Raw genomic sequence first — 121,896 nt, 5'->3', positions numbered from 1 at the left:
AATTATATTTTGGATAGATTGCGTTAAATAAAATGTTACTAAAATTAATCTATTTGTTTTTGCTCTTTTACGTGGCTAATAGAAAACTTTAAATTTAAATTACATGGCTAATTATAGGGTTAGCATTATGTTGGACAGTACAGCTCCAAATAACTACTTAACTAATTAAAAGCATGAATTTAACAAAGTTTCTATGTAAAGGCTTACAAAGTTTCCAGTTAAAGTTTTTGAGGGAGTTGGGAGGAAATACAAACATCGAATTGGCATTTTTAAAAGTAAGTGTGTGGGCGCCTGGGTGGCTCAGTGGGTTAAGCCGCTGCCTTCGGCTCAGGTCATGATCTCAGGGTCCTCGGATCGGATCGAGTCCCGCCCCGCGTCCGTCGGGCTCTCTGCTCAGCAGGGAGCCTGCTTCCCTTCCTCTCTCTCTGCCTTCCTCTCTGCCTACTTGTGATCTCTCTCTCTCTCTGTGTCAAATAAATAAATAAATCTAAAAAAAAAAAAAATAAATACAAAAAAGTAAGTGTGTAACATGCTGAAGCTGGATTGGAATTTAGGGTGAGTGGCTGGGGTGTGGGGCAAAATGGGAGGCTACTGCCGTAAACCGGGCAGAAAAGTGATGATATTGGTTTGGGCTAGAATGGAGGTAGTGAGGTGAAGAAAAGATAGAGACAACTTGGGACATAAAACTGACAAAAGTTTAAAAATCTATTTAATCAGATTATCTGATTGCATCAAAACATTGATTACAGTTTTATCATATTCTACAATGAAAACAGTAATTAAAACGTATTTAATCAAATTCTATAATTTAATCAAAACAGTCATTACAGGTTTAATCAAATTGTTCAACCACTTTATTAAAATCACAAGTCTAGCCGATTCATATCCTTCTAAGAACCGAAAATACACACACAAACACACACAGGAACTCACAAGGTTATAGAATTCATCGTAACATTTATATTTAAACTGATCACAAAGGTAGCACAGGTATGACTTGCACTTCACATCTGCTAAACGAAGAGCCCCTGACCGGGCTGAGGGATGAATGATTGAATTATTCACAGCAATCTTGAGGAGGAAAAAAGATCCGCCAAGTCCGGGGCGCAGAGGCGGGAGTCCGGCGCCGACACAGCTGCCAGAATTGGCCGGAGGTCCCACGTCAGTCAGTGGCCAGGCCCTGAACCCGCGCCTCGTTCGTCGTCTCGCCCACCCCGGGGCCGGGAGGCTAGGCTTTCAGTACTTTGATTCACGCTGCGCCCGTGCGGGTCTGATTCAGAAGTCGCAGACCCACTCTAAAGAAAACATCGACATCGTCGTTCCCTAGTCAAGGAAACGCCAGAGCCGCAGAATGAGCCGGTAGTCTGACAGGCCCTCCCGCGGGGAATGCTTCCGGGGCAGGGGGCGGGGCTGCCGGAAGTGGCCGGACGCCGTCTGCTGTTCGTTGTTTAAGCGGCTGACGGGAAGGAGAAGCCCAAGCTCCGGCGGCGCCGCGGGGCGGCAGTCACGACCTGAGCCCGGGCTGCCGCTAGCCTCTGGAAGAGCCAGAAGCCAGGAGTACCTGCTGTGGAGCGGAGGGGCAAGACGCCCGCTCGCCTTCTGCTCTCATCATGTCGCGGGGTTCCATCGAGATTCCCCTCCGGGACACTGACGAGGTAAGTGTCGAGTATGGGGGAGGGTGGGGGCCATGAACTTGAATGATCCCCTCCTTTCCCGTTCTTTCGACTTCGCCTCTGAAGCGAGAGCACCTTTTCCCCCGGGAGCCCAGGTCGAAATCCCCGACCGAAGCCCCAGTCACCCCCTGCCCCTGCACCTTTTCAGGCTGACCACATCACGTCCCCGCAGCCTCGCGGCCACCTCGAGGAGTTCTTGAAAGTTCCTTTCCTACCTGTTCGTATGTGGCAGTACTCTGCTCTCTTCCTAATTGTCGGCGCAGGGGTGCGAGAGTGCGGATAAATTGTAAGGCGCCTCACAGATAAAAGAGGTGGGCGCTGATGTCGCCGTGGTCTCTGCTGCTCAAACTATCTTTCCCTGAGGAATACATAGGATGTCAACCTTTATCCCTTAGAAACTCGAGTCTCTCGTGATGCTCTGTGTCCCCCACACACAGCTGCATCGGCAAAATAAGAGACCCCGAGATACAGCCGCCAGGGTGTGGTGATGGAACTCACCTTCTCCCTTCCCCACACCTCATCATGGGTAGCCTGTGGCTTGTCTCAGTTAAGCCCTCAGCATTGATGTTGCCTAGATCCAATATAATCGCGTACCCTTATTTTTGTTCACTTGAGATATAACATTGAGATGTCATTGACCTAGCATAAAATCCAGTGTTTTTCAGCAGTATTGTTGTAAAGTTGTTAACCATCACCACTATCGAATTCCAGAACATTTGCCTACTGTTACTTTTTGTGCTCACATTCAGGAGTGCCTGTGACACACAAATGTTGTCTCCCTGGATGAATGTGTACAGTGGCATGGAACTTCACATTGCCTCTAGAATGGTGCTTCTCAAGTTGTCAGGCCTGTGGCATCAGTCTCAGGGATGCTTATCTGCACTTCACCTGGATTATATGCTAGGCACGGTTTTGTTTTGTCTTTTTTGACAAAGCTTTTTTTTTTTCTTTTTTAACAAAGCTTTTGTAACATTTTCTCTTTCTGGTGATTTGAAGACAGCTAGAAGTGTTTGTTTGCTTCTCTATGCTTTTACCTTAATATTCTCATATGACCTATTTGACATGTGTGCCTTAAGCGTGTCTTAATGTATCCTTGCTCAGCCCCATAGCAAGTGAAAACAAACCCTATGTATATCCATATTGATGTGTATTCCGAAAAGCGCAAGGAAGAAATGTGAATTTAAGGAAGAAATAAGAAATAAGAAAAAAATAAGAAATAAGAAAAACTTGCATTTTCTGTTTTAGGTCATTGAACTCGACTTCGATCAGTTACCGGAGGGAGATGAAGTTATCAGTATTCTGAAACAGGAACACACACAACTGCACATATGGATTGCTTTGGCGGTTAGTGTTAATGTGACAACTATTTTTTATACATTGACTAGGAAAAATATTTGGCTTCTGTCTTCAGATTAGTAGTAGCCAGCTTGGGAGCAGGATAAGTAAATTGTACCATATGTATGGAAGTTAATTGTATTACCATTTATAGAACAAGAAGGCCAATTTCCTAAATGATGTACTGTTCCACTTGTATTACTATATGTTGTACTGTTCCACTGGTATTACTATATGTTGGTAAAGGCAAAATTCATTTAAGTTAAATAGTAGTCTATACTGTGTATTTGGTTATTTACTAATTACTCAGTGAAGAGTAATCCACTGATTTGTGGATAATCTGAGAAAAAACAAGGAGCCATCATGTAAACATTATTACTTAACATTGTTTTCCATAACAATAAAACATTTCCTGTAAAACAGTCTAGAAGGTGATTATATTCCAGGCTAACTCACAAAAGCCCTTTTGGATGAGTTTTTTCTCAGGCTTGTTTTTTGTCCTGTTGGTCCCTTCCATAACATAAACCGGACTGGAAAGTCTCAGGAGAATCACCTCAGCCTAAAATTCTGACACCCTTTACTCTCCCCAGCACCACTTACCTAATGTTTTCTTTTTATGAGAACTTGATAATAAATTATTCTGGTAATGCATTATACTAAAATCGTTTTTTAAGCAGGTGTGCTCCAGGTCACTTTTGTTTAAAGATACATAGGAGGCTCCTCCTATTATCTTGAAAGAAGTTGATCTGCAGTTGGGCTTATATCCAGTGCTGAAGCCTAACTGTAAATCATTTCTTAGATAAGGTTTTACAGAAAAATACTTTTAGTGACAGTACCTTTCTGAAGTGTTACGTTTTCCTGGTCTATGGAGAGTAAGCCGTTGACGTTGTCACACAGTTTTTAAAGCCAGAGAGGAATTTAGATTTTCTTTAGTATAAATGCCTCTTTTAACAGCACTTACAGGAAAAAAATGGAGGATTGAAGGATTATTGTGGCACCTGTGGTAAAATTGATGAAACATTGTGGGCTCTAGAGAGTGTAACAGAAAAGAGTCTAGGCTTTGGACTGGGAAAGGCCTTTCTTCAGATTCCTACTTGGCTGCTAACTAGCTGTGGCCTTTGACAAATGATTACCTTCTGAGCCTGTTTTCTCATCTAAAATGTGGGGATGTTAGCATTCATTTTAAGGGTGATTGTGCAGATTAGAAATAAGTATATAAAGCTCCTGCCATAATGTATGGCCCACAGTCGGTGGGTAAAAAAGATAGATCTTGGGGTGTCTGGGTGGCTCAGTGGGTTAAAGCTTCTGCCTTTGCCTCAGGTCATAATCCCAGGGTCCTGGGATCGAATCCCTCATCAGGCTCTCTGCTCCTCAGGGAGGCTGCTTCCTCCTCTCTCTACCTGCCTCTCTGCCTACTTGTGATATTTATATGTCAAATAAATAAATAAAATCTTAAAAAAAAAAAAAGATAGATCTTCCTTTTAGTATTAATAAATGACAGATGCCAGGGAAGTTATTCAGCAGGCCCAAAGTCATGGATAATTTTCATAGATCTAGAACCAGAACCTAAGTTTTCGGTTTAGAATTCTATATCCCTCTCGTTATTGCTTTTTCTCTTGGGTTCTGATTTAGTTTGAAATCACCTATTGGTAGGTAAGTAGTAATTTGGAAACATTTATGGTGATTATCACCTTTTTAACAATTTTAATAATTCAACTCTTATAATAATTCACCTACTATAAGCTGCACACATATGACATGTACCATTTGAGAAGTTTTAGCATATTTCACACCTGTGAAATCATTACTGCAATCAAGATAATGAATAAATCCATCACCCCCAAAACCTTTCTCCAAACTCGTCCCTACGCCCCATAGTGCTCAGCCAACCCTTGCTTTTTGTTTCTAAAGATTGCATGTTCCAGAGTTTTTATACAAATGGAATTATTATAGTATGTATTCTTTTTGGTCTGGCTTCTCTCACTCAGCATAATTATCTTGAGACTTACCCATGTTGTAGCATGTATCAGTGGTTCTTTTTTCTCCTGAGCAACAGCCATTGTACAGATATACCACAGCTTGTTTGTCCATTCACCTGTTGATCAACAATTGAGTTGTTTCTAGTTTTTGGCTATTACAAACGGAGCTGCTGTAGATGTTTGTGTGCAGCTTTGTGTGTGGACATATGCTTTAATAATTCTAATTTGATTCTTTACTTTTTAGCTGGAATATTACAAGCAAGGAAAAACAGAAGAGTTTGTAAAGTTGTTGGAAGCAGCACGTATAGATGGCAATTTGGACTATAGAGACCATGAAAAAGACCAGATGACTTGCTTGGATACATTGGCGGCCTATTATGTTCAACAGGCTCGGAAGGAAAAGAATAAGGACAATAAGAAAGATCTTATTACACAGGCAACCCTGTTGTATACCATGGCTGATAAAATTATTATGTATGATCAGGTAAATAAGTCACATTTCTTGATTTGTAATTAAAAATCGCTCATTGGTAGTTTGCACATTATAGTTGTAACACATTCGTTATAGCTTATAGTTGTAACACATTATAGCTGATAGAGGTATTTCTTTCATACTCTACCTCCTTCCTATATGGTTTTTATTTTACTGTTACACATTTATGTTAAATTGTGGTTGTTCCTTGGTAAAGTCAAGTCTAAGATGATATATCACTTTTTCAGAATCATTTGTTGGGAAGAGCCTGCTTCTGCCTACTTGAAGGGGACAAAATGGATCAGGCTGATGCACAGTTTCATTTTGTACTTAACCAGTCTCCAAATAATATTCCAGCCCTTCTTGGTAAGTCATTTTTGGCAACCATCTTAGGAAACTGTATCTTCCACCATATGCCTATAGTATATTTCATTGACTGGGCTGGACAGCAATGTAGAAGCGCTTTACTTTATAAAAATGAAACTATCTGCAATAGATCATTGTTTCTTTTGAAATTTCAATCATAGACCTGTACCCCTGAAACAAATAAGACATATGTTAATTAATTGAATTTAAATTAAAAAAGAATTTCCTTTACCATTAACGTCACTTCATAATATTAAAATACACACACACACCAGTTAATAATTTGTTATCCGCTTCTAAAGAGTCAATAAGCAATATCTATTTGGACAACTATAAGCTATTTTAATTATTTTATCTTATTTAACAGGACTATTTGTTTATAGGTGAAATTAATATATTTTTATGGAAAACAAGTTTAAATATGAAATCATTTTCACTGTTTTCAAGTATTTCTTATTCAGAGATGTGTTTGATTTAGGTGAGTTCATGTAGAACATATGAGACTTGTATTCTTTAGTCAGTGAATGTTTATTTTTAAAAATTACAATAGGTAAAGCTTGCATTTCCTTCAACAAGAAGGATTACAGAGGAGCTCTTGCTTACTATAAGAAAGCATTGCGTACCAACCCAGGATGTCCAGGTAGGAGCAAAACTTTTTTCTGAAGTCTAAGCTGCATATGACCCAACTGAAAATATTGAGGATTTGGCCGTTGACTATGAAGTTATTGTGAAAAGATGCTATAGGTTGTTGAAATGACAGAATTGAAATTTAAAAATATATATTATGTTTGATCCAAAAGCTGAATAGCAGACCTTTTTTTTTTTTTTTTTTAAGATTTATTTAGAGAGGGAGAGAGAGCGAGCAATCATGTATGAGTGGGAGACAAAGGGAGAGAATCTTTAAGCAGACTCCCTGCTGAGCATAGAGCCTGATGCAGGGCTTAGTCTCTTGACCTATGAGATTGTGACCTGAACTGAAACCAAGATTCAGAAGCTTAACCAACTGAGGCACCCAGGCATCTCTTTTAGACCATATTATAATCTTTTTGCTTTATACTATTTTTCTATTTCTTTATTTGCTGTACTATTCTCTTTCTTCTGTTTGCTTTATTTCTGTTTTTCTATTGAAAATCTCAGTCATTTAGCAAATCTTATTGAGATCAACTATGTGCCAGACATTGTTCAGACTGAAGGAATGCAGCAGTAAACCCAAGAGACAAAAATCTCTGCCTTGGCGTTCCTGGGTGGTTCAGCGGATTGAGCATCAGACTCTTGGTTTTGGCTTAGGTCATGATCGTGGGGTCATAGACTTGAGCCCCATGTTGGGCTCCATGCTCAGCAGGGAGTCTGATGGAGATTCTCTCTCTCTCCCTCTATCCCTTCCCCTGCTTGCTCGCTCTCTCTGGAATGAATAAATAAATCTTAAAAAAAGAAACAATCTCTTCCCTCATGGAATTCATTTCTCAGTGGGGAAGAGAAAATGAGTAAAATATACACTGTGTAAGATATTAGCAAAAAGAACATAAAGCAGTAAAAGTGTATGAGAAGAATTGGGAGATTACTTAGAAAGGTTGACCAGGGAGCGCCTGGGTGGCTTAGTTTGTTAAGCATTCAACTCTTGATTTTGGCTTGGGTCATGATCTCAGGGTTGTGAGGTCAAGTCCTGCGTTGGGCTCTGTGCTGGGCAAGGAACCTGCTTAAGATTCTCTTAGGGAGTCTGGGTGGCTCAGTCGTTTAAGCATCTGACTATTTCAGCTCAAGGTCCTGACATAAAAGCCCTGCATTGGGCTCTGTACTCAGTGGGGAGCCTGCTTCGCCCTCTTCCCCCTGCCCCTTCCCCTGCTCATGCTCTGTCCCAAATATTTTTAAAAAGATACTCTCTCTCCTCTTCTGCTCCTCCTCCCCTCCAAAAAAAGAAGAAAAAAGAAATGTTGATGAGGAAAATAGTAACAATTAAGACCTTAAAATAATAGACATGTAAATATATGGGAGAAGATTATTCCCAGAGAGAGGGAATAGGAGGTACAAAAGTCCTGAGGAAAGAGTGGGTCTAACAAGTTTGAAGAATAATGAGGAAGCTAGTGGATCTGGAGTGGAGAGAGAAGGTAAGGAGGAAAAGTAATAAGAACTGGGTCAAAAAGATGAAAAAAAAAAAAAAAAGAACTGGGTCAAAAATAGAACCAGGGACCAATCATGTCAGGCATCATAGATTATTAAAAAGACTTGGGTGTTTACTCTGGTAGACATAGGAAGCTATTTGAGGGCTTTGGGCAAAGGAGTAAGTAATGATCTGACTTATATTTAAAAGGATCATATGGGCCTCTGGGTTGAGACTAGAGTGGGGTGGGGTGCAAGTATAGAAATTGGGAGACCGGGTAGAAGCCTGTTGCAGTCATGTAGGTCAGAGATGATTGTGGCTTGCATTAGGATGGTAATAGTAGAGGTACAAGTGATTGGAATCTCTGTATATTTTGAAGGAAGAACTGATGGAGTAGATGTGATGTATGAGACAAAGGAGAAATCAAAAGGAACTTCTTATATTTTAGCACATTTGGAAAATATAGTTCCAAGATGAATTAGTTTTAGACATGAAAATTTTAAAATACCTTTTAGACCTACAAGTGGAGAGGTCAGGAGAGCTGTTGTTCAGGAAGGAGGTCTGAGCTGAAGTAATTAATTTGGAAATCATCAACATAGAGATGATATATAAAGCCATGAGACTATGAGGTTACCAGGTGATGAGTAGAGATAGAAAAGAGGTTCAGGGATGGTCTTCTAGGGCACTGTGACATTGTAGAGGTTAGGGAAATGAAGAAGAACCAACAAAGGAGCCTGCAAAGTAAGAGGAAAAGAGAGTAAAGGCAATGTCCTTGAAGTAAAATGTAAGAATGTTTCTAGGACAAGGTCAGACACTGTCACGTTCTATTGTTAGGTCAAGTAAAATAGGAACCCAAAACTGATCACTGAATTCAGCAGTATAGTAATCATTAGTGACCTTGATAAAAGCAGTTTTATTGGAATGGTGAGGGTGAGATGCTTGGTGGATACACTTAAGAGAAAATGGAAGAGGAAAGTTAGGCAGCAACTATAGATAGATCTTTCGAGGAGTTTTGCTCTCAAGGGAAGAATAGGAGTGGGTTGACAATTGGAGAGGAAAAGAATGGAGAGGATTTTTTTTTTAGATGGGAGAATATATGTGGATTAGAATGATGTATACATAGAGAAAATTTGATAATGCAGGAAAAACAGGTGAGAGTTGCTGGAGCAGTGTCCTTAAATAGACGAGAAGGGGTAAAATCCAGTGTCCAGTGGGGAGGTTGGCCCTTCATGGGAACATGGTGGAGTTTTGGCATTGCCTTGAAGTTGGATAGCATGTATAATAAACACAGCTCTGAAGGGAATGACAGTTTGTACATGTAGTCAGTCACAGTATTGAAGGCCTTCATGAAATTTTTTGCTGTCTTTAAAAATTGCTCTTTGAGGGGTGCCTGGGTAGCTCAGTGGGTTAAAGCCTCTGCCTTCAGTGTAGGTCATAATTCCAGGGTCCTGGGATCAAGCCCTGCAACAGGCTCTCTGCTCAGTGGGGAGCCTGCTTCCCTCTCTTTCTCTCTGCCTGCCTCTCTGCCTACTTGTGATTTCTGTCTGTCAAATAAGAAAAGAAATATACTTTTTTTAAATTGTTCTTTGAAAATTAGATACTGAAGGTACTGTATAGCCAGGAGTGCAAGAAAAATACCAGTATTGTAGGTATTCTGTTTATGGCGAGAAAGGGGATGGGCAGTATGGTATACTATCCACTGTAACCAAATTTGTGATACACCAAAAGATTTTATAGTGTAGTAATACTGAGGTTAATTTTGAGATTTTGCAACTCATAGAGAATATTAAAGCATTTTGTTTAATTGAACCCTAAAATCGCCCTAGTTTGACAGATGGACTATTTTTTTAGCGGAAGTTCGTTTAGGAATGGGCCATTGCTTTGTGAAACTTAACAAACTGGAGAAAGCTCGTCTGGCATTCAGCAGAGCCCTTGAACTCAATTCCAAATGTGTGGGAGCATTGGTTGGACTGGCTGTACTAGAACTCAACAATAAAGAGGTATGTGAATAAAAAAAAGGCTTTCGTGACTGATCTGTCAGGCTCACTATTCCTTATCTAAACTCTTGAGACCAGAGTGTTTTAGAGGTCAAGACTGCAAAGAATAGAAATGTAATATGAGGGGTGCCTGGGTCACTCTGGGTTCAAGCCTCTGCCTTCGGCTCAGGTCATGGTCTCAGGGTCCTAGGGTTCTGGGATCGAGCCCCGCATCAGGCTCTCTGCTTGGCGAGGAGCCTGCTTCCCCTCCACCCCCACTCTGCTTGCCTCTCTGCCTACTTGTGATCTCTGTCTATCAAATAAATAAATAAAGTCTTTAAAAAAATGCAATATGATGCCTGCACTGCATAATATATTAACACCCAGGTATTAGGACACCACCCCAAATGCAAACTTACATTTCTCTGTAATAATGAGTGACTGTTCACACTAGAGGATAACTTCACAATTCAAGTAAACTTTTGCCCCTATGTAAGCTTGTTCTAAGATTACCAAACAACATGTTTTTTAAGAAGTTTTTGGATTTCAGAATTTCAGATAAGGAGCTGTACAATGGGGCACCTGAGTGCCTCAGTGGGTTAAAACCTCTGCCTTCGGCTCAGGTCATGGTCTCAGAGTCCTGGGATCGAGCCCCGCATCTGACTTCCTGCTCAGCAGGGAGCCTGCTTCCTCTCTCTCTCTCTCTCTGCCTGTGTCTCTGCCTACTTGTGATCTCTGTCAAATAAATAAATAAAACGTTAAAAAAAAAAAAAAAGGAGCTGCACGATGTGTGTAAGTTTGGAATGCTTTCCATTGCAAGTAACAAAAGCCTATTGCTGTGACTTAAACATGAGGGTTTTTATTATCTGCTAAACCAGTCATCTGAGGTCTTGGATTTGGCACCTCAGTATCCTCAAACCCAGAATTTTACATCTTTCTGTCCTTCCTAATATGTGGATCTTCCTCCTTGTGTCTGTCACCTCGTAGTTACGGGATAGCTGCTGTATCTCCAAGCTCTCATTATTTCATCAACCTTATGTAGAAGGAGGAAAGGGAAAGGATAAACAGATTTCTCTTAGAGCAGTTCTATCCCCATCACACTTTCTCTTTATAAAGTGTGTATAATTGTCTAGACAGGGATATCAGAGTTTCTCAGCCTTAGCTTTGTTGACTTACGGAGCTGGATAATTTTTTGCTGTAGAAAATTATCCTACCCATTGGTAGGATGTTTAGCAGCATCCCTGATATCTGCCAGCTAAAATCCTCCCTGTCGTGATGATGAAAAATGACATCACTCCCAGTTTAGAACCACTGCCTTAGACTGATCCTGAGAGAAAGGGATAGATTATCTTGACTGGTTTAGATCAATCATTATTCATCCCCTGGGGCTTGAGAAGAGGAAGAGGGAACTTTCCCTCCTGAAATTAAAAGATCACAGGCTACAAAGTCAGGTCAGGACTCTATTAACAGAGTAAGGGGGTAAACTGGCTGTTGGGTAATCCACAGACCTCTGCCGCATCAAGAAGACAGCCAGAATCTATAAAAGTAGGAAATGTGGCTATTTGTGAGGGAAATTCTAACAGTTTAATTCACTATTTGAATTTTTTTTTTTATCCCTGCTGAAGGTTAACTGAAACAAGAGCTATATTTTGGTGTCTGAACTTAGATTTATATAACCTTATTTCTTCAGACTATAAAGAAAACTTCAGAAAAATGCTAATTAAGTAATGACCCTGTTGTTGTTTTTCTTTTAGGCTGATTCCATCAAAAATGGTGTCCAGCTTCTTTCCAGAGCCTATACTATTGATCCTAGCAATCCCATGGTATTGAACCATTTGGCAAATCACTTTTTCTTCAAAAAGGTAAGAGAAGTCAATTTATTAAAGTTGTTTGCTTTTAAATCCTGATTTGTTTTTCTGTTCTGCTGTTGATACTTTATTTTTTTAACTTGGAAAAACACTGAAAATGTAGAGTTTTTTTCAAATTAAAATTTGTATTAGTTAATTGGGGGTGGGTATGTTTAGTCATTCACTCATTTAATATTTATTGACCCTTTATACTCTGTACCCAACACTGAGTAGAGATGTGGAGATCAGTAAACTGTGGTTTCTGTACTCCATTCAGTTTCATAGAAAACACAGACATGTAAACAAATGTAAATGCAGAAATAAAAGTCTCTATCTTGCTGTGGTAGAGAAATGAAAGAGGAAGTGACCAAGTGGTTAAGAAGGGTTTTCACCAAGAAGGAAAGGCTCTTGAACTAGGTTTTTAAGAGGAGGTCTTCGGGTAGTTGAAAGGGCAAAGGCACAGATGTGGAAATAGTGCATAGTAAAAGCGCAGCATGTGGTGGGCTCGTGCTAGACAATGCATTGGGTCCAGATAGCGAGGTACTTGTGTGATATAAGGAGTTTGGACCTACTTACATAGGCAGCCGAGAAGTCATTGAAGTTTTTATTTATTTTTGCATATTGATCAAGATGTAATTTTTAAAGTTGCCACAAATTCTGTAGAAGCAATGGTATTTTAGATTTCTTGAATACTAAATCCAAGATTGCATTGGCAAAGTTTTTATACAGTAAGTATGAAAGTTTTACTTGCCATATGGAAACCAGATACTAAATTATACCAGGAACTTTAATTTAATAGCAATTTAGGTAAAAGTTACAGAACTGTTTCAGACCTTACTAATGTTAGCATATCACTGTTATTATTGCTATTAATATGCAGTCAATACTTATGAAATACCAAGTATTATTAAAAATGAATCTTGTGGGGGTACCTGGCTGGATCCTTCAGAAGAGCATGTGACTTGATCTCAGGGTCGTGAGTTTGAGCCCCACATGAGATGTAGAGACTTAAATAAAGAAAACTTGAAAAAATGCATTCCATGTACTATGCAGCCATCAGAAGAAATGAAATCTTGCCATTTGCGACGACGTGGATGGAACTAGAGGGTATCATGCTTAGCAAAATAAGTCAAGCGGAGAAAGACAACTATCATATGATCTCCCTGATATGAGGAAGTGGAGATACAACATGGGGGGTTAAGGGGGTAGGAGAAGAATAAATGAAACAAGATGGGATTGGGAGGGAGACAAACCATAAGTGACTCTTAATCTCACAAAACAAATGAGAGTTGCTGGGGGGAGGGGGGTGGGGTTATGGACTTTGGGGAGGGTATGTGCTATGGTGAGTGCTGTGAAGTGTGTAAACCTGGCGATTCATAGACCTGTACCCCCGGGGATAAAAATATATGTTTGTAAAAAAATAAATAAATAAAAATTTTTTTTAAAAAATAAAAAATTTTAAAAAAAAATGCATTCCATGAATTTGTAAAAGAGTCAGATAATAGTTAGAGGTAGTTAATATTATCCCCATGACCTGAGCTGAAGGCAGACACTTAACAACTGAGCCACCCCGGCGCCCCTAGTTTTTAATTTTCAATGCTAGTCTTTCTTCCACTGCTGAAGATAAAGTCTTGCTTTTTTTTTTTTTTTTTTTTTTAAGATTTTATTCATTTATTTGAGAGAAAGAAAGCACAAGACGGGGGAGGGACGGGGGAGGGTCAGAGGAAGAAACAGACTCTCGCTGAGCGGGAAGCCTGATGTGGTACTCCATCTTGGGACTCCAGGATCATGACCTGAGCCAAGGGCAGATGCTTAACCAACTGAGCCACCCAGGCACCCAAAGCCTTACTTTTTAACATGTTCAAAACCTTTTAGATTGTGTACATGAAGTATGTAAATCAAGCCAATCTATTAGTGTTGCTGAATACCTGTTATGTGATCAGCACCATGAAGTTATCTTGCACTGAATATATGTCCTAAAGGTTTAGAACATGCTTACATATGTTTTCTTCATCTGTCATTAGGGCAGCCCTAAGGAGGTAGGCAGCTTATTTCTATTTCCCTTTCTATGGATAAGAAAATTGAGATTCAGCAAAGTTAAGTAACATCACTTGCCAAAATTCACTCAGTTAGCAAGTTGTATAGTTGAGATGTAGTATTTTAATTAACTGCCCACCACACTACATTGTCTCCCCTATAGAAGAATCATTTAGCTAGGAAGAAAAGGTATTACCAACATCCCAGACACTTCAATAAGTAGTGAGGTGGGATTAGAGATGGGAGCTGTGGTGACTCCTGGAGCAAGTAACACAGAATTCCAGAAAGAACTGAGAATTGAGCTTGGTTTTTGACCAGAAAGTGAAGCAGCTAGAATGCAGAGGGAACTGGGGACAAAAATTGGGGCAATGGGGGGAACCAAAGAGATGCGAATAAGGATTTTAAAATGGAATGTAATCTCTAATACATTTTATGTTAAATTTTAAAATGGAATCATTTTATTCCCTAAAAGATATATCATGAGTCAAAGAATAATAAAAATAGAAAAATTATATTCCAAAACCAACATTTGACCTTTATCCTCGTCCCAGGGAGCGATATATAAATTTAGCTAAAAGGCTTTGCAACATAATTCCAGGTGTAGAATTTGAATCACTTGGTTCAAAATTCAGGTACCACCATTTTATTGTTTTATGGCTTTGGGCAAATAATTCCCCTAAAATTTAATTTACTTACTAGTAAAACAGTAATAAAACCTATTTTACAGGATTTGAGGAGTGGCAGTTAAGATGAAATGTGTGCATATTAAATACTTATCTAATGGAAAACAGTTACTGTTAAAAATAGCAATCACATTATTATTCCTAATATTTAAAAAATATTTTTTTTAAAAAGTTGAAACTGACTATTGACCTAACAAAGGCTTCCCAGACCAGATTACTAGCTATTTTCTCATAGGGATAAAACATATCCCTATTAAAACAAGAAAGATGTTTCCTACGCCTGATGTATGAACTCTGACTTTGAGACTGTTAGATTAGCTCTATATTTCAAATTAAGTCAGGTCTAATGGGAAAGTCATGACCCATGCATTCGAAGACAGCTGAATTCAAATCCAGTCGCTTAAGCTTACTGCGCTTGTGTGTTAGAACATTTCCTTGGAGTCAGAAAAAAATCCAGATTCTAGCTTTTCCACCTTAGGCAATACACTTTATTTCTTTAAGCCTCCATTTCCCCATCAATAAAATGGTAATAATGATACTCTTTGCAGGGTTTTTGACTGAGGCTTGATGAATTTTAAGTATCATACCTACCTCAGTGCTTAGTGTATAATAGTTCTCAATGAATTTTAACTGCTTCCTTTACTAGTAATAAGAGACTTAACCTCTCTTAGGTTTTCTCATCACAGAAATAGGGCTGATACCTCAAAGGATTGTTGCAGGATTAAAAGAAGTAATGGATGTGATGGATAGATGTTAAGTTCTAGGTAAGTGAATTTATCTGCAAGGAGAATGAGAAAAATGATTTGTAATTCAGGATACGGCACTGTTACTGGTAATTCAGTGAACACATTTTAAAAATGAAATTTGAGGAAGCCTTATGTTTGAAATTGTTAGAGTTGTTTGAATTGACTCAGTTGATTTCTGGATCTCATTGTTCAGGATTATAGCAAAGTCCAACACTTGGCTCTCCATGCATTCCATAATACAGAAGTGGAGGCTATGCAAGCAGAAAGTTGTTACCAGCTGGCTAGATCATTCCACGTTCAGGTAAGATCATTTTAAAGCTTCTCTAAATATCTAATTCTGTTATTTCATAGTCTTTCAAGTCTTTTAAAAACTTTTCTACATGGAAAAGAAGATAAACTTCTGTACATACTGTTGGTCTTGTTTAATTTTCATTTTTTAGGAAGATTATGACCAAGCTTTCCAGTACTACTATCAAGCCACACAGTTTGCTTCATCCTCTTTTGTGCTGCCATTTTTTGGGTTGGGACAAATGTACATTTATCGAGGTGACAAAGAAAATGCATCTCAGTGCTTTGAGAAAGTTTTGAAAGCTTATCCTAATAATTATGAAACTATGAAAATTCTTGGCTCGCTATATGCTGCCTCAGAAGATCAAGAAAAACGAGATATTGCCAAGGTACTTTTAAAAAATTGTAGCTATTTTCTCATAGTTATCACTAGACTGTCATGCCTCATTCTTGTTATTGCTAGTAGAGATATGATGGAAGCAGTTTTGTTAGCCGAGCTTGTTCCAGTTGAAATAACGAACAGTTGATGTATTAAACAAGGTAGAGTAGCTACCACTTTTTACTTGACAGCCTATAGTTGCTGAATTAATCCTATTTCAGCTTAGTGATCTCTTTTTATCCCAGGGCCATTTGAAGAAGGTCACAGAACAGTATCCTGATGACGTTGAAGCTTGGATTGAATTGGCACAAATCTTAGAACAGACTGATATACAGGTATTTTAGCAGGGTTTTTCGTCTCCTACAAATGTGTTTTTTGAAAGCATGGTGTAGTGTTTCTCCCTTTCATTTTCACTTACACCTTATTGTCTCCACCATGATAATACAGGGTGCCCTTTCAGCCTATGGAACAGCTACACGGATCCTTCAGGAGAAAGTGCAGGCTGATGTGCCGCCAGAGATTCTGAATAATGTGGGTGCCCTCCATTTTAGACTTGGAAATCTAGGGGAAGCAAAGGTAGGAAACTGGAAATAACTCCCTTCTTACATACTATCAAGTTGAATGCACACTTTTCAGATGTATCAACTGTCCTTTAACATGTAATTTTCTTTTCTTATAGAAATATTTTTTGGCCTCATTGGATCGCGCAAAGGCAGAAGCTGAGCATGATGAACATTATTATAATGCCATTTCTGTTACAACATCATATAATTTAGCCAGGCTGTATGAGGCAATGTGTGAATTCCATGAAGCAGAAAAACTATATAAAAACATCTTACGGGAACATCCTAATTATGTTGACTGTAAGAATTGTAAACTTCTGCTTCTTTTTTTTTAAAGATTAAATTTATTCATTTGACAGAGAGCACAAGCAGGGGGAGTGGCATAGAGGGGAAGAAGGAGAAACAGGCTCCCTCCTTAGGGCTTGCTTAATCATAGGACACTGGGATCATGACCTGAGCCGAAGGCAGATGCTTAACCAGTTGAGCCACCCACATGTCCGAAGAACTGTAAACTGTTTTTATAAATTAAAATTCCCAAAATTCAGCCTGAAAAAAAATCTTTCTCAGAACCAATAGTAAAAAAATGTGAAGGTTTGTAACATCCCCTTTTCCTTCAAGGCAAATTTATGGCCTTAAAAAAATAAAACAGAACAATGAAACTTCACTTAAATTTATGCTAGAAACTAAAAGAAATAACTAAAAACCAGTTGAACCATATATTTCATAGGGTAGGCCATCCTTAGTGGATCAACTACCTTTATTACACTTTGAACAACTCCTTGACTTATTTGGTGATGGATGTACCTTTATGATACTCCTGCTCCGATTTCATATTAACATTTTTGCAGTGTTTGTACTAGTAAGAATGAACACTATTTTACTTCAAAATAATTATTATTTTAAAAAAATAAATATATAGTGAGTTTTTACACACTAAACATTGTAAAATTTGGAAAGTTTTAAATTAAAAATAATTTATAATACTGTACTTCCCTTAAAAGCACCTAAAGCTATGATATTTTTACTCTGGTTAAATCAGGAGCTATTAACTTGGCCATCATCATGCTGTTACGGATGCAAAAGTGATTTAAAACAAATAAGATTTTAATTGAATGCCAGGCTGAACTTGAATTGGTTTGATAGGCAATAGTAAACCATTGCTAGTTGGCCTGAGGACATTGACATTTTCTGGAGAAAGTAACAACTTACATTTGTGTGATACTTTCTTACTGTTCTTTAAGTGGCAGCCCACAGTTAGAGCCCAGATTTTCTAACTAGTAATCCCGAGTAGTCCATGCTTTTGCTGTTTTGCCATATGACAAGCAGCTTTTTAAGAAAAAGTGACAGTGCCGTGCATCAGAGAATAACTGGAAAAAAAAGTGTTCCAAGCTTTTTAAAATAACTTTGGTGTAGATCAGGACTTGGAGTAGGGTGCTAGCATTAGGAATAGAGTGGCAGAGATAAATCTGAGATTTCAAACAGTGAGACTTGATGGTCACAGAGTTGCTCCTTAACCTGTTAGATTATTAATTAATTTTATTGGTGCTCAGTATTTTTTCATCTGTAGGATTTCTGTTCATTGTATGAATGTATTAACAAAATATAATTATTTCAAAAGTGTGACTTTAAAATAATGATCTTTTATAGCTAATATATTTTTTTAAGATTTTATTTATTTGACACAGAGAGAGAGAGATCACAAGTAGGCAGAGAGGCAGGCAGAGAGAGAGGGGAAAGCAGGCTCCCTGCTGAGCAGAGAGCCCAATATGGGGCTCGATCTCAGGCCCCTGAGATCATGACCTGAGCTGAAGGCAGAGGCTTTAAAATAGCTAATATTTTAAATGTAAAAATTTTTAAATGTATATTTCAGGCTATCTGCGCCTAGGAGCCATGGCGAGAGATAAAGGAAATTTTTATGAGGCTTCAGATTGGTTTAAGGAAGCTCTTCAAATTAATCAGGTTGGTAGTATTAACTCCTAGGTTTGAAAAACAATTTTCTCACCTTTTTTCCCCTAATAAATCAGTTTTTCATTTTAATGTCTATCATATTTCTAATATCTTGACATCTCCCTGTTTTATTTTTACTTGCTAAAGCTGCTAGAGAGTAGAAGTCATCTAAACTTTTTGATTGTAGCCCACAGAAATAGCCTTTACATCATAGCCTAGTATACACGTGTGCATACAAACAACTAAAATGTAAGTTTTACAAATCTTTTTATGCTGTTGCCACGTGCTGTACACTGATGACCTTTCTATATTCCACTCTGTTGCATTTCTCATGCTGATAATTACACACTAGATTGATTTAACAATTCATTAGTCTATCTCCACTCTCAATTTTGTAAATGTAACTTTTAAACCTCTTCAATAATCAGCTGTCATGGAAAGGTGATTGGTGTCTCTGAATTCAAATTACAGATTTTGATTCTTTATACATGTGTATTTTAGGACCATCCAGATGCTTGGTCTTTGATTGGTAATCTTCATTTAGCAAAACAAGAATGGGGTCCAGGACAGAAGAAATTTGAGAGGATATTAAAACAACCATCTACACAGAGTGATACTTATTCTATGTTGGCTCTTGGCAACGTCTGGCTCCAGACTTTGCATCAGCCCACCCGAGATCGAGAAAAGGTAATTTCCTTTTGTCTCTTCATTTTTTTTTCTGTTTTGTCCCTTTAAGACAAAACTGACTCTTGATTCCTGTTTGAATTTTGTTGTATAATGTTTATTTCATTTTGTAGGAAAAGCGTCATCAAGATCGTGCTCTAGCCATCTATAAACAAGTACTCAGAAATGATGCAAAGAATCTGTATGCTGCTAATGGCATAGGTGATTATAAGACATGGGGATCTGTAGTGATCTGTGAAATAAGTGCTTTCAAAGGAATGTTTATAGATCATAATTTCTCCCTGAATGTAATAAATGTAGTTGTTTTAAAACAGGACCTTCAGTTGTTTTCCTGGCTCCAATTAGAAAATTCTTAAATGTAAGCCTTTTTATAATTTTAGGAGCTGTTTTGGCCCACAAAGGATATTTTCGTGAAGCTCGTGATGTATTTGCCCAAGTAAGAGAAGCAACAGCAGATATCAGTGATGTGTGGTTGAACCTAGCACACATCTATGTGGAACAGAAGCAGTATATCAGTGCTGTTCAGATGGTAATAGTTTATCATTCAAGATATTTCTATATTGTGTTCATTGTTGAACAAATGTTTTCTTAACATTTCTGACCCTGTTGTGGAGTTCTGTGCTATCTCATGTGATACTATGTCTATTTGGAGACTTAAATAATGTTAAGGCCAGTTTTTCAAAGGAATGTTTGAATTTGACACCAGTCTTTGGTGTCCAGACAGACATATGAACCCTAGTTCCATCCCTAATCACATGCCTTGGGCAAAGGACATCCTCTCTGAGCCAGTTTCCCCATTTATAAAATGAGGCTCATGTACCTTAAATTCACAGAACTGTATGAGGATCCAGTATAAAAAGTACTAGATACCATACTTGGCACTAACATGCCTAGTATATCAGTAAGTACCCAGAAGATAGGAGGGTTTAATATTTGCTTGTTTTACACTCTTTTTTTTCATGGGAGAAATTGAGTTTCAGAAAGGTTAAAAGACATTTTGGAAAGAAAGAAAAAAACTCCATGGGAATTCGTTTTCATCACTATGAAATTCTCTTAGGCTTTTCATATTTGTGGAGTGCTTGAGCTTGAAGTAAAAGAGTCATATTTAGCATTTAGCAGTGTGTGGTTGGCTCGGTAGGTAGAGCATATGATTCTGGATCCCAGGGTCATGGGTTTAAAATCTTTAAATATATATATATTTAGCATCTATAGCATATTAAAAAGTAAAAGAATTTTTAGGCTCTATGGGAAATAGTATGGTTAGAAAAAACAAGATTCTTACCAGAGGTAGAAGGCAAGTACAGTCAAGCTCCTAGAAGTGGTTAACCTTTTTTCTAAGAAGGTTGGTTATTATCAAATTCAGAAAATTTGAAGGCACTAGTCACAAAGATTTATAGACTCCAGACTGCTTATGGTAGTCTCAGAGGCGATATTTTTGAAGGTGGGCCTTCCTGATCTGCAGAATGATATGTTGCCTTTTAAAAATGCAAATTAATTACTAGGGATATTCAAGGGGAAGCTCTCTAACCACCTTCTATGAAAAAGATCTAACCTATGACAGGATAAGTTTCATGGTCAGAAAGTGAAGTGTTCATGGCAAAGTTGACACCAGTATTGCTATATACTGGTTTTATCAAGAAGTTAACAATTAGAACTGTGAGTCTTCACATGCTCATTGCCAGTAGGTTCCATCAATCCTAAGGAAAAGTGGTAGTGTAACCCAAAGGAGCCAGGTGTGTAACTTTTAATAAGTTGTCAGCTGATTCTAGATAGTATTGCTAGAGATATGAAAAGGGCCATCCGGTTTATTTGTCCTTTCAGTGTTGTTCTGAGTTTCAAATGGAAAAACTATTTTGAGTATCTAGTTGTGGGTTTCTTTTGTTTTTTTTTATCAGGTTTTCATGTTGTGAAAATCTGTCCTGGTGGATGTCAAAAATTATTCTCAAATTTTCTTTAAAATTAACTAATCAAAAGGTGAAACACCTTTTCACATAGCTTTAAAATCACCTGAAATCTTGTTACATGATGACAACATTATTTAACCCTTATTGTATTTTAACTAACTTTTTCTTTTATTACAGTATGAAAACTGCCTCAGAAAGTTCTATAAGCACCAGAACACTGAAGTTGTGCTGTATTTGGCCCGGGCCCTCTTCAAGTGTGGCAAGTTACAGGAGTGCAAACAGACTTTGCTAAAGGTAAAAAGGAAAACTTATTATTCTCATTTAGTTCTGTGCTGCATTGTGGGGTATTTTTTTTATTCTCTTTTATGCATATATATATATATATATATATATATATATATATATATACCTAACACTCTATTTGGCTAAAATCCTTTTCACATCATTCAGTCATATGAAGTATTTGCTTTGTTTCTTATTTATAGGCTAGACATGTGGCCCCCAGTGATACAGTACTTATGTTTAATGTGGCCTTGGTCCTGCAAAGGTTAGCTACCTCTGTTCTGAAAGATGAAAAGAGTAATCTGAAGGAAGTACTTAATGCTGTGAAAGAACTGGAGCTTGCACATAGGTAAAGAATTTTGTAGAAACAACTTTTGAAATGCTTTGTTTCTTTAAATCCATTTGTTTTGGGACACCTAGGTGGCTTAGTCTGTTAAGCGTCTGCCTTCGGCTCAAGACCGAGTCCCACATCTGGCTCCTTGTTCAGCAGGGAGCCTGCCTCTCCCTCTGCCTGCCGCTCCCCCTGCTTGTGCTTTCTCTCTGGCCAATAAATAAATAAGATCATAAATCAGTCAGTCTGTCCATCCGTCTCAAAAGGTGCCAAGAAACACTTTGTCAAGAGAATCATTTTCTATTTAGAAGCATTCTAGTGATTTTCAAGCCAAAGCAGACAGTTGCCACCTGGTGGCGCCAAACTGTAGTCAGGTTCCTGCCAGATTTGGCTCATGTAGCCTCCCCTAGAACTGGCGGACAAGCTTTGCAAGCTTGCCCAAGATTTTTTTACTCTAACAAAATGACCCTGCAGTTTACACACATGAAATTTTTAGGCTTCATTTATGTGGTTTTTCTACTTATACTGGTGTGTCTTTCATGGGATATGAATTTTCATTGGGCTAAGAATATTAAGTCCTATCCTCTTAAATATTGATTAGGTTTATTGAACTTAGCTCAAAATTTATGTACCTTCGTAGGATTTATTTGGTAATTCAGTTAGTAGTAAAATCAAAGCCTGAAATCTTTTCAGGTTTTGTCCAACCTTATTTAAATTCATATATAGGCATTTCTTGCCTTGCCTGATACATTGGTTGTGTTTTCATGGCCTGCATCTTTTAATCTCCATGCTGACATATTTAGTAAAAATGGTGTTTAGTAAATATTTGTTGCTTGAGCTGATTTTTGGTTATTTGTGGGTTTACCAATAATATTAAATATGACTACTTCATGAACTTGTATTTTATTAAACATATTGAGTGCTATATTGATGAGAGTTTTTTTTAAGTGAGTTTCATATATAATTTCTTGAGATGATAGCCTTTCATGTATCAAACAGGTTGGTATAAGTCAGTAAACTTGTTTGTAAACATGTAAACCTATTCTCAGGCTATTTTTGTAGAATAGATTAAAAATGGAAAAAGCCTTTCCTTAGAAATTTTTTTAAGTGAATTATTGTATTTTCTCATTCCATTTAGGTATTTCAGTTACTTGAGTAAAGTGGGAGACAAAATGAGATTCGATTTGGCCCTTGCTGCTACAGAAGCCAGGTAATGTTACTATTTCTGAAAGGTAACTTTGGATGGTGGCGGCAGTGATATCAGTGTGCTCTGGGTGGCCTTCCAGGGGTCAGTCCTCCTGCTCCTCTGTGGGGCTCCCCAGCCTGGGTCAAGGCTTTTTCCTAAGGGTCCTTTCAGGGAATATGACAGTTAATTTCATACAAGTATTTAAGTTGTGTGGAGAAAATCTTGACTCTTTGAGTCACGTGTGAAGATAATGTTGAAAATCTTTACATTTGTGCTTGGAGAGGACGCTTATACTTTGGAAAGTTACTGTAGTTGACAGTCTTGACTTTGAGAAACTAAGTTAATTTTGCTGATTAAAATACCCCTTAGATATCAGCTAAGAGTCCTGCTTCAGACTTTTTAGTTCATCTAAGGAAAAGAGATGTTCCGAGTTTCTGAGCAAAAAGTGTGTTAACTGCATTCATGTCTCTCTAAATCTGAAATTTTGTAGGCAGTGCTCTGACTTACTGAGCCAGGCCCAGTACCATGTGGCCCGGGCACGTAAACAAGATGAAGAGGAAAGGGAGTTACGAGCCAAACAGGAGCAAGAAAAGGAACTGTTAAGGCAGAAACTTCTTAAAGAACAGGTATTTATTGTGTTTGCTGTTATACTAGAACTTAAGAATTGTGTGCATACATAAATCTTGTATGTTAAAAAAGTAGTCCTTCTGATGGTCATCAGGATGTTTTTTTCAACATAATATTTTGATGCAGTGTTTTCCTACTCTTTTTCCCTCATAGGAAGAGAAACGTCTCAGAGAAAAGGAAGAGCAAAAGAAACTTTTGGAACAGCGGGCCCAGTATGTAGAGAAGACCAAAAATATTCTTATGTTTACTGGAGAGACCGAAGCAACAAAAGAAAAGAAAAGAGGTGGCGGTGGTGGAAGGGTAAGATGGCACTCCTGCCTAGGACGGATGGCCGCAGGTCTGGCACTTGAGTCCCAGAAGTGAATATCGTTGTCTGTATTTACTCAGTGTTCAGTTCTTAAGTTTGACTTCCTTCTTTGCTAAGAGATAGCTTCCAACACAGTGCTTTCAGTGGTAGCCAGTACTTAAAAATGCATTCCAGTGTTAGTCTAGCACACTGTACCTTGTAGTGGCCTAAGTAGTTGATGATTTTTGACATCTGAGCAATTCATCCTAACTAGAAGTCTTTAACACTGGGCCTCATCAAGCACCCCTTCCTTGCAACTTGATAAATTAAAAAAAGGTCCTTTGTTTGTCAAATGACTGATAGGATCTGGCCTCATTCCACCAGCCAGGAGAGAACTGATTATAGTCTTGTTTGGATTTCAGCGTTCTAAAAAGGGAGGAGAGTTTGATGAATTTGTCAATGATGAGACCGATGACGACCTGCCTATATCCAAAAAGAAGAAGAGAAGAAAGGGCAGTGGTAGTGAACAAGAAGGCGAAGAAGAGGAGGGTGGTGAGAGAAAGAAGAAAAAGAGGAGAAGGTATTAACCAGGGTGTTGCGAATAGCCTCAGAAAGGTGACAGACAACCTCTCACCTGAATCTTCCTTGTGTTAGAATTTGTGAAACCTGGTGATCACTTGATCCACCCAGACCTTAAAGCCTTTTGTTCCCCACTTCCTATTTTGATCATAATAATCCTAAGATAGACCCCATCACCAAAGCCCCTGAGTACTTGGAGTTGCCACACATCTCCACAGCTTTCCTGTGAGAGCTGCAAGTTAGTCATCACTGCCTCTCTTATGTCTTCAAAATGGTAATATTTATGGGAAAATGTATGCTATGTAGAATGAGAACTGGGTGTATGCACCCTACCTGTCCACTTGCAATCTTAGGAAAGTCACTAAGCTCAGTTTCCTTTGTGTAAAATGGTAACGATGCCCACCTCAAGTTTTGCTAGATATATAAAGTGTGAATTAATGTAAAAGAAGGGCCTCTGAATCTTCCTGGTGCCATTTGCTGTTGAGATAAGTGGTACCCTTCCCAACCCTCACCTAGAGGTGCCCCTGAGCTGTCCTGTTCCTCTCTCACGGTGCTCCCCTGTCCAGGAACCTCCAGTTGGCTATACATGCTATGTATTCTAAAAATACATTCTTTCCCTGAAGTTAGCAAGACCTGTTCCTCTCAGCCCTTCATTACCTGTACTCGGGGAAGAACCTAATGAATTCATCCAGACACAGACCTGTGGAATGGAAGCTATGATAGGGCCTCAGTAGGCCCAGAATGAGTAACTGGGAAGGAAGGAAGAGGAGAGGAAAGATGTAAGATCTGGAGCCTGGGTCTTCCAGCCCATCTTCTGTCGCTCCACCAAGTACAAGAGTCAAGGTTATCTTAGATTAATAGGAGGACTCGACAGAGACGTGATTATTTGGTAGACATCACATAAATCTGTGGTTTTTGCAGACTCCTGAGCTGTGTACAGCAATTGTAAATGATGGCCTCTGCCCTTGAGGAAGGACAGTGAGGTTGAGGGAGCATGTGTAGAAAGTAGTACTCAGAATGAGTGTGTGGCGATGACAAAGTAGTCTTAGAATATCTAGGTGTGAGTAAATCTTAACAGACTTTCTCTCGATGTCCGTCCGCTACATAAGACCTCCAAAGGGAGAAGAAGGATCCGACGATGATGAAACCGAAAATGGCCCCAAACCGAAAAAGCGCCGTCCCCCAAGAGCAGAGAAGAAGAAGGCTGTAAGTTTCTAACACTGTGGCTTTCATCCCCGTTGTTGGCAGGAAGGGTCACACTGCACCAGAATACATTCTTTCCTTGCAGTGTCTTCAAGCAGAAATGCTTCTTTTTGAAGTGTAATGGCTGCTGTTTGGGTTTTTTTTTTAATTTTTTAATTTTTTTTATAAACATAAAATGTATTATTAGCCCCAGGGGTACAGGTCTGTGACACGCCAGGTTTACACACTTCACAGCACTCACCATAGCATATACCCTCCCCAGTGTCCATAACCCCACCACCCTCTCCCAACCCCCCCAACCCCCAGCAACCCTCAGTTTGTTTTGTGAGATTAAGAGTCTCTTATGGTTTGTCTCCCTCCCGATCCCATCTTGTTTCATTTATTCTTCTCCTACCCTCCTAACCCTCAACGTTGCATCTCCACTTCCTCATATCAGGATATCATATGATGGGTGTCTTTCTCCGATTGACTTATTTCACTAAGCTTAATACCCTCTAGTTCCATCCAGGTCGTCGCAGATGGCAAGATTTCATTGCTGTTTGGTTTTATCATTACACTGCAAACTTAGTTTAACAAGACATCCTAATGTAATGTAACCTAAGAGTCTTAAATAATCTGTTATGTTTGGTCTTCTTTCTTCAGCCCAAGCCAGAACGTCTGCCTCCTTCAATGAAGGGCAAAATAAAGTCAAAAGCCATAATATCGTCAAGTGATGATTCTTCAGACGAAGATAAACTTAAAATTGCTGATGAAGGGTAGGAATTGTTCCCTTAGTGTATTCCCCTAATGAAAGATAAGAGTGGGCTGTGCCAAAATGTTTTCTCTCCAGCTTCTTAGAATTTTCTGCCAAAGCTGGCAGAAACCTCAGCACACATCTTACTCTAACCCTGTCATTTTTGTCCTGTCACATGTTTGTCCCTCAGAGAAGAAAACCCATTTTGAGATCTTATTTCTCCATGGATATTAGCTGAAATTTCCTGGATTACCTCCTATTTTTTTTAATAGTGAATTTTTATTTTATTTTACAATATTTTACTCTTACTATTTTTTGCTGTTTTATTTTATTTTTTTTTTTTTAATTTGAATTTTAGGCAGTTAACATCCAGTGGAATATTGGTTTCTGGTGTAGAATTCAGTGGTTCATCGCTTAGGTACAACACCCAGTTCTCATCAGAAATGCCCTCCTTAATGCCCATCACCCATCTAGCTCATCTCCCACCCACATCCCTCCATCAACCCTGTTTGTTCTGTTATTAAGAGTCTCTCATGGCTTGTTTCCCTCTCCTTTTTTCTTTTCCCCCTTCCCATATGTTCATCTCTTTTCTTCCTTAAATTACACATATGACTGAGATCATATGGTATTTGTCTTTCTCTGACCGACTCATTTCACGTAGCTTAACATGTTCTAGCTCTGGATGGCATCCTTCTAAATGAAATGTATTGCTTTGCTACACTACCAGGCCAGCTAAAACTGTTAGAGTAGTCTGCTTCTGGCCACTGGAGATGGGACTTTCCTGACTGTTTCCTTCGTTGTCAGGCAGTGGTGACTCAGCCCTGCCAGCTCCAGGAGGGGCTTTTCCTAGACCGCTTGTCCACTACTCTTCTTTAACTCATGGTGCACCTGGAGAAGCAGTCTTTGAGTTTACTTGTCCTAAACTTGTCCCTCAATTCCCCAACTTGAATTCGTAGACGGGGACTCTGAATGCTGTACGACACTATATTTCTTCTGATGGCCATCATTTCATTCATTCATTCCACAGTCACTTGCACATTCACTAAAAATTCCATGAGATAGTGTGCTGAGTGCACACTGTATCTGAGGGATACAGAGGAAAGAGTCATAGACTCTGCCGTCAAATTTATGCTTTAGAAGCAGTGGAGAATAACAGATAAGCCAAAAAACCACATTTTCGTGGGATAAGTGTTATCACTTACGGTTTCATTTATTGCTCTCCAGGGACAATACCTACTCTGGAGTTTGAGGGGAGGGTTGTAGGAGACAGGCTTTGTGAGAGGAAGGCTGTTTGAGCTGAGTCTTGGTTAGCATGTTGAGGGAGCTGAGGATGCTGGCCGGGTGCTGCCCTCCTGGGTAGCGAGCTCTAGGGAACCATCTGTAAAGACTTGCAGTTCTGTTTTCTCTGAAAACGCTGGCTGACCTACACTGTGGTTGCCTTACCCTTTGCCCACAGTGTTACCCCAGCCAGTGGTGAGAGGCATGCACGAGCAGAGCAATGAGGTGTGTGTTTTTAGAATGAGCATTGTTAAAATGTGTAGGCAGAAGGGTCCATGTGAGAGGCTGAGCTACTGCTAAACTATATTGGAGGTCAAGACCAAGTTGATTTGAGCCCCTTGTATCAGTTAAATTTGGTCCTGATCATCACAGAGTGTTTGCTTATTTGGCCAGGTAGAATGATAGCAGTTGGATTGTGAGAGGCCCACTGGCTTTTAGCATATATACAGAATGAATATACAGCGTCCTCCTCTCAGTCACTCTTCATGTCCACTCAGGGTGACCCGAGTTACGTATTGTACGTCTAGGTTTCTTCTTTCAGATTTAAGCACAGAGAACCTTTCTTCAATCACGTGGAGATGGTTTCATTTCCAAACAGAGGAATATATTTCATCGTATTCTCCCTTCTTAAGACTGAACCCTGTGGGATTTAATATTCTTTTCCTGGAATATTTGTCATGGAAACCAAAACTAAGAAGTAGGCCACAAGAGAAGTATGTCCTCCTGTGCAAAGCTCTAGGCTGTGAGCACCTGTTACAGCAGTTAAGGGAATGCTCTGTGCTCCAAAGCCTCCAGGAAGCCAAGATTTCCTGGGTGCCACCACAATTCCAAGCATAGGTACAAGTCCCTTTCCTTTTAACCCATCAGCTGATAAGTAGGGTGGAACTCCAAGCAGAAGTAAGCAAGCTACAGAAGCCTTTTTAGCTCCAGCTTCTTCTCTGAATTAAGTCTTGTGCTGGTGGAAGGCCCTAGTGCATCCGTGGATCATGGATAGGAATGGTGCCTTTGCTCTTCAGGTGTCTGACAGGATGGCGTGAGTCCCACTCATCCAGCCTTGGGAGAGGGTTAATTGCTTGGAGTTGACAGCCAAGCAAGATCCTGGGTTTCACTTCAGCTGCTCTGAATTTGTTTATAAAAATTAATTATCCCTTTTCATAATTTTATGCATGAAATTGAGAAGTGCTTCATTCTGATGAAGGGTGCCTGGTATAAGCCATTGAGAATCCTCGCTTACTGTTTAAATGCTGTGTTATAATCAAAGTGCCATATTCTTTTTTCCTTTTAATCCTTTTTTTAAACTGTGAAATAGATCAAATTTACAAAACAGGACACAAAAAATGAACATCTGCGTAGACACCGTGCAGGTCATAAATAGAACATTTACTGCCCTGACATTTTCAAAGCATTCTCTGCTCTTTGAGTCTCCCATGGGGCAGTCTAACCAGTCCTTGTCTTTACCAGACATCACCGCACCAGCAACAGCAACAGCGACTCAGACGAGGGAGAGCCTCGGAAGAAGCACGCCTCTTCGGAGAGCGATTCCGATGGGAACCGGAGCAAGTCTGGCAGCGAGGCCGGCAGTCCCCGGAGGCCCCGCAGACAGCAGTCGGATGAGGATTCAGACAGTGACCAGCCAGCCAGAAAGAGAAGGCCCTCAGGTTCGGAGCAGTCCGACAACGAGTCTGTGCAGTCCGGGAGAAGCCGCTCCGGAGGCTCAGACGTGGACTCCCGCCCTGCTTCTCCGAGCGCCGAGTCCGAGCGTGATTCTGAGAGAGGCTCTGATAATGAGGGCTCTGGCCAGGGCTCTGGAAACGAATCTGAACCGGAGGGATCCAACAATGAGGCCTCAGATCGGGGCTCAGAACATGGGTCAGATGATAGTGACTAGGTTTTATTTCACAAATAAGCTTCATCTCGGGAGGAAACTTTTTTAATATATGAAAGCTGTGATAAAAACGTTTCAGATGTTTAGTCAAACAATTGTGAAATTTTTCCTAAGGCAGTTTTTTTTTCTACCCATTTGTATATTACTAAGGCCCAAGAGATAACTTCCTGTGCTGGAGTCCAATATTTGAGTCTCTTGAGCAAATGAAGAACGTGACTATTCTTCATTATGGTACACTTCCACCTGTCATATGTGAAAACTGCAGTAAAAATAAACCCAGATGCTAAACCATTCCTACAGAGGTTTGACTGAAACTGCCAGACGTCTCATCATCTTGTATGTTAAGCAGCATACTGTTTTGGTTTTTATTGCAATCTTTTACCGAGTGGTGCAAGAAACTTGGTATTAATGTCTTTGTTCCATTTTAAGTTGAGATTGCGAATATTTTTATTTTCTGGGCAAGGAGATATCTACTGTATAATTGCACCAAAGTCCAAGTGAAAGGAAGGTTTTCTTTAGTAGTGTAATGCTGCAGCCATGTAGATAAAATCACAAATATATGATTTGTTAGGTCGAATAAGATGTGGAAAAATGCTTTTCTGTTAGTAGAATGCACAGACCTACATAAGCCACACAATAAAATTCTTTCGCCAACTTTTATGGGTAACATCGTGTCATTTGTATTTGCTCAGTACATTTGTATATGAAAATTTGGCATAAACTATGCAAATATTTGGAAGAACTAAGCTGAAGATTTACTGGAAACTTCTATCATTTTTTTTAAGATTTTTTTTTTTTTTAAGATTTTTATTTATTTGAGAGAGCACAAGAGGGGTGAGGGGCAGAGGGAGAAGCAAACTCCCTGCTGAGGGATCTGGATGCAGGGCTAGATCCCAGGACTCTGGGATCATGGCCTGAGCTAAAGGCAGACACTTAACTGACTGAACCACTCAGTTGTCCCTAAAGATTTTTCTTTTTTTTTCTTAAGGTTTTATTTATTTGAGAGAGAAAGCACAAGCAGGGGGAGCGGCAGATAGAGGGAAAAGCAGGCTCCCTGCCAAACAAGGAGCCAGTGGGACTTGATCCCAGGACCCCGGGATCACAACCTGAGCCAAAAGCCAACACCTAACAGACTGAGCCACCCAGGTGTTCCCTAAAGATTTTATTTTTAAGTAACCTCTAAACCCAACAGGGGCTCAGACTTAAAACCCGGAGATCAAGAGTCTCATGCTCCACTGAACAAGCCAGCCAGGCACCCTAAAACTTCTATAATTCTTTATAGATTTGTGGTGTTTTTTTTTTAAGATACATACTAGTACTAATTTCATACTACTAGTTTATTTTCAATAAGTCAGTGACTAATAATTTATGAATAACATTTTTATATTGCACCACAGTTTGTAAAAAGCTGTAATTAGGGGCACCTGGGTGACTCAGTTAAGTTTCTGACTCTCAATTTCAGCTCAGGTCATGATCTCGGGGTCATGAGATCAAGTACCATGTCAGGCTCCACACTGGGCATGGAGCCTGCTTAAGATTCTCTCTCTTTCCTCCTCCCCTCTCACTTTCTCCCTCTCCCTCAAAATAAGTAAAACTTTTTGGGGCGCCTGGGTGGCTCAATCAGTTAAGTACCTTTGGCTCAGGTTATGATCTCAGGATCCTGGAATCGAGTCCCACGTTGGGCCCCCTGCTCTGTGGGGAGTCCGCTTCTCCCTCTCCCTCTGCCGTGTCGCTACCCCCTGCTTGTTGTCTCTCTCTCTCTCAAAATCTTTTTAAAAAATTAAAAAATAAAAATAAAAACCTTTAAAAAGGAAGCTGTAATTTAGTCAATAAGTATATTGGTCATTGAGAATGCAGAGATAAAATGACTTTCCTGCCAAAAATATAGTGAAGAAGTAAGTTCATTGTCCCTATGGTGTGAAGGTAATGTTAGCGCAGGTTGTGGGTGCAGAAGGGAGGAAGTCAAATCACGATTCCTGAAGTTCGGACACCTTCACTAACTCAAGGGACCAGGCAAGTGAAGAGTCAAGAGAGGGCGTTTGAGGCCATGGGAGGTGGAACTAGAATGTTCGAGGCCGTATGACGGTCTGCCTTTGCAAGGTGAAGGGCCTGCGATTCAGAAGTTCACGCAGCTGGTGAAGGGGAGATTTGAACCTGAATCCAGGCCTCTCTGCTCTTTCCAATATGTCACGTATAACAAGGTGAACTGCTTAATCCCCGAGTGACAAAAATCTAAGTTTATTTATTTATTTTAAAGATTTTATTTACTTTTTTGACAGAGAGATCACAAGTAGGCCAAGAGAGAAGGGAAGCAGGCTCCCCGCTGAGCAGAGAGCCCAACGCAGGGCTCAATCCTAGGACCCTGAGATCATAACCTGAGCTGAAGGCAGAGGCTTAACCCACTAAGCCACCCAGGTGCCCCAAAAATCTAAATTTAAAAACATTTCCCAACCAATGACTCAACATCAAGCAGTAATGAAAGCATGTTGGTAGAAAGTCCTTCAGAGAGCTATTTATGGACGAGGGATTTAACGTAATACTGTTTCCCTACTTCACGTTTTGGTTCCAAAGGTGCTTTTTAGTACATGTCTCTCTTTCTCAAGTGAATAAATAAATATTTAAGAAAATAATAAGACTGGGGTGCCTGGGTGGCTCAGTGGGTTAAGCCGCTGCCTTCCGCTCAGGTCATGATCCCAGGGTCCTGGAATCGAGTCCTGCATCGGGCTCTCTGCTCAGCGGGGAGCCTGCTTCCTCCTCTCTCTCTCTCTCTGCCTGCCTCTCTGCCTCCTTGTGATCTCTGTCAAATAAATAAATAAAATCTTTAAAAAAAAAAAGAAAATAATAAGGCCGCCTGGGTGGTTCAGTCGGTTAAGCGTCTGCTTTCGGCTCAGGTCATGATCCCAGAGTCCCGGAATTGAGTCCTGGTTTGGGCTCCCTCTGCCTGTCATTCCCCCTGCTTGTGCTCCCTCCCTCTCTGTCAGATAAGTAACTAAACTCTTTTAAAAAAAGAAAATAATAATAATAATACTATATCTTAAAGTTACCATCAAGAAAAAAAAATGTTAACAATATCCGATGACTCTTGAAACTCATCATTGAATCCTGCCCTAGTTCTTGGTTTTCTCTCAAACCTTCCTGATTATCCAAGCCACCTATTTTATGTTTCATAGCTCCCAGTAGCTGGGATGTGCCAAGACCTGTCACTGTCCTAAAGGGGATGATCCCAGAGGACACCTAGATTCAGGCTGATTGAAAGCCAGAGCCTCAGGTGGCAGCAATGATGACTAGCTAGTAGGTCTCTTTCACAGGAGGACTGAGTTCTGGGTCCATTGCCTATTGTTGTGCCCTGCGGCTGGTAGCTACTTATGATATCAGACAGCTGTAGCCAAGCAGAGAGAACAAAGATTGCTTCCACTGGCCTCCATTCCAGAGACCGCAATCAGTGGCCAGACCCAAGCTCCGGAACAAGCAAGCGGCCATCTTTCTCAGAAAGACGGGTTTGTGTTGCAGTGTGCTCTCTGCAGTAGCCAGAACAGCTCTGAAGCTTACAGACCCCCGAGCCCCAGGAACGTAGGTGCCCCTGGCACCCAGAGCCAGGAGATCAAGGGGCAGCCCCTGGGCTACCAGCATAAAAAGTAGGGCACCGTAAAAACCATGCACCAGATGCAGGTTGAAGCTCGTCTCCAGGATGCAGAGCAGAGGGGGAAATGAAGACAGTGCCCCAAAGATATCCAGGAGACAGTAGAGAGTGCCCGCTGGTTTCCTTCTGTCCAGAGGGTACCCCAGCAGGCCCCTGCCTCCAGGTCCCACGCTTTAAAATTAGCAAATGAGCTGTTCTCACGGAAGGACCGAGCAATTTCCAAAGGCTCTTCTGCGCTGGGCTGTGGGGTGAGTGAGTCTCACGTGTGAGAGTGAGTCTTAGTCCAACAACTAAGAGCTGTTTCTCAGTTTGTGGCAATCCCACAGGTCTTTTGGGCTTAAACCTTGTTGGTTTTCAAAACTAGCTGTTTTGGGGGGCTCGTCTTTCAGGAGCAGGTCTTAGAAGTTGGGGAGCCCAGTATGGGATACCAACTCAGGGAGAAGCTCTGGGTTTTTGAGTTCCCTCCCAATTGTCCGTTGCTGTTGAGGGATGGCAGGTGAGGGGGTTGGGGGTTGAGAGGGTTGGGTGGGGAGGTGAGGGGGTCGGGGGCTAGGGCGTAATGGTGAGGTTTCTCACCCTCTCCTACCCACTTTGATGTGATTATTTTTTCCCCATGTGCTAGATGTGAAGGGGTCCCTCTGCTAGTTTGGGGGTTTTTTTTTCAGAGCACGTTCCATGGGTAACTGTAGGTTTAGTGTATCCATGGCGGGGGTGGGGAGGGGGTGAGTTCAGAATCCCGCCATGTCGCCATCTTGAGCGCGCACCTCAGCCTTCCACTTCTTAGTGGGAGTGGCTGTTAGCAGGAGAGGCGGCCAGGGATAGCTCGTTAGGAGCAGAAATCCTGCAATCCAGGTGTCCTCAAATGGAATCTCCCTTTGTGATGCTGACAAGCCCTGTAACCTTGAGGAAGTTACTTCCCCAGTTGAGTCGCTTTCCATTTTATAAAAAAGCCATCTCTGCTCCATGTTCTTTTTCTTTTCTTTCTTTCTTTCTTTTTTAAGATTTATCTATTTGAGAGCAAGCAAGCATGCATGGTGGGGAGAGGGGGAGAGAATTTCAAGCAGCCTCCCTGCTCAATGCTCACGGCAGGGCCCCCAACACGGGGCTCGATGTCATGCCCCTGAGACTCAAACCCTAGGCAAAATCAAGTCAGACACTTGACAGATGGTGCCACCCAGGCGCCCCTCTCCTACATGGTAAGTTTTTTGAGAACTTCAAATGGCTCTGTATAATTAGAGAATGTGATTGGCATTGGCCTTCAAGTTAATTCAGAACTAGACGAAGTACCACAACTACTGGAGCTATTAAACTTTGAAACAAATTTTGCTTAAGTTTAGGCAAGAAAACCCACTTTGTTATTCTGACTGAATCACAATCACTTCCTTTGCTAAAATTGCTATTTTTGGGGGCGCCTGGGTGGCTCAGTCATTGGGCATCTGCCTTCAGCTCGGGTTGTGATCTCGGTCTTGGGATCGGGCTCCCTGCTTGGCGGGAAGCCTGATTCTCCCTCTCCTACTCCCCCTGCTTGTGTTCCCTCTCTTACTGTGTCTCTCTCTGTCAAATAAATAAATAAAATCTTTTTTAAAAATTGCTATTTTTATGGCGTGGGTTTTCTGAAGCGGGCAGCTTTGCCTTTATAGCGAAAGGCTATATGTAGCTCCTACAATTGCTATGAGAGTTATTATGAAGGCAGGTTCAGCAGTGAGCCTGTGAGGAACTGCCAAAGTCCTCCCTGTGTCTGAATGGGGTCTGAAGGTCTCGACCTGTTTGCCAAGCTCGCTGAACTTGTTGAGACTAAGTGGGGACTAGGTCAGCTACACTTTCATAGATCATCTATAAAAACAAATTCTTGGCTTCTGCCTAGTTCTTCTGGAAACAATTATTTTCTTAAAGATTTTGTTTAATAGAGAAAGAGCATGAGTAGGGGGAGGGGCAGAGGGAGAGAGGGGTTGAACACAGAGCCTGATCCAGGGCTAGATTCCAGGACCCCAAGATCATGACATGAGCTGAAATCAGGAGCTGGGCACTTAACCGACTGAGCCACCCAGGCGCCCCTGGAGAAAAATATTTTTAATCTCCAGGAAATGTGACTTTCCTGGAGCTTTCTAAGTATCCCTTGTTTTGATTTTACTAACAAACAATTTCTTCCCTGGGAAAGTAAGTACCCAATAGAGTCAAGATAGACCTTTTAAAGGAGACTAATATCCACTTCTATAACCAGAATTTGGAGCACAGCCTGGTGCATTTTTCCCCCCAAAGGTAGTTTCTGATGCTTTGCCTTTTGGGAGTGTTTGCACTGTATAGGTCTGTCACAAGCTCACTGTGCACATCGGGGCCACGGGGAAGGGTATATGCTGCAGACCCCTCAAGTTCATCCAGACCTCAGTGCCTCCTCCACTGATGTGGGAGGAGCAAACCTACAGACGGTCGTGGGGCCTCACTTGGCATCGGGCCTTGGCTTCCAGCCCCACTCTGACACTCACACTGATGGGACGAAGCACTTCACTCTTCAGCATCAGCAGCCCTATTTATACACTAAGCTTGTTTGAGGGTGCCTGGGTGGCTCAGTCAGTTAACCGTCTGCCTTCCACTCAGGTCATGGTCCCGAGGCCCTGGGATTGAGTCCTGCATTGGGCTCCTTGCTAGGCAGGGACCCTGCTTCTCCCTCTCCCTCTGCTTGCCTGCTTATACTATCTCTCTCTCTCTCTCTCAAATAAATCTAAAAAAAAAAATAATAATGCTGTTTGAGATCCTTTTAAGTTACACATTCTAGGGTCATGGCAGAGAATTTTGAACGGACTGTCTAGTCTACTGCAACTGTCTGGGTAACGAGGTCTTTCTGTTCCAAGGAACTGGAAACCATGTCTGCTATTTCAAGCCTAGTTTTTCCATAGATACAGATTATATTTTTTTGCATATGAAATTATATATTTGCTCTTGATTTTTGCTTTTCTTTATTCTGTTTACTACAGACAAAATGTTTTTGTAACATTTGTTCTTCTGAACATACTGAGTTTTAGAAAATATCTCAAATTTTTATGCATTTTCCTTGACCTGGCTGATGTATTCTAGATTGCTACCATGGTCACCCTCCAGGGGCCCATCGTATGTGTTGGTGCTGTCCACTGCTAAGGTGTGAAGAGAACGCTTACTGGGTGCAAGACACTGGGGCTGAATTTTGAAATGTCTTATCCAGAAGTCACTGAATTCGTGAATTCACCTTCTGGTCAATTCTGTGTCCAAAATCTCTAATCCAGTGTGGCCCCCCCAGCGTGTTGTCCCCGAAACACTAGTCCCCAAAGAGATTCCTTAAAAAAAAAATTCTATAGCCATATAAGTGAGGAAAATGCTGAATTCTATAGTCCTTTGCAGTTAGGATGCTTTCGGTGATAAACCACAGAAAATGCTATTTCAAACTGTTCTAAAAATTAAGATTATTGTGTCCTGGGGCGCCTGGGTGGCTCAGTGGGTTAAGCCGCTGCCTTCGGCTCAGGTCATGATCTCAGGGTCCTGGGATCGAGTCCCACATCGGGCTCTCTGCTCAGCAGGGAGCCGGCTTCCTCCTCTCTCTCTGCCTGCCTCTCTGCCTGCTTGTGATCTCTGTCTGTCAAATAAATAAATAAAATCTTTAAAAAAAAAAAAAGATTATTGTGTCCTGAGCTGGACGTGTGGGGTCGGGGGGGGGGCAGTTCAGTCAGAGGACCGTATTGTCAAAAACTCTGCTTCATTCACTCATGTATGATGCATATGGAAGAAGGTGTGATGTAGTAAATATAAACACAATACCTCTAGCCCTCGCAGAGTCTGCCTATATACCCTTCCTCACTTGTGCCCCACTCCATCCCGCATTTGATACCTCTAAATGGTATTTACCCCTCTTTTGATGATCCAGGGTCATGATTCAAGCATTGGCTGCTGTTGTGTGCTCCTATAGAAAGGGAGGTACCTCAGGCTGTGAACAGCCTTTGCCCTAAACCACCTCAGACTCTCTGGATTGAAATAATGTCTTCATAGGTCCACAGGAGTGAGTGAACTCAAGAGCAGGGATTCTGTCTTTTTCATTTCCCAAGAGCCAGACCTAAGACTTGACAAGAAGTAGGTACTCATTTACATTTTGTTCTTAAAATCTAAAACTGAGGAGTGCCTGAGTGGCTCAGTGGGTTAAAGCCTCTGCCTTTGGCTCAGGTCATGATCTCAGGATCCTGGGATCAAAACCCCCCCATCGGGCTCTCTGCTCAGCAGGGAGCCTGCTTCCTCTGCCTGTCTCTCTGCCTACTTGTGATCTCTGTCTGTCAAATAAATGAATAAAATCTTTAAAAAATTTTAAAACTGATGTTGCTGAAAAGGACAGGGCTTGGCTCTGAGGTCTCTGGTATAAGAGTTTCAGCAAATTCATTTTGTGGGAGTCCTGCTTGCCCTTGACCTGTGACTGGCAGCCATTTTGTCCTCATCCAGGTGCCCCTCACCCACATGGTGGCCGCTGCCCAGGGTGCTGCCTGGTTATCTCTGTGTCAGTTGTGAAGGTGGTTGTTTCTTAGAAACCATTCTTGCTCAACAGATTTTGTTCTGATTTTTACAATAGTAAGGGCACCGAATGTTCGTCAAACCGATGAAAGATCACTGCTCTTGAGCATGATCCTAATAATTGAACCTGTGTGTCGGGTCTGTAGTGCAGGATAGGCTGGGTTTATCTCAGCAGGGTGGAGTGTCTCTGATAGCATCTTCTGCCTGAGAGGGATCAATGCCAAAACCTTTGTTCTCTCCTGGGCTGTTTTGTTCTCGCAAACAATGCTGCTTTGATTTCTCCAGTGGGAGCCAGTGCTCCAAGTTCCTTTGCTGGAGAGAAGGGGACACTTCATTTCCTGCCTTCAGCAGCAGCGGGATTGTCCTGGCCCCCTTGTGTGTGTAGACACGCTCCTCCCTACCTCTCCTGCTGCTGCTTCCAACTTGAAGGGGCAGCAGAAGCAATGGAAAGAAGCACTCTTGGACCAAGGAGGGGTCACCATATTGCACCATATTGATGTACCAAGGAGCATCACCATATTCCTTGACCTTGAGCAATTAAGTGAGAGATGAGTGCTGGGTTGGTATGAAGAATGGTAAAGCCTTGCTTTAGCACCAGCAGCCCTCTTGTTGGTCTACCCTGAACACTCTGGCCTTGGAATTGTGTACACCGTTCTTTTGCACGGTTCACAGAAATCACAGAGCTCAGCTTTCACCTGTCCCATCCTTTTCCAGGAAGACTCAGGCACTCTTCCTGTTGGCATCTCACATTATGAATGGCTGATCTTGTCAAAACCTCGATTCAAGGTAGAATGGGGGCTCTCAGTTGTCCTGTGAGCTGGCATGGACTCCCACTGACTCCTAGTCACCTCTGCTGTGGCCACTGGCCCTGCCGTTTGCACCTTGTCATGGGGACAGAAAATGCTCTACAGTTATTTGGCCCCAGGGAATGGGGTCTGAGAATGGGGAAAGGGTTTGGCCTTTGGAAAGAGCTGGAACTCCATCCATAGTAAAAGGAGGGGAGAGCTGTTGTTGGCGAGTTGGTCTTTTGGAAGGTGGGAAGGCATGGGACGGAGGGGGTGTGGATCGAATTGCTTGTCAGTGAAGTGGAAGCTGAGTCCAGGCCACCACACCTGGGGACACAGAGTAATCCTTGGTGGCCAGCCAGGGAGCCTGTGTTATGCTGTGTATCAGGGCTCACTAATCACCTGGGGATTCGGATCCAGGAGGTCTGGAGTGAGATGGAATATTTTGCGACCCTCACAGGCTCCCAGAGGACACTAGTCCAACAACTCCCATGTGAGTAGCCAGGTCATCCGTCATGACGAGCGTGTCCACTGTGGTTTCATGGGGGCTGTGGTGTGGAGAGACAGGGAAAGGAAAGGGAAGAGTCTGAGAAGGCTCAGGGAAACAGGAGAAGGGAGGAAGTCATGACTTGGAAGAGCAGGGGAGTGAGCGTACCCAGCGGAGTAATCTTATGGGGTCAACTTCTAAGGGTCTGGGTCCTGGGGAGAAAAGAGAACAGAAGTGGCTGGAAAGTGCTGGTACGAAGCAAGGCAGCCAGTGGCATGAGAAGGAAGACAGCAGGGGAAGTGATCAGCTCAAGGAACAGCCTGGTTGGGGCGCCTGGGTGGCTCAGTGGGTTAAGCTGCTGCCTTCGGCTCAGGTCATGATCCCAGGGTCCTAGGATCACGCCCCATGTCCTGGCTCTCTGCTCAGTGAGGAGCCTGCTTCTCCCACTGCCTCTGCTGCTCTCCCAGCTTATGTGCTCTTTCTATGAAATAAATAAAATCTTAAAAAAAAAAAAAAGTAAAAAGAGCTAGTGCTCTTCTCCATTCACACTTCATAAAATAATTTTACTCAAATTCATCACAAAATGTTTGACAGGGTCTTGGTCTCCAGCTGTGTCCAAACCCCTTCCAATGTGGTTTTTAAGAGAACGTAGCTTTCTTTCCCTTCCATGGCATATGGTTTGTGATCCAGGCATGAGAATCTATGTTTGGCCGGAAATGTACCCCATGTGGTCACTTACATCACATTAAGACTTTTGGTTTTTGTATTTGTCTAGTAGGTGTGTGTTGTCCTGATATAGCATACTGATTTTTATTTATCTTTAAAGATTTTATTTGTTTACTCGAGGGAAAGAGAGAGAGATAGCAAGAGCGGGTACTGGTGGCTGAAGGAGAGGGAGAAGCAGGCTCTCTGCTGAGCAGGGGGCTGGCTGTGGGGCTAACTCTTTAGATGATATGATCAGGCCCCCAGGAATAACGATTAAATCTGTGTTAAATTTCCCTATGCTTTTTCGGTTTGGTTTTGTTTTCTTCACCAAGCCCAAAGGGGGGAATCTCCATCCATGTTAAAAACGAGCATTGGCGGGACCATTTGGGGTTCATGTATCCTCCCCAAACAGTATATCCTTGTGCACAAACTGAGAGGGTCTGGAGTCACTGAAAATAAATTGTTAGCACTAAAATGCCAGGCCCGCCCTCTCTTGGCAATAATCTGGGGATAGAAAACTGTAGGGCTGTCATCTTTTATTTTCCCCATCTTTGGAAATCAGCACCAGTTTTGACCAGGTCTGATGAAAGACATAAGAACTTTAGATTAATCTTCCAATGACCAACTATGTGACTTTCGATCATGGCTTCATTTGAATGGTGGCTTCAAGTCCCTTAGCCCTGATTTCCTGCTGACTAAATTGGGGTAAGAATATCTGTACCCCAGGACTGCTCTGAGACTCCCAATAATGTATGCTGTGAGCCAGGCACTCGGGCTCCCCAAAGTTAGCCTTTTTCTTACTGATTGACTTTCTGTTGTGAGTACAGCAAATATTTTTCTTTGTCCTTTGTTTTGGGAAAAGCAGGTTAACTAGACAAATCCATCAATACTTTGTGGTTTCTGGATTATTTTTCTTTTCCATGCAGAGGTGGATTTTCCATGAAGTTGAAGAAGCTTATGCTTCAGGGTCCCCCATCTCTTCTGGCCCTGAACCTAATTCTGTATTTTTAATTTTGTATTCTTTTCCCGAAAAGGGCCCCTCACATGGTTTAAACTTCAGACCCCACAGAATCTGTAATTGCCACCGATATCCTACTTAGAATGATCACCTTGCCCCAAATTAAGAACACCTTCGATATGATTAACTTTGTATCTTTTCACCTATTTTTATTTTCTAAGTTTTCAGTGCTAAAATGGATTATCATTATGTTCAGTCATTTTCTTCAGAGTTGATTTTTCTCAGATTTAAATAGAGCTGCACTGTTCATTCATTTGTTCATCCAAGTGCCTCCCTCTCCTTCTGCATCCAGCGGAGCAGTGAGGCAGGTTCTGGGGAAGGGACCAGAAGTGGAGACCAGAAGGCATCATGGTGGCAGCCATGGGGCTTCTGCTAGAGCAGGTGTAGCGCAGTAGTTGCTAAGGGCTGAAACCGAGTGCCATGAAACTACAGAAATGTACTCTCTCCTAGTTCTGGAGTCTAGGAGTCTGAAATCTCGATGTTGGCCGGACACCTGAAGGCTACAGGGGAAAATGTGTTCCAGGCTGTTCTCTGAGCCTCTGGTGTTGCTGGTGGTCCTTGGCTTCCCTTGGCTTGTGTAGAGACGTCACTCCAATGTCCACCTCTGTGTCCTTCTCCCTGTGTGTCTCTGTGTGTCTCTTTTCTTATACGGACCCCATCCTATTGGACTAGGATTCACCCTAATGGCCTCATCTTGATTACATCTAATCCGAGACCCGATTTCCCAACAAGGTTACATCCACAGGTACCTGCAGTTAGGACTTCAGCATCTCTTTTGGGTGGGACACAACTCAGCCCCCAACAGGGGCATCTGGAGGCTGATTGTTTCTCACCTCAGGTCCTGTGGCACAACCTTTGGGGGCACCTGTTCCTTCAGGTGCTCTGATCGCACACTCCCAGGAAGGTGAAGCTCGCTGCCTCTGGGTGAATCTCTTCCTTTCGTTCTTTTCCTTCTATACCCCACCCCCCGAGTCAGGCTTAGCAGTGATGAGTGCTGGCTCCTGAAATGAGTGCAGCATTCGAATGACAGCCCCATGGCAGCACTGTGTCCTCGAGTATCAAAAGAGCCCCCAGAAGGTGCTCATCACTACTTGTTAAATCAATGAGAGACCTTAGACAAGCTCCTTCACTTTTTTTGAGACTCAGTTTCGTCATCAGTCAAATGGAGATCAAAAGTACCTGCCTCAGAGAGGTTGGGAAGATTAAATGGGATGATTAATGGACCTGATCCAGCCTGCATAAATTACCTGCTCAAGCAATGTTAGCTAGAATAATCACAATAATGTTCCATAACAAAGCATGGATAATACTCACGGATGATTAATATTATTAATAATACTAGCAATCCTCCAAAGGCAGTTCATCCCATTTAGAATACAAGCCACAGACCTCACTGTGTCTACCTAGATCACGTGTCCCCCAGCCTCTTTCCAGCCCTCGCCCCTGCTCTCAGCTGCACTGGCTCCCTCGTTCCTCAGATACCCTGTATGTATTTCCATCTCTGGACCCTTGACTCTCCTTCCCCCATGCCTGGAAGGTTCTTCCTCCAGACAACTGCATAATTCACTCCCTCACTTTCTGTAGATCTTTGCTAGAGGGTCACTTGCACATGGGGTTTCCCTGAACGCCCCATCTCAGCGAGCATTCACATCACTCCCTGTGACTGTTTTATTTCTCTAAGTGTAGCACTTTCTCACGGACCCTTTCTTCTCTCTTTCCTATTGGCCAGAATGTGTGCTACATAAAAAGCCTTTGCCTCATTCACTCTCCCGTCCTTAGCTCTGCAGTAGTAGTTGGTCCTCCTAAATATTGCTGAGCCAAATGAGCCATCCCACAGACATTGAACACAGCTTCTTGTTACCTGTCTGGCTCCTGGCAGTGACGCTAGGCGGTGGCCAAACCAAGGATTCTTCCATAGATATGGCAGATGAAGCCCAGAGAGGAGAAGCAGTTAGTCTAAGCTCATGGGACTAATCACTTGGGATTCCCAAGTAACTAGTAATTCGAGTCACAGACCAGACCAGGCTCTGAGTCCCATGCAGGCATGAGCCGCCCTCGAGGAGTCACTGCTTCCCAGTCACACTGCGGTGTCATCTGCTGCGGACAGTGGGACCAACCCAAAGCCAATGCTCACTCTCCCCTACCTTCTGATGAGCATGTTCAGGAGGTTTTGGTCCTCTTTCTCTTGGGATGTTCAAGACCAGTAACCCTTGTAGCCTCCTCCAGAGAGCGGTGGGGTATCTTCTCCTGGGAGCCCAGCAAGAGTGCAACAGAGACAGGAAGCCCGATCCTGGTTCTGCCCCATCTTCCTGGACTAAAGCCCAGCGGAGGTGGGTGGGAGGACAGTCTGTGGGCCGGGGCAGCCTGTGTGGCTTCAGGGTCCTCTTCCGGCTCCTCTCTGCTTTGCGCTCAGACATCTCCTTGGCCAGGGCCCAGGGCTTCCTTGGAGGACACCCCTTGGAAGGCTGTCTCTAAATCGTGTGGTGAGGGAGCTTGGAAGTCCCTGCCTCCTGGGGGGAGAGGGAGATGGGGACTCCCCGGAGCCAGGTGTAGGTGAGGTCGGGTTCCCTGCCTTTGCCTAGTGAACCCCCCCCCTCAAATGCTCTTGTCAGGAGAGTGACACTTCTTGAAGCCCCAGCTTCTCCAGCCAGTTTCCTCCTCTTGGCTGAGGTGGCCTATCACCTGCCCATGATGGCGGTATGGTCAACTCCTGTCCGTCTCCCCCGCTAGACGGTGGACGTGCGCGGAGTGGGGGCGGAGATGGTGTCTGACTCCTGCCATGTCCCGGCCCCCAGCGCAAGGCTGGCAGTGCTGGGGTGCTCACTTCTGAATGTCTGAATGAGTAAGTGAATGTGGCAAGCTGAGTGCTTTGTCATCTGACTGGAAGCGGATCTGGTACAGAGCAGGACAGTTAGGCAGACGGGTGTCAGCTGTGGTCCCTTCTTCCTAGAGTCACCATGGAGTTAATGAGCTAAGTTCCAGACTGGACTCTTATACGAGAATCTATCTGGATCCTGACCCCAAGTTTGTTAGTTTGTATCCTTTAAGAGTTTCACCCCCCTCCCTTTTTTTTTTGTTTATTAGGTAAGAATTCCACAAACCTTCTTTCCGTCAGCAGTAATGGTGCAGCCGGAGGAGCGCAATGCGCTTCTCTAGGCCACTCAGGGAGGACCGCCGAGTGTGGTAGGTAGGACCTGTGATCCTTTCCAAGGCCATGGCTCCCAGGGGCTGCAGAAGTCTGTCCTCACATCTCCCTGTGCTTGTGGACCAGTTTGGTGATCCGTGGGGTGTCAGGGTTTCCTCTGTTAACTTTATGGAATGGATCAGTGAGGATAACCTCAAAGAATCTGTATGTGGAATCTTGGCCAACCTAGTAAGAATTCAGGACTCTGAGGGCTGCACAGTGGCCCCCAGCTTGCTCCTCTGCAAGATCGAAGGCTTAGGTCAGACTTCAGCCAGTTAGCACCACGATGGACAGGCTTGACTTGTAATTGGACCTTCTTCCTCATGCCCGTTAGAGAAAACTCGGGCCCCATGAAACCTGGATGCATTGTTGCGTTCCATCTCTATTTGTTGGCACTCGTGTCCGGCACTGTGCTAAGCCCTGGGAATGGAGGAATGAAGAAGAGACCCTCCCCCACCCTCTGGGCCACTGCCACCTTCACAACACAGTGGAAAGGCAGGCAGTAAGCAGGTGGTCACAGTGCAGTGGGGTAGGTGCTAGAGGGGGAGATGGAGAGGAGAGGCCTCATAGCAGACTGCTATGGGTAACTACCCAAGTTCTGCTTTGGCTGTCGACTCAAGTTCCCTTCCAGAGTTCATTGTTCCCTCCTACACGGTCAGTCTTCATGGGACGCAGGGCCTGCCTGACACAGCAGGGGCCCAAAAGGCCAGATCCATGCTCTGCTCAAGTGAACAAAGGCAGTAAAGGGTGGACACGTGATCCAAGCCCAGCCAGTTGTGGGCTTCTGCCTGGAGCTCTGAACCTGGACCTGGTGTCCCTGGAAAAGTCCCACGCTGGCACAAGAGGCCCTGGGGTCTGAACTCTAGCAGAGAGTCTGAACTGCTCTAGCAGAGTTCTGACTCAGCCTACCCAGCTTCTCTTCATTCCCCTTCGCTTCTAAGCCTAGTTCTCAGGGTTTCCTTTGCGTCTCTTTAAGTGGGATGCCAGTAAATTCCCTTTCTTCTTAGTCTGTCCAGAATGTGTCTCTTTGCAACCAAGAGCTCTGATTGGTACAGATTCCTCCATCTTGGCAGAGGAAGGCAAGCTTTCCAAATGTGGGACATTTTATGCTAATACCCGAAGGGATGAGTAATAGGCTAGATGAAGGGAGGGAGAGGTGCGAAGAGTAAAGAAGGCCCACAGACAGGAGCTGGAAAGAAAAAATGTATAAAGCGGCAAACAGCAGGTAACTCCATTGTTAAAGTAGGAGTTTGTATTTTCTTTTTTCTTTTCTTTTTTTTTTTTTTTTTAAAGATTTCATTTATTTATTTGACAGAGAGAAATCACAAGTAGATGGAGAGGCAGGCAGAGAGAGAGAGAGGGAAGCAGGCTCCCTGCTGAGCAGAGAGCCCGATGCGGGACTCGATCTCAGGACCCCGAGATCATGACCTGAGCCTAAGGCAGCGGCTTAACCCACTGAGCCATCCAGGCGCCCCAAGGAGTTTGTATTTTCTTCTAGGAAAACTTGGGGCCACTGAAGGGCAGAGGAAGGACCAGAGGTTTTTTTTTTGTTTTTTTTTTTAAAGATTTAAAAAAAAAAATTTATTTATTTATCAGAGAGAGGGAGAGAGAGCGAGCACAGGCGGACAGAATGGCAGGCAGAGGCAGAGGGAGAAGCAGGCTCCCTGCGGAGCAAGGAGCCCGATGTGGGACTCGATCCCAGGACGCCAGGATCATGACCTGAGCCGAAGGCAGCTGCTTAACCAACTGAGCCACCCAGGCATCCCAGGACCAGAGTTTTTTAACTGTGATCTGAAGAATGGACTGGAAGAAGAGTAAGATGAACTAGAGGACAACCCTTGTCATTCGCAATAGTTTAAGCATAAGACAGTGGGGGCTAGCCTGGGCTGTGCAGTGGAGATGGCGTTAAAGCCACGGACTTCATCCAGAGTGATCATGGGAACGGACAGAATGTGGGGACTGGTTGGGAAGGCGGGCTCAGGTTGGGGAAAGGGGGCAACATTCAGGGCCAGGAGAGGACAGGTTGGTATGGGGGAGCTTGAAGTGCCTGTGGCACATTCAGATAAAATGTCTAGAAAGGGCTGAACGTATCCATTGGTGACCTGGGAAGTATGGACTCAAAACAGAGGTCTTTGGCATGTAGACAGACCTGGAACTCTAGGAGCTGAGTGTGGAGTGGAGTCGAACAGTACCATGTGTGCAGCACGCTAGAAGAGAGCCTTAAAAGGAGATGGAAGAAGCCAGAAGGCCAAGAAATAACTGCTGAATGCTTTTGATAGGTCATTTAAGATTGGATTCATCTGCTGATTGGCAGCTCAGGATGGAAGTGGCTCTTCCTGAGAAGTTGGAAAAGCTACTTAAAGCACAAGTTCACATGTGTCAAAGGCCTCCTCATGCATGAGGGCTCTCTTGATAGGAAGGGACCATTTCTATTACCTTCAGCTATCAGGCCTTGGCTCCATTTTCAAAAATCAACCAGAGGGGGCACCTGGGTGGCTCAGTGAGTTAAAGCTTCTGCCTTGGGCTCGAGACATGATCATCCTGGAATTGAGCCCCACATCAGGCTCTTGGCTCAGTGGGGAGCCTGCTTCCTCCTCTCTGCCTACTTGTGATCTGCCAAATAAAAAAAATCTTTAAAAAAAAAAAAAAAATCAACCAGAGGAATGAAATAAAGTTGTCACATAAAGTTGTTATGTGTCACACCGCACATAATAGTAGGGATGAATGTAGTCTTAGAACTTGAAAAGAACTTAAAACCTATGTCCAGGGGCACCTGGGTGGCTTGGTTAAGCCTCTGCCTTTGGTGCAGGGTCTTGGGATCCAGCCCCACACTGGGCTCTCTCCTCAGCAGGGAGCCTGTTGAGCCCTCTGCCTGCTTGTGGTCAAATAAAATCTTAAACACAACCCACCCCCCCACCTATGTCCAGATCCTGCCCCATAGGATAAACTTACTAATTTGTGATTGCGTTCAATAAACAGGCTTACGGTGTGTAGGTGTTCTAGGTGGGGAAACAGTGAACAAAAAAACCTTCCATCTCTTCTGGAGAGTCAGATATAAACACATAGTCACGATAATGGTGGACATGGCGATATGTAAAGGAGGTTAAGAGGTGTAACAAGGGCTGTTTTCACAGGGGAGACAGGCCCTTACTATCCTGACAGTTGAGCCAAGGCTTAGGGAAGACTACGGGTGAGGGGAGGAATGCATGGTACATCCCACGAAGCAGGGCAGAATGAATAAGGGGCAAAAAAGAAAATCTGATCAGATTTACTGGGTATTGGGAAAGGACAGGAAGGCAACTAGATCAGATGTAGGGCAGTGTAGGCCAAGGCTAATGTTTTGACTTAGAAATCTAACTAGGCAAATGTTACCAAGTTTGTTGCTACACAACTGAAGTCATAGTAATTCTTCATAAATGTGTGGCTGCTACTTAAAGACACACACAACACTATCAAGTATCACAATGTTTATTGATAGATACAAGTATATAAAATCAGGGCATGAACATGACTTGATAAATTAAGTAGACTTAATTTCAATACTATAATAAGAGGGACCAATTCAAATTCTCACCATTTGTTTCACACCCACAAAACCACTTCAAGGGCATTAACGATCTCTCAAAACTGATCAGTTTTGTGCAAGTAAACCATGTTTCTTTTAAAAAGACTTGTGCACTTGCCCAGGCTCAAGGATATTAAAATCTAGCACATAAAGCCCATTACTAGAGGTAGAAATACAGGCAATATACTATTACGGCAACAACCATCAATTACAGTTAAGAATTTTTCTGTAACAACCAAATGGATAATCAAATATTGCAACAACTCAAGTATTACTGAGCAAAGTGCATTTCTACAGTATTCAGTGTTGCTATTCAGTTTTCTAACTTAAAACAGCCTATGGTAACTGGCAGCAAAGAAGGTCCTTGCAATAGACTGCCTCTGCTTGAGAACTCAGGATGTAATTATTGCATGCTGCTAATACACTATCTAAACATTAAAGATACTCCTAAAATATTTGATGGTAGACTATGATTAAGACATTACACTACAAAAAAACCTTATGCAGAAGGAAATCCTAACTGACGTGCTTCTGCTTTAAATATTGTGAAAACATTACAGCGGAATGAATTTTCGCAGTGGTTAGGTCAGATGCAGTTACGTCATAGCAACAGTATGTTTTGCACAATTTAAGGCTTTGGCTGGTTCTTTAGTCAGCTTCTTCCTCGGACTCCTCTTCTTCAGCAGTTTCTAGCCAGGTTAGCCACTGATTCACCTGTGAATTTGTCATTCCACAAAATTAAGCCACACTTACACAAGACAGAAAAACTCAAACCAATAGCTGATTTACGATAGAGCTACCAAACCCACTGAAGGAGAACTTTCAAGTAGTCTATACCTTTTATGATTGCAAAAGCCTTCAGAACATATTGCTAATTATTACTTTTCTACTGGCTGGGAGTTACTTTAAAAAGGCGTGGACGAGTTGTACTAGGGAAGAGATTTACAGTCTGTGAGCCTGGGTGTCATTCTATGACACTGCTTCCAGTTACCTCTCGGGTTCAGTAAGGGACAGGGGCTCTTCCCAAACCTAAGTTTAGCAGGACTGGGGAGGAAGAGGGGAGAAGATTCCTGGAAACAGATTTCTTGCCCCACCTCAGGATTGCTCAGATTCCTAAAGGACAGGGCTAACGAAATGCTTCACAGATACTCCTCACAAAGACACTGTAGAGACCAGTATTTCTCAAAGCCTGATCCCCTGGAAAACTAAATCTTAACACTCTGAAACCCAGTTTTAAACCACTCTGTAGGTGATCAATGTACAGTGATTTTAATATCCCCAGAAGTGGGGCGCCTGGGTGGCTCAGTCATTAAGCATCTGCCTTCAGCACAGGTCATGATCCCAGGGACCCTGGGATTGAGCCCTGCCTTGGACCCCCTGTCCTTTGGAAAGCTTGCCTCTACCTTCCTCACTCCTCCTGTTTATGCTCCCTTTCTTGCTTGCTGTCAAACAAAGAAATCTTTAAAAATAACATCCCCAGAAATATAAAGTTCTTTGCCTAGGGCTAGAATGCCACTAAGATCTAAAACTGAGCTGTGAAAAATCAGAAGCAATTGCTCCTTTACTAACATTAAAAAAACAAAACAAAACAAAAAAAACTTAAATCCAGTCTTGTGTAGTCGTTCACAACCTTTCTAAGTATGTTTCTAAAAAATGCTAGCCATCAATAACCTCTTGCGTATCACTAGGTTGAAGCCTTTCATCCCTTCATGGCTCTCCCTCTGTGCTAACTGTCGACTTTACCACAGATTCCAACAGTACAGAAGGAGAGGTACAGATAAATCTAAGTATTTAAAGAAGAGCCTTTAAAACTGAACTATAGGATGCAAAATACCATGTAAATTGAAAAACAAAAAAACAAAAAACAAAACAAAACAAAAGAAACCCAAACAGACTGAAATGACTAACAAAACATTTACCTGGAACAAAGCCTTGCCTTTCCCAGGAAACTCTTGGGTTATATCTTCTTTCCAAGCCAAGAAAGCTTCTTCTTCAATAATTTCCATGTCATAAAAGTGAACAAAAAAGCGGAGTAACATGCCTACAAGACAGTATGCAATCCTGTTATCTAGTGCGCTGTTGGGAGACACGGCCCCCACTCACCGTCCTTCTCCCACTCACCTTTGGGGAAGTTGCTGTTGTAGCAGTGCACCTGAAGAGCATACAGGGCACTGACTTGCAGATCAACGTGATCGTGAAGAAATTTCTGCATTACTGGCTTGAAAGAAAGAAGCAGTTGTTTTTCCTGCTCTAACTGTTCTTTGGAAGGAGCAGAGGAAGAATCTGTCTCATCACTGGGTGGGTTTACTTCACTAGAAATATACTGTAAGAAGCTGCAAAGAAAGATTGTGTTAGAACCCAAAAGCAAAATTTTCCAGCTCAAGAAAGACAATTCTTAGTCCCTTGCCTTAGACTTTTCCTGGTAAATAAAGCATTAACTCTGGACTTTATCTTACCTAGTCATTAAGATGTTCACAAATCCTTTATCTACATGAAGTTTGGGGGAGATGTTATCTTTAATCCATTTATATATGGTCTGAGGGGATGGATCCAACTTTATTTGCTTCAGCAGTTCCTTCTCCAATTTGAGGAGTGGGAATAAGAAACTCAGTCCCTTTCCTTCCAGAATCTCCAACATGCGGTCCTTATTCTGATCAATTTCTGAAGAGACAAAAGCCATCTCCAACATTAGGTAGTTCATTTTAGCCAGCTGGCCTGTCTAGAGAACAGCTTCACGAATTATTTCCCAAATGTACGAGATTAACATAAAAATAAACCCAGCAAAGGAAACACTTAGTATTTGGCTCAAATAGTCATTAAATCATAATCACTTTTTACAAAAGGTGACCTCTAGCCTATGGTAATGCTTATCACTATCTGGACAGGATAATAAAAACTGTGAAGATTTATATAAATCCACTCAAAGTATTAAGTAAGACATTCTAGACTTACTAATCAAAACAAAAAAAAATCCCCAGCATTCTCTTACCTGGGAGCATTTTCTGCATATTGACCTTGCTTTGTTGAAAAAGTTCTGTTAACCATTCTCGATCTTGTAATTTAGCTAATTGCTGAAGACAAAGTAAGAAGAGAGGAAAATGGGTGCCACTTTCCAGTGGTTGAGCTAGTTCTGAAATGCTCACCAGCTCTGAAATGATGGCACGAGCTGCAAACTGTGCTAAATATGATTTCACCAAAGGGATGTCAACCTCCAGTTTGGGGCACTGGTCCAATACATTCAGGAAAGCCTTAGAAGGAATACACAACAGTCAGTTTATCAGTTCTCAAATATAAATGCAGAACAGTCCTCACAGAATCAGACAAATGTTTACCTGCATGAAGTTGTCACTTGTGGCTATCCCTTCCTGTTTGAGCAAACTGATCAAAGAACTTGCTTTTTCTTTATCTTCATCACTTCTATCTAGTGACAGGATAATTACTTTGCTTAACATCTCAGGAAGAAAGTGTTTAGGAGCCCTCATTTCTCGTACACCATTGACAGCTTCATTTGCATTCCCACTATTCAGATATTCAGTCACAACAGTTTCCTGAAAAGAATATAATCCAAGTATCTTTAGTGCTTCCCTAGTTCAGACAGATACACCCCATGAATTAAACTATGGGATTATTTGAAACTTACAGTTAGTTTAAGTAGTTCTTCCTTCGATGGTGGTGGCTTTTTACTGGTCTTAGCAGGCTTTTCCTGGATAAGTGGTGGATTAGTTTTGAGACCAAGCTGAGGTGTCTTAAAAAACAACAACAAAAAAACACTCATGAAGTTAAGAAGACGACACTAAAAAGTCTTCAGAAAGTACTCTAACAAGAGAAAATGTTTTTGTATTATAGTCCTACCTGTCCCAGAGGCGGCGTTTGAGTGCGTGGTGGTTGTGCACTAGGAGGAATCATAGTTATCTGGGGCTGAAGCTTTGGCACTTGATTTTTATTCATTAGGAACGACTGAGCAGGCCTCAGGCTAATCTAGAATTAAAAACAGATCACAACAAAAAATCGACAACATGGAGATGGCAAACATTAAATCCAACATCCTACAATTAATTCAGCATAAACAAACATCCCAGAACCTAAGACAGAAATCTGAGAACTGATGGCTAAAAAAGTTGCTCCAGGTTAACATAACTTCAGGCAAGAACACTAAAGATCTGATCCATACGGAAAGTAAGATACTGTTACAAATTACATTTGTACTAGCATTCTCCTAGATGAAGCATCACTAAAGTATTAAAAATCAGAAAATTAGTTCATTTACAGAAAAATCACAATCAAAATCTTGACAACCATTTTCTTTGCTCTAACTCAAGACTTGCCCTCATATCTCATAATCTTCGCTCACAGGACGCTGGACATCCAAAGAAAGAAAAAGAAGTACAGAAAAGAAAGAAGGTGAAGAACTCCAGCATTAAGTCCTCTTAATAACGCGTCTTATTTATAATCATCGGGCAATAAATTTCTAAATTGACAAACTTTGGTATATAAGTAACATAGGCAAATGTACCTCATCTGCATTAAGCTGTCCTTTCTTAGAAAACCGAGGTGGCATATCCTTCGACTGTCCTTGCAGCTGGGATAAGAGTCCCTGACTCTGGTTATGGTAGAGCTGGCTTAGCCCCTATTTTAGAAAGGGAGAAAGAAAGTCTAGATAAAAAGGGGTCCACAATTATGGTAATCAAGTACCAAAGGGATGAGCCAAGCCATAAGGAAAAGTTTAAACTGAACTTGCCCAGAGGAAGCAAAAGATGAAAACAAGGGAAGAATAAAAATCTAGCCTGTGTCAAATAAAAGTGCTTCGATTTTACTATCTTAAAGATAAGCATCTTACCCAATTTTAAATAACTGTCATACATATGTATTTGGTCGAGAAAAACATACATGACTGTAAAATATTTGAATCTTTAAAAGAGCAAAAAGTAAATAACATACATTACTGGATTTAATACTTGTTACATAAGCATTTTCAATGTTTTTTTACCTGGCTTTTCATGAACTTGCCTCCCATCTCTCCAAACTGCGATTGTGTGGGAGGCATGATGTGTCCCCCATGGCCATTGAAGAGTTGATTCGAACGATGACGCCCCATGGTGGGTGAAAATCTATCCTGTATAACTCCTGGACCAGTACCAATTCCACTACCTTAAAATACACAGATGAATAAACAACTCTTTACAACCCTGCTACTACTATTAAAATGGTGAAGGTTTTTGTTTTCGGTAAACGGAAACCAGTTTCAGTTAAAAATCACCTGGCATTTGTCCAAACATATCAGCAAGTCCTCCAAGTGGGTCCCTATCCATTTTCATCCTGGGTGGCATGAACGGTCCCTCCAGAAAGAAGTCACTTCTCATTCCTTGAGCCATAGGAGCAGGAATAAACACTCCTAGATCCTTTAAAAATAAAGTGAATAAACACCTGATTCCAGATACTATTTTACTTGAAACTAAAATCCTTATACTGAGAAAAACAACTTCTAGACTACTAGAGTGCTAATTACGTAATTTCTATATATAACTTCTTCCCATAATGCTATACAAGGAACTAAAGACACTAAGCTCCACCAGTAAGAGGAATCTCACTCAAGTGTTAACAGGATCGTTTCAGTTTCATAAACTTAACCACTCGATTAAAAAACAAAACCACCAGGGCGCCTGGGTGGCTCAGTTGGTTAAGCAACTGCCTTCAGCTCGGGTCATGATCCCGGAGTCCTGGGATCAAGACCCGTATTCGGCTCCCAGCTCCACAGGAGTCTGCTGCTCCTTCTGACCTTCTCTCGCCTCTCATGCGCGCGCTCTCTCTCTCTCAAATAAATAAATTCTTTAAAAATAAATAAATTTTTTAAAAAGGGAGCAAAACCAGCCTCTTACTTTTACTGCATCTTGACGGATTTGATTGATCGTCTTTGGTCCATTGTCAAGAAAAGCCTTGCGAGGAACCCAATGGTGTTCTCGCAACTCTACGGTATCCTTTAATTTAAAAAAGTTTTAGTAAGTTTCAATATTCCCAAAGAGAAGAAATAAGCTTATCAACATATTTAAACCAGTTTTACCTGCAGCAGGAAACGAATCCTTGCTGGCAATTCCTTACTTAACATCAAGGAGCACATTCGGGCAAAGTACTGATCCATTAAGGACTAATAAAACAGAAATACCTAATTAGAAAAAAGTGTTATGGCAAATGTATACTATTACTTAAATCTTTTAAAGACTTCTTGCTTTATAATCAAGAATAGGACAATCCCCTACATCACAAAAACAATTCTTTTGATTTTAAATAAAATTAAAACAGGCTACTTATATTACTTTTGTCAGCAACGCGCATACCTTGGCTCGTTCATGGTCTAATCTAGGTCCCACTGTCCTCATTATCTGACAGAGGCACTCCAAATCCTCTCCCATATCTTTGAGTTGGACTCTCTTCTTCTTTTCCAAAAGCTACCAAAGAAATAAATGTCACAGGTTGACAAAATCTTACTTGGTTTCTAGTTTTAACACTTGTCCTCATGTCTGCACTGATGGAGCATACCCATACACAGTACTAGGAACAGTACTATCTGGCCACTATAAAAGAAATCCTTCCAAATTAAAGCAATTTTAACAGAGGTAGGTGATTCTACCCCTAGTTTACAAAATACACTGTGGTGTACTTTAAATACCTATTTATAACATTTAAGTAAGTTCTGCTAGCCATCTGGAATATTTAACAAGCCCACCAACATTCTGCAAGGGCACGAAGCAATTATAATGGGACTTTCCCCCACACGATGATGTGTACCCAGTGGCTGATCTAAACCGAAATTCCCATACTTACTGTTTTGATGCACTTATGAAGGATAGATTCATGAATAAGATCAAGCTTTCCAAGTTCTCCAATGAATTTGATGTTCCCCAACATCTTGATCTTAGCAATGGCTCTCTGTTCCTCCTCCTCGGGGAGGAGGGGATTTTCACGCTTATCATAGACTGAAAATATACAATAAAGGAAAAAAAAGTCAACTTCCAGAATAAAGCTGAAAATACACAGTACCACGTAACAAATATAAACTCTCACCATCAACATTTCTGGTTCGGTTTTCAAATTCATCTTGTAATTTGGAAATTAGGAGGCGTCTGAATGTCTATAGGAAACAAATACATTTGGCATGTTTTGTTAATGAAATCTTTCAAATCAATTTTAAAGTAAGCAAGCAACACCACCACTTACTGTGCTTTGCTTCTGTCCTGGTTGACCCTCTGCTGCTGGGCCATCAAAGTTTGGTGCATCTTCTGCCAATCGCAGACATAGCTGAGCATACAGTGAGCTATACTTTGGCTCTTCTAGGGCTTTGTCCACAATCTACAGAAAATGACATTTTAAAAACTAAATACTACTTTTTGAAAGAACCCTTGCTTTAACTTAATACTTCCTTGCAAGTCTTAAGATCTTAAATATCGTTAAGAACTTTCCAACAAAATCTTGGCCTATCTACCTTATGCATTTAAAATAATTAGCACACACCCCAGAAAAATACAAGCATTTAAATATTATTTCAAAGATGGTACCAAAAAAGTCCCACTGTACAGATTTCATATGAGTCACACCCCACCACCAAGAGTTGAAAGTATCTTGGATATTGAAACTATAAACAGACACTGGAATCTTACTATCAACTTACCCTACAATTCATTTCCAAGACCAAAGGAAGCTTTCCAAGGAAAAACATAACACCCTCCCCCAAAACCTGATTAGCCTGTGCTTAGCCCCTAACTCTCCAAACATAGTATGAACATATATGTATTTTTTAGCGTGAACAATTTAAAATGCACTTTTTATGTCAGGACAACCACACTTGCTATAAGCACTGTGTAATGTATCAAATTATCAAATCACTATGTTGTACACCTGAAACCACTGTATGTCTAACTATACTTCAATATAAAAATAAACATCCACCTCTTAAATCTGATGCTTTCAAAACTTAGTGGTTCTTTTTTTAAAAGCACCACCACAATTCAAAAATAAATGTTATCTAGCTCACACCTGAGTTTTAAACAACAATGCAAGTGTACCAAAAAACCCTTAGATCTGTTAACTATTTTTCTTTCAGTTAAGCCAACTTTTAACTTACCAGCAGTATGACCCCTTTAAGGATGAGTTTAGACTCTACACCCACATTGAGGAGCTCAAGGCATAGCTTGTCAAACTTTTCAGGAGTAAGCTTATTTAGTATGCTGGGGAGAAAGGAATTGCACTAGGTGTCAGGCAACAAAGAATTAAGAGTTGAAAAACAACTTTTAAATTATATTAATTTTTTCTTCCATCACTGACTAATATTTAGATCATATCTGTACCTGGTTGGGGTCCCCAGCTGTTTGAAAATTCTTTCTCACTACCTCAAAACCAAGAGAACAAGAATCTCATCATCAAGGCTAAATTCCAGGAACTAAATACCATTATGTTCCATGTTTCAGTGGGTTACACACCACGCATGGGAAACATCAGGACAAAAGGCTTGTGGATTTTAACCCAATGACTGTAAGCAACTCTTAAGCCTCAAGAAACCTAAACCTAAACCTATATGCTGCAGTCTTCGGTTTAAAATAAAACCGAAAAAACATGGAATTCATTAAAAGACACACTTGGGACATGAACACTGCCTTCTGGATAATACAGCACACATACAAGGAAACCACAGCCAACTCATCTCCCCACCTTTTAGTAAAAAGACAAGAGAGATCTACAAACTTACCCTCTTACTTTCCTGAAGATTGCATCATGTCGTTCTTTTTCATTTGCGGAGTTGTTTGCTGCGGAGTTGTCATCTCGTCTAGTGCTTCGTGCAGGAATCCATTTCTGAGCGTTTTGCCCTGGGGTTTTCCCCAGGAACTCGCTAGTAAAAATTGAGATTTATAATTCAAACAACTTAAAACCTTACTGTTACGTATTCAAACACCATACTGATCAGACATCTTTCTAAATCAAAAGTTTATTTTTTCAACTTCCTGTACAACTAAGCAACTCACAATCAGTGCATCTCAAACAGTGTGCATCAGAATCACCTGAAGGGCTTGTTAAAACAGATGGCTGGACCTACCCGCCGTTTTGTTTTAGTGGAGCTGGGCAAGGGCCAGATAATTTGCATTCTTTTTAACTCCCAGATGATGCCAATGCTGCTGCTGCCCCAAGAGGCACACCTTTAGAATATCCTCTAATGTCTTATGACCATGCTGCATGCATAGGGCTTTCCTACTGATTAGTATGGTAACTGCTGATAATAATTGCTGATTTCAGAAATAACATTAGTGAAAATAATGCAAAGAGTTAAAAGGATAAAACAGCAGTCGAGACCGCTAATTCAGATGATTCTGCAAAAGAATAATCAAGAACTGATATTCTAAATTAAGGATATGTAGCAGAAACTGTGCCCAGTAGGATTAGGATTCCTAGTAGTCTCTATTGCTGTACTCTTATGCATGAGAAGACTTAATCTAAATCTGCCATATAAAGCTCATTGTTACTACACACTTACTATACCTGTTGCCAGCAGTCTTGGGATAGTGCTGAGGTGCACCCCTACTTCCTCCTCCGCCCGAAGAAGCACTATTAAAAAAAAAAATTATTTTTTTAAAAAGTAGATGCCAGTTATCTCACCTAAAAAGGGCTACTAACAGATCTCCTTAATTATTTCAGAAATAATTATTTCAGAAAGATTTCAGAAATTACACCACAGATGAAGACTACACTTGGGCCTATTGGAAATGACATTTATCCTCCAGATGGCAAAAATAATGAAAATTTAAAAACTTTTAAAAACTACATGGTATGTTATACATTAAACCTGCAATACATTCAGAATTATTTGGTGGTAATTCTTTTAATCTTGTGATTAGACTCTTCATAACAACTGCCAAAAAGCAATCTACACATACCTGAAACGAGAAGCACCCCCTTCTGCAATCGCACTCTCCACTTTGGCGGCTTGACAACGAAGAATCTTCAAAAGAATAATATTAATGGATGGGGTGGGGAGGGAAGAGGATGGGAGAAATGAAAAACCTAGAATGAGAAAGAGTACCAAAATTAGACACTGCTAATAAACGAACCTATAAACCTTCCTTCAACTGTAATTTATTTTAGATCTTGGCACTGCAGTTGACTGAACTTTCACTGCATTGCAGATCTCCTAAGACTAAAATAGAATGTACTCAAACACAAGTGGACAGTAAAATTTTATTTTGTTTAGCCACCTGGAAATTCCTTTTATGCTCAAAGATGCAAAGATCCTTTCACAGGAACAGGAGAACATCTGATTGCGAACCAATCTTTTCAGAGAGCCACATTCTACCTCCTTGAGAACTGAGCACTAAGAGCGGTAACAAAATCTAACTCCCATCAACATGAGCACATTATGTGTAAAATGTCCTAGGCTTTCACTGCCTCAACGACGAGCCCAGCGGACCAGTAAGAAATAATTGAAGACTGCTGAGCAGTTTTCTTCACTGCCCATTCTTTCAACTCCCCCGCACAGAGGGCATCCGGGAAGATGCGAGGGACACGGGTGTTCAGTGGCTGGCACTCAGAAGGAGGAAGACACGGGCAACAACATGGCAGCAGGAACCTCCGCCCCATTTCCCCCTTCCTGGGAACAAAAGAGCACTGGATTCCTCCCACCCAGGCTGGAGTTAGGGAAGTGCTTCCGACAACCTCCCCGCGAAGCCGCTGGGGGCAAGCCTCGGCGGGGAGGAGCGAAGGCCGCCCCCGCCGGCCCAGCGCCCGGCTCTTTGTTCTCCAGGCAGGAAAGCGGCCTCCTTCCCATCCGCCGCCTCCGAGCAGACCCCCTCCCTCCCCATAAATCCCGGAGGGGCTGACAGCCGCCTCTCTGTTTTCTTCCCAGCTGACAAAAGGACGCAAATTCTCGTTTTCTCTCCCCTCTCCCGTCCACGCGGGGCCCGCTCCTCGCCAGCACTGGGGGCCTCAACATACCGCCTCCCCGCCGGGAGGCCGGTCTCCAGGACTCCTGCGCCTCGGCTGGTCCCGCGCCAACGGCCGGGCCCTCCCCGCCGGCCGGCACGTCGCTCCCCGCTGCGGCGCGCGCGGCCCCGCCACGCTCTCTCCCCGTCCGAGCACACCAGCGCTTCGGCCCGCCCAGACCCCGGCCACCGACAGCCACGATGAAGGCTGGGGGCCCCCATCGCTACCGGTTTCCTTCTACTCCGAGAGCAACGGGAGAGGAGAACAAAGGTGAAGAATTTCTGGGTGCGCGAAGAGCGGAAAAAACGCTAACAAGAGTCGCCCCGCCCGTCTCCGCCTGCGGCCGCCATTTTGTACCGCTCGAGAAGAAGCGGTCAGGGCACGGCGGCCATTTTAGAGCGCTCTATTCGGCGGCGGCGGCGGCGGCGGCTCTACTCACCTTCACCGAGAACTCAGCAGCTGCCGCCGCAGCTGCCTCCTCAGGATCCGGTCGTCGGGGACAGGGAAGGGAGGGGAGAGGGGAACGGAAAACAAAAAAGGGGGAGGGAAGGGGGAGGAAGGAGTCGGAACGGCTTGGAAACGCTCAGCTCAGAGGAGTCGCTGCTGCAGCCACCACCCGGTACTCGCCGCCACCTCCATAGAGCTCCAACTCACTGCTGGCGCTGAGGCGTGTCTGAAGCCGAACTTATCACTCTGGGGCAGCCGAACCCACCAGAGCCGCCCCAAATGGCTCCTTCGTCGCCCAATCAGCAGCCTGACTGCTGTCTGCCACCAATCCGCGCAGGGCGGCGGGGAGGAGCCACAGGGCTAAGCTCGGTTGCAGCGCAGCCCCGCCGCAGTGCGCAAAGCCATATTCGCGAAGGCTCTGAGGCCAAGCTGGTGGCGTAAGGGGAGCTGAGCACTGTCGAGTTGCGGGCCACTTGCGTAAAGTCGGAGAGCCCTTCTGAGTCTGCGTTGGTGTGGCTGTCTCATCTTCCTCCTGTGTCTTTGTTCCCTGACTCTACAACACGCTCGAGTTGCACACCTCCCCTTCCCCTCTACCTCATTTTCTCAGCGGGCATTGGGGGGGGGTGCGAGGGACTCGCCTTTCCCCTACCCTACCGGATTCCTGTCCGTGGCGTGTTAGAGCATTGATCTTCCTGGCGCCCCCAAGGTGCCGTGGTTGCCCCTTGCAGGGCGTGCCTCCCCGGGACGGGCCTGTAGGGTTGAGGCCTGGCGCCCCCGGGGCGCAGTGCCTGGAATAACTATCAGTCTCCAGGAGCCCAGCGTCGGCAGCTTTAGGTGGGGGAGCCGGGAGGATTGGGTTCAGGAAACTAGACGGTGCACCCAGATGGGTAAAGAAGGCTTCATTCAGCTCCCTATTTATTCCACCCCCTGCAGAGTGAATGAGAAAAGGATAAAAGGAAGGGGTTTATTGTCTTTGTACTTCACAGGAGAAGCAGCTTTTCCCGAAGGAATGTCCGGCCAGCGGTCACGGAGGAATACCCAGACAATACCAGACTTCTTTGGAAGAAGTGTTTGCGGAGCGCGGGCATTTGGAGGATTTTTTAATTGATAGCTGCTGGTTTTTGTTTTTGGGGTTTTGTTTTTAAGCGCGATGAAGACTGCCAGCTGTGTATTTCCATTTTATGTAAGGTCCACCATAACAAATAGGATTAGGCTTTTCAAAGCCAGCAGATGAACTATTTATACTCCTCAGGTAATATTTTAAAGGAGGGCTACCGTAAAATGAAGTGTTCCATCGTTTGCGACATTTTAGCTACATAAAAATGGAGTCCCGGCTATACAAAAATGGGGTCATATTTCCATATACTTAGCAGAAATTTCCCCATCTTCATTTTAAACGTGCAGTTCTTGATACAATGTGTATCAAAAACAAGAAACTGTGTTTTAACATGCATATCTTTTAAAGAAAGTGTCCAATAAAGGGCTGGATTTTCAAAGACCAGACCTGTGTTTGACATGTCAAAACAGCTCTTGGTGTTGAAAGCACCTAGCCGGTAATACAGTCTTCATGAAAGTTGCAGTTTGTCCCAGGACGTTTTTAAACCTGATAATAGAGGGGTGTGGTGCGTCTCTGAAGATTTCTAACACAATTCCAGCATCTTTACATCTTTGTCATATACGAGGGGGATCACTACCCTTCATGTTACTACAGTTATTGCTATTGACTTAATAGCTTGAACTTAAGCAAGTGGAAAATACCTCATTCTTGGAGTTAGTTACATGTGGAAAATAAGACATTTGGGGGAAGAGTGAAAATTGTGTTCCAGATAGGAGAGGTTTCACTTTGTAATTTCAGGACCCCTGTCGCTTCAAAATAACACCTGAACAATATTTATAATATTATTACAGGACTCTACAGTTTGCAAACATGCTTTCATATATGTGATACTTTATTTTTAAATAACTGGTTTACATTCTTCATAACTGATAATACATTAATCTGATGGAATAATGTTCAAAAACACTAGATTTCAAAGAGAGTATTTACCGAGCTCTCAAACCAAGGTGGTCTTTTGAGGAGTCTGAAACTCAAAAATAAAAAAGGTTTTACTTAATCTTTGATCCTTGCGAACCCAGCTGCTATGGACTTTGCAGTGTGTGTGTGAGAAACTGGGCTGGGAGAAAGTAACCCAATATAAAAAGGTGGAACTATGGATAAAACATAATCTTTCAATTATCTTTCAATCAGTAGGAGAGATATTCACAGTTTTGAAATGTTTCCATCACATCCTAGATGTATGAAAATTCAAGTCATTATCTGGAATTTAGCTTTTAGTTTATAGAAAATTGAATTTTAAATACACCCACTTCAATCTGCTAGTTTTAACATTTCCATTTTATGTCAGTTTTCTGTAAGACTGCAAAACTCTTAGAGTCCTGACTGACTTGTTAACTCATATATTGTTGCATTCTTTTAACTAATCATGTCAAATCTTTGTTATTATTCCAACACATACAACTCCACAACCTCTTAAGGATTCCCCATAATCATACATCTCCAGCTCACATCTCTAAGTTCAGCTCTTAATTTCTAACAGCCTATTACTGATCAGCGATGCAAACTTGCAGCCAATATTTCGTTTGGGCATGGTAATTTTAAACATTTGAATTAGTTGACATTTAAGTTTTAGGAGATTTTACACAGAAGTCTAGATATACATCTTTTCATGAAAAATCTTAAAATACTGCAATACTGGGCCTGAAATTCCAACAGGGCAACATTTAAGTATAGCTGAGCAGTGACTCCCTCATTTAAATGTTTTCATTTTACACAGTTAAATCTGACTTGACCCATTCATTTATGTTCCTGTGTCGCCTTTACAGCCATTCTGCTTTTTTGAGTTATTTGTTCAAACTCAATTCGGTATGTAATTGATCATCATCCTCTTATAAGGAAAAGGGAGTCAGACTTGTATAGCTACCTTCTCTACTTCTTACTGTGTAATGTTGGGCAAATTATTTAACTGCTCTCTCCTATTAGTTTCTAGATGTGTAAAATGAGAATAACAGTATTTATAGAGTTATACAGATTAAATAAGATAATTATGTAAAGCACATAGCATAGTCCCAGACATAATAATTACTTAATGTCTATTACCATATTATCAATAATATTGATTAATCAACTGTTTGACAAGTACGTTAGTTTTGCTAAGGATTCCACTATTATTCTGTACCAGAAACTTGACTACCTTTTCTCTTTCCTTTCAATCAGGAACACAGATTTCACCCTACTCCAAAATGTCTTCTATTTTCCACAACTAACAAATGAATATTCAATTAAATACTAAGTCCTTGTGTTACTTCCCCTAAATTCATCTTCTTCCTTACAATGTCATTGCATACATGCTAATGTAGGCCTTAGTATATTTTTCTCCTAAATTATTGAAAATTTCCAGTTGGTCTCCTATAGTCTTTTACTCTGGATACTCATATTAGTCCTCCTTAAAACACTTTTGTTTTTTTACAACATATTAACCATGCTCAAGAATATTGGTGCTTTGGGGAGCCCAGGTGGCTCAGTCATTAAGTGTCTGCCTTTGGCTTCGGTTGGTGATCCCAGGCTCCTGGGATTGAGCACCACATGGGCCATCCTGCTCTGCAGGACACCTGCTTCTCCCTTTCCTACTCCCCCTGCTTGTATTCCTTCTCTCCATGTTTCTCTCTGTCAGATAAATAAAATCTTAAAAAAAACAAAGTGTTTCACTATTTTCTACATCAGTTGATCTCAACCTTCGCTGCACAGACCTTTTATTATTATTTATTTAATGATGTTATTTTTAAGTAATTTCTAAGCGAACGTGGGGTATTGAACTCATGACCGTGAGATCAAAAGTTGCATACTCTAGACTGAACCTGCCAGGTACCCCCCTGAGGACCTTTTAAAATAATGTCCAGGGTGCTTCCAGGACCAGATAAATCTGAATCTCTCAGAGTGGGACCCAGGCATCAACCACTTTTTTTTTTAAGATTTTATTTATTTGACAGAGAGCACAAGTAGGTAGAGAGACAGGCAGAGAGAGAGAGGGAAGCAGGCTCCCTGCTGAGCAGAGAGCCTGATGCGGGGCTCAATCCCAGGACCCTGAGATCATGACCTGAGCCGAAGGCAGATGCTTAATCCACAGCATCAACCACTTTTAAAGTTCTCCATGTGGTTCCAATGTACAGTTAAGGTTTGAGAACTACTGTTATAACAGGTCAGAGTTTTATAGGAAATGATAATTTTACAGCTGAAGAAAACCCTAAGAAAAGGAAACTGGGTTCTAGAAAAGGTAAAGGACTTTCCCCAAGCAGGGAAACAAGCATTAGAACTCAAGGATCCCAGTTCATAATGCTTTTCCCTAGCTTTCAAGCCTTTCATATTAGGGCCCTACCCTGCTTCTCTGATGGCTTTATTTTTCACCACTCCCAGACACCCAATCTTCTCTCATAGAGCCAGTTAAACCGGTATTGCTGCCTCAAAAAATTCACTGTCCTGATTCTCCATTGCTTCCAATTTTGAGGCCATCCTCATTTAACCCCTCTACCAATTAATTTCTCTAGCACAGATAGGAGTATATAATTGCCCTGTTCAAAAACCTCAGTAAGGTTTCCCATAACAGAGTAACATCCAAACTCCTTAGTTTGGCATAAAAGGCCCTTTGCAAACTTGTTTTAGACTACTTCCCTGTTCCTAGGCATATCCATCCTCCATTCCTAGTTATCCATAACTGGTTCTATGGTACTCAAATTTTGCTTTGTTATTACACCAGTGTTCTATATCATATGACTAAAAAAATTTGGAGGTCTTGGTCTACTTGGCAGAAAAAAAAAAGCTAATGAGTTAACATATTAGACCTGGAGCTTGGGCTCAGTCTGTCTTTAAGGAGCTCACAATCTAGACAGAAGATACATACACCAATTACATACAAGGACAGGGAAGGATAGAATGAATGCTAAAGGGAGCCACCACGAAAAAGTGCTCTAAGGTTTCATGAGGCTGTGGCCATCCTTCCTTGAGTGTCAGATGATGATTTCGCACTTCTATATGGGCAAAGAAAGTTCCTGAGCTGATCAGAACTTTGATGACTTTTAGCTTAAAGCTGATCAGTTTTAACTGATCGGAGTGTTGTGTTAGGGAAACCAAACTTGTACCTGGAGTAGAATAGATTGAAAGGCAAACCTGAAGATGGGGAAATCAGTTAGAAGGCTATGTACTCTATTATTTTTATGGGGCTTATTTTTATCTTCATTTCAAAATCAAAAGGTCCTTGAGATAGGAACATTTCTTTTGCATTTCCAGTAGTGTTCTTTGTACACAGCAGGAGCTGAGAAAATATTTATGCATAGTATCCTGTTGACATTATTCATTTTTCTCTTGGCCTTGGTAACTTTACATTTTCCAGGATTTCCTCCCACCTCATTGTCTCCTTCACCAATTCAGCTGTCTTTTCTGGCTTCTTCTCCTCTGCTTGACCTCTAAATATTAAAGTACCTAAGGATTTATTCTGGACCTTCTTCTCTTCCCTCTGATTACTTTCCCCCTATCCTGTGACTTCAAATACCATTTACATGATGATGATTTCCACATTCATAACTCCATCTCTGATTCAGCCCTCCCCCTGCAAGCTATAGATATAAAAATCAAATTGCCTACTGAAATCTCCCCATGGGTTTCTGAAAGGCATTTCAAATTTAACATGTTCAGAATAGTTTTTCCTCCATTGTTCACCATCTGCCAGTTGCTAAGGCTAAAACCCTATGACTTATTCTTAATTCTGATCTCTCTTGTCCCATATCCAATGTATCAAAGTTCTACTGGCACTATCTCCAAAACATATCTTGAATTGGTCCACTTCGCTTGTCTACATTGCTGTTACTTTAACCTAACCACCATTATCTTTAGCTTGGATTACTCATCTCTTGCTCTCTAACACATCCTCTACCCAGAAGCCAGTCATTTCTTAAAACTGAAAATCAGATAATACCCCTTCCATGTTTAAAACCTTTTGGTCATGGATATACATTATATTCACAGTGAAATCCAAACTTCTCATTGTGGCTTAGATAGCTTTACATGATTCAGCCCTTGAATATCACTCTGGCTTCATCTACCATGTTTCTCCTTGTCCTCTACACTTCAGTCAAACTGGTCTTTTTTTCTGTTCCTCACACATTTCAAGTTCCTGCAAAGTCTTCTTTTCTTCAAACATGCAAAAGCTACAGCTACTTCTTTTTCAAGTGCCACTGTCCAAAAAGCTCTTTTCTAGTTTTTTTTCCATGGCTGGCTCTTTTTCATAATTTAGGACTCAGCTTTATCAACTTGTGGTCACCTCTTTAGAAAAGCCTTCCCTCCTGATCACCCTACATAATATTGTCTTTTCCAGCCATTCTATCATTATGATTCTATTTATTTTTTATAGTCCTTTCACTATATGAAATGATTTTACATTTTTCTTGTATATTGTCTGTTTACTGCATTACTGTGTAAGCTGAATGACAATAGGAATCCTATCATTTTCACTGTTATATCCCTTAGATACAGTGCTTTTGAATAGTTTTTGGCATATGGTAAATACCAGTGAGTATTTATTGAATAGAAGAATATATATTCCTCTCATTTGAGTCTCCGTACAAATCATGTGGGTAGGTAGGGAAGTGTCATTTCCCCTATTTTAAAGATAGGGAAATTGAAAGTTAGGTGACTTTTCCAATGTAATTAAGTTAGACTGTGGTAGGGTTTCATACTTTCCCAAGTACACCAAGCTCTCTCACTCTTTTACAGCAACATTTCTAACTCCAAAGGGGGATATTCCTTTTTTTTTTGGCTTGGGGGGGGGTCACTTATTTATTTATAGATTGTATTTATTTGTCAGAGAGGGAGAAAGCAAGCACAAGCAGGGTGAGCGGCAAGCAGAAAAGCAGGCTCCCCACTGAGGAAGGAGCCCCATGGGGGACTCAATCCCAGGACCCTGAGATCATGACCTGAGCAGAAGACAGATGTTTAAGCGACTGCGCCACCTGGGGATCCCTTTTTTGGTCACTTTTGCATGCAATGTGTATAAGATGCTTGCATAGTTTCCTGTGGCTGCTCTAATAAACTGTCCCAAAGTGGGTGGTTGAAAACAACATAAATTAACTTCCTCGCACTTCTGGAGGTCTGAAGTCTGAAATCAAGGTGTTGGCAAGACTGTACTTCCTAGAGAGGTTCTAGAGAATGCTCTAGAATCCATGTCTTTTGGTCTGCTTGACCTCTTTTCCAGCTTCTGGTGGTTGTTGGCATTCTTTGGCTTGTGGCTGCATCTCCCTCCGCTCTGTCTTCACATTGCCTTCTCTGTGTCAAAAAACCTTCTCTGACTTTCTCTTATGATACATATGATTGCACTCAGATAACTGAGAATAAGCTCCTCTCAGGATCCTTAACTTAGTGGTGACTGGTGGCTCAACTTGTTAAGCGTCTGCCTTTGGCTCAGGTCACGATTCCAGGGTACTGGGATGGAGCCCCGTGTAGGGCTCTCTGCTCAGCAGGGAGCCTGCTTCTCCTCCTCCCTTTGCCTGCCACTCCCCCTGCTTGTGCTCTGTCAAATAAATAAAATCTTGAAAAAAAAAAAATCCTTAAGTTCATTTTTTGCTACATAAGGTAATAGTCACAGGTTTCAGGGATTAGGACATGGACCTATCTTTTGAGGGAGTGGGGGGTCACTTTCAGTCCACTAAATTGCTCATAGCTTTTTAGTGCAGAACTAAATTCTTGGAACTCTACTTGTAATAGTTAATTTTATGTACCAACTTGCCAAAGCCATGGTGCCCAGATACTTGGTCAAACATTCCGGATATTTCTGTGAAGGAGCTTTTTGGATGAAATCAACATTTCAAGTGGTAGACTTGGAGTAAAGCAGATTACCTTCCATAATGTGGGTGGGCCTAATTCAATCAGTAGAAAGCCTTAATAGAAAAAGGAGTAACCTCTCCCAAATAAGGAATTCTGCCAAAAGACTGCTTTTGACTCAAACTCAACTCCTCCCTCAGTCTCCAGCTTGCCCCGTCAGATTTTGGACTCACCAAGTCTCAACAATCACATGACCCAATTCCTTAAAATAAATCTCTCTCTGTATATAAATACAAATTTTGCTGGTTCTGTTTGTCTGGAGAACCCTGACTGATATAGCAGCTATTTGGAAAACTATCCTGACCAGGTAGAGTTGTCTTCTTAGAGATCAATCTCGTTTTCTTACTTTCTGTGGAAGGTTGATGGTTAACTTAAAAAGCTGGTCATTTAAAAAGAATACCTGGTCTTAGGTAATTTTTAAAGTGGAATTACAGATATGCAAAACATTTAAACACACAGTTACTAGGGTGTGAGTTTTAAATGCCAGAGGATGGGTTAATTCATGCTGTTACTCTGAGAACTTGTGTATATACTTATATGTACTAGACTGGAGTTCATCTACCAACTTGTTTGAAAAGTTACGTAAGTTACTTAAAAGTATTGAGAATTAAAGAATTTTCCTAGAGATATGCTATATGAATAAATGTTTCTCTTTATAAATCTTTTTCTGGTGAAAGAAGCACCAATCATGATAAGGACCGGGTATAAGTGTGATGACAATACACATAATGGTAATAATACCTCATAGCTGTGCAGTACTATTTTTCCTGAGTAGTTGGGTCACAGAATCTTTGAGGGGGATGGTAAGGGATAGGTAGTAATATTACAATTCTACAGATGATGCAACCGAGGCACTCCAAGATCTATACTTAGGGTCTTGCCCCAGAAGTTGCCCCAGGCATGGTCTAGAAACTAGGATATTCAGTTTCCTGGCCAAGTACTCTTGCTTCTTTTAAAGTTGTTTGCCTCATATGTTTCCTGGGTTGGAAATTCAGGATCTCTGATCCTTCTGCAGGTTTAGGCAGAAAACCAGAGCTGTACTTGCTGTATGTTTAAATATTCTATATTACTAGAAATTTTGCCACAGACTATAGTATAACCCCGAAGGACTACTTCAATGATGGAGTGAAAATTTCAAAGATTTATGAATACTGTTAAGAATTCCAGCACATCTGGACCTGGAGTACTCTAGTACTCATCATGGCCTCTAATTTTAGACTAAAAATATCAGTGAATATGGGAAAGATCTGAGAAAATGAGAAATGGGAAAGTTTTGGGATGTCAGGTAAAGGAATTTTTATAGCTTAACCAGCTGTGTACTTTGTGTGTGTGTGTGTGTTTTGAAACTTAAATTTTGGCAATGAAATTGAAATGTAAAAGTGTTTATTTTTACCCATCAAATTATAAATTCATTAAATGTGACTGTTCTGGTTCATGTAAAAACTGTTCAAAGTATAGTAGCCATACTATCAATACTTTTGGTAGGAGAGTTTTTGTGCTCCTAAAGATAATATTAATGACTTACTAAAAATAACTTAGATCCTCAATGATTGGATAATGATATGCCCTATAGAAAAAGAATAGAGAGCCAATTATAAAAGGGAAAGAGATTTGAAGATAGTGCTGTAGACCTAGGCATAACAAAGTGAATTTTGGTTGCTCCTGCACCAAATACTTACCTTTCCTTGGCTATAAATATACTGTTCTCTGGTTGAGTTATATTTTATTGTGGCTGATTAGATAAAGGGTGGAGAGAAAGAACATTTGTGAACCAAGGAACTCAAAACAGAAAGCCAAGTATCATAGTGAACCAACGTTGATCCAGTTACACAATGCTGTCTCAGAGACTTCACTGTCTCACGGCCCTGCACATCTTCATTTGTACATCCCTGCAGCTGAACTCAGAGCCTGTCCATGACTCCTCCCCTCCCTTAAAAGAGAGAGTAACTTTCGGAGTGCACAAGTCAACAAAAATCTCGGTCCGAGATGTAGAATAATAAACCAGAAAGAAAAGGGATTGTTCTTATTTTTAGGTAATTCACTGTATCCCTTTTTAGATCCCCCCCCCCGAACCATCATTTAAATTATAACTTCATATTTTGTTTTAGAAAGGATTCTTACTCTCTTCTAGACAGAACATTTTAAGTTTGTCTGCTTTCTGCCTTCATTCCCTGTGATTGCAAGGCAGAGATAAAATCCAGCTGGATCTGGGAAATAACTGGTGAGAAATAAGTACATTTATTCAATGGTAAATTCACTCACATCTCTCTGATTCAGCTCACCTTTCCAAATCTCACTAGAGCCAAAGGGCAAACACATATATAGTGACATACCACCAAATCAAAACCAGAGGGGTTAAAAAAAAGGACCAGAGTCATTTCAAGGCCCAGAATAATTATTTTTGAGAATTTGGAGAACAGATGATTTGGGAAAGAGAAAGTATTGTTTATTTTTAATTATAGGAAAATAGGAAAAGATATAATTTTGACAATCCCTGGTAAATTTAAGGGAGATCAAGATCTATGATTATAAAACGCACTTCTAAGCTCTTAAAGGAGACAGAATATAAGACAATACTAGAAGGCAAAGGATAAATATTCTTTCTTGCATGTAAGAGTCAATGAAGAAAACCTTGAGGGCCTGTCTAAACGAACAGCTACCTTTTTCCATCATTATCATCTGTAGACCAAATGCAGCTCATTGGGAAACAAATGAAATGTTTAATGTTAATTTCTGCTTCAACTCTGTGTTCTGCCTAGCAGTGTCTGGCACACTGTGGTCATTCAATAAACACGTGCTGAATTATTAGTGTGGTAGAAGTAACACAGGTCTCTTCCCAACACCACCATGGGTCAAGTCATAATAATAATTAACAACACTGTGCTTACAAAGCTACAAAGCTATGTTCTAAATATTTTACAAGTGTACAACGGTCCTAGGAGGTAGAGGATACTTCTCTCTTTTTCACAGAGAAGGAAGCTGAGGCACAGAGAAACAAGAAGGTGGGAGAATCAGAATTTGAAATTAGATAGCATGGGTTCTAAATCTCAAAAGCTACACCACCAAGTATATTGCCTCGGGGTAACTCCATGCTAACTTAAAGCAAAGTTAGGTACCAGCCTGACCCAAGAACTAAGAGGAGGCAGTGTGCCTCTAGGCTGGGGAATTACCATAGATAGGAGTTGGCTGAGAGTAAGCCCTGGGGATCAGAAAGTGCCTCTGCAAGGTTATGGAGAGGGACGGACAAACTTGCTCAGATCCACAGCTTGGTTAGTGGATAGTGAATTAGTAGAGTTTAGATCTTCGAAGGGTCTTTCAGACCACTTGTCTGGCCACTTTTATGTTGCACAGAAATTGGAAAAGGAGAGAGAAAAAGGGGGAAAGGTGCGGTGGGGAGAGAAGTGGAGAGGGAAAGGGAAAGAGAAAAAGGGTTTAGAAGCCAAGAACAAAAACTGGGGTGGGAGAAAGGGGAGATGGAGCCAGAAGTTGATAAGTATGTTCAAACTGAGGGAGTTTCAAAGCTTCTTCTTACCTTCATCCCTCAAATTCTGCTCCTAAAAAGCCTTGTTCCTTTTGATCAAAGGAACAATATAAATACTAACAAGTAAAAATGTACATGGTTTTTAAAAAAAACCAATCTCCCTCAAATCAATCTTATGACAGAAAGACTAGAAGGAGAAGGAATATATGAAATTTAACTTGACTTGGAGTTTTTAATTTTATGCAGTATAACAATTGAAGGAAACACTTAATTAGAAATTGTCCTGGGTAGACCAGAGTAAGTACGTGATTTTTTTTTTTTTTACTTCACTGACTAAAGGGGCCTGCAATCACCCTTAGTCTAATTGCTACATGTAAATCCACAGAATCTATTAAGTAGATGCACAGATAAACCACTGATCGGGCAGTTTGGACAGGTGAAGAGTAAGGGCAACAGTTCTTCTAAAATGGCCTGATAAGCCATTAATATGCAATTTAAACCCCAGGACTTACAAGTCTGAGACCTCAAGGAAGGAAGGAAGGGGACAAAGGAGGTGAGTGGCACCCTCAAGGAGGCTATGGAATAGATACCATGAGTCTGGTCATCAATTGACCTGTGTTAGAACACAAGGTTGTACTTTCTAAATTGGAATTTTCCTTTTTGTAGTTTCTTTGCTGAACTTCCTTTTGGAACCCATTATGTTTTAATAAAACTCATTTTGGGAAACACAAAACAAAACAAAACACCTCAAAGACACTAACAAGGAAATTACCTACTATATGCCAGGCATTGTTCTAAGAGTGCGAGGGATATGATGATGAAGGCCGAAATGGTCTCTGCTTTCATGTAGCTAAAAGTCTTTTGGGGAAGAAAGATGCTGAAAAAGAAATTCAAATGTGATGTGTTATGAAGGAAGAAGGACAAGTTGCTAGGGGCATTTGCGGATAGAGCAATTAGACATAAGCAGAACAGAAACTCTCAGTGGAAAGAAATCAAAAGCCAAAATAAAAACCAAGAACTCTCAAGAATAAGTGGGAATAGATGGAGATCCAAGAAGTTAAGATTTTATTCTTTTGACATGAAGTGGGTTGAATATTTCAATAAGGTAAGAACCCTTTTTTGGGGGGGTGGGGTGGGGGGTCTTTGTCCAGAGACAGTGGGAGCACTCTGAAAGATTTGGTCTGAATCCAGGCTCTTTTATTATTTTTATGGATTAATTAAAACTGTCATACGCAATAGGAGTATAGAATGTAGGAGACAGGGCTATTGTCCAGAAGAGCTCATAGCCTAAAGAGACAAGGTATAAAAATGAAAGAAATACAACCAGTTTGTCAGGAGACTACAAATGAATAAAACCTTACAGAAGGCAGAGGAAGAAATTGCTATGGGCAGTAATGATAAGGGCTAAAGCCATGGTAGAGATGTCCTATTTTAGAACTTATTGGTGAGTTATGACACTTCAAGACATGGCTTAGAGCACAAGCCTGGGGCTTAAAATTAGACCACGATTTATCAACTTTAACACTATTGACATTTTGGGACAGATAATTCTTTGTTATAGGAGGTTGTCCTGTGTACTGTAGGATTTTTAGCAGCAAGCCCGGCCTCTACTTGTCACATCCAGCAGCAACATTCCCCCCAGTTATGACAACCAAAAATGTCTCTTAGCATTATCAAATGTCCCCAGGGAGACAAATCACCCTCCAGTTGAGAACCACTACATTAGACCCTGATACCATGTGGAGCCTTGCTCATGGCATATGCAAGTTCAGCGATACAGGGAAGATTCAGTAGCCAAAGATGGGTTGATCTACCGTCATGAGGAAATAAATAATTGACATCAAGATTACACATTCTAGCATCTAGGAGGAGTGTCTTGGACTCCAGAATGCCAGGCAAAAACTTCCCTTTCAGTGTGAGACATTATGGGTTCAACTGTCCTTGAGACTAAATATCCAGTGATCAGGACTGGATGGCTATTTCTGGGCCAAGTGAATAGGGAAGATAATTTCATACTAAGTCTCACTCAAAAGGAAGATAAATATCTACTCAAACAAGTATCTATCAGGGATCTACAGTACACCTGTGTCAACATATAGGGGATGAATAGGTCAAGTCATAAAGAGCTGGGGCAGGCAGACACAGATATGAAACCCCTTCTTTTAGGTTTGGGCTTATTCATGGGTGTTAGGGAGCTGGACTAGATAACTCTTTCAACTCCAAAGTTACAGATATGAGATAAGGGAAGACATTTTAATATATATTTAATATAACATATATTATTAAATATGTATTTCTTAGCATCTACTATGTGCCAAGTCCTTTTATTTTTTTAAGATTTTATTTATATTCTGTGCCAAGTACTTTAAAAACATTACCTCATTTAGTTCTTAGAGCAACTTCAAATTACTATCTTCATAGTATAGCCAAGGTTTAGAGGAGTTAATAACTTACCCGAGGTTTTACAGATAGTATATGGAGCTAAGCCAAATTTAGCTAAGTAGCTAAGCCAAAATTCAAATCCAAATTTGTCTGCCCCCCTCAAAACTCTGATCTTTCCAATCACAGTGTCTTCTAAGGTGTGATAAGAAAAGAAGTGATGTGAATGAAATTTCAGTTTCAGTAAGGGGTAGGGATGGGGGAAATGAGTAGGCTCTGGCTGAAAGAGGAATTGTATAAGGATGAGTCTTTACCCATACATACAAAGATTCTTAGCAAATATTTAATACAAATTTGTAAAATAGTGTTGTATTTAATTATGGGATTATGTTTGAGGGAGGTACTGATGAATGCACAACTTCCAATTCTACAGAATAATAATAATACTTGATGTGAACAAAATGCTATGAGAGCTGTGGCTTGATGCTCAACCTCTTTCTAATCTGAAAAAACTGGAAAGCTAGTATGTGACATTTCCCAGACTCTTTTTCAGTTAGGATTCCAGATGTGATTCAGTTCAATGGATCTTGTGAGAAATGAATTCAGAGCTGAGGAAAAAGGAAAGAAACATGGAATCTAATTTGCTTGTGTGGATTTGGCAGAGGGGATGTATGTGATTCTGGAGTTAGCAGTTTCTTGTAATAGCAGCAGCAGCAGCAGCAGCAGCAGCAGCAGCAGCAGCAATAGTAATGCAGTTCCATAACAATGGCAGCAGCTTCCCAGAGCCACAGTAGTGGGGAATTTCTAATCATGGTGGAAACGGAATGGTTGTAAAGGCTGAAGGTTATTCCAAGGAGTTGGGCCTAGAAGTTTCTCCTCTACTTTTTTCAATAATTTTGTAAGCACTCAATTCCTCATTTTAAATCTCTTTTTGCCAAAACTAGATGATTCTGTGTTATGCAATTGAACACGAATGCAGTAATAAGAGAAGTTGTTAATGAATGATTTTCCAGGAAATAGGAATGTGGGATGCCTTATCTGACTTGGATGTATCTGAAGGCAGCGAGAATCTGGTTACTATTAGCCGAGACTGGTAGTCCAAGATACACAGAAGAGAAACAGTTATTTAAATTATCACCTATGGACTAGTAAACTAGTAAAATATAAGGCAAAGACCACTTCTGCCATCACATGGAAAAAGTATCCCTGAGAATAAAGACAACAGAGGAAGGCAGACTCAAGTGAAGGCAAGGGACAGATTCTTAAAGATGTTTTGAGTCTGTGGATCCAGGTCTATCTGAAGACTTTTCAGTTACATTAGAAAGTATATTCCATTTTTGCTTAAAAAAATTATCATTTGGGGACCCTGAGTGACTCAGCCAATAAAGCATCCAACTCTTGATTTCAGCTCAGGTCATGATCTCTGGGTCCTGAGATAGAGCCCTGTATCAGGTTTGCACTACACATGGAGCCTGCTTAAAATTCTCTTTCTCTCTGCCCCTCCCTTGCTCTCTCTTTAAAAAAAAGTACCAAAATTATCATCTGGTGTTGTCTAGAATGAACTGCCTATCAAAAGTAAAACTCTGGTGGACCAAATGGCTGCTAAATCAGATTATTATGAAATGCATAAGGAATACAAGCGTAGGGATTATGTCTAATTGTGCTAGAAAAACCTAAAGAAAATTATAGGCTCAACGTTTCACATTTTTAGCTCAGGATATGTTTAAAAAACCAGGAGTTTTCTATGACTGTCCTAAAAACATCCTTTATCACTTAAAAAAAAAAAAAGATTTATTTATTTGAGAGAGAGAGAGAGAGAGAGAGAGAGCGCGCACACAAACAGGCAGAGCACCAGGCAGAGGGAGAGGGAGAAGCAGGCTCCCAGCTGATCAGAGAGCCTGTGGTGGGGCTTGATCCTAGGACCTTGGGATCATGACCCAAGCTAAAGGCAGATGTTTAACCCACTGAACCACCCAGGTACCCCATATATCCTTAATCTCTTAGAGCCACAGGCCTAACACACCAAAAATTAGAAAGAGAATCTTTAGTAAAATGCTATGTTATGATATAGGTAGAATTAAGAGCTTCACTTGATCTCTCATGTGGAGGTTTCAGTACTGACAGAGTTGTATTCTAAACAAAAATGGTATCCTGTACTGCCAAACTTCACTGAGTGTCCCTTGCCTGGAGAAGTAGCTCCCTTCTTGCCCTGGTCTATCTTCCTTGAAAACTCTAGAGACCTTATAGTAACTAGTCTCCAAGAAGATCTCAGTGATTTGTACCTGTTAGTATTAAATGCCCCTAGTAGTCCCTTCCAACAATGAATATGGCTGACTTTTTTTTTTTTTAATATTTCATTTATATATTTGACAGTGAGAAATCACAAGTAGGCAGAAAGGCGGGCAGAGAGAGAGGAAGGGAAGCAGGCTACCCGCCGAGCAGAAAGCCCGAGGCGGGGCTCGATCCCAGGACCCCGAGATCATGACCCGAACCGAAGGCAGCGGCTTAACCCACTGAGCCACCCAGGTGCCCCATATGGCTGACTTTTATATCCTGTAGGAGATCACAGAAATGATGTGTGGCTTCCAACTGCAGGCCATAAAAGATAGAAGTATGAAATCCAGGAAAAGGTTTGTGAAGAAAAAAATATTGAAAAGGGTTGTTATTTGTATTGGCTCATCCACCCCTAATTATAACCGCAAAAGGACCTAGAGCACACCCTCTCTTCACTCTACAGCATGAACAAATAGATTGATGAGTCCAGCACAAGCATCCTTGAATGTTACTGTAATAGCTGTCTTCTGGGGATGAAGGCTGCATGTGTTGCCATTCAAATGGGTTTTCTAATCAAGGTAGCAGAACTTAACGGCTATAGACACAGTGGGCACAATTACCAATAAAAGTATAATACTACTCCAAGAGTAGTAATTGAAAGGTTTTGACCTACAGAGATCTTTGGTAGTGGTTAACTTTATGTATAGAGTTTCCAGTATTAAAATAGAAGAAGAGCTGGCTAAGGTCATACATATTTGTGTGACTGAACAATCCCTAGGTTGGGAAAACAGTGGCTAGAAATACCACTAAGAGTAATGCAGTAGTTTTCACCCATTTCCTAGTTCTGGAAAGTTCACAAACCCAGAGGCCCTTGAAGACAGAATATGCTAGGTACTATGAGAAAGGACCACACATCAAAAGAATGATGTGTGAATCTCTCAGCCTTTCCCCAAAGGGACATACAGTTATTTCCTAGCATAAAACTGCACTGGTAGGTGGAAAAAGGGAAGACATGGACAATGGTGTTAATCCCTTGTGACCCAGAATACTATGCACACAAGACTCACTGGTCTTATTGTATATCCTCATCATTCAGTAGCGGATTGCAGTTAGAACTCTTGAGTGGTCTTCTGAAGACTCAGTTCCAGTGTCATCAGAGAGGGAAAAATTTGCAAATTATTGGCCTACAGCAGAGACTAGTAAATTAGAGTCTGAGGGCTAAACCTGGCCCACATCCTGTTTTTGTAGTTTTAAGAATGGCGTTTACACCTTTTTACATTTTACACTTTACTTATTTGAGAGAGAAAGACAGAGAGAACATGAGCAGGAGGGAGGGGCAGAGGGAGAAGCAGGCTCCCCACTGAGTAGGATGCCCAACATGGGGCTTCATCCCAGGACCTTGGGATCATGACCTGAGCCAAAGGCACATGCCTGATTAAGCCACCCATGTACCCCGGCTTTTACATTTTTTGTTTTAGACAAAAACAAAGAACATGTGACAGACACCATATGTGATCCTAAAACCCTAGAATATTTACTATCTGGCCCTTTGTAGGAGAAAGTTTGCCAACTCCTGTTCTACAGTATTATTGTAAACTAGCAACTAACACAGTGTTGTTTATCCCTTATCTGCAGCACAGGAGCTGGGGAGCCTTGAGTGCGATAGACACCTCCCGCTCATACCTATTGATCTACCCGTAAAATGTTTTGCTTCCAATTGCCATAATTTTGAGGTTTGACCATTTAAAGAGCTCAGTATCCAAGGGAGGAATATGTTTCCCAGAAAACAATGGTTCCACGTAACTGGAAGTTTATACTACAAATTGATTATTTCAGGCTTTTCTTAACAGAACAATAGGGGGGAAAAGAGGTTATATTGTAGGCTGGGACAACTTACCCTTGATACTAAGGGTAAGTATGACTGCTGCTACATTATAGGAGCAAGGATGAGAATGTCTTGAAACCCAGGAGATGCTTTGGGTCACCTCCTAGCATTGCTATGTACAGTGGAAAACAGGAAACTATAGTAATCAAATTCAAGCAGAAGCACCAAGGACTCATTCCTGAAAAATGAAAATTACCGCATCATGTGACAACCTCAACCAGCTGTACATGCTGGCAAAATGAATATGAAATAATGAGGGATGTTATAAAAAAAAAAGCCTCAAGACCAGTTATAGAAATGAGGATATAGTAGCTACCCATCTCCTTTGTTCTGTTTTTTATATATCTATATACATTAATCATACCCATTGACATGTTTTCATCCTATTTGATATAAGGTATATTTGCAGTTTAATTAATGGTATTGTATTGATATTAATTTATTAATTTGTGTAATTTTAACACAGTGAATATAAGATGTTAACGTTATAAGAAACTAGGTGAAGGGCATTGGTACTATGTTTGCAGCTTTTCTGTAGGTCTAAATTTATTTCAAAATAAAAAGCTAAAAAGCACAATTGTCATAAAAACATATGTATTACAATTTAGAAATACATATAATAAAGTGATAAAATTTTAGATGCAACCTGGCAATAAAAAATAAGATGCACTTACTTAATGTTTGACCTTTTTTAAAAATATAAATATCCTTAAACTTTTTTCTCAATTACACTAGTTACACCAGGATTTTCTTCTATTATTTCTTCAGTTAATGCTGCCTTAAAATTCTCTCTTATCTCTTCTTAGGAACTGTGAGAGAAATATTGGGATCTCTGGATTTTTCTTTCATCTTAAACGACCTCTCCTTCAGTATCTTTGTTCTTTTGGAATAATTTTTCCGCTTATTCTTTCAGTTTTGCTAATTTGTTCTTCATCAAAGTCCACTTGCAGCTTATACCATGCTTTAATTTTTTAATTTTAACAATCTTTAACTCAACCTTTTTTCAGGAAATTCAGACACAATATTCTCTCATAGGCTCTCATATTTCGCTGGGCATATTCTGCATAAGGATTCAAATTTTAAAGTACACGTAAGGTGCTTATTAGAACAATGCCTGATACCACACCTATTATGCAGTAAATAATTATTATTTCTAAGATCCTCCTCTGCTTTGTCTAATAACTATTTGCTTGGGTGTTAGATCTTCTGTTGATTGGTGTCAACCTTTCACAGCATTGGTTTTCCTTGGATATTTGGTGGTTCTTGATTTTGTATTCATCTTCCTTCAGTATTTGGTGGTTCTTTGTTTTGGTATTCCTTGTTCTCTGTGCATGATGCTGTTCCTTTGCCATAGTTTGCTCTGGTGATTGTGAGGGAGGGCACAGTAACTAATATTCTGGATGTGAAGTGAGGCTTCTTTTCTTGGTTATAACCTCCTGGGGTACTGCCTGGTTCATCTGCTACAAGTTTCTAGAGTCACTGAGCTAGTTTAGGGGCAAATACCATTCCAGAGTACCCCTAACTTTGAAGAATGAATGGAAGGAGAAGCCAACTCGACCAGTTTTCAAATTCCATTCCCTTATGGTTGCTCTAGAACACTGTGCCCTTCCCCTACAGCCTAGCTCCCTGTTATCAATGGGCTCTGAAGCCTGACTCTTGCTCTTATTTCATATGCCCTCTGACTTTCAAGGAGTCCTCAAAATTCCAAAGCTGCTGGCAATCCTGAGGTCCAAAAATCTTCAATAATCTTGATTGGGTTTTTGTTTGTTTGTTTTTACAATTCTGTGCCTTGGTTCACCCGGCAAATTGAGATTCATACGTTAAGACTCAAAGTACGTTTTCTTCTTTGACTCATAATTCTTTAACCATATTTCTTCTCTGAACTTACAGTTTCTTGTATACACCTTTATTGCTATTTACAAGTCTGTGTCCTTTCCTACTGAACTGAATAAATGAACAAATAAAAGATAAGCTGTCCAAAGTTCTATCAATGACACTAGTGTGCCCACTAGATTCTTTTCTTTATGTAGTCTTGAGAGGTGACTTACACTTCATGTCCTTTTTAGATGATAAACATTCTGATATTACTAAAATTTGAAATTTATGGTACAGTGGACCAAAAATGAAAAAAGTTTATCTTGTCCTATGTATGAAGAAAATGACAAGGATGAATAATCCTAGGGAAAACCATTAGGATGGAAATGGCTTATTCTTAGAGAATAGATAATTTTAACACTTTAGAATGATTCATTTCTAGACAAGTTTATGCTAACCCTACATGATTATTATGTATTCAATGGGAAAAGAGTAATAGAATAGTGTGGGCTTTGTCTGGTAGATGTGATTCGGACGCATTTGCTACTTACTGGCTTTATCAAACTGGATAAGCAACTCAAACACTCTGAGCCTGTGGGAGGGCAGTCTTCTAAAATGGCTCACCGTGCTCTCTGCCTCCTGATACTCATGCCTCTGTGTAATACTTTTTTGGAGGGTGAGGGTGGGGGATATATTCCCTATGCTTTACTTTTCATCCCTGTGACTTATAATTAGAAGTTTGTATCTCTTAATCTCCTTCACCTATTTTTCCCATTCCCCTAAAACCCCTCTTCTTGGGCAACCCCCAGTTGGTTCTGTATTTATGAGTCCGTTTCTGTTGTAATACTCTCTCCTCTTGGATGTGGGCTGGATCTAGTAACTTGTTTTTGGTCATTAAAAATCAATAGAAATTTAGGGGCACCTGGGTGGCTCAGTGGTTAAAGCCTCTGCCTTTGGCTCAGGTCATGATCCCAGGGTCCTGGGATCGAGCCCTGCATCAGGCTCTCTGCTCAGTGGGGAGCCTGCTTCCTCCTCTTTCTCTCTGCCTACTTGTGATTTCTGCCTGTCAAATAAATAAATAAAATCTTTAAAAAAATCAATAAAAATTCATTTCTTAACAGTTCTGGAGGCTGGGAAATCCAAGATCAAGGTGCTAACAGATTCAGTGACTGGTGAGAGCCTGCAACCTATTCATTTAGTGACTTGGTTTTAATGGAGAGGACAAGGAAAGTGATAGGATAATTCTTCCAAAATTAGATTGTAAAAGTTTGTGACTTCTGTCTCACTGGCTGGCACTCTCTCACTTGCTCACTTTGATGAAGCCAGCTGGCATGTTGTAAGCAGCCCTATAGAAAGGTCCATGTGTTAAAAAGCTAAGGGCAGCCTCCCATTCAGTCCAACAGCCTGTGAGAAACTGAACCCTGCCAACATGAGTGAGTTTGGAAGGGATGCTTCCCCATCGGACCCCTGACATGACTGTAGCCCTGGCCAGTAACTTCACTGCAGCCTGTGGAAGACTGAAGCAGAGTCTGAAGCTAAGCTATACCTAGATTCCTGACTTCTAGAAATTGTGAGGTAATCATTTGTTATATAGCAGATAATGCAAAGCCCTAGCTTCCTCATCTCTAAAAATGGAGTTGATAGCATACCTCACAGAGGTATCATAATTAAATGAAATAATATATGTAAAGCATTTGGCATCTAATTTATATTTTGGGGGTGGAGTGGGATGGGGGGATGGGGTAGCTGGGTGATGGGTATTAAGAAGGGCACATGTGATGCGCACTGGGTGTTACACACAACTAATGAATCACTGATTACTATATCAAAAACTAATGATGTACTATATGTTGGCTAATTGAACATAATTTAAAAAAGAAAAGATTTAAAAAAAAGTTCTATAGTTGAAGATCTCTGGAAAATAGTGCCTATAATACACACCATCCTCTTAAAATTAAACAATGCGTGTAAGAGTCAAAATCCTGCTATAAAAATAGCAAAATTTAAAATCCTTAAAAAAAAATATATATGTGTATATATATACTTTATTTATTTATTTTACCACCATTAAGTTTTGGGTTATTTATTTTGCAGGAATAGTAACCAGGACATTACTCATACCCTTGTGATAAACATTTCATAAAATATGTGTGAAATACTTAGAAGAGTGTCTAGCGTATGTTAACATTTACTAAGTATTAGGACTTACTCTCCAGGTTAGATACTATTACAGCACTAGAATGCAAACATTCAACTTATGTTTCCCTTTTAAAAATTTGAAAAACTATCGTCCTAAACTTTTTTCCTCCCATTTCTGCCATTTATTCTTTTTTAAAAAATTAAATTCAATTAATTAACATGTATTATTGGTTTCAGAGGTACAGGTCAGTGATTCATCAGTATATAATACCCAATGCTTATTACATCTCATGCCCTCCTCAATGTCTATTACCCAGTTACCCCATCCCTCCACCACCCTCCCCTCAGCAAACCTCAGTTTATTTCCTATGATTAAGAGTCTGTTGTGGTTTGTCTCCCTCTCTGGTTTCAACTTGTTTTCTTTTTACCTCTCTTCCCCTATGATCCCGTTTTGTTTCTTAAATTCCACATATCAGTGAGATCATATGATAATTTTCTTTCTCTGGTTGACTTATTTCGCTTAATATAATACTCTCTAGTTCCATCCACATCATTTGCAAATAGCAAGATTTCATTTTTTTGATGGTTGAGTAATATTCCATTGTGTATATATATATACCACATCTTCTTTACCCCTTTGTGTCAATAGACATGTGGGCTCTTTCCATAGTTTGGCTATCGTGGACATTGTTATAAACATTGGGGTGCAGGTGTCCCTTCAGATCACTACATTTGTATCTTTGGCATAAATCCCTAGTAATGCAGTTGCTGGGTTGTAGGGTAGCTCTACTTTCAACTTTTTGAGGAACCTCCATATTGTTTTCCAGAGTGGCTGCACCAGCCTGCATTCCCATCAATAGTAAAAGAGGGTTCCCCTTTCTCCAGATCCTTGCCAACACGTGACTTTGACTGATTTTAGCCATTTTGACTGGTGTGATAATAGATACATTTAAAAAGGTAACTATTAACTCAAGCCCACTAAATTTTATCTCTACCAGGTAATGTCTTGTTATAACACTATGTACATTAAAATAATGACTTTTTAATAATGCTATAGCATTTTATAGTGGTTCTACATACATATCTTATTTCTCAGAGTAGGAACCTGATTAAAACTGTGGCATAAGAAATATATGGTTTCAATCCTGGGTTTCTGCCACAGAGTTCCTAAAACTCAGGAAATTTTTTGTCCTTCATTAGGAGTCCCTTCTCAGTTTATGTTAAGGAAGTAACTTAGATAGGGCCCCCAGATAGCCTCAGGATGGAGCTGGTCACCAGAAAGACCTAGTCAAAAGATTGGAACTTTCACACCCACCCACTGACCCCTGGGAAGGGAGAAGTAGGGGAAGGCTACAGATTAACTCTCTGTAAAAACTTGTGAACAAACTGAGCTTCTGGGTAAGTAAACACATTAAGGTGTGGGGAGAATGGGCTGCACAAGAGAGCCTGGAAGCTCCTTGCTCCAACCTATATACCTTGCCCTGTGCATCTCTTCCATCTGGCTGTTCCTTACTTACATCTTTCTATAATAAACTGGTAAAGGTAAGTAAATTTTTCTCTGAGCTCTGTGAACAGCTCTAGCAAAGTAACTGAACTGGAGGAGAGGGTTGTGGGAATATATGATCTTTAGCCAGCTGCTAGGTTGACAACCTGGACTTGCTATTGGTATCTGAAGATCCGTCTTGTAGGATTGAGCTCTTAACTGTGGAATCTGACACACTATCTCCATGAGTAGAGCCACGGTTGTTTCAGTGTTTGACTGGCTAAATATTAGATAAATGCTCCATGCATACACCAAACAATTCTTCAGTGGTTTTCATAACAGGGTTTAAGAAAATAAAGTTTGAACTTCAGGCCTTTCTTTCATAAGCTCTATTCATCTCTCATTTTGGCAGAGTTTAGTTGATAAAAGTCTGCTTTTTTAGAGTACAAAATTAAGTGAAACAAGTATGATTTATTGGTGTTGCACTATTTAAGGAGTGCTGGACTTATTAGATGATTTCAGGAACACTGAGAACCTCCTAAGTGGTAATCAATTTACTGTAAAATTAATAAGACTCAGAACTTCAAGCTCACAACAGACTAGAGCTCTGTCTGTATTGTACCTGACTTGAAACTGAAGCCTTGAGAGTACCTTGTTTTCTAGAACAAGTACACAGTTTGTCAGAGAAAAATTTCTTTCCAAAGCTTTCCGGGAAAGGGATATTGGCTTAGTTCCCAATGACAGCTGTCTGGTCAATTTATGGTGCTTTGATAGACCATATTTATATTTAAAAGCTGGAATGGGTACTTGAAAGTGAATTGCTGTTAAGGTAGACCTGTTCTAGAGTGATCTTTACTGCTACCTCCTTAAATAGGTGCTTGGGAAGGGGAAAAAGAGTGAATGAACGAATGTTGCTGAGTGAACATGGGAGCTTCCAAAAGTATTTGAGGCTTTGACAATATACATGACTTCCTAATTCTTTTAAAAGATGATGTCTAACCTTTTCATTTATATAGAATAAAAATTTGCATTTTAAAGGGCCTTCTGTAAACCCAAAGTACTCTATGTTAGCAATTAATTATTCCATAGCTGTATCATGGTTATATAACCTACCACAGAATTGCTTAACACTTATGAAGTGCTCGGGAAATTTACATCAAGAGTGATCTTTAAAAAAATAATTTCTTTTAAAATCATCTCTATATCCAATGTGGGACTCGAACTCACCACCCCAAGATCAAGAGTTGCATGTTCCACCACTGAGCCAGCCTGCTGACCCGAGTGACTTTTTTTTTTTAGAGAGGGAAGGAGAGAGCATGCGTACGCAAGAGTGGGAGGGCATAGGGAGATGGCAACAAGACTATCTTTTTTTTTTAAAGATTTATTTATTTGACAGAGAGAAATCACAAGTAGACAGAGAGGCAGCCAGAGAGAGAGAGAGAGAGGGAAGCGGGACTCGATCCCGGGACCCTGAGATCATGACCTGAGCCGAAGGCAGCGGCTTAATCCACTGAGCCACCCAGGTGCCTATCTTAAGCAGGCTCCACACTCAGAACAGAGCCCAATCTTGGGCTCTATCTCACTACCCTGGCTCATGAGCTGAGCCAAAATCAGGATTTGGATGCTTAAATGACTGAGCCATCCAGGTGTCCTCCAACAGTGGTTTTTAAAGTATTGTTTTTGGAGGCACCTTGCTGGCCCAGTCAGAAGAGCATGTGACTCTTGATCTTGGGAGTTGTGAGCTCAAGACCTGCATTGGGTGTAGAGATTACTTAAATAAATAAAACTTAAAAAATAGAATATAGTTTTTGTAACATGGTGAAAAGCCTTGGAACAAAATCTTATTCTGTTATTCCCAAACCAATTCAGTGCTCTTATCATTAAGACTAGAGTTTCCCTGCATATTTTGGGCAGGGAGGTAGGCACTACTTCTTTATAAGAAATCCTAAAATCATCTGGTGGAAGGAGTTCAAAATTAAGTTTAAAAATAATTCCAACAGTGAAATTCCCAAGGGTGAGTCCCTTTTGCTCTTCTACCAAAAATTCTGGAAGTCTCTTCCTTGAGGGACAGGGGAAAGGTGATAGCAAAAAGGACATGGTGGTAGCATGAAGAGTTTATTAGATGAGGCTTAAAGACCTAATATCATCTCTTCACTCAATAAAAACATATTTAAGGCCAAATCTGTGCATTTTTATACATCATGGACCTTTGTTTGATTAATGCATTACACTTATGACAAAATATTATCACCATTAAATTTTACATGCTTCCAAATTTAGATAGTTGGCAAATTTGTGCCAGAAAACCTAGCATGGAAATATATGGGATGAAAAGAAATCCAACATATGTTCCCTGGTCTTAAGACTGGAAATGGAGAATCCTTCAACAAATATATACGTTTCCTAAAGGGGTCTCTAAAGTCCTGGGTCTCCTCGGAAGTATATTAAGTGCCCAGTATCACCTAACTTTGAGCTCTTCGAAAGATAGGGTTCTACAGAATGGATATTGTCTATACTAATGATGACAACAGCTCTTCCCTCAGTGCCCTCTGACATATTTACAAATACCCCTTGGAGATGATAACCTAACTCCAACCCCTTTTCCTGTTTGAGAACCACAGTGGCTTCCCATTGTACTTGAAATAAAATCCATACTCCTTATACTGGCCTCTAATCACCTAAGAAATCTGATTCATTCCTACATCTTTGATTTCCATCATGCTCATGGTGCTCTTTATTCCATACATTCTAATCTTTCTGTTCTTCAAACATACCAAGCTCTTTTCTGATACAGGGTGCTTGCATTTGCTTTCTCTCCATCTGGAATATTCTTCTCCCAATCCTTCATTTGAAAGGCTCCTTATCGCTCAGGCTTCAGCTCAAATGTCACTTTCTTTAAGACTTCTCAGATTAACTCAGTTAATACTCTCTTATTAAACTTAAAAAAAAAATCATACCATATTTACAAGGGTTTTCAACAAATTAAAGGAAAAATAAACAAGTTTGTTCTCAAGTTAATTTCTAATTTAAAGCACATACCTGATTCACGACTAGCCTAATCTTAGCTAGTAAGTAAAATACATTTATCAAGCTGTCCCACTAAGAGAAATAAATGGCATTTGATAATACCTAATAATGTCAATATATGCATGGATTTTGTTTCTCATCTATAAAATACTACCCATGGCAGAATTCTGAATGATAAAACTATGGTAGATGGCTAAATAACAAGAGCAGGCTATCCGTTTGGGATGGCACTCATCTCATCATTGTGGTTAAGGTGACCAATAAATTCTAGTTTTATATTGTTTTCCGTTTAGACTACTATGTTACGATGATTGTGCCAATATTAATAGAAAATCCAATGAAACTATCTTAAACAATAAAGGGCATTTATTAGCCTACATAACAAAAAAATTACAGGCAGGATAGTGATGAAGCATGGTTCAGTCAGGGTTCTGGTTTCATTTCTTACTATGTTACTGGCTCTCCCTTCTTCTATGTGTTGGGTTTATCTTTGGGCTAGAGAGATGCAATTCTACGTCTCCCAAGTACATAGGACCTTTATTAACTGAGGATACATCTTTTCTCAAAGTCCTTATAATAAACAATCTACCCTTGCTTTTCACTAGACTGTACTGGGTCACATGAAATTCTGAACCAATTCCTGCGGTCAGAGTAATACTATGCCTTAGTAAACTTTGATCCAGGCTTCTGAACAATTTTTTAAGTGCAATGGCATTACACTGACCAATGTTTTTCAAATGGTGGGCCGTAACCCAAGAATGCATCATGAAATTAATATTTGGGTCCTAATCATCATTTAAAAGATTAAATAGATTTGAGATTACATTGCACATATACTATTTTATGAAACTGGTGCTCACATATACACATCTGGATCATAATGTAAAATCTGTTTCTTATGAATTGGGGTAAAAAAATGTTTGAAAGCCACCATCTTAGGCATAGTAGGTTCACTCCCTAAACTGTAGTGGAGTTAGTTAGCTGTCGCTTAAGTACACTGATTACGTAAGAAAAAAATGGATACCTGAAAGAAAACTGATACAGTTTGGAAGAGGAAAATAGATGCTGGGGACAGCAATTTCTATTGCAGCCTGTCTGACACTTAATTATTTAATCTATCCTGGATCCCAATACAGTCATAACCAAGCATATTTTAATTCTTCCAATGTTTTCTCAATTTCAAAGTATATCTCCCTTCCAAAAAAAGCACTTCATTCCCTTCCCAGTTAAGTTTCCATGGTGGGGCAATATATACATTTTTATCATTTGGTTGGTAGAAAGTATTATGGTTAAAGATTCATTGAAAAGCTTGGCTTCTCCATCACAAAGGATGAATACCCAACTTTTGTATGAACATGGACGGGATTGGAAGAGTTTATGCTGAGTGAATTAAGTCAGGCCAAGAAAGTCAATTATCATATGGTTTCACTTATTTGTGGAGCATAACAAATAACATGGAGGACATAGGGAGATGGAGAGGAGAAGGGAGTTGAGGGAAATTGGAAAGGGGAGATGAACCATGAGAGACTATAGACTCTAAAAAACAGTCTGGGGGTTTTGAAGGGGCAGGGGGGTGGGAGGTTGGGAGAGCCAGGTGGTGCGTATTATGGAGGGCACATATGGCATGGAGCACTGGGTGTGGTGCATAAACAACGAATTCTGTTACACTGAAAAGAAACTAAAAAAAAAAGTATAAGTGTTAAAAAAAAAGCTTGGCTTCTAGGGAAAAAAAACCCCATATTCCAAATAACTGAGCACATCTTTATTGAGGCTTAAATTTAGATCCTATTTGACAAGAACTTTAGAGCTCATTTTAGTTTAATCAAAAACTAAGGACTACAGAGGATGAACTTATCTAAGGTAGTTAATTAGTTGCAGAACCCAAGTCTCTTGACACCTGCTTTAGAATTCTTTCCATTGTACTAATTAATAGTGTAGCTATACCAACTTAAAAAAAATGAAAGTACTGAACATGAATAAATTCCAGAGGCACCTAGATTTACACTGCTGAGAGATTCTTTCAAGAATTGTAGATAAATTATATTTTTGGAAGTAATACTGCATTTTTAGGGAAACATGGGAGCTTACTTACAAAATGTCACTTCTGTAGTCTTTGATAGGCAAAGAATAGTTATTGCTTTGCATTGTTAAGGCAGCCAAAGAACTTTAAAGCTGATTTTTATAATGTTACAGTATAAATTGTATTACACTTAATACTTTAACTTTTAAGGTAGGGAATTCAATCACTGAGCACATTTTGTACGATTAGAAACTAAGTTCTATGAATGATTCTAAAGAAGTCCTAGAAACAAAAAATGACAATCAGTGGATTTATATGTGTGTGGTACTAGGAAGCAATCCTCATTAAGAAATCAAGGCAATTTCATTTACCTTAATTTTCATTACTAGTATTTTTTAAGTAAACTGTATGCCCAATGTTGTGCTCAGACTCATGACCCTGAGACAGAGTCACATTCTCTACTGACTTAGCCAGCTAGGAACCCTACAATTTCGGTTACTTTAGATTCAAAGTGGAAAAGTCCTTTTGGGTTAGATAGCACTAGGTGAACTGTTTCATGCATAGGCAGAAAGGTTAGCTGTCATTTGAGGATGCCCTAAGAGTCTTTTTTTAGTCCCCAAATCTCTTCCTTTAAGAGTTGTTTCCTTTCTTGGGTGAAAGGATTTATGAGACTTCCCTCTAGCTCCAGAAAGAGCCTCTAGTATCTGGAATCTTAGGGAGTACTAACAGTGCTCAAGATTTGCTTTGCTTTTATTTAAGAAAGGCAAAGTCTGAAGGGTAGATAGGGTTTAAATATGAAGGATAAGAATCTTCTATTCTGGGATTCAGTCATGGTACCTACAGTAGGTTAGGGTAATAAAGAAGTTGCTGTCTGGAACTATATTTGCCCATCACCCAACAGGTCCCAGGCCCACCTTCAGGTGCTAAAAGTCCACTCTCAACTAGCCATACATGGTATCCATAGGTTAGCCTGAGAGGTTACAGAACAGATGAGAAATTGGCATTGAGAATCAAGTTGGGTGGGGTTGGCAATAAAGTGGTCTATTATCAGATAGCAGGGTCCCAGTCAACAGACTTGGGTTTAATGAAGGATCTAGACCCTCAGGGGAGGTTCCAAGTAAAGAACCAGAAAGAAAGAGAGGTATTATATCTCAAGAGGATGATACCCTAAACAAATAACTTAAGGGCTCAGGTTCAGTAATCACGAGTCTCATTATCAAACTTGAGGTATCAGCCAGACAGGGATATTATGGCATTATGTGTGCCTCTCAAATTAGGGTAGATTTAATTCTAGGATTAGCTGACAAAAAGTACTGCATGTAAGAGCAATTATGAATCTTTCTTGAGAATAATTTTCCTTGATGGCAACTTAATCCCTGTTTTTACACAGTTTTATATTAAAGTAAGCAGTCATATTTTGAAGTAGACAGCTAATTTTAGGTGAATCTGGAGAAGAAAATACAGGATTTCAAAGAAATGCCCAGACTTTAGTAGGGAGTTTTAGCTATGCTCCAAAAGTCACTGTTTGATGCTCTTTATCAAGTTTGAAAGGCAATGACCATAAAAAGTACCTTCTATGGGAAAACACTGTTCTTTGTTTTGTTTAGTAGGCTCTACATCCAATGTGCGCCTTGAACTCACAGACCCTGAAATCAAGAATTATATGCTGTGCTGGCTGAACCGGTCAGGGACCCCAACATTTTAAATTACATTCTGTTACTTCATATGTGACCTTAGGCAAATTCAAAAATTACTTAATCCCACAGGATTGCTATAAAGATTACTGAGAACATACAAGCATCCAGTAAGATAAAATGGGTGATTAATGTGACAAAACCTGGGCTAGCAATGCTTAATCTTGCTGCCTTAGATTGGGTCAGGTCCCATGGACTGGAGGACTGTTAAGATGCCAGAGAACAAAAACCCAGACTAGAAGTGAAGGTGTAAGTAAAGTTTAAAAGGGACATGATTGGATATAGAAGAGAACTAATATACGCTGTGTATCTTTTCCTATGACCTGTTAGGAATTTTAGATACATACTCATTTAACCCTATTAATAGCCCTCAAAGAAGGCATAATTTTACAGATGTGAAAACTGAGGAACAGGAAGGCTCAAACTACCCAATGTTAAATAGCTAGCTATGCAGAGAAGCAAGTCCCCCAATGTAGTCGTGCTACCACATTCTGCTTTGTGAGGGGAGGTCCTTCTACTCTCCAAAATGAAAACTGGGTTTGAATAAGTGAGATTAAATATATACTAGCTACCTACATAGGAGAAACACAAAATATAGGACACTGAGCTGGTGACCTGAGATATGTAGATGTGATGCAGAGATCGTAGGGACAGCAAAGTCAGACCTCCTTCATAGAATTCTAAGGATAAACTGATAGGGGTTTCATATCTAATTATTTTCTTTAAGTACAGTAAAACCTCATTAGTCTACATTATATGGAATTTACAATACTCTACATAGGAACTGAGAAACAACGGAAATATCTGGTAACATTCTTCATACTTCCCTCCCCCAATAGCTGAGCTTGGATCAAAGATGTGTTATTATTTAGTGACTTCTGCCTAATGACCTGAATTCTAGGTAAAAGAATAAATGAGCCAAAACCACAAAGTGTAACTAACATTCTCTACAATGCAGATATACAAATATAAACTACCATATCCTATTCCATTTTTTGTTGATTCACCAGAATTTTTTCCTTTACTGGGAATTTTACTTTAATAAGGCCTTTTGCTAGGCAATGGACACACAGAGCTGAGTACACCTTGTAAGAGCTTAGTCCATTTAACACTGGGAATCATGAGGCCACCAAGAGTTCACAACTGGGACACCACAAAAAATAGGGCCAAAACAGAAAGACACAGAGAATTAAAGTACCAATGATAAATTAGGTCAAACTATTCAAAAGGAAATAGGAGTTTGTCAGGAAGCAAAGGGAAGGAATATTTTTTGAGACCTGAAAGCATGCAACAGTGTGATGTGCTCAAGGAATGGCAAGGCATTCCATTTGATTGGAGAGCCGGGGGTTTGGCAGGATTCATAGTGATTAGATCCTAAAGAGATACATTATTTTAAGACCTATACATTAAGTCTTGTGGATTAACCTTTCCCAAAGTTAAGACCATGGATTCTTTGAAATCACAATGTAAAGAAGAAATAACAATAATAATACATACTTAAAACTTCTGATTCTTTAGCTTAAAATCTAAGAAGTATAAAAAATATGAATCATTTTATTTAAAACCCCGAAATAGCAGAGATGAAATCATCTTTTATTTTCATCTTATATTTGGTTATCAAGAGACATGCAAAACCCTCTTAATTTTAATGAGAACAGTGTTTTTGTGTCTTTTTATCACATATCCGCTTAATATTAGGTGTAATGTTGCTAAGTCGAATCCGCATATGAGGTGCAGCATCAAGTCTTTTCCTGTATTTCGTTTTTGTTGCGGCATAATATGAAAATCCCGTTTCACACAGGTGCATTGTAGCAAAAGGAAGAAGTACACGAACTGCACGCCTCGCAATGCTTGGGTACTCTTGAATTAGGCTACTCCAAAAATCATTTAGTGAAAGTTCACTGAAATTTTGTTTCACTTGAGAATCAGATGTTAAATCAATCAGGCTCTCATAGTCCCGTGCTACTAATGAGACTGGCTTAACAGTTACTGTAAATGGATTTCTAACCCAAGTGTTATTGTCATTTGTTACAGGAAAATATTTTAACAGAGTAGAGCGCAAACCCCTTAGGTGCTGCACAATGGCACTACAAATATCTTTATCGACTGTAGAATTAATTTCAGTCAAAAAGTCACTGAGTGTAGGAAAACAATCAAAATTTTCTTCTTCTACAGATGAAGCCCAAAACTCTAATTTTCTTAACAATGATGACATTTTATCAAAAACTGTAAAAACTGTTACATTTTTCCCTTGCATTGATAGATTAACCTCATTTAATTTAGTAAAAATATCTGCAAGATATGCAAGTCTTAGCAGCCAAGATGAATTTGTTAAACAATCAGATAGTCGAAAAGCAGAATCCATGAAAACCAACAATTCACGACGAAGCTCAAAAAGTCTTACGAGAACTTTACCTCGGGAAAGCCACCTCACCTCTGTATTCAGAAGAAGTGCTGTGTGCTGGGCACCCATTTCCTCACATAAAATTTTTAGTAGCCTGGATTGATGTGGTCGAGCTTTAATGTAATTGATGATTTGTACTGCCTGATCTAGCACATTTTTCAGAGATGCAGGCATTATTTTAACCGCTAGTGCATGTCTATATAATAGGCAGTGACTACTGGTGCTTTCGGGAGCCACATATTTTATCAAGGTGACAGCCTCAGCAATTTTCCCGTCCATTGCCCTAGAAGCATCGCTACAAACATCAACACATTTTTCCCATTCAATTTCATGTTTCTGCATAAAACTGTTGATGCAGTTGAAAATTTCTTCACCAGTAGCATTACTTTGCAAAGATTCACATAAGAGTAGGTCTTCCTCAATAGATTTATTAAACCTGTAACGAACAAACACAAGCAGCACAGCCAGTCCTGACACATCAGCTGATTCATCTAGCTGCAGTGAAAACCCATCACAAATTTTCAGTCTACAAACAAGCTCTTCTTCAATGTCAGCAGCAAGATCCTTAATTCGACGTGCAACAGTACTATTTGATAGTTGTACTGCATCTATTTTTTTACTGTATTGTTCATCAAACATTCGCATCACAACATCTTTTGCACAAGGCTTGATAAGCAATTCTCCAATAGTATGAGCCTCTCCACTCAGGGCTATATGGTAACTTACATTGTATGATGCCTCTGTAGCACTTTCATTATCTGTATTGACAATTTTAGGTGTTGGAGGTTTGTTATTTTCAGGTGAATCAAGATGTTGCTTGAAAAAGCTTATGTCTTTGTCTTTGTAGGCAGCATGTTTAGTTTCCAAATGTCTTCGAAGTTTACTAGGGGCCAAAGAACTATTTGATAAAATTTTCTTACATAACACACACTGAGCATGAGGTGCATCTCTATTTCCAAAGTAAGTAAATCCAAAAGACAAGTAACTTTCATCATATTTTCTTCTTTTTGGTTTCTTACTAAATGTTGTTATTTTGCTGGAATTGGACATAAATTTGACCCTGGAAAGCTCACCTTCTGATTTTTTAGAAACTGAAGGCTGCAACTGTTCATCCTCGCTTTGTAATATTCCAACCTTTTGATCATTTGATTCAGACACAATTTGGTAACAAAAAGATTCTACTTCTTGTTTAAGACTTCCTTGTTTCAACAACAGATCCATAGGCAATGTGTTTGTGGTACAAAACATGGTTAATTTAGAATAAACATTGAGTATCACAAATGTGTTGAAATTATACAACAGGATACACAGAAGATGAGCAATCATCAAAGAGATGATACAGAGCAACACATCAGTTAATTTGTAAATGCTGCCTATGCATCAATGCGCAGATGGAACATCACACGTTCGTGTATCAGGTGATTTCTCATGCGACTTCCTGGTGCTCTCAGGTATGGCACACCTTTTCTTAAACGTAGATTATCACATAAAAATAAAGCTATAGAAATGAGTTTAGTAGTCTTAAACTTATATTTGAAAATAAAGTATAAAGAAAACGATTGTTAGCATTGATCTTTTTCTCAGAACACTTATTAACGTAGAGAGTATTAATGTTCTATAAAACACACCTTGGGAACCACTGGGGTAAGAAATAATGAAGTAAGTAAGTACATTTTTAACGAAGGGACCTTGAGGAATATGTCCCACAGCAGGGGTTGGCAAACTTTTTCTGTAAAGAGCAATACAGTAAATATTTTTTACTTTATGGGCCATATGGTCTTTGCTGCAACTATTCAACCTTGTAGTTGCAGCATAGTAGCAGACATAGATAATACAAAAAGAATGGACACACCTGTGGTCCAGTAAATCTCTACTTACAAAAACAGACAGCATGGGCTATAATTTATCAACCCCTTCTCATGGCATATAGCTTTTAGCTTCTGGATACTTACTGCCACTAGATACATTCACTATGGATATTATTATACATCTGAAGCCTCCTACCAGGACTAGTGACTATCTTGATAAACTATATTAAAGACACACAAACGCAGTTCAAAGTTTTGCAGGACACCGAATTCTGTATCCTAAATACTGTGCTAACTCTGAAAAATACAATGTAGACCAAAAGCAAGCTACTAATTCTATGGAATTAAAATCACATAAATACTTATATCATCCAAATTAATACCCATTGAAAGTAATGTATATTTTACTGATTATTCTATTATAGTACATTCTGTTATACTATAGGTGAAGACTTTACCAGGACCTAGAAAAAATAAACTCTTATTTTAATAGGTTTATTCCTCATACAGTTTTTAAAATCATAATTAAAAGAAGGGTAATGCAAATTTTAAATCCTTTAAAGATGACTAGTAACTTTGTAGGCTAAGGCATACATATTTAGTGTATATCCAAATATATCTGCTTTTGATTCCTATTTTATGATTTGGCTACAGAGTAAGCTTTGAATTTTCATGTCACATCCTACAGCAAATGGTTTTCCTATTAATAGCTAGATGGTAAGATACCTGAAATGAGAAGTACTCCCTTCTGCAATCACACTCTCCACCTTGGCAGCTTGACATGCAGACTCTTCAAAAGAATAAAATTAAGGGATGGGGTGGAAAGGGAGTAACCAAAAGCCTAGAATGAGAAAAATTAAAATTAGACACTGTAAAAGCAGAACTAACTATAAACCCCTAAGATGATCCTTCATTACAATTTATTTTAGATCCAGGCAATCACTGCAATGCAGTGGACTGAAACAGAAGAAGCCTAGCACAGTAAAAATGCTAATATTTTCATTTCACTTAATACTCTTGTTCTTTCATCGTTTTGAGACACCCTCCCAACCACTGACTTCACAGAAACACGTAACACTTTCAAAAACTAAAGCTAATTTTAAAAGTGGTCACATTTTAATGTCTCTAAAACCAAGCATTGAAAGTAATCTAAAATAGAGTTATACCGGGAAGTGTTGTATGAAGTACACATTTTTGCTATAACCCTTTTTGTCCCCTCAACCAATTTCCTGTTAGGTTACTAATGTTTATAGAATGATCATTGTTTACTATGCTTGTAACTGCTAGATCCCTCATATAGATTATCTCATTTAAGCCTTAAACTCCAGAGTCAGGGACTAGTATTGACCAAATTTAAGAGATGAATAGACTGAGAAGTCATGTGCTAACTTAATACATCTTGTAAGTGAAGAACTAAGAAAAGAACCCAAAAAGTTGGCGCTGCAGAGCCCACGCACCTAGCCATTCCTTGTGTGTGCCTGAATAAATTTCCCAAGCACTAACGGGTGGCAGAGAGAAATGGATTACAACTGCCAGACAGTCGAGGGTTTCAAACTGCAGCAGCAGAAAGCCCTACTCCATTACTGGGAGCAAAAGAGCAGTAGATTCTCATTTCCACAACCCGATTTTAATTTAACAACAGAGAACTTCGTGGAGCTGCTGGTTGGGGTTAGAAGCCCTCTCCCTGGCTACCCGAGGAGGACACAATGGAGTAAGAAGCTTTGTTTTCCTCACGGAAGGCCTCATCCCCACCTCTTCTAGAGGTGCTTTCCCGAATCTCTCGAGGACAAAGAGTCTAGACTCCCTCGAGAGTCAAGTTTCTATTCCATTACCCGAAAAGGCTGGCAGGCGTTGGGGGGTGGGGAGAAACCCTGTTCTTTTGTCTCTTCTCTGGGTTAAACTGACAGGTAACACCATCCCTTCACCCCCACCTTCGGGCTGTTCCAGCTATGAACACCACCCTCAGGGACAGGAGGGCCGGGTTAAGAGTGCAGTCCAGTCAGAAAGCCCAGGCAAAGGTGGGGGCGGTTGCCCTTTCCAGCACCTACATGCTTCTTTAAACGGTCACTTCGATGTGCTGCCTGGGCCAGCTACGCCTCCTTGTCACAGGTGCGCGCTGCCAGCAGACCCGCCACAACTGGGGGCTCGCCCACCCTCGCCTCCAAAACTCTTCTCTCGCGTCCCCGGGCGGTTTCCTCAGCACCCAACACTATCTCTCTACGTCACCTCCATCAGTGATGGAGACCGGTCTTCGCTGCGGCTGGGCTGCTGGGCTGCGCCGCGGTCCCCAGCTGAGTCTGCGGCCGCCATTTTAAACAGCTCAAGGCAGCAGCCATTTCAGAGCGCACCGCTCAGCCGCCGTGGCGGCCCTGGTCCTCACCTTCACCGAGGCCTGAACAGGGTCAAGAGCCAGTCGTCGCGGACTGGAAGGGGAGAGGGAGGGAGGGGGGAATGAAAAACAAAACAGAGGGAGGAAGGATTCGGGGACAGGGTGATGCTCTCAGCTCGGGGATACCGCCTATGCCACCTCCATAGAGATCCGCTTCGCGGCTGGCGCGGTCGTTCCTCTGAAGATAAATTTAGCACTCTGGAGCAGACGAACTTACGGTCTCCACGAGCGACTCCTCTACCGCCCAATCAGCTCCAGAGCTGCTCTCCGCCACCAATCCACGCGGAGCAGTGGGGCGGGACCAAAGGAAAGGACCAAGCTCGGTTGATGCGCGCCCCGGCGGCCGCGGTGGTGCTGGGTTCGGGCGAGCGGGGTGTCTCCGCTGGTGCAGGACGTGAAGCGATTGTTTTCAAACTTTCCTGGGTTCCTTGTAGCCCGGTTGCTTGTTTAGAATGCAGGTTCCCGGGTACTGCCAGACAGAGTTAGTTGTCCCATGAGGCTGGACTGGCCTCCAGGAATCTGCATGCTTGTAGCACTGGCGTTCTGCCCAGGCGGCGGCGATTTGTGTGATTCGCAGTTACCCCTAGGAGCGCGCGGAACCGCGACTGCGGCTGCTTTCACGACCTCTTTGTTTTCCGAGCCGCACCCTAGGCTCAGGTTTCGCAGCCGCCCCCTTTCTCCCTGGTTTTCCTTCTGGAGTGGGGCTGGAGACGCCTTCTTTCCCCGTCCCTCCCGACGCTCCTGTGGAGGGGGCTCTCAGGCGAGCTGAGCCTCGCGCCGGAGCTCCCGGGTGACCCCGGATGCAATCGGGGCTGCCGTGTAGGAGTGTGTAGGGATAGCGGCGTCTCCGCTGTGTCCTACGGCGGGTCGCTTGGCACCCTCCGGGAGGGGGCCTTAGGCCGCCTGCACGCGCCGACCGACCCGCAGGACTACACCGTCTGCTCTCTGCAGCATTCGGGCGCTTTAAGCCTGCTGCTCTCCCACGCCCCTCCGCTGTTAGGAAAGACAGCATAGCAGAGGTTGCAGGCTGTGTTATTTCTCCCTTGGCGATCTGTCGTGGAGACCAGAAGCTGGGTTTTCCAAATTGGCCCCTTAAAATATATACGCGTCTAGGAGTAATTTGTTTAAGTACGAGTAGCATTGAACAGTAGGTCCCACTGAAATATTTTTGCCTTTGTCGGCCCCTGAAAATAGCTAAGTGAATATTGGGTCATGTTTTCAGGCACTGCTCTCAAAGACAAAATCCCCGGCTTGTGGTCAAAAGCAAGGGCGGCTTCTGTTTTTCTTAAACACGCTTCTTCCATATGTGAACAAATCTCTTAGGCGTAGGAAGAAGCCCACCCCTTAAAATTTTCAGGAGGGCGGTGTAGATGATCTCCCTGGACGATAATAGAAGACAGCATTTGGTCCTAAATATTTTAAAGCCAATTCAGCGTCTTCAGATTTTTAACCTATAACAAGCTATCCGTGTATCTTCATTATTAAAAAAAAATTATTTCTGTGAAATCAAATAATCAAAGTTTCAAGTTTGAACTTCATGGTCAAAGGTAGGATGGGGATCAGCGACACCTCGGTGGCTCAGTCGGTAAGTGGCTTTCTTTGGCTCAGGTCATGATCCCAGTGTCTTGGGATTGATTCTTGTATTGGGCTCCTTGCTCTGCCTGCCGCTCTGCCTACTTGTGCGCTCTCTCTCTCTCTCTCTCTCTCAAAAAAAAATAAGATCTTAAAAAAAAAAAGGTGGGAATCATTTTTGGGAAGGGCGATGCAGGTCTATTTTAAGAGCAAAGAGTTTCCTTTTGTCATTGCAGGAGTTGTCTAACTCGATAATAACATTGGAAGAGTATCCCATAATTTTATATGTTTTATATTTCAGAATAAACTTTTACATATAAGTTCTCCATTTAATCTTCACATCTGGTTTCCATCTTCAAGAACTGAGAAAATCTAAAACATTCAGTTGATGGGAAAAATAGCACTTAAACAAGTTCAACTAAAGTCTAGGACTTAACCTATGTCTTAAACATCTGAAGAGTCTGATAATTAAGGACTTGAAACATAAGAGTTTTTTTTCTGTAATTTCTTAGTCAATAAATTATCATGTAATGTGGGTCAATGAGTCAGCTTAGAATATATATAAACAATGTAGTACTCAGACCAATAATGATAATAGCTAACATTTACTGAGTACATAGTACAAGCCAGGGGCTGTTCTGCACACTTTTTAAGGTTAATTAACTCATTTACTTTTCACACACAACAACCCTATCAGATGATTGTTCCTATTTTACGGATAAGGAAATTGAGCAGATTGATAATAACTTGCTCAAGTTCCCAAATCTAATTGGTACCAGAGCTTAGGTTACGTGCAATGCTGGTTGTAGGAACTATAACCCTGTGGGTCTAGATGGTGTTTGTGCAAATGCACTTGCAAACTCGCATTAGAAAACTATTGTGAATAAGACTATAGAAAAATATTGGGTAAGTAGGTAGAGCCTTATTGTTAAAAAGGAACTCCGTTTGTTGCATGGGGCTCAAGTAAAATCATCACTGGAAGCAGTGGCAAGAATTTCAACTGATACCCCAAATTTGCAGCTCCTGTTGCTATAGAGGTCTGAGATAGCAATTCTATTTGTTTTGGTTGCATGAGTTAATTTGCTTTGCAGTTAGGTTTTTTTTTTTTTAAATATTTTACTTATTTATTTGAGAGACAGACAGTGAGAGAGAGCATGAGCGAGGAGAAGGTCAGAGAGAGAAGCAGACTCCCCGTGGAGATGGGAGCCCGATGCGGGACTCAATCCCGGGACTCCGGGATCACGATCTGAGCAGAAAGCAGTCGTCCAACCAACTGAGCCACCCAGGCGTCCCGCTTTGCAGTTAGGTTTACCAGAAGTGTGTGATGAGACAGGAAGCTCTGGAACCAGTAATGTAGGTCAGTGTCCCACCCCCTGCCCATCATACTCCTCCATCCTTCAGTATATATGGGCTGCCCTGGCTGGGGAAGATGGCAGCCAAGGCAGGCCTGAGTGAGCTGAGAGCTGGGGCCCATCTGCTGATCTTACACTTGCTCCTGAGCAGGGCAGCAAGTCCTTCTTTTTTTTTTTTTTAAAGATTTTATTTATTTATTTGACAGAGAGAGATCACAAGTAGGCAGAGAGGCAGGCAGAGAGAGAGAGAGAGGAGGAAACAGCCTCCCTCCCCCGATGTGGGACTCGATCCCAGGACCCTGAGATCATTACCTGAGCCGATGGCAGCGGCTTAACCCACTGAGCCACCCAGGCGCCCCAGCAAGTCCTTCTTAAAAAAGGATCTCAGTAGTACATCTCCATGTCTGGCACTGTGTATAACCTTTATTATAAAGGTGATAAATTAGTACAGTTTTCATTATTTTTGTGAAAGTTATCATTATTGTGATGTGTATTTTGTCAACTTTTAAGATGTATGAAACACTTAAGAGAATTTAATGACCATATGTAAGAGATTGATTTATTGGTATTATATTTACAAGAGTTACATGGGTGCTTATAAAGATTTCACCGGGGCGCCTGGGTGGCTCAGTGGGTTAAGCTGCTGCCTTCGGCTGAGGTCATGATCTCAGGGTCCTGGGTCTAGCCACTCTTGACTTACCTTCATACTCCATATATACAGACATCAAATTGTTACTTTCTGTGTAAACATGACGATTCACAGACCTGTACCCCTGGGGCTAATAATACATTATATGTTAATAAAAAAATTGTTATTTTCTTCGAATGTTGCTTAGGTGCATTCCCTTCCCTCCATTGCTCCAGAAATGTTCCTTCTAAATTTTTACTACAGTCTTGCTGGCTTCCAGTCTTTCTCCATTTAATTGGTTTTGTATACCAATATTCTATGTTTTATTATCTTCAGTGACTCACTAATTCTCTTCTATGATGGTATAGAAACATAAAACTTTAGAGCTGAAGAGAATCTTTTTTTTTTTAAATTTCTTTTCAGTGTAACAGAATTCATTGTTTTTGCACCACACCCAGTGCTCCATGTAATATGTGCCCTCCATAGTACCCACCACCTGGCTTCCCCAACCTCCCACCCCCTGCCCCTTCAAAACCCTCAGATTGTTTTTCAGAGTCCATAGTCTCTCATGGTTCACCTCCCCTTCCAATTTCCCTCAACTCCCTTCTCCTCTCCATCTCCCTATGTCCTCCATGCTATTTGTTATGCTCCACAAATAAGTGAAGCCATATGATAATTGACTCTCTCTGCTTGACTTATTTCACTCAGCATAATCTCTTCCAGTCCCGTCCATGTTCATACAAAAGCTGGGTATTCATCCTTTCTGATGGAAGCATAACACTCCGTAGTGTATATGGACCACATCTTCCTTATCCATTCGTCCGTTGAAGGGCATCTTGGTCCTTCCCACAGTTTGGTGACTGTGGCCATTGTTGCTATAAACGTTGGGGTACAGATGGCCCTTCTTTTCACTACATCTGTATCTTTGGGGTAAATACCCAGTCATGAAATTGCAGGATCATAGAGAAGCTCTATTTTTAATTTCTTGAGGAATCTCCACACTGTTCTCCAAAGTGGCTGCACCAACTTACATTCCCACCAACAGTGTAAGAGGGTTCCCCTTTCTCCACATCCCCTCCAACACACGTTGTTTCCTGTCTTGCTAATTTTGGCCATTCTAACTGGTATAAGGTGGTATCTCAATGTGGTGTGTTTTTTTTAAATTAAATTTATTTATTTTCAGCATAACAGTATTCATTATTTTTTCACCACACCCAGTGCTCCATGCAATCCGTGCCCCTATAATACCCACCACCTGGTACCCCAACCTCTCACCCCCCCCACCCCTTCAAACCCCTCAGATTGTTTTTCAGAGTCCATAGTCTCTCATGGTTCACCTCCCCTTCCAATTTCCCCCAACTCCCTTCTCCTCTCTAACTCCCCATGTCCTCCATGCTATTTGTTATGCTCCACAAATAAGTGAAACCATATGATAATTGACTCTCTCTGCTTGACTTATTTCACTCAGCATAATCTCTTCCAGTCCTGTCCATGTGGATACAAAAGTTGGGTATTCATCCTTTCTGATGGAGGCATAATACTCCATAGTGTATATGGACCACATTTTCCTTATCCATTCGTCCATGGAAGGGCATCTTGGCTCTTTCCATAGTTTGGCAACCATGGCCATTGCTGCTATAAACATTGGGGTACAGATGGCCTTTCTTTTCACTACATCTGTATCTTTGGGGTAAATACACAGGAGTGCAATTGCAGGGTCATAGGGAAGTTCTATTTTTAATTTCTTGAGGAATCTCCACACTGTTCTCCAAGGAGGCTGCACCAACTTGCATTCCCACCAACAGTGTAAGAGGGTTCCCCTTTCTCCACATCCCCTCCAACACATGTTGTTTCCTGTCTTGTTAATTTTGGCCATTCTAACTGGTGTAAAGTGGTATCTCAATGTGGTTTTAATTTGAATCTTCCTGAGGGCTAGTGATGATGAACATTTTTTCATGTGTTTGATAGCCATTTGTATGTCTTCATTGGAGAAGGGTCTGTTCATATCTTCTGCCCATTTTTTGATTATGATTGTCTGTTTTGTGTGTGTTGAGTTTGAGGAGTTTACTCTAGATCCTGGATATCAACCTTTTGTCTGTACTGTCATTTGCAAATATCTTCTCCCATTCCATGGGTTGCCTCTTTGTTTTGTTGACTGTTTCCTTTGCTGTGCAGAAGCTTTTGATTTTGATGAAGTCCCAAAAGTTCATTTTCACTTTTGTTTCCTTTGCCTTTGGAGACATAGCTTGAAAGAAGTTGCTGTGGCATAACAGTATCAAAGAGGTTACTGCCTATGTTCTTCTCTAGGATTCTGATGGATTCCTGTCTCACGTTGAGATCTTTTATCCATTTTGAGTTTATCTTTGTGTACGGTGTAAGAGAATGGTCGAGTTTCATTCTTCTACATATAGCTGTCCAATTTTCCCAGCACCATTTATTGAAGAGACTTCTTTTTTCCACTGTATATTTTTTCCTGCTTTGTCGAAGATTTTTTGACCATAGAGTTGAAGGTCCATATCTGGGTTCTTTACTCTGTTCCACTGGTCTATGTGTCTGTTTTTATGCCAGTACCATGCTGTCTTGGTGATCACAGCTTTGTAGAAAAGCTTGAAATCAGGTAACATGATGCCGCCAGTTTTATTTTTGTTTTTCAACATTTCCTTAGCGATTTGGGTCTCTTCTGATTCCATACAAATTTTAGGATTATTTGCTCCAGCTCTTTGAAAAATACCGGTGGAATTTTGATCGGAATGTCATTAAAAGTATAGATTGCTTTAGGCAGTATAGACATTTTAACAATGTTTATTCTTCCGATCCAAGAGCATGGAATGGTCTTCCATCTTTTTGTGTCTTCTTAAATTTCTTTCATTAGTGTTCTGTAGTTCCTTGAGTACAGATCCTTTACCTCTTTGGTCAGGTTTATTCGCAGGTATCTTATGGTTCTTGGTGCTATAGTAAATGGAATCAATTCTCTAATTTCCCTTTCTGTATTTTCATTGTTAGTGTATAAGAAAGCAACTGATTTCTGTACATTGACTTTGTATCCTGCCACATTACTGAATTGCTGTATGAGTTCTAGTAGTTTGGGGGTGGAGTCTTTTGGGTTTTCCATATAAAGTATCATGTCATCTGCAAAGAGAGAGAGTTTGACTTCTTAATTGCCAGTTTGGATACCTTTTATTTCTCTTTGTTGTCTGTTGTTGCTAGGACTTCTAATACTATATTGAACAAGAGTGGTGAGAGTGGGCATCCTTGTCATGTTCCTGATCTCAATGGGAAGGCTGTGAGCTTTTTCCCATTGAGGATGATATTTGCTGTGGGTCTTTCATAGATAGATTTTATGAAGTTCAGGAATGTTCCCTCTATCCCTATACTTTGAAGCATTTTAATCAGGAACGGATGCTGGATTTTGTCAAATGATTATTCTGCATCTATTGAGAGGACCATGTGGTTCTTCTCTCTTCTCTTATTGATTTGTTCTATAACATTGATTGATTTGCAAAAATCTTTAAAAAATAAAACAATGTAATCAACCCCCCTTTCCCTCAGTTTCATAAAAGAGAAGAATCAATCAAGATCTATTACATAACTTTGATGACACATTGATAATTGGTGACAAAACTGGAATAAGATCTTCAGTTGTATGGGGCATGTCTTAGAATTTCTTTTTACCTCCCATTGTACTGGACATAAAACTGTTCATTTGGCAGATATACTGTAAGTATTGTAAATCAAGCCCTTTTTAATTCTCTGTTAAAAATCCTCTTTCTGGGGGTGCCTGGGTGGCTCAGTGGGCTAAGCCTCTGCCTTCAGCTCAGGTCATGCTCTCAGGATCCTGGGATCAAGCCCGCATTGGGCTCTCTGCTCAGCAGGGAGCCTGCTTCTCCCTCTGCCTCTGCCTGCCTCTCTACCTACTTGTGATCTCTCTCTCTGTCAAATAAATAAGTAAGATCTTTAAGAAAAATCCTCTTTCTGTTGCAAATGATAGAAATCAAACCCATAAGTGAAAAGGTTAATTTTTTTGGCTCACATTACTAAAAAGTCCATTGGAACAGGTATGGATGGGTTCAATGGCTCAAATGATGTTGTCGGGGCTCTATTGGACTCTATGTTTTAATAAGCCTTCTCTGAATGGCAGGTGTAATGCCTCTGTTATCCCAAAACTTATGATGAAAGATAGAATCTTCCATAATAACACTGGGGGAAAGGTTTCTGGAAAGGTCTTTCATTCTGTTTGGGCCATACCTGTGAACCAAATACTATCAAGGGAAGGAGTACTCTAAGAGGTCAACTTGGGACACTTACCTCCTTGAGTTTTGAGAACATGAATGTACTCTGATTGACCACCAGAATCTCAAGGAATGTTTGAGAGGTAGTCCCTAGAAGAAAGAGATTCTGGAAAAGTAACTACCCACTAAATTTACTCTCTTTGCCCCTCATATCTGATCAGCTGCCAAGAAGTCCTCCACTGTTATATCTCTTTGTCCAACCTTTTCTCTCCAATTCCACTGCCATCCATTTAGTTCAGGATCATATTATTAATCTCCCAATCAATATTTTGACTACTATCAGCCTCTACTTTATTTATTTATAAAATATTTTATTTATTTATTTGACAGGCAGAGATCACAAGTAGGCAGAGAGAGGGGAGGAAGCAGGTTCCCCGCTGAGCAGAGAGCCCGATGTGGGGCTCGATCCCAGGACTCTGAGATCATGACCTGAGGATTTAACCACTGAGCCACCCAGGCACCCCTCTACCAAATTTATCTTGCATGCGGATAAGCACTCTATTTACACACATTAAAGTCATTCCCTTACTCAAAGCTATCCTTGTTGCTGGGGTGATAAACTCCTTGGCTTGGCATTCAAGTTTCTCACAAAACTGGTTTCAATTTTTCAACTTTTTTTTTTTAAGATTTTATTTATTTGTCAAAGAGCACATGAGCATAAGCAGGAGAAGTTTCAGGAAGAGGGAAAAGCAGGCTCCCTGCTGAGCAAGGAGCCTTATGTGAGTGGTGCTCAAGCCAAGTGGGAAGTGAGGGAAGTAAGGACTGGATTGTCTGGAGCTCCCCCCTTTCTTTCACCGGTGATCACGTAATATCTAGGTTAGTTGTTCTGGCTTAAAGACCAAAGTTAGAGGTATTTATTTTATAGTTTTAATTTTTATTTTTAAAGGTTTTATTTATTTATTTATTTTTAAATATTTTTTAAAATTTATTTTATTTGTCAGAGAGAGAGTGAGAGCGAGCACAGGCAGAGTGGCAGGCAAAGTCAGAGGAAGAAGCAGGCTCCCTGTGAAGCAAGGAACCCGATGTGGGACTTGATCTCAGGACGCTGGCATCATGACCTGAGCCGAAGGCAGCTGCTTAACCAGCTGAGCCACCCAGGCGTCCCTTATTTATTTATTTGACAGGGATCACAAGTAGGCAGAGAGGCAGGCAGAGAGAGAGGAAGAGAAGTAGGCTCCCTGCTGAACAGAGAGCCTGATGAGGGACTCCATCCCAGAACCCTGAGATCATGACCTGAGCGGAAGGCAGAGGCTTAACCCACTGAGTCACCCAGGTGCCCCTGTTTTTATTTTTAATTTTAATTTTTATCCCAAGCATAGAGTTTACAATTTCAAATAGCACTGAAAGGATTATAAATCATAACAACAGTAATTCTTTAGCTCCTTCTTCCCATGCAACCAACCACTTGTAACATTTTATGCCATATCTTTTGGTATTTGCCTCCATATTTCTCAGTGAATGTGTGTATAAATATTGCTGTTTGCTTGCACATGGCCCATCATCATTCCGACTCTATTCTACTTTACCTAGAATCAATAAAGCCCTCAGTTCATTGGCTCAGTCCTTCAGTGTCCCATTTCCAAAACCCTGAGGGAAGAATCTGGTCCCAAGTTATGTTTTCTCATCAAGTCACCTACCACTGGCCAGCCCATGGGTGGGCTCCCTTAAATTGAATTCCTACCCTAAACTGTTGCCAGGGGTGGAACAAGATGGGTGGGTGCTCTAGGCTGGCCCTAATAAGTTGGCATCTAATTAGGGCAGACATCACAAATTGAAGCACTTGACTCAATTACAACTCCCTTCCAGCAAGTCTTATTGCTTGAGGCTGGAAACCTAGAGACAATATTTTCCAGAAGTCCTTACAGCTTGGACCGAAACCTACTTTTTCCTTGATCATGAAACCTAGTTTCCATAAAACAGATGTACTTTAATGAGATAGGAAAGTTAAAAGTGAACATTCTGAGATGGAAGCTATATTTCTACCACTTTCGTTATTTATACTGGCAGATATTGGTTTTTCTGAGCCAGCTGTAGTGGGGGCCTCAGTGTTCCATCCCTAAATTTCATAGGTGATGAGAGACAGAGCAGCATATCCACTTTGCTGATTCAGATAATGTCATAACCAACAGCTATGGAGATGGCTTCCTGATTTCCCAGCTCTATAAGTGTGGCAAGAGCATGGTGCCCATGGTGGACCAGTTCTGGAAGTTGTTCCTGAAAGCATAGTTTCAACTCTGTTCTCCTGGTCCTTCCATTGATTTTATAAATCTCTAATACCTCCTGGAAAATTACTTTCTGTTTAAATTAGCTGTAGTGAAATCTGTTATTTACAATTGAATTCTAAGTGAGGCACCTTTCAAAAAAAGAATACTAGAGTATTCTTTAAATATTTGTTCAACCCTTATTTAATGGGGGGGGGCGTGATGAGAAACTTAATTTTCAACCAATTAAAATTACAAACAGGTCCCTAAGGAATGTCAATATTTTGAAGCAATTTGGCAATATATTTCATGGTTTTTCAAGGGTTCTATTCTCTTTTCACTTGCAAATTTTCTGAACCAGACATGTTCTTGGAAGACATATTAAAAGGTTTGGAATGGTATTCTAAAATTGATCACTGGTTCCTGGCCAACAGCACTAGTCTGCCTGATCAATTTAATCTAATCATTCTTTCATAAATCCAAGACACAAAAGCATATGACAGACTCAGCTAGACGTGGGGGCAGGGTGCTGTGAGGCATAGTGACTATAGGTCCTAGAAGAAGATTGGTTTCATAGGGCCCCTCTACTCTCTGCTACTTGCACTATCTCGGGCACATCTCAATTTCCTCATCTGAGAAATGGGTTTAAAAACAATAACATACAAACAAATAATTGCTGGGTTTAAATGAAATCATACATGTAAAGCCTTTGATAATATGCCTAGTATGTAATAAACATTGAATAGCTGTTGGATAATACTATTGTTTTTAGTTTCCTCTTTCTTGTTCTATATTTCCAGCAAGGGCAAATTTCTGTTCCTCCACCTGTGTAAGAATTTGCCTGTGAAAACCTTCACTGTTTCTATAGTTACTAATTATTCCCGTGATTTTTCAGTACCCCTTATAGAATAAGGACTCAGGCAACTGTCCAACCACCCACCTTTCAATCTGGCTCTGGCTGTGGTTGAGGAAGCATTATGTGAGCAGCAGAAGCTGAAAGAGGAGGCGGTCGACTCAGAAAAGGAATATGGCAGATACTGCAGTGAGTAACAGCTTTAGTATAATCCAATTTAATTTAATTTAAAAGGCTTACATCACTTTGTCCCTTTCAATTGTGACATACCTTACAAGCAAATGCTGCCTTACAAACGTCGCTCTTTTCATAGACATTGTAGTGGAGACCTGTTGGTCTAGAAAAAAACAAATTATTCAGCCCAAATTGAGAGGATTGAATATGGCAAATCAAACGTCCTCTCGCATTCTGGAATTGAAGGAGTGAGGCAGGAAATATACTTGCATTGAGAGTTCAGGTTTTGTACATTAATAACTGTTTACCTGGAACTTCATACCTCACAGTCTCTCTTATTTGAGCCTCAATACAACCCACGTAGCGAAGAAGGAAGATACTCTTCCTCCCACTTTAGAAATGAGGAATCTGAACTTCAGAGGAGTTCATGGAGTTGTGCAAGGTCATACATATAGTTATTGGCAGAGGCAGTGCTTAGATCAATCCATTTCTTCAGAAAGTTTTCAGAATTAAGATAATGCAGTTACAGAGTACTCCTGCTAAGTTATCGATCTTAGGCTAAATAACACAACCCAAACTGTCATTTGGAAAAACACTGTGTTCTTCTAGAGTTGTCCTCTTATAGAAGGTGAACACTAATCTTACTCTCTTGCTTTCTTTGGAAGGTTGATGTTAAACTTTTAAAAGCCATCCCTTTAAAAAGAATGCCAGACACAGGCAATTTTTAAAGCCAAAGTGAAGGTTTGCAAGTCACTTAAACACTCAGTTACTCAGGGAGAGACTGAAATGCCAGGGGATGGGGTTATTTATGGTGCTGGGCTGGGAGCTAGTGTATATATTTATTCGTACATGAGTGGAATTCCACATGAGTGGAATCCTGGCTCTGGATCATTTCCTGACTTGTTTGAAAATCTAGGCAAGTCATTTCTTATGTCTGTATTTTGGAATTATAGCCTTGCTTCCAAGGTGTGCTTTCTGAATAAATGAACCTCCGTTTGTAAATTTCATTTAAATTTCTCTGACAAAAGCTATCAGTGTTGACAGTTGTGAAGGGTAAGGACACTGAAATAACGATGATATCAATGTCTTTCTTTTATGCAGTACCAATGTTCTGAGAAGCTTTGAGTGTTTCCCATGTCATATGTATTTTTTAAAAAACTGTAATTACAAACATTTCACAAAAAATTTATTCTTTTTTTTTTTTTAAAGATTTTTATTTTTAAGTAATCTCTACACCCAAGATGGGTCTTGAACTTTCAACCCTGTGATCAAGAGTTACATGCTCCACTGACTGAGCCAGCCAGGTGCCCCCAAATTATTCTTATTATAATTTTTAAGTGAAAATTCAACAAAAAAATACAAGTATGATCTTACTTTATCTCTTCCCAACCCCCATTCCCCTCACTCATTAAAGTTGATCACAGTTAAAAGTTTGTTGTAGGGCACCTGGGTGGCTCAGTGGGTTAAGCCGCTGCCTTTGGCTCAGGTCATGATCTCAGGGTTCTAGGATCGAGTCCCGCATTGGGTTCTCTGCTCAGCAGGGAGCCTACCTCCCCCTCTCTCTCTCTGCCTGCCTCTCCGTCTGCTTGTGATTTCTCTCTGTCAAATAAATAAATGAAATCTTAAAAAAAAAAAAAGTTTGTTGTATACACAGATATATATGTATACATACAGATGTATGTTTGATGTACATATTTTACAAAACACTCTGCAACATGTTTTGGCCTTATCAATATGCCTTGAAGACATTTTATGTCAGCATATAAAACTCTATTTCTTTAATTTTAACAGTTGCAAAGTATTCCAATTTATTTGTTGTTCCTTTATGGAAAGATTTTTAATTGTTGTCTAATCCTTCATATTAGAAACAATGCTACAATACATGTCCTTGTTTCTACATCTTTGTGCATCTACGTGCGCACTTTTGTGGGTTAGAGTCCTCATGTAGAGTCATTAGTTTAAACTTTAAGCCTTCAAATGTATGTACCTGTTACATTGTGCCCCCAAGAGCCTACACCAATTTACACTTCTACAAGCAGCTCATGAGAGTACCTACCTCCCATTCCTGTGCCAACATTGTTTTATATATTATCAGTCTTTCTAAATTTTGCAATTTGATAGATTAGAACTCTGATTTTTAATTTGCTTTTCCTTGATTATTAATGAGGCTAAGCATCTCTTTATAAATTTATCAACCATATTTACTCTTCTGTAATTTGCTGTTCAAAGCTTTCTGATTTTCCCTATTGGGAGGTTTTCTCTTTCTTACTGATATGTAAAATCTATTAAAACATTATGATTATAAATCTGTATTAAGCATGTTTTTTCCCAGCTTACTGCTTATCTTTTAAGACATTGTTAATGTTTTTTTGCTGAGGAAAAGTTTTTAATTTTTATGAAATTGGTCTTCCACTGATGGCTTCTGGGACTTGTGTCTTCCTGAAAAAGGAAATTCTTCCATCACTTCCACCCAAGATTATAAACAAAATTATTTTTTATTTTTTTCTAGTATTTTTTAAAGCACCAAGTGCTCTTTAATTCCTATGAAGTATATTCTGAATATCTGTGAGAAAGGGATTTACATCAATATTTTCCCAAACATTTAGCCAATTGTTTCAGGTATATGCATAGTTCATTCTCATCCTAATGATAGGAGATGCCATCTTTCAGAATGATCAAACAGTTACAATTCTTTTGTTTTTGTTTTTTTAAAGATTTTACTTATTTGTGGGTGCCTGGGTGGCTCAGTGGGTTAAGCTGCTGCTTTCAGCTCAGGTCATGATCTCAGGGTCCTGGGATCGAGACCCACATCAGGCTCTTTGCTCAGTGGGGAGCCTGCTTCTCTCTCTCTCTCTCTCTGCCTGCCTCTCTGCCTGCTTGTGATCTTTCTCTGTCAAATATATAAATAAAATCTTAAAAAAAAAGATTTTATTTATTTATTTGTTTCAGAGAGAGAGCACAAGTGGGGGAGACAGGTCAAGGGAGAGGGAGAAGCAGGCTCCCCAATGAGTAGGACCTGATACAGGACTCTATCCCAGAACCCTGAGATCAGGACCTGAGCCAAAGGCAGATGCTTAACTGACTGAGCCATCCAGGCACCCCAAATATTTATAATTCTTAATTCTCTTTCTAGATAAAGCTATTTGCTCATTTCTACATCAATATTGTATTATTTTATTTTAATTATTTACACAACTTTATCATCTATTTTGATCTCTGGTATAGAAAGTTTCCCCTCACTATTTCCCCCCCAAATTATAAGGCTCTATCTTGTGCATTTTTCTCAATAATAACATTAGAATAAGCTTTTCATATTTGATAATGTTAGGATTTGGGTTGGGATTAGACTTAATAGGTTAAATGTAGGAGAGTTAGCATTTTTTATATTATTTAGTCTTCACGTTCTGGGACATTTTGTGTTTTCCCATTTATTTAGAACCATTATGTAGGTTTCAATTTAGGATTTTCAGTTTACAGTAGTCCCATTTTATCCACAATTTGCTTTCCATGGTATCAGCAACTGGGGTCCAGAAGCAGGTGATCTGCCTTCCAATGTATTGTCGGTAGGTAAGTGGTAGCCTAATGCTAAGTCACAGTGCCTCACTTTGTCTCATTGTGTAGGCATTTTATCATCTCACATCATCATACAAAGAAGGGAAAGTACAATTCAATAAGAAATTTAGAGAGAAAGACACACACAGAAGCCACATTCATGTAACTTTTGTTACAGTATATTGTTATAATTATTCTATTTTATTATTAGTTATTGTTGTGCATTTCTTATTGTGCCTAATTTATAAGTTAAATTTTATCATAGGTATGTATGTAGAGGGAAAAGCAGTATGTAAGGTTGAGTACTATATGTGGTTTCAGGCATCAGCTTGGGTCTTGGAATGCTTGTCGATGTCCTTGGCCTTGAATGAAGTGTTTAGTTCCTTGTCAATGGAAAACAGGATTCTTTTTTTTTTTTTTAAAGATTTTATTTATTTATTTGACAGACAGAGATCACAAGTAAGCAGAGAAGCAGACAGAGAGAGAGGAGGAAGCAGAGCAGAGAGCCCAATGTGGGGCTCCATCACAGGACTCTGGGATCATGACCTGAGCCGAAGGCAGAGGCTTTAACCCGCTGAAACACCCAGGCGCCCCTGGAAAACAGGATTCTGATCATCTATAACATGCAGTAGGATCTTGATTAGTTAAAGTGTTACCTGTGGTTGCTTGGGAAGAAGTACCTCTTAAAGTAGTGACCTTCCAGATCAAGTGGATATTGCACTTAAGGATTATGATGGTAATGATGACAATGAGGACTATGGGATGGGGTGATAGGACTACTCTAGAAAAATGACAGAAAAAAAAAATTCAAGGCTTTAAATTTGCATTCAGACAATCAGAGAACTTTTATGGTAAACTTAAAAAAGTCTATTTCTTATGACTGGAGAACCAACTTTATTAAAAACGAGACCAGGTGGGTTTCAGAGTTACAAAAGAAATTGAATTCACTGACCCACCAAATTGTTTATGTGACAATCAATGTATTGGGAACAAGTGGGATTCTAAGACTTGGATTGTATTTGGATGAAGTTAAATGCCCAACTCTCCCTGAGCAAGCAGCCATAGCCCCTCTTCTTATGACTGAGAACATTACACTTTCATTCTTGGACTCTAAAATCACCATATTGGAGGCAGTTGCCTTGCAAGGGGATGCTTATTCTCCTCGAAGCCCATCCTCACTGTCCATTATTTCCTATTCTAACCCTAAACTAGAGCCAGATCTCAGAATGCTCAAGCAGAACAAATGAAGACTCTGACTTGGGAAAAAATTGCTTAGTGTACAAAATAAATCCAGGAGTTTACAATTCATATTGGTGGAAAACCAAGAATTATGTGTGAGAATAGATTCTAAGGATGTTAAGCCAAAAAGAACAAAATGTAGTTTTGTATCAGGATTAATATATTGATATAGGTACATTTATCAGATCTTCTGGATCTAAAGTGGGTTAGGTAAAGCTGGAAATGGCTCTAATAGTTGGCTTGGATGGTTAAATTTTACACTCAGTGATGGCGCACATTCAGTGAAATCTGGTGCCAGAATGTCCCTGCTGTGATATTGTGACTTATAAAAGCAATAGATATTTAGTTTTCATCCCTGCTTATAGTACAGGGCTCCTAAAACTCTTGGAATTTTCTGCGTGATAAGAGCAATAAAGGTGTTTTGATATCTGTAACAACCCCCTTTCAACCACACCTAGATTTATGTTAATGAGGTGGTTTTTGGAAAGCACCTACAAATGGGGGCTAGTTGCCAAGGGAAACAACTGTGTGACTAGAGGTGTGATTAGAACCCTACACCTCTATGTTCAGGGAAGGTAGAGGGTTTGGAGAATGAATTCAATCACCAGTGACCAATGATTTAATCAGCCATGCCCAAGTAATTAAGCCTCCATAAAAATGCAAAAGGAGGCTTAATCAGTTCTTGATTTTGGCTCAGGTCATGATCTCAGGGTCCTGGGACTGAACTCCACATTGGGCTCCACATTCAGTGTTAACTCTGCTTGAGGATTCTCTCTCTTCCTCTCCCTTTGCCCCTGCTCACAGGCTCTCTCTCTGTCTCTCAAATAAATCTTTAAACACACACACACACACACACACACACACACACACACTCAAAAGAAAGTGGTTCAGGGAGCTTCCAGGTTGACAAACACACATCTATGTACTGTGAAGGTGATACACAAGGACAGAAACTCCTGTGCTCAAGGCCCTCTCAGACCCTGCCCTGTGTGCGTCTTCATTTGACTGTTCATCGGTATCCTTCATCATAATCTTTTTTATGCAATAAAGTGGGAAACGTGTTTCCCTGAGTTCTTGAGCTGTTCTAGTAAATAACTGAATCCAAAAGGGAGGAGGTCATGGATGATTTCTAGTCAAGTCAGACAGAGTTGTGCATAACTTGAGGACCTACTACTTATGATTGCCATCTGAAGAGGGGGACAGTCGTGTGGAACTGGGCTCCTAACCTGTGGGATCTGATGCTGTGTCCAGATAAGTGGTGTCAGAATTGAATTAAATTTCAGGACACCCAGCTAGTGTCACAGACTTGCTTGGTGCGGGAATAAACCCTCACTTTTGGTGTCAGACCTGTTGGGACAGTGGTGGTAGTGGTGTAAGAATGAAAGAGACACCAAAGTGAGTTTTTCCTACTTAACTGGTATCACCTTCTTGTTGGTGTCCCAACAAGTCCCAGAGGAAGCTTTTTCCCCCTAAAGCATTAAGAAACACATTAGTGAAGAAGATGCTAGGATCTGGGACTGCTCTATGGTGTCTGTCCTCTGTAGCCCAAGAATGATAGTGGAAGATATTGGCATTGAGGTGGATATAACACCACCTTTCAATCACTTTTTAATTGTGTCCCTCTACTTCTTTTTCTCTCATAAACATAGGAAGTGAGAAGTGTTTGCATTCCAGACCTGTAATATTTTTACCACTGGCTGCTGTATCATTGGCAAGTCACTTTAGGGAGGTGGGAATTTCAAAGATTGCAGACCAGGGCCTGGTGGTCTCAAACCCTGACTTCTAGTTACCAAGAATAAAAATGAGAAATGGGGGAAATTGTGGAAGAAACTACGACAGTGTATTATCAGTTAGGACCATTAGCCATTTTTCTAGTTCTCCCAGGACCTAGAACTTTATCAAATACGTGCTTCTTAAAATTCCACATTAAATCACTAGAATTGAAATGGAAAAAATGGTTAATTTTATCACTCATCAAAGAAACTATGTTGGACCTTTGGAGAGTGAAGTCATTTTATTGAAAATTTTAGTAGAATGATTTATGGGTTTTTTTTTTTTTGAAGTATAGAAACATTATTAATTAACTGAAATGCTTTTACCTTTTTGCTGACTTAGTAATAATTTATTTACTAGACTGAGAATAACAAGGCATTTCTAAAAGGAAAAGAAGATTTGTAGTAGATGAAGGACAGCAATCTTACAGCAGATACATATATATCTAAACTTTAAGGAAATTGAATACCAACCATTTCCTGGTTGCTGAATCAATAGATGACTAAATGCTTAACCATAATCATCTGAGAGAATCTGAGTGCTTGTCATGAGGCTGCGCCTGTGCCTTCAAACCCTGCATATCACTGCTCCTCATCTTTATAGCCAGGCCCGACCTTATAATTCCTAAAGGAAGAAAGTGGCTGTCACAGTGTACAAACACCTAGTATGTTTGCTTAAGGAGGGGGAGTCATAAACTGAAATCAGGTGATTTTTTCCCCTTTTTTATTATAGGTTATTTATTTAATGTCCCTCCCACCACCACCTTTTCCTCAAATTCATATGGGGTCAGGCCACAAGTTCCATGAGTGAATAGATTGTATGGAAACCCTCCCCTTGCCTCCCTAAGCCTACTCTCAAGCTGTGAGTTTTCCAGAATCTACTGATGGATCATTGGGTGTAAATGTTCCTCAGGACTTTAGACTTATGAAAGATATGAGGAGATAAAGTTAAGGAACATCACTGATAGGATGTGCCTCCTCTCTTTCACTTGGGTGGCAGCTAGGACACTATCAGTGTTCACTTTCCCACTTCATCATCCTTTTTTTCACCTCAGCAGGTAGAAATTAATGGTGGGGCACCAGGCTGGCTCAGTCGTGCAATATGCAACTCTTGATCTTGGGATTGTGAGTTCAAGCCTCATATAGGCTATAGAGATTATTTAAAAAGAAACTCTTAAAAAAATAAGACTGGGGCTCCTGGGTGGTTCAGATGGTTAAGCATCTGCCTTCGGCTCAGGTCATGATCCCAGGGTCCTGGAATCGAGCCCCATGTCAGGCTCCCTGCTTGGTGGGGAGCCTGCTTCTCCTTCTCCCTCTACTGCTCCCCCTGCTTGTGCAATCTCGCTCTCTCTGTCAAATAAATAAATAAAACCTAAAAAATAAAATAAAATACAATTACAAAAAGAAAGGAAGAAAGAAACAGATAGCAAACATGAGAATATAGCATTGATTCTCCAAAATTTTGGTGTCTAGACCACTTTACACTTTTAAAAATTACTGAGGATCCCAAAGAGTATTTGTGTTTGGGTTATATCTATTGGTAGTTCTTGTGTTAGAAATTAAAATTAGAGAAATTTAAAAAATATTTATTTATGGGGTACCTGGGTGGTTCAGTTGGTTAAACAACTGCTTGAGGCTCAGGTCCTGATACCAGAATCCCAGGATCAAGTCCGGCATCAGGCTCCCTGCTCAGCAGGGAGTCTGCTTCTCCCTCTGATGCTCTCTCCTCTCATGTTCCCTCTCACTCTCCCTCTCTCTCAAATAAATAAATAAAATCTTTTAAAAATATTTATTTTTAAATAACAATAATAACCTCATTAAATTTTTTAAAAAGATTTTATTTTTAAGTAATCTCTACACCCAACATGAGGCTTGAAGTCACAACCTCGAGATCAAGAGTCACATGGTGTACTGACTGAGCCAGCCAGTTGCCCCTAAAATTTAATTCTTTTAATGTAATTATTTTGAGCTTTCCTCAGCTTCCTCTTCTATATGTCCTTGCTGTACTGATTTTTTTTTCTATGACTCTTTTGGGGAAGTCTCTTCCTATCATCTTCTGCCTGTATTGGGCGCTCAACTCTGACATTAATTGCCTCTTTATCAGTTTGATCAGTAAGTCAAATACTTATATCAAGGTATAATTTACAAAGCAGACTCCAAGTTATATTTACCCTATCTGCTTTGTATCTTTCAGAAATTCATCAAAATTTCTTTGGTGGTGGTAACATTCCTCTCAGTTTTTCTAGTACCACTTTGTTTTTCTTTTTATATCTTTGTTATTTCAATGGCATTTGGAAGAAGTGGAAAAAACTTTGATTTTGTTTGTCAATATTTTAAACCCAGAAGCACTCCCTGCATTTGGAAATAATGGGAATTCTGAATTTTCACTCATTTAGATGGATCTTCCCCCCAACTAGATTGACTTGCACAGTGAGGTTTTGGGTACTCTAGGACTTGGAGGTTCACTCTTCACCTCTTTGCCGACTTTGGCTGTGCTGCCTCCCTCCAGAGTTCATTTCAAGGGCAGGGAGGTTATACATGCCAGAGATGTCACAGTGTATCAGCCTTTCTAGTTGGCTCAGTCCCAGAGCAATGTTCTCTTCTTACTCCAAACAATTCTTCATTGAATTTGGCAACAGGCTTTAGGCTTGGCCCTTAAGATCCCATTTAAAAAATGTCTATCCTTTTCAGTATGTTTTCATGACTTCATATTTTCTGGCATGAAATTAAGATAAAAATATCTTTCTTTCCACTGAGCTGTAAATCAAACAAATAAGATGAAAATCTTGTGGGAGAGATGTTTATTGGAAGGGAGGTTACAGGATAGAGGCTGTGTGATCATCAGCTGAACAGTGCAGAATTCAGGATAACGTCCTCATTCACCCTCGGCTTCATCATTTTTTTGCATGTGAAAATATTAGCAGCGTGTCAAGGTCTTCAAGGCCAGGGAAGGTCAGACTCTATATTGTATTTACACTGGATATGTTTTACTTTAACAGGGATAAAGTTCATTAAGAATCCTCCAGAAAGTTGAAGTTTTCCACAAGTCAAAGAGATTTTTCTTTTAGGAAGATTTTCAAGGAAGGTATATTCATTCTGTTCCCATTGATGGTGTCAGATTCACTTTTAGGGCTTTGATATATCATACGGACATCTTAGAAGATCTTGTTGAGGACTGGAAAAGAAATTGTATTGAAGTACAAGTTCTTGAGAGGATAATATTGCTCCACTAAGAATAAATTAGTAAGTCAAGACGTGTTAACTGAATCTGGGTAAAATGGCTTTGAAGAATTTCATATTTCGATGTAGCTTTCAACAGTAGCAGATACAGCAGGAATATGAGTATTATTCATTCATGATACGTCCAACATGGCTAGTAAGAAGACATTATTGTTTAGTACCCATAAGTAATAACAATAGCACCACGGTTGACACTCTTCTCCAAAGAGGGGCTGTGGAAGAGTAGGCTATTGTTCAGTGACTTTTCATTCCCTCCCCTCTAACCCTTTTTTTTTTTTTAAATTTATTTATTTATTTGACAGAGAGACAGGAGAGGGAACACAAGCAGGGGGAGTGGGAGAGGATGAAGTGACCTTCCTGCCAAGCAGGGAGCCCAATGCAGGTCTCGAACCCAGGATCCTGGGATCACGACCTGAGCTGAAGGCAGACGCCTAATGACTGAGCCACCCAGGCGCCCCCCTCCCATCACCCCCTCACCACCCCCACTTCTAACCCTTATGATAGGGGTAACTATTCTTCTTTTTCTCACTGATGATGGACTTGGCTGTTTGATTTGCTTTCGCTAAAGCAAATGGTATGTGGGCAGAAGTGATAACACAACATTTGAGCCTAAGCCTTAAGAGGAACTGTGTGCATCATTGCTCGTTGCTCTGGGAGATTTTGTGATTTGTGTGAGAAGAAAATGTCCCCAGGTAGCTGTTGGGCCTTCAGCCTGACTGTCCCGGCTTCCCTGCACATATACAGCCTAAAGCAGCCTGTCTCAACCAATCTGAAGACCTGTGAACTTGAGAAAAAAAAATGCTTATTGTTCCAAGACAATTTTGTGGTGGTTCCTTATGCAGCAAAAGCTTATTTGTATAGAGATTTATAGAATTTCCTTGACATCATACAATTACTTTCTCTAGGATATTAAGATAGTAAGAGTAAGTAGGTACTATAATTACTGGGTTGCTATGTGAGAACAGAATTTTCTAAATTTTGCCAGGAACTTCTTCTTTGACCCATTGATTTTTAGAGTATGTTTAATGACTATGTATTTGTGAATTCTCCAGACTAGTTTTTGTTATTTATTTCTAGTTTCATTCCACTATGGTTGGAGAAGATACTTTATGATTTAAATTCTTTTAAATTTATTATTTTGTGGCCTAGCATAAGATCTATCCTGAAGGCCATTTCCTGTGTATTTGAGATGTGTTGTGGCACCTGAGTGATTTAATCGATTAACTATCAGCCTTTGGCTCAGGTCATGATCCTAGGGTCCTGGGATCCAGGCCTGAGTCAGGCTCCCTCCCCAGCCAAGAATCTGCTTCTCCCTCTTCCTCTGCCTGCCTTTCTCCCTGCTTGTGCTCGCTTGTGCTCTCTCCCACTGTCAAATAAATAAAATCTTAAGGAAAAAAAAGAAAATGTGTTTTTGGCTGTTGTTGGGTGGAATGTTCTGCATTTGTCTGTTAGGTCTAGTGGGTTTATGGTGTTCAAGTCCTCTGTTTCCCAGTTGGTCTTCTAATTGTTCTATGCATTATTGGAAGTGGGGTATGAAGTCTCCAACTATTACTGTAGAACTATCTACTCTTCCCTTCAATTCTGTCAGTTTTGCTTCATATATTTTGGGTTTCTGTTGTTAGGTGTGTATGTGTTTATATCTATTACATCTCCTTGATGAATTGCCTCCTTTATCAATATATAATATCCTCCTTTGTCTTTCTTATCAGAGGCCCTTTCTGATCTAGATTTGTAAACTAGATATGCAACCTCTATCATTACCCACTAACATCTGCTCTAAGCATAATTGCATTATGCAATAAATCCTTAACATTTGCTACACAAAAAGTACGAATGTGATGGATATTTCAAGGATGGAAATAAGGCCAGTGTGGCTTACATTTGAGTATCAAGTGGAATCAGAAAGGTAGGCAAATGTCAGATCATATAGGGGCTTTGAAAGATGGGGATAAGGATAAGAAATGTATAACTTATTCTTAATGAAATGAAATTTTAGTGGAGGGTTTCAAGCATAGGAGTTACATTTTAAAAAGTTCACTCTGGGAGCTGAATGAAGAATGGATCAGAGACAGGCACAAGTAGAAGGCAGAGAGAGGGGCAGAATGTCAATGGCTTGGACCGGTGCGGCAATAGTGATGGGGAGACGTATAGACTTTGGAGGTGTATCTTAGACATAGAGTGGATAGGACTTGCTGATGGATTTATGTGGGGAATAGTAGAAAATAGCTTAGTGTAGTTTTTTGGGGTTTTTGTTTGTTAGTTTGTTGTTTCTGTGTTTTGGCTTGAATATCTGCATAGCCCTTCCTGAGACAAAAGGAAGAGTAGTAGAAGGTCTTTTTTTGTTTTGTCAACTGGTTTTTTGCTTGGGGTGAAGAATAGATCAAAAGTGTTCTGTTTGGTCTTGTTAGAGATATCTATTTTAGGTAAACTTTCAAGGAAGAAGGAGTAGTTAGTTGGGTCAAATGCTGTGTGACATCAAATAAGATGAGGACCAAGCAGTGATGTCTGCATTGGCAATGTGTGGGTCATTGGTAATTCTGATAAGAGTAGTCTCTGGGAAGTGGTGGGGCCAGAAACATGAGTGGAATGAATGGCCAGAGATTGTGAGATGAAGGAGTGGAGACAGTGTATCCAGATAATTCTATTAAGAAGTTCTTTTGTGGAGGATTTGAGTAGTTGGTAATAGCTGGTGGAAGTTGTGAGGTTCAAGGGAGTTTTTCTTTTCAAATAAGATAGAACACAGCATCTCTAGCCCCAGCTAAATGCCACAAAGGCTCTCTGCTCATTATGACAACCAAAATGCATTCTCATCCATTTCCAAATTCTTCTTGGAAGGCAAAATTCTGCCTTCTTCCTTTTCCAACTACAACATGTTCGTGTAACGATGCAAATGATGTGGTAGGGAAGGAGAATGCAGGACAGAAAAAGCATAATTGCAAGAGTGAAGACTGAATGCAAAAGGGGATGGGATCAAGATTGGGCAGAGATTCCCATCACAAGAAAGCAGAAGCAAAGAGAATGTGGATTGAGTGGGTAGGTGGTGTTTTGTTGGTAGAAAGATTAGAGAGAATTGTTAGTTGCTTTAAAAAAAAAAGAGAGAGAAATAATGGATTGTTATCTGCTATGTGTAGAGGTAGAGGTATTGGGAATCATGGATTTGAAGAGGGAGAACATGGGAAGTAGCTGTTTTGAATGATAGGAAGTGAACACACTGGGGAATTGTTATCAGATTGAAAGAAGCTTAAGTCTCCATTTGAGATTTAATTGTTACCCATTTCTTTTTTTTTAAAAGATTTTATTTTATTATTACTATTATTATTTATTTTTATTAATATATACTGTATTATTAGTCCCAGGGGTACAGGTCTGTGAATCACCAGGTTTACACACTTCACAGCACTCACCATAGCACATACCCTCCCCAATGTCCATAACCCAACCACCATTTCCCTACCCCCTTCCCCCCAGCAACCCTCAGTTTGTTTTGTGAGATTAAGAGTCTCTTATGGTTTGTCTCCATCCCGATCCCATTTGTTTCATTTTTTCCTTCCCTACTCCCCAACCCCCCCCCCCCAGTTGCCTCTCAAATTCTTCATGTCAGGGAGATCATATGATGATTGTCTTTCTCTGACTGACTTATTTCGCTCAGCATTATACCCTCTAATTCCATCCATGTCATTGCAAATGGAAAGATTTCATTTATGATGGCTGCATAGTATTCCATTGTATATTTATAACACATCTTCTTTATCCATTCATCTGTTGATGGACATCTAGGTTCTTTCCATAGTTTGGCTATTGTGAACATTGCTGCTATAAACATTTGGGTGCATATGCCCCGTTGGATCACTACATTTGTATCTTTAGGGTAAAAACCCAGTAGTGTGATTGCTGGGTCATAAGGTAGCTCTATTTTCAAATTTTTAAGGAAACTCCATGCTGTTTTCCAGAGTTGTTGCGCCAGCTTTATTATTATTATTTTTAAGTAATCTCTATACCCAATGTGGGGCTTGAATCTACAACACTGAGATCCAAGAGTTGCATGCTCTGACGTACCTGGGTGGCTCGGTTGGTTAAGCAACTACCTTTGACTCAGGTCATGATCATGGAGTCCCGGGATCAAGTCCAACATCAGGCTACCTGCTTGTCAGGAGTTTGCTTCTCCCTCTGACCCTCCCCCTTCTCATGCTCTCTCTCTTTCATGCTCTCTCTCTCAAATAAATAAAATCTAAAAGAAAAGAAAAGAAAAGGGTTGCATGATCTACTGACTGACCCAGTCAGGCTCCCCCTGATTGTTGCCCATTTCTACCAATCAACTCTGAGGTCTGAGAGTGCAGAAATGGTGTCTTTTCTGTTGTGGACCACTATATCTGCAGTACCTGGCATGGTACCCACTGCCTAGTAGGTACTCAATAAATATTCAGTGATTTAATAATGCCTGGCTCCCTGTTGAAACTGCTATCTTAGAAGACACCTGCATTATTTTTAACCAGTATTCCATAGTCCTTGTTTTCCAAACATCATTAACATTCATTCATCACTTCATCTCCTTCTTCTGAGACCTTTGTGCCTTCAGCGGTCTTGAGCTGATCTGCTTATCCAAATGACACAGTCCACTTGCTTATCCACTTGCTGTTGATGCTTTGCTTGGGCTTCCCTTGTGGATCTGCTTGTTGTGTACTTAGTTTCCTTGCTATCTCCTCCTATAAACTCACATATTCTCTGAAGAACTCCCAGCTTTGTGCATTTTCCCCCTCCCTCTACTTCCATCAGCATAGGCACCCTCCTCTCTCCAGGTATCAGTTTTCTCCCTCCTTGGGGAATCCCAATATTCACAAGATACACTAGCATTTTACAACTTTTCACTTTTTAAAAAATTACATGTATATTACATGCGTATTGTAGAAAATAAATAAGAAAAAACAGATACAGCATCTGCATACTGAAAGTATCTTTCTCAAACACCATCTGGTAGAGTGCATCGATTGCTGTTTTTCACTCCTTCCTTGCCAGGAATATTATATATCCCTTCCCCCATTGACTTGAAGCTTGGCCATAGGGCTTGCTCTGGCCAATGAGATGTGAATAATATGAATTACATTATGTCTGAGGAGAAGTTTTAAATGTGATTGTCTGATTTGGCTTGGCCATTTGAGTTTCTGCTTTTTGCCATGAGCACAGCACATCTGAAATGAGGGCAGCTCCTTCTGGCTGGGTCCTGGAATAAGAAGAAATATAGAACAGAACCAATCTAACCCATAACTTGATGCTCTATAAAGTGAGAAATAAATGTTTCTGTTTATAACCCACTGGAATTTTGTTTTTCACTGACATTGAAGGAAGAGCTAAGACCCATGACTTCCTCTAAGAATTGACTTTCAAGGGGCGCCTGAGTGGCTCAGTGGGTTAAAGCATCTGCCTTTGGCTCAGGTCATGATCCCAGGGTCCTGGAATCAAGCTCCACATCAGGCTCTCTGCTTGGCAGAGAGCCTGCTTCCTTCTCTCTCTCTGCCTACTTGTGATCTCTGTCAAATAAATAAATAAAATCTTAAAAAATAAAAAAAAGAATTGACTTTCAAGCTCAATGCTCTCAATCTCCAAAACAAGGATGTTGTGCA

At 40.6% G+C, this 121,896-nt stretch overlaps 3 protein-coding genes and 1 non-coding gene across 7 annotated transcripts; 1 reads left to right on the top strand and 3 right to left on the bottom strand.

The window, feature by feature from the left end:
• Positions 1 to 1,412: 1,412 nt before the first annotated feature.
• Positions 1,413 to 30,025, top strand: CTR9 (CTR9 homolog, Paf1/RNA polymerase II complex component). Its single transcript, XM_004751984.3, has 25 exons — positions 1,413 to 1,655; positions 2,919 to 3,017; positions 5,232 to 5,471; positions 5,708 to 5,825; positions 6,376 to 6,465; positions 9,775 to 9,923; positions 11,654 to 11,761; positions 15,406 to 15,513; positions 15,653 to 15,889; positions 16,125 to 16,214; positions 16,327 to 16,455; positions 16,559 to 16,742; positions 18,313 to 18,401; positions 18,891 to 19,076; positions 19,187 to 19,274; positions 19,454 to 19,602; positions 21,155 to 21,271; positions 21,463 to 21,608; positions 22,729 to 22,800; positions 23,267 to 23,402; positions 23,557 to 23,703; positions 24,112 to 24,269; positions 25,378 to 25,474; positions 26,114 to 26,226; positions 28,944 to 30,025. The coding sequence occupies exons 1-25, from the start codon at positions 1,611 to 1,613 to the stop codon at positions 29,368 to 29,370; spliced, it is 3,522 nt and encodes a 1,173-aa protein (XP_004752041.1). The 5' UTR covers positions 1,413 to 1,610; the 3' UTR covers positions 29,371 to 30,025.
• Positions 30,026 to 47,162: 17,137 nt separating this feature from the next.
• On the bottom strand, positions 47,163 to 61,329 carry EIF4G2 (eukaryotic translation initiation factor 4 gamma 2). The gene is made up of 24 exons (XM_045066040.1): positions 61,287 to 61,329; positions 59,336 to 59,608; positions 58,674 to 58,685; positions 57,193 to 57,319; positions 56,798 to 56,863; positions 56,013 to 56,153; positions 55,392 to 55,494; positions 54,488 to 54,619; positions 54,335 to 54,401; positions 54,095 to 54,246; positions 53,608 to 53,718; positions 53,334 to 53,417; positions 53,152 to 53,250; positions 52,533 to 52,674; positions 52,263 to 52,423; positions 51,789 to 51,902; positions 51,128 to 51,253; positions 50,916 to 51,020; positions 50,608 to 50,823; positions 50,265 to 50,523; positions 49,732 to 49,936; positions 49,397 to 49,608; positions 49,195 to 49,316; positions 47,163 to 47,989 (listed from the first exon to the last, which is right to left on the bottom strand). The coding sequence occupies exons 1-24, from the start codon at positions 61,327 to 61,329 to the stop codon at positions 47,924 to 47,926; spliced, it is 3,138 nt and encodes a 1,045-aa protein (XP_044921975.1). The 3' UTR covers positions 47,163 to 47,923.
• Positions 51,597 to 51,736, bottom strand: LOC123387813. Its single transcript, XR_006602301.1, has one exon. It is a non-coding gene; the product is annotated as a small nucleolar RNA SNORD97 (small nucleolar RNA).
• A 29,048-nt stretch (positions 61,330 to 90,377) lies between the features above and the next one.
• On the bottom strand, positions 90,378 to 96,325 carry ZBED5 (zinc finger BED-type containing 5). Of its 4 annotated transcripts, none has more exons than XM_045065826.1 (3): positions 95,624 to 96,325; positions 93,744 to 93,858; positions 90,378 to 92,676 (listed from the first exon to the last, which is right to left on the bottom strand). In XM_045065826.1, exon 3 carries the CDS (start codon positions 92,533 to 92,535, stop codon positions 90,451 to 90,453), a length of 2,085 nt encoding a protein of 694 aa, XP_044921761.1. In that variant the 5' UTR covers positions 92,536 to 92,676; positions 93,744 to 93,858; positions 95,624 to 96,325; the 3' UTR covers positions 90,378 to 90,450. The 4 variants fall into 4 exon arrangements, with proteins under 4 accessions (XP_044921761.1, XP_044921758.1, XP_044921759.1 ...); XM_045065823.1 differs by lacking the exon at positions 95,624 to 96,325 and adding an exon at positions 95,398 to 95,615 and having other exon boundaries at positions 90,378 to 92,707; XM_045065824.1 differs by lacking the exon at positions 95,624 to 96,325 and adding an exon at positions 95,398 to 95,615.
• Between the last annotated feature and the right edge of the window lie 25,571 nt (positions 96,326 to 121,896).

The sequence above is a fragment of the Mustela putorius genome, unplaced genomic scaffold, assembly GCF_011764305.1.
Source record: "Mustela putorius furo isolate JIRA1106 unplaced genomic scaffold, ASM1176430v1.1 tig00003859_pilon_pilon_pilon, whole genome shotgun sequence".
NCBI lineage: Eukaryota > Metazoa > Chordata > Mammalia > Carnivora > Mustelidae > Mustela > Mustela putorius.
Note: the sequence above shows the minus strand (reverse complement) of the source record. Positions and strands in the feature narration are given on the sequence as shown.

Bases quoted from the DNA above. Each gene is read 5' to 3' on its own strand.
- CTR9 (XM_004751984.3), top strand. From the start codon at position 1,611: ATGTCGCGGGGTTCCATCGAGATTCCCCTCCGGGACACTGACGAG. The intron at 15,890-16,124 runs GTACTTTTAAAA...TTTTTATCCCAG, and splicing joins AAAAACGAGATATTGCCAAG to GGCCATTTGAAGAAGGTCAC. The intron at 19,077-19,186 runs GTAATTTCCTTT...TTCATTTTGTAG, and splicing joins CCACCCGAGATCGAGAAAAG to GAAAAGCGTCATCAAGATCG.
- EIF4G2 (XM_045066040.1), bottom strand. From the start codon at position 61,329: ATGCCCAAACGAAATATTGGCTGCAAGTTTGCATCGCTGATCA. The intron at 56,864-57,192 runs GTATGTGTAGAT...TTTTTTTAATAG, and splicing joins GGGGGTGCTTCTCGTTTCAG to TGCTTCTTCGGGCGGAGGAG. The intron at 53,719-54,094 runs GTAAGTATGGGA...TTTCTTTGGTAG, and splicing joins TTCATAAGTGCATCAAAACA to CTTTTGGAAAAGAAGAAGAG.
- ZBED5 (XM_045065826.1), bottom strand. From the start codon at position 92,535: ATGATTGCTCATCTTCTGTGTATCCTGTTGTATAATTTCAACACATTT.